Raw genomic sequence first — 144,179 nt, forward strand, 5'->3', positions numbered from 1 at the left:
GAATATTGTGGAGACAAAGAAAGAGGGAGAGGATGGTGTTCAGAGGAAACGTAGGAATAGGAAGCTACGAAAGATTGAGATGAAAGTTCGGGAAGTAGTAGAGATGAAGGAAAACGAGATTGAGAGAGAGGGGAATGATGGAGAACCCAAGAAGGAAGTGGCGAGTGGGGTAGAGGCAAATGAGGTAGAGGTAGCGGTGATTGAGGTAGATGCAGTGGCCACACAGGAATTTGTGAAAGAGGTAGTGGCCAATGTCATAGAAGGGATTGAGAGAGATGCCAAGGAGGACTTAGGGAAAGAGGTAGAGGCAAGTGAGGTAGATGGGAATGAGGGAATAGCCAAACTGGAAGTGGCTAAGAAAGTTGATAATGTTGTGGAGACAAAGAAAGAGGGAGAGGATGGTGTTCAGAGGAAGCGTAGGAATAGGAAGCTACGAAGTACTGAGATGAAAGTTCGGGAAGTAGAAGAGATGAAGGAAAACGAGATTGAGGGAGAGGGGAATGATGTAGAGCCCAAGAAGGAAGTGGCGAGTGAGGTAGAGGTAGCGGTGATTGAGGTAGATGCAGTGGCCAAGCAGGAAGTGGTGAAAGAGGTTGTGGCCAATGTCGTAGAAGGGATTGAGAGAGATACAAAGCAGGAATTGGTGAAACAGGTCAAGGCAATTCAGGTCGACACGATCGAAGAAAAGGCCATGCAGGTCTTGATCAATGAGTTAGACACAAATGAGCTAAAGGCCAAACAGGAAATGGCAAAAAAAGTTGAGAACGTGGTGGAGGAGATAAAGCAGGAAGGGGCAAATGAGGTTGAGGCATATGAAGTAGATGCCATCCAGGAAGTGGCAAAAGAGGTAGAGGAGATTGAGGGAGAGGCCAAGCAGGAGGTGGTTATGGAGGTAGAGCCGAATGAGTTAGAGGTGAATGACGTAGAGGTGATTGAGGTAGAAGTGGAGGTAGGGGCTATTGAGGTGGAGGAGAGTGAGGCGATTTTGGTAGAGGCGAATGATGTAGAGGCAATAGAGGTAGACGCAAAAGAAGTAGGAGCTATTGAGTTAGAGGCAAATGAGGTAGAGCTGAAGGAGGTCGACACGATTGAAGACGATACAAAGCAGGAAGTGCTGAATGAGGAAGGAAGATATGAGCAACCTTGGAGGGCAGAGAGTGTTCAGGAAGAGAAGAAAGAGATTAAGCACATCCCATCTTCTAAGGGAGAGAGAAAGAACAGTTTCTGGCGTTGGGCAATTTGGAGCTTCATGTGCTGCACACGGCAGCTGGAGAAAGATGAGGAAGAGGAGAAGGAACGAGGAGGAGACAGAGGGAAGGAGCACCAAGACCAGGAGCTGGGAAACAAGAAGAAAGAAAAGTGGTGGAGACTCCGCAGAGGGAGAAACTAGCGTGTTCTCCCGAACATAGACATTGAGACGTGGTTGTATGGACATGTATATTTATATATGTATATATATTTCAGTTGAAATAAAAATGTACTTATGTTTCTTGAACTCGACTTCTGGTATAAAATATGTATTACCTAAGCTATCAACAGAAGGTTTGTACAGGATTAACTGCACTTGTGGCAAATGTTATGTTGGGCAAACAGGACGAATGATCAGCACGAGACTAAAAGAACATCAGAGAAATATTAAATACACACGTTTCAACAAGAACACTCAATCCACTGCTGGATGAAGCCCTCTCCATGCTGCGATTCCTCACATCCCTGTGATGTGGCAATCCATTCAACTCCTGTAAGCAACCTATTTTTATTTGACGAGGTAAGGCCCACTGAGATATATAGCTCTTTTCCAGAAGCAGCCTGGCCACATATGATTGCTCAACGAGGTGGCTTATGTGAAAATTCATAGCAGTCATTATGTCAACGTGACCATGGGGAGAACATGCAAACTCCAAATACGGGAGACCCTTGAATATCACGAGTTCATAGTTCGTGGTTTAGACCTATCACCGGCAAGCTCTATGTATATCAATTTACCTATCATGGGGATTAGATTTGGTCTTTATTGGGTATACTGTACAAGGAAGTACTATATCATTGTGTGATATCGTGGTGGGGAGCGGGCGAGGGGATTATTTGTTTACTAGCCTTTTGCCCGTCCAAGCATGGGTGTATTGCAGTAAATCTGAAACTTGCAAGCGCAAAGCAGACCGCGAAGTGATATTCATTGCATCCATTTGTGTGCAATTTGTAAGGCCGCGGTGACAGACCTATTTCATTTAAAGGTTATAATCCCTTGTTCATCATGACGTCCTTTTTACTTAGATGTCTCAATAGCGTTATGGAGATCGCGTTACGTGAGGGTTCTGCCTTTGTAGTGAGTTTATAAGTTGACGCTTAGTAGGGGAGAGGAGGCACCTCGCCCCTCCCATGTGGAGTGATGTCACCCGCTAATTATTATCAATGGAGGGGGGTGTCCATTTGGAGGACGTCACCTGCTCATGATTAATAATGAGGGGGGGGGGGTCCATGTAGAGGACGTAACCTGTTTATTATTCTATTCTATGGGTCCTTTGGTAAAGCCACGTAGATAAAAAATAATACAAATATCACGACGTTTCGATCGCAACACAAGCAATCGTCTTCAGGTCAGGTGAGAGAGAAAGTTGCTGAGACAAGGTCTTATATAGGCCTGAGATAGGTGCATCAAGGTAGGTGGGTGGAGCTAGAGATGGTCCAACCACAGAGGCTGGGACAGTGGCCTTTGTATTGTGAGTTTAGCAAACTCATCCGCCATCTCAGTTGAGTACTCTCTATTAACTTATTAAATATTTAAACGTATATACAATAGAACCCCTCTTAATGACCACCCCATGTTAACGAGTAATTCCTTAACGACAGGCCTCCATAGAGCCCAATGTGTACTGTAGAGTAGTGGTGTATAATAGTGGAGTGCCTCTGTAGAGCCCAATGTGTTCCCTTACCGATCATTCCCATTGTTAACGAAGGTCTGCTGGTTTATTCTCCTTGAAACGAGATCAGCAAGGTATTATGGTTCATGTGTGGCAGTTTCACCGCCTGTACGCGATCACGGCAGTCAACGCGGCCCACCGGGCCCCACGTTTGTGGTGAGGCACCACGGGGGCCAGGGGGCCTCCCCGATGGCCAGGGCCTCCGCACGGTCGAAGTGGGCAGAGGCCAGCCTTCAACTGGTGGTTTGAAGAGAACACGGACAAACATTCGAGCTCGCGCTTTGCTTTGGAAACAATTTGCTTTAATTGCTCCTCTGAGTGGCTCAACAAGCCTGGAAGCCGGCGGATTCAATCACCTCCGAGATCTAAACGTGGCAAATCGAATGTTAATCAGGAGCAAGTTGGCCCAGGGATTGAGAATCGATTTTGCATGTGAAACGGCGGTACATAACTCTCTATTCGAGAGCGAGCGAATACCATGCGGTGGCGCGTTACAAGTGGATATTATTATCATCCAACAATGACCAGCATGGTGAAGTATGGTCAAGCTAAACCTGACGTCCAACAACACAACGTGGCGAGACGTTCATCCAGCAGTGGTACACGTAACGACTTACAGTAACCAAGACAACAGAGCATGCATGGAAAATAAATCGGTTTAATTTTGTATATAAATGCGTAGAACTAATTACGTGTTTATGCTTGTATATATACGATTCAGCTAAAAAAGTTGAAAGACATTTACAAAGTGTCGAAGACGTCAACTCGCTTAATTTTTTACCACTGTTGAGAATTATTGCCCAAGTATATACGTGAGCAAAGTTACGACCATTTACAAAACAATTTGCAAACGTGTCAATGTTTTTGTCATAAATTATCTTTGCACATCTAAAGGAAAATAGTAGCTCTAACGAAATTGAACTGCGCATTTGAAAACAAATCTTTCAATTTTCTGACAACCCGACATTTTTCTTAACAAAAACACTCCTTGTGTGTTCACACAGAGGCCGATGGGGGTCTGCTGCGTAAAACACCTCGTGTCTCCTTTAAACCCACCACGGTTTAAACAGCAACAGCTCGGGGAATTTCATATTCACTTTGCTCTATGCAGCTGATCCCTACCCCTTCATAACGTAAACGGCTCCTCACAAGAATAAGTAAACCTAACATGCCTTGCAGGAAATCCTCTCGCGATGTAAACATTCAATTGGCTATCCATCACGTGACCCGTGCAGGTATCACCATGTACAATTACGCTTTGTGACTGTGAGAGTGGAGACACAGCCTACGAAGCTGTTGCTTGTATTCCCCACAGAGTGTTTCCCTCTGAGTGGCCGCCCTAAAGGCCCATTCCTGCAGGCCAAGTCTGGCAGAATTGCAGGTTTTGAACTTTAGATAAGTGGTGGCCGATATGTTGATCGCGATTCAGAGGTGGATGATCGCAAAAAATGGTGGTTGTGGATCTCAGGACAAATAAGAACAAACACCTCTAATATAAAGTAATAATCCTCATAGTCGATGGCAAATAAGAATCCCTGACTAAGAATTCATGGATTAAAAACATAACTTTTCTACCAATAGATCGCACTAGCACTTGGCATGTCTGTCGTGTTGTATTACTCGGTTAAATCCATCCGGGTAACTGTTGTTCATAGCTTTCTGGTGGATCACGGAACATCTTGAGATATACCAGAATGGATCACAGTGTTTTGTGGTTAGTCAATAAACACCATCGAGTCAGTAACCAATATTTTTGTGAAATCACCTTCGTCACAAGGGGGTCAGTGTTTTGGCTGGTTAAGAAGTGGGCATAAGATGTCCTAAACTATTCATACATAGTGACGCTTATACACCTCACCTGGCTGTTTGTACTGGTTGGAAAGGTAAAAATTGTAAATTTAAGAAAATTGCGATACTGTTTCAAACGCTGCGATGGGAAAACGAACCAGTAACTTCTGGATTGCAAGTTCAGAGTGCAAACCGCCCGTTACTTCAGGGTAGCGTTTCTCATAACCGCCACTGATTTTTTTATTGTTCACCTCTGCTTGCGAGCACAATGTACACTTAACTAACTCTGCAGATGTAAAACCCAGAGTGTGTGCCCACTCATGCACCTCTTACCTCTTGCTGACACCGCATGCATGATGCACGAGTACTGTCTGGGTTTTTTGGGCCGGGGAGAAGGGGAGCCCCATGGGGTGGACTCCGGAGGGTTGTAGCCTGGAATCTGTGACAGCGGACACACAAGATGGCACAAGCGTACAACAAAGATGAAGATCACCCAAATAAGCCTTAACAGACTGTGCTGCTGTTAGGCGGCATGGCCCACGAGGAGGTGGGTGGCCAGCACCACGCGCATGCAGCCACCTCTGTCTCCCCAGTGCTCATGTCTACACACTGCACCAGGTACTCATTTAAGACAGAGTTTACCTAGGATAGGCACAACACCGGTTGAGATAAGGCAGACTGTCTGCCTCAGCAGCTGTCCCCCTCTCTTTTTTTCTTCCTGATGACAAAAGCTTGTGTTGTGATCGAAACGTCGTAGTTTTTTGTTATTTTTGGTTATTTCATTTGAACCTATTTACGTGACGTTACCGAAAGACCCAAAGAATGTCTTCCTGCAGTTACAAAAGCTTTAAGTCAAGATTTATTATTACATTTGTTTACTGTGCAAAAACTCAAGACTTCTTCATGAGGGTCCTGCGAAGTTTTTGCCGTCACTGTGTAGTCCCAATTGAGTAATTTGCAGGTGATTTTTCAGTATTGGGATGTTTTGCCCAATGCCAGACTCGTTGTATTGGGTATTTTTTTTACTATGGGAGGAAACTCGAGAACACGGAGGAGACCCAGAAGAGGGGGAGAACATACAATCTTCACACACTCACACATTCACGCTAACTCACTCGCTCACACACTCACTCAAACACTTCATTGCACTTACACACTCTGACGAACAGGGGGAGAGAAGATGACAACTCCACGCCGAAACGCGCCCGAGTCGAGAATCAAACCCAGCTTTCTTGCTGCAAGGCGCAAGGGTTACATACCAATGTGCCACCATGCCACCCATGGCGATTCGTAAACTACATCAGTACCAGTTTCCATGGACTGGGGGCAGCTGCCCCTGTGCAGCCAGAGCCTTGCAAGCGGGCTTTACCCTGCCAAGTGGGTTTGTGATGTTATTAGGCAGCTTCCCCAATGGAATAATTTGCGAGTAAATTTCTCAAATTTGGGTAATTACACCACACAACACTTGGCCGACTCTCTTTTTCTAATCATGTACGTGTTCGCTCTAACTGTGTCTACTGCGAAGTAGACCGCGGTATTAACCAGAGCGGCCACCGACTTAATTTCAGTGTTAAATATTACAGACGGTACATTATACACTAAATACAACTTTAAAAAATGACAATACTGCACGTATATACATCACTCCATTCAGAGTCTTCAAGATTGGATTGGTAAGTACGGTACAGTAAATAGGTTACATTTTACAGTAGGATATTTATTTCTGTGTATTTGTATGTTTATTCACACCAATTTCATATAGTAAACTAATTTAAAAGACAACAAAACATTCACAATATTTAAAAACAATGCAATGCAAGAATGTGCAAAAAATTAGCTTTTTAAAATTATTATGTAGTGAATATCCGGCGTTGTTAAAAAATTTGGCGTCCCCTTTCCCCCCGTAGCCGCCGAATAATCGATGATCTACTATAGATACTCTATAGTTAGGGCATTTCTGAATCGTCCGGGCTTCCTTGTGCGCCGCAGGCTGGGACGCGTCGTCGTCGGAGAGAGAATCGATCGTGAGCGACTCTACTCCATCCGGGGTGGACAACCTCCCGAGCTTCTCAGAGCAGGTCGCGAGCGGTATGGCCTTCCTCGCTCACAAGAACGTGAGTCGCGAGAGGAGTGAATCAGCAGTGAGCCTCTCTCCTCGGTTAAAAGAGTGGTGGAACATAATGATGAAAATACGTGATGATTTTAACCTGTCTCTGTGTCTCTCTGTATGTATCTCCGTGCCTGTCTGTCTCTATCCCTACAAGGCCATGACCATCTTTAAAAACCTCCGGAAATTCACCTCTGTGTTTCAATTTGACCATGTGTGACTGCGCGTGTTTAACTGTCTTGATTTGAAGCCCTCGTCGAGGAGGCTGCTCTCCGATCTTACATTTACATGCTAATTTCTCACATTAACATCACTAGCCCCGCCCACTTTTTTATGACCCTTGGGCTACACCTATTTCAAACCTTTTAAAACAGTCTGCCTCAGCAGCAGATCATGCTTTCCCACCTGATGAGGGACACTTGTGTTGCGCCCGAAACGTCGTGATTTGTTTTATTTTATACCTATGTTACTTTACCGAAAGAACCAAAGAGTATGTTTAACTGTATCTCTGTGACTGTGCGTGTTTAACTGTGTCTTTGTATGTGACTGTGTCTGTGGTGCACGTCTTTGTTGCCCTTAATATGTCTGTCTGGGTGGCGAGTGGTCGCTCAGTGGTTAGTTCACTGCACTACGAACCCAATGGCCAGAATTCGATTCCCGCTCACGGCCAACACCAGTGACAATTATCTGAACCGGTCTTGGGCCTCCCCAGATGGACTCAGTCTCAAATGAGTACCTGGTGTGGTGTGTAAACATCTACACTGGGGAGACAAAGGCGGCCGGGCGTGGTGCTGGGCACCCACCCCGTCGTGTACCGTGGCCGACCTTCACAGAAGTTGCCCCAAGTTTGTTGAAGGCCACACAGGGATTTTCTTTCTTTTTTTTAGTGCATCCACCGCGACCTGGCTGCGAGGAATTTCCTGGTAACGCATGGACACATCGCCAAGATTTGCGACTTTGGGCTGGCACGGAACGTCCAGACTGACCCCAACTACGTGGTGAAGGGCAAAGTGAGTCCTTCACCTTACTTAGCATCATCAGCATCATTATCAGTATCGCCAATGTCATCACCATCATCGGAATGGAAGTCCCATGACTTTAATTGTACTCAATGTTTTTATTTTATTTTGCACAGCCCCTAAGAAAAAAAGAGTGGGGGGTGCTGCCACACACAGCTCGGGTCCCAGTCCATGTGTTGGAGACTCGGTAGAACGTAGACAAAGGTTTCTTCAAGATGAACAACAACGCCGGTCCCTCTGGGGGACCCGGCTTATATTCTCTGTGGCGTGGCTGGCTCCGCCCTTGGCCACGACCACCTTCTAGAATCATCGAACAGCAGGATCTGGACCCCGACCACGTGACCACCCCTAGCCCCCACTTGGGGCCCCTTTGTAGACTTAACCGGTCACGTGTCCTCTCGGGTCAACCAGAGTGCCATGGCATTTAGTAACCCGTTTCCTACGGCCGGCACTCCCACACCCTATCCTGTTGGGTTGGCACTGCACGCCAAGCGTGATGCCATCCAGCGGGATCAATCAGCGCTGACCAAGCCCCTCTAGGGCCGGTACTACACCCACACCAGAGTGGTATCCGCGATGTCAATACACCGCACGCCGTGCCTCTCTAGGGCCGGCACTACACAGTGACATCCCGTGATGTCATTACACATTTAACCCTTCAGGGTAGTGGAGGGCTAGATGACGCTAATTTGGCCAGATGAATGTGGCCTGACGCAAAAAACGTATGACGAATCGCGATGCATCGGCCTGAACTGAATTTACTGAACGTATTGTTGTTGTGCTTGTGGCCATGCGGTCATGTCCATTAGGTGCCTCTGCCTGTAAAGTGGATGTCTTCAGAAAGCATGTTCCATGGGCTCTACAAGAGCGATGTGTGGTCATACGGTATGCTACTGTGAGAAATCTTATATTTTGCTGAGACAAACTTTCACTTGCCACAAACATTCGGGGCCCTGAGTACAGAAGATCCTCACAGCAGACAACGATTGTAGTCTTATCTTACACTATGATTTTTAATTGCGTAAAGTTCAGATTTAAAGCTTTCGTGACTGCAGGGATTCATCTTCTTGGTTCTTTCGGTAAAGAAACGTTGAATGGAAAAAAATATAAAAAAATAAAACGTAATAAAAAATAAAATTTTCACGACGTTTCGGCCACAACACAAGTAGCCTTCTTCAGGTGAAGGAACAGAACTGTCGGGACGACAGCACTTCAATGACTGCTGCTAAGATTCGCAGTGTCGTTTAAACTAGGTGGGAGAGGTAAAGCGCCTTGACAAAGGAGTTTACATATCAAACAGGATAATTTAGCATTGAAATAGCTGCGTTAAAGTGTTGGATCAGCAGGGTGTTAAAGTCAGAAATTAGCATGTAACTGGGAGATTAGCATGATGTTAATGTGAGTGATTAGCATGTGACTGGTCACGGAAATAGCTATGTTAAAGTCAAAGTTTCCATCTCAACAGAGGCATTTAGTATATGGACGCTAAAGGACTGCAACTACCCAACTATCATACAATAAACCGATGTGAAAAAAACTAAGTAGAAACTTCATCAATATAATAAATGTTCTCAATATATTCTTCAATAAATTAAGCTATAAACATAAAGTAACTGGGTATACACTACACTATCTAATGAATACCATATAGTAAACTAATAAAAAAAACTAAAATACAAACTACATCAATGTTATCAATAAACTCTATATACTCTCCATCAGCTGAGCTACTAACAATAAGTCGTTATACATTACAATGCCATATGTCGAAAAAAATGGGTGGCGGTTTTTTCCTTCTTTCCAACGTTAGCACCACGGAGAGCGACGAGCCTCGTTCAGACGGACGAGTCCATCCATGCTCGGAACGGAGGAGGGGGGAGAAACAGCCACGATGTGCTGCTCTGTCCTGTGTTGCATTACAACCATGCCATAAACTAGACTACTATACATTGTAATGTTATACCTTCCAATCTAAACTACATTGTATAATATCGTATACACAGCCCAATGTAAGCTCTAACATTATGCATTATATTGATATGTCTCCAAATAAACGTTTTCCTACATTACACAACTATACACCGTAATATACACTACCATAGACAAACCCACCCTTGAATTATACAATGCGTTACTTTAGACTACCCTATACTTTAGACTGTAAAATATTAGACTTGTAATATTACACTATGTATTATTCTACCAACCCCACTGTATACCACACAGCTGTATATTCACTATAAAATTACAATACTATATATTGCCTTATGAATTATGTTAAACATTACAATGTTATACTATTTATTATTATATAACATGCTATAAACCAGGGGTGTCCAAACTACGGCCCGCGGGCCAACTGCGGCGCGCCATCCATTTTTAATTGGCCCGTATCAAAGTTTAAAAATATAATGGACTATGGCCCACTGTATTGCATTTCTTAATTTAAACACTAGAAGCCGCGATTGTCTTGAACAAGGCAGCGTCTCCACAAAGCAAGCAATCGAAGAAAACATTTGCTCAGGGTCACCAGAAATGCCGGAACCGAAGAGACGCAAGATTGCAAGCGAGTGCCGAAAATTTCAGACTCGGTGGAAAAATGATTTTTTTCATAGAAACCAAGGGGAAGTGTGTTTGTTTGATTTGTAATGAGAGTGTTGCCGTGATGAAAGAGTACAATGTACGACGGCATTATGAAACGAAACATCAGACCTTCACGTCCTACACTGGCGCCGAGCGGAGAGAGAAGGTAAAGCAAATGGCAAGCTAGCCTGCTAACGCAGCAGCAGGGTTCTTTTTTCCGTGCTAACAAAGCTCAAGGAAATGCAACAATAGCCAGCAATGAAGTAGCTCAACTCATTGCCCTACACGGGAAACCTTTCTCAGACGGTGACTTCATCAAACAGTGCCTCACTAAAGTCGTGGGAATGTGCCTGGAGAAAATGCAGGATTTAAACGATGTTAGTATGTCCAGAAATAAGGTTGTGCGGCGAATTGCAGACTTGTCGGCTAACTTAAAACAGCAAGTGTCAGATAAAGCTTGTGCTTTCGATTTTTACTCGATTGCATGTGATGAGAGCACAAATGCCACGGACACTGCACGGCTGTTAATTTTTTTGCGGGGAGTTGATGAGAATTTTTGCATTACGGAGGAACTGCTTGATCTTCGGAGTCTAAAGGGGACAATAACTGGGAAGGACATGTTTGAAGCTGTGTCAGATTCAATTAACCAGGCTGGACTTAAATGGGACAAGCTGTGTGGAATTACAACGGATGGGGCTCCAGCAATGACAGGCGAGCGCAAATGAATGGCTTCTATGGTGAGTGCAATGGTGCAGGAGAGCGGAGGTGAGACTGTTAAAATGCACTGTATCATCTACCAAGAAGCCCTCTGTGCCAAGATAATCCAGCTTGACGATGTGATGAACACAGTTGTGAAAAATGTCAAAAAATTATGGCCCGAGGGCTTTACCACAGAGAATTGCAAGCGTTCCTCTCTGATGTCGATGCTGAATACGGGGACGTACTCTACCATTCTCAAGTGTGCTGGCTCAGTCGCGGCTCCGTGCTGCAGTGGTTTTATTCCCTGAGATCAAATATCGACAAGTTTTTGAAAGAAAAGGGCAGACCTCTCCATGAGATCAGTGACCCTTTATGGTTGGCAGGCCTGGCTTTTTTAGTTGATCTCACTGATCATCTCAACACCCCGAACAAGAGACTACAAGGCAAAGAGCATCTGGTACCACAGCTGTATGTGCACATGAAAGCATTCCGTGCGAAGCTCCGTCTCTTCGAGTCACAACTGCGCAACTTCAATGTAGCGCACTTCCCCACGCTGACCGAAATCAATGCGCATTTCCAAATGCCAAGCTCTCTGCAAAAATGGGAGAATATGTGTCTGTGATCACATCTCTCATGACAGAATTCAGTCAGCGCTTCCAAGATTTTTCTGTCATTGAGAAGGAAATCACACTGTTTGCGGCTCCGTTTTCAATGGATGCAAAAGAAGTGGAGGAGAGTCTGCAATTAGAACTGATCGAAATTCAGTGTGATGATTCTCTGAAGAATCAGCATCAGCTTCTCTCCCTACCTGACTTCTACCGGAGGTTGGAAAAGGCCAAGTTTCCTCTGACGAGACGCCATGCAAAACGAATGATGAGTCTGTTCGGCTCAACATACATATGTGAGCATGAGTCTGTTCGGCTCAACATACATATGTGAGCAGACATTCTCTCTGTTAACGCTGAACAAAAGCAGGCTGAGAACCAGAACGACCGACAGCCATCTCCGTGACGTCCTTCGCATCTCAACCACCAAACTTACTCCTGACCTGCCAGCTATCCTTCAGACCAAAGCGCAGCATCACTGCTCCCACTGAGCGTAACATTATTCCCATTAGAGGTGAGTTAAAAATATACACACCATTTTCATTTGTTAATAAGCCCAATTACTTCATAAATTCAGTCAATTAAAGTTGATGACAATTTTTTTAACAAACGTTAGTTGATGTGTTAACAAGCCCAATAATTTATTTGTGTAATAAGCTTGAAATATCCACATCCCCTATTTGTCTTCTTGTCTCTCCCTTCATATGGACAATGAAGGGGGATCAGCACCCTAAGAACCATTCTGAGGCTGTCACTGAGAGAATTACCTGCCAACCTTTTTGTAAAAAATAAAATTAAAATCTACTAATGAAGAGCTATGATGGAGGCTTTTTTTCTTCAAACATGTTCAATAATCAAATGTAATTTACCAGCATTTGATTGATTTTGACAATATTAGTGCATGAGAAGTGAGGCAGTATACCTCACGTCTAGTGAGTGGCCCAATCCTTCGTATATTTTTCTGCATGTGGCCCTCGGGAAAAAAAGTTTGGACACCCCTGCTATAAACCATACCATTGACCGTCGTGTGAAAGGTATTAAGAGGCAGTGGCAGCGAATGGACTGCGATCTGAAAGTCACCATAAAATACAATCAATTAAGTACCAAAATGGTTTATAACGTCTTTCCAATGGTTACTAAGCCAGAATCCATCTTCTCGGTTGAAATTGTTTCTGTGTTTGTATATGTGGATGGCCTCATGAACGAATCTCTCATGGTAGCTGGATGGCTTGCAGAGAACGTCCGTCTTGGTGAAGTCAATGTCATGTGAGCCCACTGAATTATAACAGTGATCTGCTACGGCTGAGGTGCTCGTCCTACCGTGTTTCAAGTCTGCTTTATGTTCACGGATGCGGTCCCAGATATGTCGTTTGGTTTCTCCAATGTAACTGCTACCACAGAGGCAACTTAGTTTGTAGACGCCCGGGTACTGTATGTCTGGAACCACATCTTTTACAGACGGAACCAGATCACGGATTTTATGTACTGTGTTGAATCGGACCTGGATCTTGTGTTTATTCAGGATTTTGGAGATCTTTTTTGTGACCCCCGCAATGTAGGGTAAGGTGATGGTTTTGAATGGCTCCTCAAGAGGATCGTTCTTCATGGCTGGAGTGATGGCTTTGCGGATTGTGTAGTCGGAGTAACCATTAGCCTTGAGAGCTTGGTGTACGTGCTTAAGTTCACTGGCAATGTGTTCCTGGTCGAAAATGCATTGGGCTCTATGGTATAGAGTCTTGATGAGGGAGTTCTTCTGGAATGGATGGTGGTGGGAATCCGGTTTTAAGTAAGCATTCGTATGCGTAGCTTTCCTGTCGACAGAGTGGCTCATTGAACCATCAGGTCTCCTTTTAATTAGGACATCCAAAAAGGGTAGCTTGCCATCTTTTTCGACCTCCATGGTGAATCTGATGGCTGGGTGTATGGAATTGATGTGGTCGAGGAATTGGTTTGTGTTATGGTCGAAACGTCGTGAGAATTTTTATTGTATTATATATTTTATTATTTTGTTGTTTCTCTTCAACGTGACTTTACCGAAAGAACTAAGAATATGAATTACTGCAGTCACGAAAGCTTTAAATCAAAATTTCATTGGAAAGACGTTATAAACAATTTCAGTTCTTAATTGATTGTATTTTATGGTGACATTCAGACTGCAGTCCATTCGCTGGCACTGCCTCTTCACACGACGGTCAATGGTATGGTTTATAGCATGTTATATAATAATAAATAGTATAACATTGTAATGTTTAACATAATTCATAAGGCAATATATAGTATCGTAATTGTATTGTGAATATACAGCAGTGTGGTATACAGTAGGGTTGGTAGAATAATACATAGTGTAATATTAAAAGTCTAACATTTTACAGTCTAAAGTATAGGGTAGTGTAAAGTAACGCATTGTGTAATTCAAGGGTGGGTTTATCTATGGTAGTGTATATTACGGTGTATAGTCGTGTAATGTAGGAAAAAGTTTAGTTGAAGACATATAAATATACTGCATAATGTTCGAGCTTACATTGGGCTGTGTATACGATATTATACAATGTAGTTTAGATTGGAAGGTATAACGTTACAATGTATAGTAGTCTAGTTTATGGCATGGTTGTAACGCAACACAGGACAGAGCAGCACATCGTGGCTGTTTCTCCCCCCTCCTCCGTTCCGAGCATGGATGGACTCGTCCGTCTGAACGAGGCTCGTCGCTCTCCGTGGTGCTAACGTTGGAAAGAAGGAAAAAACCGCCACCCATTTTTTCGCCATATGGCATTGTAATGTATAATGACTTATTGTTAGTAGCTCAGCTGATTGGAGAGTATATAGAGTTTATTAATAACATTGATGTAGTTTATATTTTAGTTTTATTAATTCGTTTACTATATGGTATTCATTATATAGTGTAGTGTATACACAGTTACTTTATGTTTATAGTTCAACATATTGAAGAACATATTGAGTCTATTTATTATATTGATGTAGTTTATACTTAGTTTTTTTCACATCGGTTAATTGTATAATAGTTGGGTAGTTGCAGTCCTTTAGCGTCCATATACTAAATGCCTCTGTTGAGATGGAAACTTTGACTTTAACATAGCTATTTCCGTGACCAGTCGCATGCTAATCCCTCACATTAACATCATGCTAATCTCCCAGTTACATGCTAATTTCTGACTTTAACACCCTGCTGATCCAACACTTTAACGCAGCTATTTCAATGCTAAATTATCCTGTTTGATATGTAAACTCCTTTGTCAAGGCGCTTTACCTCTCCCACCTAGCCTAAAAGACGCTGCGAATCTTAGCAGCGTTCATTGAAGCGCTCTGCTGATTGGAGAGCATATAGAGTTTATTGATAACATTTACGTAGTTTATACTTATTTTTTCTTCTCATCGGTTTATTGTATGATAGTTGGGTAGTTGCAGTCCTTTAGCATCCATAAACTAAACGCCTCTGTTGAGATGTAAACTTTGACTTTAACATAGCTATTTCCGTGACCAGTCACATGCTAATCCCTCACATTAACATGATGCTAATCTCCCAGTTACATGCTAATTTCTGACTTTAACACCCTGCTGATCCAACACTTTAACACAGCTATTTCAATGCTAAATTCTCCTGTTTGATATGTAAACTCCTTTGTCAAGGCGCTTTACCTCTCCCACCGAGCTTAAAAGACACTGCGAATCTTAGCAGCAGTTATTGAAGCGCTGTCGTCCTACAGTTGTTCCTTCACCTGAAGAAGGCTACTTGTGTTGTGGCCGAAACGTCGTGAGAATTTTATTTTTTTATTATGTTTTATGTTTATTATTTTATTTCCATTCTACGTGACTTTACCAAAAGAACCAAGAAGTTTCATAGAGTTGTTGCATGCTTGGGCTCCAGATGCCGAAATTACCTTTTAAAAAACGGCTACCAGTCTCATCAGATCTCAGAAGCGAAGCTTGCAGCGCCCAGCCCTGATGGTAACCCGGGGATACAAATTAATGTGGAGAAACAAATGTTCGCTTGTGACGACCAAGGCTATGCCTGTCCTCCCAAGGACAGGCCTCACTGATTCCGAAGACTTTTATTTTCAGGAGGGTCCTGCCGAGTATTATTGCAGTAGGGAGGCGATGTTGTGCTGTGCAGTGCCGGAGAGTAAGCTCATGCAGCCGGTCCACCCTGTCCTCTCTCCTCCCGTCGGGACGGTTCGGTCACAATAGCGTTCAGAAACACCCTCCACGTCACAAAACAGTTCAATTTCTCAATCCGGAGGTCAGCTCAAATCTGTACTGTGGGCGTTCCCTTGTACTCTACTGTCTACGTGGGGCTCTGGATCCAATCCCCTGATCACCATTGCATTCACTTAAATAATAATAAATTCTCCTGGCCACCCATAGAAAATAAGAGTGCACAATTATACGTGTGATTCATCACAGGCGAGCTCACACCGGCTACACTTACAGCTTAGGGCCTCGCATTAAGAGAGGGGGGGTCTCTAAATACGAAACAAGAAATGGACACGAGGTTTAGAGTTTTAACATAATTGTTTAATAAATAAAGATCGGTGAGAAAAAAAGACTCTCCAAAGCAGTTATTTTCATTCTGCTGACAAAAATATACAGGCATTCATAGAAGGGGCCTCTTAAGCTTGACAATGGCATAGGGCCCCAGCAATGCCATCATCCGGCTCTGCTGCCGAGTGTCATCCCAATGAAGTAATTTGCAGGTAACTTTAGCATTGGGATGCTTGGCCAATACCCAGTTGCATTGTGATTGTGTTTTCTAGCTATGTGAGCAAACTGGATAACCCATACAGAACAAAGGTGAGAACGTAGAAAACTCCGCAAAGTGCCAGTCAGAAAATTAACCAAGGCCCTTCTTGTTGCGAGGGTCAAAGATCACCGCTGCACCACCCTGCCACCTGAAACGATAATAGTTCGCTTATAATTTTTTCGTTATTTTAGTGTGTACATTTACACGCGATAATCACATCTCATCTCAAGCATTTGAAAAGGGCACCCTCAGTGGCAACTGTTCTCTGTGTGACACACGGTTATTCAGCACCTAACCTGCAAGCAGGTCAAGTGCTGTTTGCTGCGAGCAATCCCAATTGAGTGAGTCGCAGTTAAGTTTTTTTTTACATGCCAATTTTCGCCTGTGATGCTGACACACGATGGCCATACTTTATTTTAAATAATGTCTTGGGATCGTTTTTTTTACATTAAATTTTAGTGAGTAAATCACGAGCCCGTTACAGTGCGCCACGGGACTGCACGTCATTCGAGTGGTGCATTCACAATGCAACCGGACCATTTATTAGGGGGGGCTGACGCGAAGGGGGGAGTGAGGCCCGCGCCCCCACATAAACTGGGGGGGGGGGAGAGGGGGGCATTGTGACAGGCGTATTGTAGTAGGTGTAATCTGCTCCACGTTTGTCTTGATAAAGGAGACCTGTGCAACCTGCTCGGTGTGTGACGTGCGTGCCGCTGGATGTGTGACGTGCGTGCTCCTCGGTGTGACGTGTGTGCTGCTCAGTGTGATGTGTGTGGGTGTAGGAGAGGCCCATTACCCTGGCGCATGGCAGTCGATGACAAGTTCTACCGCTTGATCTGCGATGGCTACTGCATGCAGCCACCCCCCTGCTGTCCACCGCAAGTGTAAGCCGCCCCCCCATACCTCCCACACCAGGTTTTATCCACTGCTGGACTGATGCGTTTCTATTGTGGATGCAGGTAGCTGACGAGGAGAGTGCGAAGTGTTTGTTATGGGATATTCTTTGATTTTAATTGTAGTGACTCAATTAATTGATTGAACAATTGCTTAAGGGTGAATTACGTGATGTGTTATTGGCAGTGAGTTGTGCTGGCTGGTTCAGTCTCGTTGACATGGCCATTATGAACCCTCTTAGTCTGGAATGTCCTACTTCCAGCCGTACGTGCTGTTGCGACCCACAGACTCCTCACATACAATGAGGGAAAAAAGTATTCGATCCCCTGCTGATTTTGTACGTTTGCCCACTGACAAAGAAATGATCAGTCTATGATTTTAATGGTAGGTTTATTTGAACAGTGAGAGACAGAATAACAACAAAAGAAATCCAGAAAAACGCATGTCAAAAATGTTATAAATTGATTTGCATTTTAATGAGGGAAATAAGTATTTGACCCCCTCTCAATCAGAAAGAATTCTGGCTCCCAGGTGTCTTTTATACAGGTAATGAGCTGAGATTAGGAGCACACTCTTAAAGTGAGTGCTCCTAATCTCAGCTTGCTACCTGTATAAAAGACACCTGTCCACAGAAGCAATCAATCAGATTCCAAACTCTTCACCATGGCCAAGACCAAAGAGCTCTCCAAGGATGTCAGGGACAAGATTGTAGACCTACACAAGGCTGGAATGGGCTACAAGACCATTGCCAAGCAGCTTGGTGAGAAGGTGACAACAGTTAGTGCGATTATTCGCAAATGGAAGAAACACAAAAGAACTGTCAATCCCCCTTGGCCTGGGGCTCCATGCAAGATCTCACCTCGTGGAGTTGCAATGATCATGAGAACGGTGAGGAATCAGCCCAGAACTACACGGGAGGATCTTGTCAATGATCTCAAGGCAGCTGGGACCATAGTCACCAAGAAAACAATTGGTAACACACTACGCCGTGAAGGACTGAAATCCTGCAGCGCACGCAAGGTCCCCCTGCTCAAGAAAGCACATATACAGTGAGGGAAAAAAGTATTTGATCCCCTGCTGATTTTGTTCGTTTGCCCACTGACAAAAAAATGATCAGTCTATATTTTTAATGGTAGGTTTATTTGAACAGTGAGAGACAGAATAACAACAAAAAAATCCAGAAAATGCATGTCAAAAATGTTATGAATTGATTTGCATTATAATGAGGGAAATAAGTATTTGACCCCTCTGCACTTGGTGGCAAAACCCTTGTTGGCAATCACAGAGGTCAGACGTTTCTTGTAGTTGGCCACCAGGTTTGCACACATCTCAGGAGGGATTTTGTCCCACTCCTCTTTGCAGATCTTCTCCAAGTCATTAAGGTTTCGAGGCTGACGTTTGCCAACTCGAACCTTCAGCTCCCTCCACAGATTTTCTATGGGATTAAGGTCTGGAGACTGGCTAGGCTACTCCAGGTCCTTAATGTGCTTCTTCTTGAGCCACTCCTTTGTTGCCTTGGCCGTGTGTTTTGGGTCATTGTCATGCTGGAATACCCATCCACGACCCATTTTCAATGCCCTGGCTGAGGGAAGGAGGTTCTCACCCAAGATTTGATGGTACATGGCCCCGTCCATCGTCCCTTTGATGGGGTGAAGTTGTCCTGTCCCCTTAGCAGGAAAACACCCCAAAAGCATATTTCCACCTCCATGTTTGACGGTGGGGATGGTGTTCTTGGGGTCATAGGCAGCATTCCTCCTCCTCCAAACACGGCGAGTTGAGTTGATGCCAAAGAGCTCCATTTTGGTCTCATCTGACCACAACACTTTCACCCAGTTGTCCTCTGAATCATTCAGATGTTCATTGGCAGGGAAAAAAAGTATTTGATCCCCTGCTGATTTTGTACGTTTGCCCACTGACAAAGAAATGATCAGTCTATATTTTTAATGGTAGGTTTATTTGAACAGTGAGAGACAGAATAACAACAACAAAAATACCGAAAAATGCATGTCAAAAATGTTATAAAATGATTTGCATCTGACCACAACACTTTCACCCAGTTGTCCTCTGAACCATTCATATGTTTATTGGCAAACTTCAGACCGGCATGTATATGTGCTTTCTTGAGCAGGAGAACCTTGCGGGCGCTGCAGGATTTCAGACCTTCATGGCGTAGTGTATTCCAATTGTTTTCTTGGTGACTATGGTCCCAGCTGCCTTGAGATCATTGACAAGATCCTCCCGTGTAGTTCTGGGCTGATTCCTCACCGTTCTCATGATCATTGCAACTCCACGAGGTGAGATCTTGCATGGAGCCCCAGGCCAAGGGGGATTGACAGTTCTTTTGTGTTTCTTCCATTTGCGAATAATCGCACTAACTGTTGTCACCTTCTCACCAAGCTGCTTGGCAATGGTCTTGTAGCCCATTCCAGCCTTGTGTAGGTCTACAATCTTGTCCCTGACATCCTTGGAGAGCTCTTTGGTCTTGGCCATGGTGGAGAGTTTGGAATCTGATTGATTGCTTCTGTGGACAGGTGTCTTTTATACAGGTAACAAGCTGAGATTAGGAGCACTCCTTTTAAGAGTGTGCTCCTAACCTCGGCTCGTTACCTGTATAAAAGACACCTGGGAGCCAGAAATCTTTCTGATTGAGAGGGGGTCAAATACTTATTTCCCTCAATAAAATGCAAATCAATTTATAACATTTTTGACATGCATTTTTCGGTATTTTTTGTTGTTATTCTGTCTCTCACTGTTCAAATAAACCTACCATTAAAAATAAAGACTGATCATTTCTTCGTCAGTGGGCAAACGTACAAAATCAGCAGGGGATCAAATACTTTTTTCCCTGCCAATGAACATCTGAATGATTCAGAGGACAACTGGGTGAAAGTGTTGTGGTCAGATGAGACCAAAATGGAGCTCTTTGGCATCAACTCAACTCGCCGTGTTTGGAGGAGGAGGAATGCTGCCTATGACCCCAAGAACACCATCCCCACCGTCAAGCATGGAGGTGGAAACATTATGCTTTGGGGGTGTTTTTCTGCTAAGGGGACAGGACAACTTCACCGCATCAAAGGGACGATGGACGGGGCCATGTACCGTCAAATCTTGGGTGAGAACCTCCTTCCCTCAGCCAGGGCATTGAAAATGGGTCGTGGATGGGTATTCCAGCATGACAATAACCAAAAACACACGGCCAAGGCAACAAAGGAGTGGCTCAAAAAGAAGCACATTAAGGTCCTGGAGTGGCCTACCCAGTCTCCAGACCTTAATCCCATAGAAAATCTGTGGAGGGAGCTGAAGGTTCGAGTTGCCAAACGTCAGCCTCGAAACCTTAATGACTTGGAGAAGATCTGCAAAGAGGAGTGGGACAAAATCCCTCCTGAGATGTGTGCAAACCTGGTGGCCAACTACAAGAAACGTTTGACCTCTGTGATTGCCAACAAGGGTTTTGCCACCAAGTACTAAGTCATGTTTTGCAGAGGGGTCAAATACTTATTTCCCTCATTAAAATGCAAATAAATTTACAACATTTTTGACATGCGTTTTTCTGGATTTTTTTGTTGTTATTCTTTCTCTCACTGTTCAAATCAACCTACCACTAAAATTATAGACTGATCATTTCTTTGTCAGTGGGCAAACGTACAAAATCAGCAGGGGATCAAATACTTTTTCCCTCACTGTAGAGACCCACAGACTTCTTCTCTCTCTACAAGATAAACATGATCAGTGTTTCTGCACTACGTATGGAGATGCAGTGGCATTTAGACGCCGCTGTGTGAATCCATACTGTAGATATTTTATGCCTTCATGACCCTCTACCTACTCACCCCCCTCGCCACCTGACCCCCTTCATCCCCCTCCGTGACGTCATTAACATCATCGGCACTCATTCAACCATTCTGAGAACGAACGCGCACTGGAAGGGGTGAAAGCGCAGTCCGAGCTTGTGCGCGATTCGCCTTCCTCGCACCCTCACCGCACCCTCCCCTCGCCCCACAGCCGCAAGGTGATGCACCGCTGCTGGAGCCACGCGCCGTTAGAGCGCCCCACGTTTGAGGCGATCCTCGCAGAGCTGAGACCGGCCTCCAACGATGACAAGATCGACAAAGGCGAAGAGGTCGGCTGGGAGCCGTCGTCCGTTCCGTCCGAGCACAGCTCCCTCACTTGCTAGGATCGCCCTCGCTACCTTGTCCACTCTAGGGGTGAAATTTTTTTTATTATTTCAAAGATTACCGTGCTACATTTGTTTATTCAGGGAAGTCTCACTCTTTTGCAGGAGGGTCCTGTCCAGCTTTCACAGAAGGGGGCGATGTTGCCACGGTGTGTAATCCCTGTTTAAGTAATTTGCAAGTAATATCTTACAATTAGAATTGGTTGTTCTTTATTGAAAACTGAGAACCCTGAGAAAACGCGTGCACAACAGGGGAAGAACATGCAAAGTCCACAAACTCTCACTTACACGCCAAGACTAAGATCCCCCCATGTAACAGACTGTTGGGTAAGTGCCGTTATGAGCACTTATGCACGCCAGCACAGCATATGGGGTTTGTCTCTGCCAGTGCTGATGTTTTCACAATGCACCAAGTACTCATTTGAGGCCGAGGGTAGGTCCAGGAATGGTTCAGATAATTGCCACTGGTGTTGGCCATGAGCAGGAATTATACCAGGATTTATGGCTTCACAGTACAGCTCGCTAACCCGCTGCACTAACGCTCCCCGTAAACATCGGTAACATAAACAAACAACAGCTCGTACAAATACAAGAACAAATACAAGAACCCCGCCCCCCCCCCCAATAAGGTACGTCGTGTTGTTTTGATTTCACGACTCGGCGTGACTCATGAATACTCAAAGCGAGATGCTCGTGGTTAGTAAACAGGTGTCCAGTAGTCAATCTGTGTTTACTAAAATCTCGTGGTTGGTAAATTAGCGGTTGGCCATGGATTCCTGTACATGTATGCCTCTACTTACGAAAGGGATGCGTTCTTCGAAAAACGCACGTAAAACAAAATATCGTAAATCGGAATGGCTTTTCCCATTAATTGAATACGAAAAACTAGCGATGTGTTTCAGACAGTCATTTCTACTATAAACCCAAAATAAACACCAACATTTCACAATGCAAAAAATAATAAAGAACAAATATTACAACGGTTGAATAATAATCAATTTAAAACAAAAATAATTAACATCTTCAAGGAACTCACCAAAAGATCTGCATGTTTGAATGACTGGAGAGGTGACGAGGCGTTACTTTTGCACTATGGGGATACCGTGACACTGTCGTGGATGGATGACAGCTTTTTGCTTGATGATCTCATGGTGCGTGCCATGTGATATATTGTTTCCGCTGAAATCCTATTTCGTAAGTCGAAAAGTATCCTTAATTTGTCAATTTCGTTTTCACTCAATTTCGTGAATGGAACATTCATAAATCAAAACACAAAGATTTCCTGTACAACCAATATAGACTGTTGGGCCAAGTGCTGTCGTCAAGCACCTAATACAGAAAATAAAAAACACGTGCATTCATGCACAACCACGTACAAATACACGTGACAATTATAAGAACATGCTTTCAACAGAAATTACAAATGTTATATATTGTGCTTTAATGATTACATTTTATATTAGTGTCTTAATATTACACAGTAAATATCCTCAAGGACCACTCTTACAGTCCCATCATCACCACCATCATCACCAAATGTATCATTATCATCATCCTAACCATCTGTATAATCAATCACCATCTGTATCATCACCACCAAAGCAAAGACTCCCCGTATAGCCCGAATAGACTGTTGGGGCAAGTGCTGTTAGCGAGTACCTGTGAAGGCCAGCATGGCACATGAGGGGTGGGTGGCCAACACCACGCCTGGCCGCCTTTGTCTCCCCAGTAGTGATGTTTACACCACACTAAGTACTCATTTGAGGCTGAGTCGACCTAGGGGAGGCCCATGACCGGTTCAGAGAGTCGTTACCTGCGTTGGGCATGAGCGAGAATTTAACTCGGGTCGCCGGGTTCGTAGTGCAGCGTGCTAAACGCTACACTAACGCTACCCACCACCTGTATCACCATCATATTCCAGAGTTAATACATTTCATGTCAATAGCTGGAAATGCTTGTATTTGTAATAAAAAAAATGCATAAGTAGTTGTCACTCACTCACCCACACTCAAACGGTCAGAAAGGACTGAAAGATGAAATATCTTCAGAACCCTACATCCTGAAACTAAATTAATTATTTCAATTTTACCATGAAAGGCCCACTGAGCTATATCGCACACTCAGGAGTCCTCATTCCACTTCTGGGAGTCTCAAGTCCAACGCCATGGAATTGTATATGTTTAAACATGTGCGTGCATGTGTGTTTGTGTGCACGTATGTGTGCATGCGTGCCTTCATATGCGTATGTGTGCATGCGTGCCTTCATATGCGCATGCGTGTATGCACGTGCGTGTGTATGCACGTGCGTGTGTAAAATAACTTTAGCCATGACATTTGGGATATGTTAGGTTTAGGGTTAAGAGCTTTGCGCACGTAAACAGGTGGGTGTGTTAACTCACCAGTGTGTAGCTCACCTCACCGGTGAGCTGGTGTGTACGCTATCTCATCTGTAAGCTTACGGACTGTGTGTGTGCACACTAGTGTGTAAGCTCACTGATGTGTAAACCTGCTGGTGTGTGGCCTCACTAATGTGCAGCACATTTTGTGGAAGCTCACTAGTGTGCTTGCACACGAGTGTGCCAGTGAGTGTGAGTGTGTGTGAGTGTGCGGTGAGTGTGTGTAAATTTGTGTGAGTGTGTGTGAGTGTGTGTGAGTGAATGAGTGCGGTGTGAATGTGTGTGAGTGTGTGTGAATGCGGTGTGAGTACGGTGTGTGTGAGTGTGCAGTCAGAGTGTTGGTAAGTGAGTGTGCGGTGAGTGTGTGTGCATGTGCAGTCAGTGTGCCGGTGAGTGCGTGGTGAGTGTGCAGTGAGGGTCCAGTGAGTGTGTGAATGTGCAGTCAGTGTGCCGGTAAGTGAGTGCGTGGTGAGTGTGCGGTGTGTGAGTGTGCAGTGAGTGCCAGTGTGCGAGTGTGCCGGTAAGTGAGTGTGCGGTGAATGTGTGGCTTGACGTGTCTCCGTATCAGTCTTACTCAGCCACCCCCTTACTTGCCCATGCGTAGATCCGTCCTGCCCACCAGACAGCTACATGCGACTCAAATGTCCACGTACACATGACATCACATTGCGATGCGCATGTGTGACATACATGTGCCACGTGTTGCACACACTACGCACGTCCCATGCACAAAGGGCATGCCTTACAAGTGATGAACACGCGATGCAGGTGCTTGCCTTGTAGATGTCACGTACCCGTGACGCACGTAGCCCGTGCGCGTGACGCGCGTGCTCCGCGCTGCCGTGTGCTTTGACCAGGGCCGTCCATAGGGGGTGCGTGGGCCCCCCCCCCGATGCCTTCAAACTAAACCGGAAGCATTACATGTGACACTGATGTCTACACGTGGGGCCTCCCCCGAAGCGCGGGGCCCGGGATAGTCGGTCCAATTTGCCGGACACTCGGGGACGACTCTTGACTTGGCATACGCGACGCGCACGTTGTGTGCGCTGTGCGTGGGGTGACTGGCCCGATGTGCGTGCCAGGCAGGGCAAGGGGGACTGCCATTGATTGTGTCGAGACCTTTTGTATGGGTGACGAGATGAACGCCCAAATTCAACGCAGGCCGCCACACAAGGGCTGCACATTTCAATGTTGAGCAGGCCCCTGTGTGTCCGTGCATGTGGGTCCCTGTCTGTGTGTTGTTTCTGTGTGCGTTATGTGAGGGTAGCAGTGGCGCAGTGGATAGTACGCTGCGCTCCGAACCCCGCAAACATGCGAGTTGGAGTCCCGCTCATGGCCAACACCAATAACGATTATTTATCTGAACTGGTCCTGGGTCGATTCAACCTCAAATGAATACCTGGAGCGGTGTGTGTGATACGTCACCACTTGGGAGACAAAGGCGGCCGGGTGTGGTGTTGGCCACCTACCCCCTGGTATACCATGCCGACCTTCATTGGTGCTTGCGAACAGCACTTGCCACAACAGTCTGTTAAGGCTATATGGGGGATCTTCGTCTCTGTAGTGTGAAACTCGTAGGTGTGTGCATGTGTGGAGGGAAACCTGTACTGCTGTCGTACGTTGTGACCGGGCGAGGCCAATTTCCGTCCTCATGGTCGGCCACGGCGTCCTGGTCTTCGTACTGCTGCTTGTTTTTGGCAGTAATGACACCCAACATGGACAACCCCATCACCTGCGTTCAAACAAGTGTTACACAGTACGTACACACGCGCAATAAAGCAACCACAAAGCACATACACTTTTAAATATAAAATCACTGGGGGTCTAGTACTGTAGTCACCAATCCGTGCGTATTATTTATTTATTTGTTGGTCATTCTGATGGCAGCACAAACAGAAGCTGCATCCATAACTTCTCAATCCGCACAGTCCCAGGCCAAGGTCCATTCGTGGAATTAATACAAATAGTTACTTATTAGAGGGTGTTTTTGTTTGTTTGGGTTAGATCGCGTAAATCTTAGTCAAGTTTGTCACGTAAACAAAACATGCCAATTAGTGACTAATTCAGCACATCGGTGTGTTGGAGAGTAAACCCAAAACATTTACAATTCAAGTGCCGTGACGTTTCGCCTGTAACTACAACAACAACCCGCCTCGTCAGGTGACAGCCAGAGTTGTGGTGAAATCCTTCCCCTGTTTCGGACTTTAATAGACTCGTCCCTTCACCTGATGAAGGCCGCTTGTGTTGTGGCCGAAACGTCGTGAGAATATTATTGTGTTATTTTATTTTATCAATTTATTATTTTATTCTCATTCTACGTGACTTTACCGAAAGAACCAAAGAAGAATATAGAGTTTATTGATAACATTGAGGTAATTTATATTTTAGTATTTTTAGTAGTTATTTCAATGCTAAATTCGCCTAGTTATTCCAATGCTAAATTCTCCTGTTTGATTTGTACTAGTTGCCTCGGTGAATGTATATGCTCTGACTTTAACATAGCTATTTCTGTGACCAGTTACAAGCTAATTACTCAGCTATTTCAATGCTAAATTCTATGCTAATTCCTTTGTCAAGGAGTGCCTCTGCGGATGTGTATACTTTAACTTAGCTATTTCAATGCTAAATTCTATGCTAATTCCTTTGTCAAGGGGTGCCTTTGCGGATGTGTATGCTTTAACTTTAACATAGCCTTTTCTGTGACCAGTCACAAGCTAATCACTCAGCCATTTCAATGCTAAATTATATGCTAATTCCTTTGTCAAGGCGCTTTGTTTCTTCTCACACAGCTTAAAGGTCGTGATCTCAGCGTGGCTTTCTCACTCCAGCGCTGTCCTCCAGACAGTCTCGTCCCCTTCACCTGATGAAGGCCGCTTGTGTTGTGGCCGAAACGTCGTGAGAATATTATTGTTATTTTATTTTATCAATTTATTATTTTGTTCTCATTCTACGTGACTTTACCGAAAGAACCAAAGAAGATGGATATAATATATTGCACGGCAAGTGAGCAGTGACGTCACATTAGTGACTTAACAGTGACGTCACATTAGTGACGTCACTGTTCACGTCACCCGCATCCAGTAGCGTCACGCAGTGTGCCTACTGACGTCACGCATCCCCCGCCCCCATCCCTCCTTGTATGCCGTGTATCCCGCACAAATGCGCAGCTGGGGCGGCGGGAAATAATGGATATAATATACTAGGCTACAAACTTTAAATTTGGCATGTGGCTAGCTTCCATACTGTACACAATGTAAAAAGTATAAAAATATACTTTTTTAATTTGGGGGGGGGGGGAATAATGGATATAATATATTGCACAAGTGACGTCACATCTGTGATGTCACCGGCATGCGGCAGCGTTACGCAGTGTGCCTGCTGACGTCACGCATCCCCCCCCCCCCACCCTCCGCGTAGGCCGTGTATTAATCCAAGACAAGAATCCAAGTCCCAGGCGAAGCCGGGTAGTAAAGCTAATCTCTGATCAATTATGTTAATCCTCAGGGAAGCCAATCAGCATTAATGGGAGGGCTAACAGCCAAGGAATTTCACCAGTGTGCTTTTTTGATCCACAAATCGTGTGACAGGAATCACTGCCGATTGAAATAAAATGCCTCTGCTTGATCACTGCTTGGTCACGTAAACACAAGTATTAAGAATCATAGTTCGATCACTGCTCGATCAATGCTCGATCACATAGACACATGTAATGTGGTGCCATGGTGGCGAGATGTTAACGACCTCGTCTGGTATACATAAGGTTGTGGGTTTGAGCCCTGGCTGAGATAAATTTCCACGTGATAAGCCACTTCAATGAGCTATCATTTGTGGCCAGGACACGTCTGAAAAAGAGCTATGTCGTTCAGTGGGCCTAACCTGGTAAATTAAGAATTAATCGTTTTTTATTATCTAATTTGTCAACGCTCGACCAATGCTCGATCACATAGAAACAAATATTCAAAATTTAATTGCTCGATCACTGCTCGATCACATAGACGCATGTATTCAAAATGTCACACCGTTATCACTGCTCAATCAATGCTCGATCACATAGACACGTATTCAAAATGTCTTAGGTCGATCACTGCTCGATCACATAGACATGTATTCAAAATGCCATAGCTCGATCACTGCTTTAACACATACACAGATGTATTAAAAATGTCTTAGCTCGTTCTCGACTGATCCATACATGGTGGACACTAAGTATACGGTAGGTGCCACAAGTTGTGAGTCATGGAGTTAGTTGGCAACATTTGACCCGAGATCACTCAGCTTCATTATCTGTGGCGTCTAGGTGCTGTGGGTACGTGATCTCCACAAGCGGCTCGACAAGTAGTGACTTGAGTTCTCCGTGGGGGTCCGACGTGCTTGCTGTGCACTTCAGCATCGCATACGGGACCCACTTTGTCAACATCGCTAAGAAACATCGTTGACACAGTTAACTGACTTGGTAAACTTCGTTGACTAACATTAACGAGGTTTACCACGTCCGTAACATCATTAACAAAGTCGTTGACAAGGTGAAGATCCACGACATCTCTTGTACCGTCACGGCGATATCTTCAGTGAGTACATTCTCCCCTCGCATTCATGCACACAGGCGCTGTAACAGAATTAAATTAATCTATGACAAAATTAATGATACATTATGTTCATGCTTAGGGAAGCCAATCAGGTACAATGGGAGGGCTGACAGCCAAAAAAATCCACCATTGGGCTTTTTTGATCTACAAATCGTCTTTTTTACGATACGTAAATCGTCTTACAGAAATCACTTTACCGATCAAAAAAATCACCTTTGCTTAATCACTGATTGATCACGTATACACAAGTATTAAATATCATAGCTCGATCACTGCTCGATCAATGCTTCATCACACAGACACAAGAAATGGGGTGCCACAGAGGCGAGATGTTCACGACTTCGGCTGTTATACAGGAGGTTGTGGTTTTGATCCTAACCCTGACCCCTGCATATTCAGACTTTGCATGTTCTCACCCTGGTCGTGTGGGTTTTTCTCAGGTCCTCCATTATTTTTTCAAATTTTGAAACATGCATTTTGATTAATTGTCTGCTCTACAGTTCCACACGATAAAACAATTAGTTGCGCTATCATTTATGCCAGGCTATCATTTTTGGATCAGGTTGCTTCCCAAGAAGCACAATATAGCTCAGTTGGCTTTACCTGGTAAAATAAAAATAAAATATTTATAGTTTTTAGTTCATTGTCAAAATATCAGCTCAATTACTGCTCGAAAACATAAACATACTTATTCAAAATGTCAAAGCTCGATCACTACTCGATCAGATAGACACATGAATAAAATGTCATGGCTTGATCACTGCTCGAACAAATAGACACATGCTCGATCACTGCTCAATCAATGCTCAATCATATAGACACGTGTATTCGAAATGTCATAGCTCGAACACATAGACACCTGTATTAAAAATGTCATATCTGGATCACTGCTGATTCAATGATCAATAATTTCGACATACATATTAAAATGTCATAGCTTGATCACTATATTCTTGGTTCTTTCGGTACTGACCCGTACATGGTGGACACTGTACGTATACGTATAGGTGCCATAAGATGTGAGTCGTGGAGTTAGTTGGCAACATTGGACCCGAGCTCACTCTGCTTCATTATCTGTGGCGTCTAGGTGCTGTGGGTACGCGGTCTTGACAAGTAGTGACTTCAGTTCACCTTGAGGATCCGACGTACTCGCTGTGCACTTCAACATCGCATACGGGACCACACTTTGACAACATTGCCAAAAAACATCGTTGACAGTTAACTGACTTGGTAAATTTCGTTGACTAACATTAACGAGGTTGAACACGTCCGTAACATCGTTAACAAAGTCGTTGACAAGGTGAAGATCCACGACATCTCTTGTACCCTCAAGACCATGTCTCCCGTGAGTACATTTGCCCCTCGCATTTGTCGACACACATGCACATATGTTACACACACCCCCGTGTCGCCTTCATACAAACAAACACACAGATGAATGTCACCCTAGATTCATATGGACCGCTGGGGAAAGCATCGTTAGTGTGCTTCTATTTAGACTGAGGCAGCTAACGAGTGATCCTTTTGGTCCGCACCATGCTGCCTTTTCCTCCCCAGTGTTGATGTTTATACACCGCACTGGGTCATCAGTGAAAGCTTAGTCGACCTTTCTCTATTCCCTCACCCCCGCGTGGCCCCCTACAGCCGCCCCCCCCCTGCCCGGGCAGGATAGGGGTGGGGGCACGGGAGGGGATGTGGGATCCACGTGGGGGGGCAGAGGGCAAGTGGGGGGGCGTCCCGTTGTGCTATTTTCCGTAGACTTGCAATACTTTGCAGTAATTGGTCGAAGCGGTATCCACACACGTGAAGTTAGATATGGGGAATGACACACGTGGGCACGTGAAGTTAGATATGGGGAATGACACACGTGGGGAGGGGCACGGGGAGTGAGAAATAAGATGATGGTTACCATGGTGATCGTTATGGTGGTTATGATGAGGACGGTAATGATGATGGTGGTGGTGGTTGTAAGCTGTGATGTGATTAGAGTCTCACGTGCGCTGCTGTGATTTTGTTGCAGGGTGGAGAGAAGAGCAAGCCGATGGGAAGTGAGTACTGCAATTCCACACACAGACATACACACAGACACATGCACCTGTATACAAAGACAGATCCCCGTATAGCCTTAACAGACTATTGAGTCAAGTGCTGTTAGCGAGTTAGCACCTATGATGGGGTGGGTGGTCAGCACCGCATCCGGATGCCTTTGTCTCCCCAGTGTTGATGTTTATATGTTGCACGAGGTACTATTTTAAGTTTGAGTAGATGTAGGGGAGGCACTCGACCGGTTTTATTTATTTGTCACTGATGGTTGTGAATGGGAATCGAACTCAGGTCGATCCCCACAGACACAACTGCTCCAAACCACTCATACAGACACTGCACATAGACACAAACAAAGACAGAAATCTTGTGTATAGCCTTGAAACACTGTAGGAGCAAGTGCTGTTAGTGAGCACCTATGACGGCCGGCACCGCACACGAGGGGTGGGTTGCCAGCACCACACTTGCCCGTCTTTATCTCCCAAGTTGCGATGTTTACACACCGCATCAGATACTTTTTTGAGGCTGAGTGGACCTAGGGGAGGCCCCTAACCGACTCAGATAACAACAACAGCCCTCATTCGCCACTAAGTGACGGAGACGTCACCATGGCGCTTGTGCCAGGCCTGGTGCACTCCGAGGCCACTTGAAGTGTCGAAGGCTTGCCGACAGGAGATCAGGGGACAGACCCCAGTGCGATGGGTTGACTGACTGAGATGACTGGCAGACGCACCACCTTTGCATCCTACTGTGCCAACTTGCTGCGTTTTAGTCATCCAGTGCACCGTCTGTTGTTGTGAGCGTCGCTCCTCTCACCCTCCTTTTTTGCTTGAGGGCAACTGCCACCAACTTCCCATAAGCATCCTTCACGAGCTTCCTCCATAGAGGCATATCTTGACACCAGTGGTACCAGTCTTTGGCAAGTCCACTTAGTTCCGTATCCTCCTGTACTGCATCAGTCCATCTCTTCTCCAGGCCGTGCCACGCCCATTTAGCCCCCTCTATCTGGAAAAACAGAGGCTGCTTGGGCATGCGGTGGCTGAGCAAGCAGGCTACATGACCCAGGCAATGCAGCCCTGCCCACCAGTGGAGCTCACTGTGAGCTCTTCACACATTCCAGCCTAGTTAAACCCAGGGTGGATCGTAGGCAGGCCAGTCTGAAAGTGTAAAGTTGGTTCAGATTTTTTATTTATTCTATCATTGGCCAAGAAGACCCAGCGTTTTGTGTCGAGTGACAGACCAGGTAGATACCCCAAAGTGTTACGAAGCTGATGAAAATATGCCACTTGACCGATTCAGAGTAAGACCTCTGCTGCCAAACCAGAATTTTTGCATAAGCACAATATCCAGGTACGTAAACATCTCTCTACAATTACCCCATCACTCAAGAGTAGTTGAGGGGGCGGAGTATTAAATTACACAAAATACTCAGGCGGGTGCTTAGTTTTGGTGGGGCTGATGGTAAGGCCCCACCTCTTTGTCACACGCTCCGGGCTTAGCAGCAGAACCTCCAACTATTTTTCAGTGTGAGCATCAACTTCCAAATGATCAGTGTATGTAACATGGTTGACCAGTAGGGAGCCATCCCTTGACCTCACCCAGGCATCAATCAGCCTCCCATTGTATCTGTAGCAAATATAAAAAAAATCCACCGGTACAGCCATAAAAAAAACTTCTCGAACTATGTGGCCGAAGATGATGTTAAATAATATGTCAGCCAGAGTAGATCCCTGTCGCATCCCACTGTAAACAGGAAATTGCTCTGACTCCCGGGCACGCAACTTTATCCGGGCCTGCCCACCATCGTGAAGGTCCTTAATGATTGTGAGCAGAGGGTTAGGGACTCCGGAAATACGAGTAACAATCCAGAGCCCTGGCCTACTGATTGTATCATAGGCCTTGACCAGGTCGGCGCTGCAACACTACACATGTAACGCATGGATTTGTTACACCGTTCAACCACACACACAGACACATTTTAATTAAAACAAGTCCCTGATTTATAAAAAAAAGAATCAGAGTACCAGTCATGAAATAGGCAATTGACATTTGGTCCAAAGAATATGTGATACAAATACATGAATAGCTAAATTCAGAATTTAGGTTAATAAGGCATAACCCAGTGCACAATATGACATTCATGAAAAGACTTAACAGTGCAACAAAGGAAATAAGCTTTTAGTCTGTATCAGACGGTCTAAGACGCTAGTGTTGAGAAGGTGACATGGCAGGCGTTTAGAAACCCGCAGTGCCGGCGGATGTAAAGTCGTTACACACAGTGTCTTTCGAACAATACAACAGTCAGGTGCTTGATGCAGCTGGTGACTTTCCAGATGTGGTCGGTGTATTGACGATGTGTAGAACGATGCAATTGTACTTCTTTCTCGAATGTCAGGTGTTGTCGGGTTTTGACGATGTGTAGCACGGTGGATTTCCTTCAGTATCCAACGTATAGAGGTGTCTTCACCATGATAATTATTCACAGGCTTGTTGGTTTACAGTCACGTTTTTTCTAAACTCATGTGATTCATGGCACGTGACCTTGCAGCAGAGTTTTGAGCAATGCCTTTCCTTCTCCAAGAGACACACATGTATCCTCTCTTTCTGCAAAACTCACTTTAAGTCTTCTTAATTTCACTTGCCATATGTATCGGTTCAAATATAAATTGACAAATGCAAATCTTAAACTTTGCTTTTAAAATCTCCACTGTTTTACCACTATACCTTCTCCACTGCTTAACCACTATACCTCTGAGTGGTTACTCAGCGTTTCAGCCATTCTCGTGCAAGGAATGACTTCTGTTGAGAGCAACCTCACATGCACGGGAGCACATGCTATCCAGCCAACATAAACATTAGGGTTGCCCCTGGCTCTCTGGCCCCTTTGGGCACCCTCCTCTTCTCCTCTCCTCCCTTTATCTTCTTTAACGTAGCCCACTAATATACTAATTGTATGAATGGACCAGTGTATAAGAATTAATAGTGTATTTCTTATCCAATTCATGTTCTCTGTTGTGAAACAATGGACATCTTGTAAATTTAGCCAGACCTCCACAGCTTGGTCATCAATCCATATTACTTTTTCGGAGATAACGGAAGTTTATCTATGTTTGGCCTGGAATTTCCAGACCTCGCCAACTTAATATGGCATCCCCAGCCAGCCCATTAATCTAATAAAGTTCTTTGGAGGAGGAGGTGTCTCCGGCATATGAGTCAACCTCCAGACCTCCCTACAGTGTTATCATTGTTACATCGGTCTCAAGTTAAGTTAGATTCCTGTCAATGGTGCCAAGTTTCTTTACCAAAATAACATACATGAAATACGCCTTTTGGCGTCCTCTGGTCTAACACCGTTTGAGACGAGGCTCAAAAGAAAGCTGTCCCTGGTGTGGAACAATCAGTTTCAAGGACAATGCATATATTATCAGAGTATGGTTTTTGTTTGCATTCTGACCACAAGCATCGTGGTTGATGCAGACATGATTCCTTGTAAAAGGTTTCAGTTTGGTGTTTTAACATTTTAATACCTGTTTTGTTGCCAGAAAAAATGGGAAAAACCTATTATCATACTGGAAATACTCAAACACCCATTAACGAATCAATTGTGGTGCTGCTCTCTCCTCCCCATGTGACTCCCCAGACCGTCGCTCGAAGAGGCAGCAGAAGAGGATGCTCTGTGCTACAAAACTAGAAGCTGAGCACCAGATTCGGGAGCTTGAGATGATCCTGCTGGATCATTATGCACAGCAGCAGGCCAAGTATCAGCGGGAGCTGCTGGAATTCCAGAACAGCACCGAGCTGAAGAACTTCATCATCCACCACCAGCAGCAGCAGCAGCAAAAGGCAGAAGAGCAGCAGGAGGCAGAAGTCAACACTAATAATGAGGATGTGCAGCAGACACATCAGAATAGCAACAAGGTTGAGAACGAGATGGAAGAGATGGAGAAAGTGGGGGAGAGAAATGGTATGAAGAGAAAACGTGGGAGTAGGAAGAAACATAAGAACAAGAAGAAAGTTCTGGAGGAGACAGTGAAAGAAGAGGTGGCTGAGAGAGAGGGGAGTGAGGGAGAGCCCATGCAGGAAGTGGTGGAGGTTGGGACGATTGAGGTAGAGATGATTGAGGCAGTGGCTTTGGAGGATGTGATGAATGAGGTAGAGTTGAATAAGGTAGAGGTGTTAGAAGGAGATGGCAAGCGGGAATTAGCAAATGAGGCAGAGGTAGCGGTGATTAAGGTAGAAGCAGTGGCCAAGCAGGAAGTGGTGAAAGATATAGCGGCCAATGTCATAGAGGGGATTGAGAGAGATGCAAAACAGGTATTAGCAGAAGAGATAGAGCCAAATGAGGTAGATGAGAATGAGGGAATAGCCAAACAGGAAGTGGCTAAGAAAGTTGACAATGTTGTGGAGACAAAGAAAGAGGGAGAGGATGGTGTTCAGAGGAAACGTAGGAATAGGAAGCTACGAAGGACTGAGATGAAAGTTCGGGAAGTAGAAGAGATGAAGGAAAACGAGATTGAGGGAGAGGGGAATGATGGAGAGCCCAATAAGGAAGTGGCGAGTGAGGTAGAGGTAGCGGTGATTGAGGTAGATGCAGTGGCCACACAGGAATTTGTGAAAGAGGTAGTGGCCAATGTCGTAGAAGGGATTGAGAGAGATGCCAAGGAGGACTTAGGGAAAGAGGTAGAGGCAAGTGAGGTAGATGGGAATAAGGGAATAGCCAAACAGGAAGTGGCTAAGAAAGTTGATAATGTTGTGGAGACAAAGAAAGAGGGAGAGGATTGTGTTCAGAGGAAACGTAGGAATAGGAAGCTACGAAGGACTGAGATGAAAGTTCGGGAAGTAGAAGAGATGAAGGAAAACGAGATTGAGGGAGAGAGGAATGATGGAGAGCCCAAGAAGGAAGTGGCGAGTGAGGTAGAGGTAGTGGTGATTGAGGTTGATGCAGTGGCCAAGCAGGAATTTGTGAAAGAGGTAGTGGCCAATGTCGTAGAAGGGATTGAGAGAGATACAAAGCAGGAATTGGTGAAACAGGTCGAGGCAATTCAGATCGACACGATCGAAGAAAAGGCCATGCAGGTCTTGATCAATGAGGTAGATACGAATGAGGTAAAGGCCAAACAGGAAATGGCAAAAAAAGTTGAGAACGTGGTGGAGGAGATAAAGCAGGAAGGGGCAAATGAGGTTGAGGCATATGAAGTAGATGCCATCCAGGAAGTGGCAAAAGAGGTAGAGGAGATTGAGGGAGAGGCCAAGCAGGAAGTGGTTATGGAGGTAGAGCCGAATGAGTTAGAGGCGAATGATGTAGAGGTGATTGAGGTAGAAGTGGAGGTAGGGGCTATTGAGGTGGAGGAGAGTGAGGCGATTTTGGTAGAGGAGAATGATGTAGAGGCAAAAGAAGTAGGAGCTATTGAGTTAAAGGCAAATGAGGTAGAGCTGAAGGAGGTCGACATGATTGAAGACGATACAAAGCAGCAAGTGGTGAATGAGGAAGGAAGATGTGAGCAACCTTGGAGGGCAGAGAGTGTTCAGGAAGAGAAGAACGAGATTAAGCACATCCCATCTTCTAAGGGAGAGAGAAAGAACAGTTTCTGGCGTTGGGCAATTTGGAGCTTCATGTGCTGCACACGGCAGCTGGAGAGAGATGAGGAAGAGGAGAATAAACGAGGAGGAGACAGAGGGAAGGAGCACCAAGACCAGGAGCCAGGAAACAAGAAGAAAGAAAAGTGGTGGAGACTCCGCAGAGGGAGAAACTAGCGTGTTCTCCCAGACATAGACATTGAGACGTGGTTGGATGGACATGGATATTTATATATATATTTCAATTGTAATAAAAACGTACTTATGTTTCTTGAACTCGACTTCTGGTACAAAATATGTATTACTGAAGCTATCAACAGAAGGTTTGTACAGGATTAACTGCACTTGTGGCAAATGTTATGTTGGGCAAACAGGACGAATTATCAGCACGAGAATAAAAGAACATCAGAGAAATATTAAATACACACGTGTCAATAAGAACACTCAATTGATTTTGATAATGTTGAAGTTATGTGCAAAACTAGCTACGACTGCCCAAGACTAATTAGAGAATCTATCGAAATTGAAATAACTAAAAATAATTTTAACCGTTTTGATAGCTACGAACTTAGTGCTGAGTGGAAGCAAATCATCAAATAATACATTGTTTTTAATGCATGCCTATACAGAGTACCATACTACAAGAGGGATTACTGTTGGTACGGCTATTTTAACGCACACAATGGACAGGAAGGACAAGATCAAAGGGCTCGCAGAAGTGTGGTTACCACATCTATGCCTCTATATAAGGAACGAAACACGTGGACTTCTCCACAAATCTGGCCGTCGCCTGATGAAGCTGGTTGTAATTACTGGCAAAACGTCGTACTCAGATTGTAAATCTTGTGGCTTGGCTCTCCAACACACCGGTGTGTACTAGTGACGAATTGGCATGTTCTGTTTACGTGACAACCCTTACTAGTTGGCTGTGTCAAGTGGTGCCGGGTTTTAATGACATATTTACGCGATCTAACCCTATTCAGTTGCATGCAACCAAGTTACACTTATCGCTCAGGTATGGGGTCGCCTCAAGAAATGCTTGTAATCGATGTATTGATGATGATGCACCATGGTCCCCAGTCTCATATTGAACCCGAGACTCATGCAGTCTGTGCACTCCCAGCAGATAGTGACAGCGCAAAAGGGAGCGCGTCACCAGCATTAATTGAGTAACTCACTGGTTCGTTCATTTCGTCTTTCATCTGTTCATTCTTCAATTCATAGGTTCATTAAATGATGTATTTGTCAATTAATTTATTAATTAGGCACTTAATCCATTTACTCATTCAGAAAATCATTGATCGCTTCTCTCAGTCTCCTTCCATGCATCAAGTCGTACGTGAAATCACAGCTCAGTTCCCATTCGTGTTCAGCTATACAGGTGACGTCACGGCAGCTCTACACATGAAACAATGTCGTCCACGGTGGTGGAATATTGATTTGGTGCACTGCACTATTAACCAGTCAGCCATCCATTGGGAGTGTGGGGCCTGATGCAAATCTCACCGTGTGGGATTCCTGAAGCCTTCAAACTAAACTGGAAGTCACGTAGATAGGTTCATACATAGCAATGGTCACCAAAAAGATTTCCAAAATCATGAACAAACAATAGATCCAGGTTCGATTTAACACAGTACGTAAAATTCGTGATCTGATCCAATCTGTGAAGGAACTAATCTGTGTCTGTGGCAGTAGTTACATTGGGGAAACTAAGCGACATGTCTCGAACCATGTTCGTGAACATGAGGCAGATCTGAAACACGGAAGGACCAATACCTCGGTCATGGCTGATCATTGTTCTAATGCGGTGGGCTCACAAAATTGATTTCTCTAAGATGAAGGTACTTGCAAACCCACTGGCTATCAACAAATATTCGTTCATGAAGCCATCCATATATACAGACGGACACAATTTCAACCGAGAAGATGGGTACAAACTTAGAAATCATTGGAAGGACGTTATCAACCATTTTAAGGCATAACTGGCTGTAATGCTTCATGCCACTTTTCGATGTAAATTTAAAAATTTTCCCGTGGCTTCGGCTCTCCGATTTCACATTAACAGGTTGAATTTATCGCGCCAACGTGGCCAACTACGGATGCCGACCTCTACGTCGAGCTGGCTCTGCTATCTTACATTAACACGCTAATCTCTCACATTAACGTCGCCACCCATGCACTCGTCGTGGACGCCGCTCTCCGATCTTACATCAACATGCTAATGTCTCACATTAACATCACTAGCCCCGCCCACTTCGTTTAAGACCCTAGGACGACACCCTATAAAACAGTCTGCATTCAGCAGCTTTCCTCTTTCCTCCTGATGACGATCGCTTGTGTTGTGATCGAAATGTCACAGTTTTTTTGTTTTCTTTGAACCTATCTACGTGACTTTACCGATAGACCCAAATAATATGAATTCCTGCAGTCACAAAAGCTTTAAGTCAAAATTTAAACCGGAAGTTTTACATCTGATACCACAACGTCAAAGCACAGGGTCCACCCACAGCCTGAGGTCCAGGGAAGTTGCCCCGATTCGCCATTACCAGGGGTGGCTGTTCCAAGCAATGGCTAACATCAGTGGAGAGTGATATCGTGTCCTCCCTTCCCTCCACTAATCTGCACTGAGCAGCGTGGTGATACATGGTTATAAAACACCTATGGATGACATGATGTGGAGAGGCCTTCGTCCAGCTGTGGATTGAAAGATGCTCAAGTAGGCTTTTTATAACATTTTAATGCATTTGGGGAGTAAGAGAGGTGCTTCGTGACACACGAGTACACACATTATTTTCTCTCGTATGTAAAAAAAGTGTACTTGACTAAACAGACACTTTAGACACCATTTGAAAGTGAACGCTGAAATGCACCTATTTGCAAAGCAAACCAGGATCAATCCACTGCTGGATGAAGCCCTCTCCATGCTGCGATTCCTCGCATCCCTGTGATGTGGCAATCCATTCAGCTCCTGTAAGCGACCTATTTTTATTTCCAGAAGCAGCCTGGCCACACATGATTGCTCAACGAGGTGGATTATGTGAATATTTATAGCAGTAATTATCTTAACGCATGTTTTTAGATGTCGAAAAAAAAACGGAGGACCTGGAGAAAAGGATACGTGACCATGGGGAGAACATGCAATCTCCAAATACGGGAGACCCTTGAATATCACGAGTTCATAGTTCGTGATTTAGACCTATCGCCGGCAAGCTCTATGTATATCAATTTACCTATCATGGGGATTAGATTTGGTCTTTAGTGGGTATACTGTACAAGGAAGTACTATATCATTGTGTGATATTGTGGTGGGGAGCGGGCGAGGGGATTATTTGTTTACTAGCCTTTTGCCCTTCCAAGCATGGGTGTATTGCAGTAAATCTGAAACTTGCAAGCGCAAAGCAGACCGCGAAGTGATATTCATTGCATCCATTTGTGTGCAATTTTTAAGGCCGCGGTGACAGACCTATTTCATTTAAAGTTTATAATCCCTTGTTCATCATGGCGTCCTTTTTACTTAGATGTCTCAATAGCGTTATGGAGATCGCGTGATGTGAGGGTTCTGCCTTTGTAGTGAGTTTATAAGTTGATGCTGAGGAGGGGAGAGGAGGCACCTCTCCCCCTCCATGTGGAGTGATGTCACCCACTAATTATTATCAATGGAGGGGGGTGTCCATTTGGAGGACGTCACCTGCTCATGATTAATAATGAGGGGGGGGGGGTCCATGTAGAGGACGTAACCTATTCATTATTATATTCTATAGGTCTTTTGGTAAAGCCACGTAGATAAAAAATAATAAAAATATCACGATGTTTCGATTGCAACACAAGCAATCGTCTTCAGGTGAGAGATAAAGTTGCTGAGACAAGGTCTTATATAGGCCTGAGATAGGTGCATCAAGGTAGGTGGGTGGAGCTAGAGATGGTCCAACCACAGAGGCTGGGACAGTGGCCTTTATATTGTGAGTTTAGCAAACTCCTCCGCCATCTCAGTTGAGTACTCTCTATTAACTTATTAAATATTTAAACTTGTTATATACAATAGAACCCCTCTTAACGACCAGCCCATGTTAACGAGTAATTCCTTAACGACAGGCCTCCATAGAGCCCAATGTGTACTGTAGAGTAGTGGTGTATAATAGTGGAATGCCTCTGTAGAGCCCAATGTGTTCCCTTACCGATCAGTCCCATTGTTAACGAAGGGCTGCTGGTTTATTCTCCTTGACACGAGATCAGCAAGGTATCATGGTTCATGTGTCGCAGTTTCACCACCTGTAGGCGATCACAACAGTTGACGTGGCTGACCGGGCCCCACGTTTGTGGTGAGGCACCACGGGGGCCAACGTTTTCATGGAGGAATTTGAAACGGACGCCATCCAGACTGCCACTCTACGCCCGACGTTATGGAAGAGGTACGTGGATGACACTTTTATCATCTGGCCACATGCCCGGCCTGCTCTAGACCAATTCCTCGACCACATCAATTCCATACACCCAGCCATCAGATTTACCATGGGAGTCGAAAAAGATGGCAAGCTACCCTTTTTGTATGTCCTAATTAAAAGGAGACCTGATGGTTCAATGGGCCACTCTGTCTACAGGAAAGCTACGGATGCTTACTTAAAACCGGATTCCCACCACCATCCATCCCAGAAGAACTCCCTCATCAAGACTCTATACCACAGAGCCCAATGCAAAAACCGACCAGGAACACATTGCCAGTGAACTCAAGCACGTACACCAAGCTCTCAAGGCTAATGGTTACTCCGACTACACAATCCGCAAAGCCATCACTCCAGCCATGAAGAAGGATCCTCTTGAGGAGCCATTCAAAACCATCACCTTACCCTACATTGCAGGGGTCACAAAACAGATCTCCAAAATCCTGAATAAACACAAGATCCAGGTCCGATTCAACACAGTACATAAAATCCGTGATCTGGTTCCGTTTGTAAAAGATGTGGTTCCAGACATACAGTACCCGGGCGTCTAGAAACTAAGTTGCCTCTGTGGTAGCAGTTACATTGGAGAAAACAAACGACATATCTCGGACCGCATCCGTGAACATAAAGCAGACTTGAAACACTGTAGGACGAACACCTTAGCCGTGGCAGATCACTGTTATAATTCAGTGGGCTCACATGACATTGACTTCTCCAAGACGGAGGTTCTCTGCAAGCCATCCGGCTACCATGAGAGATTCGTTCATGAGGCCATCCACATATACAAACACAGACAATTTCAACCGAGAAGATGGATTCTGGCTTAGTAACCATTGGAAAGACATTATAAACCATTTCGGTTCTTAATTGATTGTATTTTATGGTGACTTTCAGAACGCAGTCCATTCGCTGGCACTGCCTCTTAATACCTTTCACACTACGGTCAATGGTATGGTTTATAACATGCTATATAATAATAATAATAATAAATAGTTTAACATTGCAATGTTTAATATAATTCATAAGGCAATATATAGTATCGTAATTGTATAGTGAATATACAGCAGTGTGGTATACAGTAGGGTTGGTAGAATAATACATAGTGTAATATTACAAGTCTAACATTTTACAGTCTAAAGTATAGGGTAGTGTAAAGTAACGCATTGTATAATTCAAGGGTGGGTTTGTCTATGGTAGTGTATATTACGGTGTATAGTTGTGTAATGTAGGAAAAAGTTTATTTGGAGACATATCAATATAATGCATAATGTTAGAGCGATATTATACAATGTAGTTTAGATTGGAAGGTATAACATTACAATGTATAGTAGTCTAGTTTATGGCATGGTTGTAACGCAACACAGGACAGAGCAGCGCATCGTGGCTGTTTCTCCCCCCTCCTCCGTTCCGAGCATGGATGGACTCGTCCGTCTGAACGAGGCTCGTCGCTCTCCGTGGTGCTAACGTTGGAAAGAAGGAAAAAACCGCCACCCATTTTTTCGCCATATGGCATTGTAATGTATAATGACTTATTGTTAGTAGCTCAGCTGATTGGAGAGTATATAGAGTTTATTGATAACATTGATGTAGTTTATATTTTAGTTTTATTAATTCGTTTACTATATGGTATTCATTATATAGTGTAGTGTATACCCAGTTACTTTATGTTTATAGCTCAACATATTGAAAAATATATTGAGTACATTTATTATATTGATGTAGTTTATACTTAGTTTTTTTTCACATCAGTTTTATTGTATAATAGTTGGGTAGTTGCAGTCCTTTAGCATCCATATACTAAATGCCTCTGTTGATATGTAAACTTTGACTTTAACATAGCTATTTCCGTGACCAGTCGCATGCTAATCCCTCACATTAACATCATGCTAATCTCCCAGTTACATGCTAATTTCTGACTTTAACACCCTGCTGATCCAACACTTTAACACAGCTATTTCAATGCTAAATTATCCTGTTTGATATGTAAACTCCGTTGTCAAGGCGCTTTACCTCTCACACCTAGCCTAAAAGACTCTGCGAATCTTAGCAGTGTTCAATGAAGCGCTCTGCTGATTGGAGAGTATATAGAGTTTATTGATGACATTGATGTAGTTTATACTTAGTTTTTTAACACATCGGTTTATTGTATGATAGTTTGGTAGTTGCAGTCCTTTAGCGTCCATATACAAAATGCCTCTGTTGAGATGTAAACTTTGACTTTAACATAGCTATTTCCGTGACCAGTCATATGCTAATCCCTCACATTAACATCATGCTAATCTCCCAGTTACATGCTAATTTCTGACTTTAACACCCTGCTGATCCAACACTTTAACACAGCTATTTCAATGCTAAATAAACCTGTTTGATATGTAAACTCCTTTGTCAAGGCGCTTTACCTCTCCCACCGCGCTTAAAAGATGCTGCGAATTTTAGCAGCAGTTATTGAAGCGCTGTCGTCCCGACAGTTCTGTTCCTTCACCTGAAAAAGGCTACTTGTGTTGTGGCCGGAACGTCGTGAGAATTTTTTATGCTTTATTTTTATTATTTTATTTCCATTCTACGTGACTTTACCGAAAGAACCAAGAAGTTGCATAAAGTTGTTGCATGCTTCGGCTCCAGATGCCGAAATTACCTTTTAAAAAACGGCTACCAGTCTCATCAGATCTCAGAAGCTAAGCTTGCAGCGCCCAGCCCTGATGGTAACCCGGGGATACAAATTAATGTGGAGAAACAAATGTTCGCTTGTGACGACCAAGACTACGCCTGTCCTCCCAAGGACAGGCCTCACTGATTCCGAAGACTTTTATTTTCAGGATGGTCCTGCCGAGTTTTTTGCAGTAGGGAGGCGATGTTGTGCTGTGCAGTGCCGGAGAGTAAGCTCATGCAGCTGGTCCACCCTGTCCTCTCTCCTCCCGTCGGGACGGGTCGGTCACAATAGCATTCAGAAACACCCTCCACGTCACAACACAGTTCAATTTCTCAATCCGGAGGTCAGCTCAAATCTGTACTGTGGGTGTTCCCTTGTACTCTACTGTGTACGTGGGGCTCTGGGTCCAATCCCCTGATCACCGTTGCATTCACTTAAATAATAAATTCTCCTGGCCACCCATAGAAAATAAGAGTGCACAATTATACGTGTGATTAATCACAGGCGAGCTCACACCGGCTACACTTACAGCTTAGGGCCTCGCATTTAGAAGAGGGGGGGGGGGCTCTAAATACGAAAGAAGAAATGGACATGAGGTTTCTTAATCCATTTACTCATTCAGAAAATCATTGATCGCTTCTCTCAGTCTCCTTCCATGCATCAAGTCGTACGTGAAATCACAGCTCAGTTCCCATTCGTGTTCAGCTATACAGGTGACGTCACGGCAGCTCTACACATGAAACAATGTCGTCCACGGTGGTGGAATATTGATTTGGTGCACTGCACTATTAACCAGTCAGCCATCCATTGGGAGTGTGGGGCCTGATGCAAATCTCACCGTGTGGGATTCCTGAAGCCTTCAAACTAAACTGGAAGTCACGTAGATAGGTTCATACATAGCAATGGTCACCAAAAAGATTTCCAAAATCATGAACAAACAATAGATCCAGGTTCGATTTAACACAGTACGTAAAATTCGTGATCTGATCCAATCTGTGAAGGAACTAATCCGTGTCTGTGGCAGTAGTTACATTGGGGAAACTAAGCGACATGTCTCGAACCATGTTCGTGAACATGAGGCAGATCTGAAACACGGAAGGACCAATACCTCGGTCATGGCTGATCATTGTTCTAATGCGGTGGGCTCACAAAATTGATTTCTCTAAGATGAAGGTACTTGCAAACCCACTGGCTATCAACAAATATTCGTTCATGAAGCCATCCATATATACAGACGGACACAATTTCAACCGAGAAGATGGGTACAAACTTAGAAATCATTGGAAGGACGTTATCAACCATTTTAAGGCATAACTGGCTGTAATGCTTCATGCCACTTTTCGATGTAAATTTAAAAATTTTCCCGTGGCTTCGGCTCTCCGATTTCACATTAACAGGTTTAATTTATCGCGCCAACGTGGCCAACTACGGATGCCGACCTCTACGTCGAGCTGGCTCTGCTATCTTACATTAACACGCTAATCTCTCACATTAACGTCGCCACCCATGCACTCGTCGTGGACGCCGCTCTCCGATCTTACATCAACATGCTAATGTCTCACATTAACATCACTAGCCCCGCCCACTTCGTTTAAGACCCTAGGACGACACCCTATAAAACAGTCTGCATTCAGCAGCTTTCCTCTTTCCTCCTGATGACGATCGCTTGTGTTGTGATCGAAATGTCACAGTTTTTTTGTTTTCTTTGAACCTATCTACGTGACTTTACCGATAGACCCAAATAATATGAATTCCTGCAGTCACAAAAGCTTTAAGTCAAAATTTAAACCGGAAGTTTTACATCTGATACCACAACGTCAAAGCACAGGGTCCACCCACAGCCTGAGGTCCAGGGAAGTTGCCCCGATTCGCCATTACCAGGGGTGGCTGTTCCAAGCAATGGCTAACATCAGTGGAGAGTGATATCGTGTCCTCCCTTCCCTCCACTAATCTGCACTGAGCAGCGTGGTGATACATGGTTATAAAACACCTATGGATGACATGATGTGGAGAGGCCTTCGTCCAGCTGTGGATTGAAAGATGCTCAAGTAGGCTTTTTATAACATTTTAATGCATTTGGGGAGTAAGAGAGGTGCTTCGTGACACACGAGTACACACATTATTTTCTCTCGTATGTAAAAAAAGTGTACTTGACTAAACAGACACTTTAGACACCATTTGAAAGTGAACGCTGAAATGCACCTATTTGCAAAGCAAACCAGGATCAATCCACTGCTGGATGAAGCCCTCTCCATGCTGCGATTCCTCGCATCCCTGTGATGTGGCAATCCATTCAGCTCCTGTAAGCGACCTATTTTTATTTCCAGAAGCAGCCTGGCCACACATGATTGCTCAACGAGGTGGATTATGTGAATATTTATAGCAGTAATTATCTTAACGCATGTTTTTAGATGTCGAAAAAAAAACGGAGGACCTGGAGAAAAGGATACGTGACCATGGGGAGAACATGCAATCTCCAAATACGGGAGACCCTTGAATATCACGAGTTCATAGTTCGTGATTTAGACCTATCGCCGGCAAGCTCTATGTATATCAATTTACCTATCATGGGGATTAGATTTGGTCTTTAGTGGGTATACTGTACAAGGAAGTACTATATCATTGTGTGATATTGTGGTGGGGAGCGGGCGAGGGGATTATTTGTTTACTAGCCTTTTGCCCTTCCAAGCATGGGTGTATTGCAGTAAATCTGAAACTTGCAAGCGCAAAGCAGACCGCGAAGTGATATTCATTGCATCCATTTGTGTGCAATTTTTAAGGCCGCGGTGACAGACCTATTTCATTTAAAGTTTATAATCCCTTGTTCATCATGGCGTCCTTTTTACTTAGATGTCTCAATAGCGTTATGGAGATCGCGTGATGTGAGGGTTCTGCCTTTGTAGTGAGTTTATAAGTTGATGCTGAGGAGGGGAGAGGAGGCACCTCTCCCCCTCCATGTGGAGTGATGTCACCCACTAATTATTATCAATGGAGGGGGGTGTCCATTTGGAGGACGTCACCTGCTCATGATTAATAATGAGGGGGGGGGGGGGTCCATGTAGAGGACGTAACCTATTCATTATTATATTCTATAGGTCTTTTGGTAAAGCCACGTAGATAAAAAATAATAAAAATATCACGATGTTTCGATTGCAACACAAGCAATCGTCTTCAGGTGAGAGATAAAGTTGCTGAGACAAGGTCTTATATAGGCCTGAGATAGGTGCATCAAGGTAGGTGGGTGGAGCTAGAGATGGTCCAACCACAGAGGCTGGGACAGTGGCCTTTATATTGTGAGTTTAGCAAACTCCTCCGCCATCTCAGTTGAGTACTCTCTATTAACTTATTAAATATTTAAACTTGTTATATACAATAGAACCCCTCTTAACGACCAGCCCATGTTAACGAGTAATTCCTTAACGACAGGCCTCCATAGAGCCCAATGTGTACTGTAGAGTAGTGGTGTATAATAGTGGAATGCCTCTGTAGAGCCCAATGTGTTCCCTTACCGATCAGTCCCATTGTTAACGAAGGGCTGCTGGTTTATTCTCCTTGACACGAGATCAGCAAGGTATCATGGTTCATGTGTCGCAGTTTCACCACCTGTAGGCGATCACAACAGTTGACGTGGCTGACCGGGCCCCACGTTTGTGGTGAGGCACCACGGGGGCCAACGTTTTCATGGAGGAATTTGAAACGGACGCCATCCAGACTGCCACTCTACGCCCGACGTTATGGAAGAGGTACGTGGATGACACTTTTATCATCTGGCCACATGCCCGGCCTGCTCTAGACCAATTCCTCGACCACATCAATTCCATACACCCAGCCATCAGATTTACCATGGGAGTCGAAAAAGATGGCAAGCTACCCTTTTTGTATGTCCTAATTAAAAGGAGACCTGATGGTTCAATGGGCCACTCTGTCTACAGGAAAGCTACGGATGCTTACTTAAAACCGGATTCCCACCACCATCCATCCCAGAAGAACTCCCTCATCAAGACTCTATACCACAGAGCCCAATGCAAAAACCGACCAGGAACACATTGCCAGTGAACTCAAGCACGTACACCAAGCTCTCAAGGCTAATGGTTACTCCGACTACACAATCCGCAAAGCCATCACTCCAGCCATGAAGAAGGATCCTCTTGAGGAGCCATTCAAAACCATCACCTTACCCTACATTGCAGGGGTCACAAAACAGATCTCCAAAATCCTGAATAAACACAAGATCCAGGTCCGATTCAACACAGTACATAAAATCCGTGATCTGGTTCCGTTTGTAAAAGATGTGGTTCCAGACATACAGTACCCGGGCGTCTAGAAACTAAGTTGCCTCTGTGGTAGCAGTTACATTGGAGAAAACAAACGACATATCTCGGACCGCATCCGTGAACATAAAGCAGACTTGAAACACTGTAGGACGAACACCTTAGCCGTGGCAGATCACTGTTATAATTCAGTGGGCTCACATGACATTGACTTCTCCAAGACGGAGGTTCTCTGCAAGCCATCCGGCTACCATGAGAGATTCGTTCATGAGGCCATCCACATATACAAACACAGACAATTTCAACCGAGAAGATGGATTCTGGCTTAGTAACCATTGGAAAGACATTATAAACCATTTCGGTTCTTAATTGATTGTATTTTATGGTGACTTTCAGAACGCAGTCCATTCGCTGGCACTGCCTCTTAATACCTTTCACACTACGGTCAATGGTATGGTTTATAACATGCTATATAATAATAATAATAATAAATAGTTTAACATTGCAATGTTTAATATAATTCATAAGGCAATATATAGTATCGTAATTGTATAGTGAATATACAGCAGTGTGGTATACAGTAGGGTTGGTAGAATAATACATAGTGTAATATTACAAGTCTAACATTTTACAGTCTAAAGTATAGGGTAGTGTAAAGTAACGCATTGTATAATTCAAGGGTGGGTTTGTCTATGGTAGTGTATATTACGGTGTATAGTTGTGTAATGTAGGAAAAAGTTTATTTGGAGACATATCAATATAATGCATAATGTTAGAGCGATATTATACAATGTAGTTTAGATTGGAAGGTATAACATTACAATGTATAGTAGTCTAGTTTATGGCATGGTTGTAACGCAACACAGGACAGAGCAGCGCATCGTGGCTGTTTCTCCCCCCTCCTCCGTTCCGAGCATGGATGGACTCGTCCGTCTGAACGAGGCTCGTCGCTCTCCGTGGTGCTAACGTTGGAAAGAAGGAAAAAACCGCCACCCATTTTTTCGCCATATGGCATTGTAATGTATAATGACTTATTGTTAGTAGCTCAGCTGATTGGAGAGTATATAGAGTTTATTGATAACATTGATGTAGTTTATATTTTAGTTTTATTAATTCGTTTACTATATGGTATTCATTATATAGTGTAGTGTATACCCAGTTACTTTATGTTTATAGCTCAACATATTGAAAAATATATTGAGTACATTTATTATATTGATGTAGTTTATACTTAGTTTTTTTTCACATCAGTTTTATTGTATAATAGTTGGGTAGTTGCAGTCCTTTAGCATCCATATACTAAATGCCTCTGTTGATATGTAAACTTTGACTTTAACATAGCTATTTCCGTGACCAGTCGCATGCTAATCCCTCACATTAACATCATGCTAATCTCCCAGTTACATGCTAATTTCTGACTTTAACACCCTGCTGATCCAACACTTTAACACAGCTATTTCAATGCTAAATTATCCTGTTTGATATGTAAACTCCGTTGTCAAGGCGCTTTACCTCTCACACCTAGCCTAAAAGACTCTGCGAATCTTAGCAGTGTTCAATGAAGCGCTCTGCTGATTGGAGAGTATATAGAGTTTATTGATGACATTGATGTAGTTTATACTTAGTTTTTTAACACATCGGTTTATTGTATGATAGTTTGGTAGTTGCAGTCCTTTAGCGTCCATATACAAAATGCCTCTGTTGAGATGTAAACTTTGACTTTAACATAGCTATTTCCGTGACCAGTCATATGCTAATCCCTCACATTAACATCATGCTAATCTCCCAGTTACATGCTAATTTCTGACTTTAACACCCTGCTGATCCAACACTTTAACACAGCTATTTCAATGCTAAATAAACCTGTTTGATATGTAAACTCCTTTGTCAAGGCGCTTTACCTCTCCCACCGCGCTTAAAAGATGCTGCGAATTTTAGCAGCAGTTATTGAAGCGCTGTCGTCCCGACAGTTCTGTTCCTTCACCTGAAAAAGGCTACTTGTGTTGTGGCCGGAACGTCGTGAGAATTTTTTATGCTTTATTTTTATTATTTTATTTCCATTCTACGTGACTTTACCGAAAGAACCAAGAAGTTGCATAAAGTTGTTGCATGCTTCGGCTCCAGATGCCGAAATTACCTTTTAAAAAACGGCTACCAGTCTCATCAGATCTCAGAAGCTAAGCTTGCAGCGCCCAGCCCTGATGGTAACCCGGGGATACAAATTAATGTGGAGAAACAAATGTTCGCTTGTGACGACCAAGACTACGCCTGTCCTCCCAAGGACAGGCCTCACTGATTCCGAAGACTTTTATTTTCAGGATGGTCCTGCCGAGTTTTTTGCAGTAGGGAGGCGATGTTGTGCTGTGCAGTGCCGGAGAGTAAGCTCATGCAGCTGGTCCACCCTGTCCTCTCTCCTCCCGTCGGGACGGGTCGGTCACAATAGCATTCAGAAACACCCTCCACGTCACAACACAGTTCAATTTCTCAATCCGGAGGTCAGCTCAAATCTGTACTGTGGGTGTTCCCTTGTACTCTACTGTGTACGTGGGGCTCTGGGTCCAATCCCCTGATCACCGTTGCATTCACTTAAATAATAAATTCTCCTGGCCACCCATAGAAAATAAGAGTGCACAATTATACGTGTGATTAATCACAGGCGAGCTCACACCGTCTACACTTACAGCTTAGGGCCTCGCATTAAGAGAGGGGGGGGGGGCTCTAAATACGAAAGAAGAAATGGACATGAGGTTTCGAGTTTTAACATAATTGTTTAATAAATAAAGATGGGTGAGAAAAAAGATTCTCCAAAGCAGTTATTTTCATTCTGCTGACAAAAATATACAGGCATTCATAGAAGGGGCCTCTTAAGCTTGACAATGGCATAGGGCCCCAGCAATGCCATCATCCGGCTCTGCTGCCGAGTGTCATCCCAGTGAAGTAATTTGCAGGTAACTTTAGCATTGGGATGCTTGGCCAATACCCAGTTACATTGTGATTGTGTGTTTTCTAGCTACGTGAGCAAACTGGATAACCCATACAGAACAAAGGGGAGAACGTAGAAAACTCCGCAAAGTGCCAGTCGGATAATTAACCAAGGCCCTTCTTGTTGCGAGGGTCAAAGATCACCGCTGCACCACCCTGCCACCTGAAACGATAATAGTTCGCTTATAAAAATTTTTAAGTGTGCACAGTTACACGCGATAATCACATCTCATCTCAAGCATTTGAAAAGGGCACCCTCAGTGGCAACTGTTCTCTGTGTGACACACGGTTATTCAGCACCTAACCTGTAAGCAGGTCAGGTGCTGTTTGCTGCGAGCAATCCCAATTGAGTGAGTCGCAGTGAAGTTTTTTTTTACATGCCAATTTTCGCCTGTGATGCTGACACACGATGGCCATACTTTATTTTAAATAATGTCTTGGGATCGTTTTTATTTTTTCACGTTGAATTATATTGAGTAAATCACGAGCCCGTTACAGTGCGCCACGGGACAGCACGTCATTCGAGTGGTGCATTCACAATGCAACCGGACCATTTATTAGGGGGGGCTGACGCGAAGGGGGGAGTGAGGCCCGCGGCCCCCCATAAACTGGTGGGGGGGAGAGGGGGGTATTGTGACAGGTGTAGAAGAGTTGTAGTTGTAATCTGCTCCACGTTTGTCTTGATAAAGGAGACCTGTGCAACCTCCTCGGTGTGTGACGTGCGTGCTCCTCGGTGTGTGACGTGTGTACCGCTCGGTGTGATGTGTGTGGGTGTAGGAGAGGCCCATTACCCTGGCGCATGGCAGTCGATGACAAGTTCTACCGCTTGATCTGCGATGGCTACTGCATGCAGCACCACCCTGCTGTCCACCGCAAGTGTAAGCCGCCCCCCCATACCTCCCACACCAGGTTTTATCCACTGCTGGACTGATGCGTTTCTATTGTGGATGCAGGTGGCTGACGGAGGAGAGTGAGAAGTGTTTGTTCTGGGAGATTCTTTGGTTTTAATTGTAGTGATTCAATTAATTGATTGAACAATTGCTTAAGAGTGAATTATGTGGATATGTGTTATTGGCAGTGAGTTGTGCTGGCTGGTTCAGTGTCGTTGACATTGCCATCATGAACCCTCTTAGTCTGGAATGTCCTACTTCCAGCCGTACGTGATGTTGCGACCCACAGACTCCTCACATACAGTGAGGGAAAAAAGTATTTGATCCCCTGCTGATTTTGTACGTTTGCCCACTGACGAAGAAATGATCAGTCTACAATTTTAATGGTAGGTTTATTTGAACAGTGAGAGACAGAATAACAACAAAATCCAGAAAAACGCATGTCAAAAATGTTATAAATTGAGTTGCATTTTAATCAGGGAAATAAGTATTTGATCCCTCTGCAAAACATGACTTAGTACTTGGTGGCAAAAGCCTTGTTGGCAATCACAGAGGTCAGACGTTTCTTGTAGTTGGACCACCAGGTTTGCACACATCTCAGGAGGGATTTTGTCCCACTCCTCTTTGCAGATTTTCTCCAAGTCATTAAGGTTTCGAGGCTGACGTTTGGCAACTCGAACCTTCAGCTCCCTCCACAGATTTTCTATGGGATTAAGGTCTGGAGACTGGCTAGGCCACTCCAGGACCTTAATGTGCTTCTTCTTGAGCCCCTCCCTTGTTGCCTTGGCCGTGTGTTTTGGGTCATTGTCATGCTGGAATACCCATCCACGACCCATTTTCAATGCCCTGGCTGAGGGAAGGAGGTTCTCACCCAAGATTTGATGGTACATGGCCCCGTCCATCGTCCTTTTGATGCGGTGAAGTTGTCCTGTCCCCTTGGCAGAAAAACACCCCCAAAGCATAATGTTTCCACCTCCATGTTTGACGGTGGGGATGGTGTTCTTGGGGTCATAGGCAGCATTCCTCCTCCTCCAAACACGGTGAGTTGAGTTGATGCCAAAGAGCTCCATTTTGGTCTCATCTGACCACAACACTTTCACCCAGTTGTCCTCTGAATCATTCAGATGTTCATTGGCAAACTTCAAGCGGGCATGTATATGAGCTTTCTTGAGCAGGGGGACCTTGCGGGCGCTGCAGGATTTCAGTCCTTCACGGCGTAGTGTGTTACCAATTGTTTTCTTGGTGACTATGGTCCCAGCTGCCTTGAGATCATTGACAAGGTCCTCCCGTGTAGTTCTGGGCTGATTCCTCACCGTTCTCATGATCATTGCAACTCCACAAGGTGAGATCTTGCATGGAGCCCCAGGCCGAGGGAGATTGACAGTTATTTTGTGTTTCTTCCATTTGCCAATAATCACACTAACTGTTGTCACCTTCGCACCAAGCTGCTTGGCAATGGTCTTGTAGCCCATTCCAGCCTTGTGTAGGTCTACAATCTTGTCCCTGACATCCTTGGAGAGCTCTTTGGTCTTGGCCATGGTGGAGAGTTTGGAATCTGATTGATTGATTGCTTCTGTGGACAGGTGTTTTTTATACAGGTAACAAGCTGAGATTAAGAGCACCCCCTATTTAAGAGTGTGCTCAAAATCTCAGCTCATTACCTGTATAAAATACATCTGGGAGCCAGAAATCTTTCTTATTGAGAGGGGGTCGAATACTTACTTCCCTCATTAAGATGCAAATCAATTTATAACATTTTTGACATGCGTTTTTCTGGATTTTGTTGTTGTTATTCTGTCTCTCACTGTTCAAATAAACGTACCATTAAAATTATAGACTGATGATTTATTTGTAAGTGGGCAAACGTACAAATCAGCACGGGGTCAAATACTTTTTTCCCTCACTGTAGATCCCTGTCACACCCCACTGTAAACAGGAAATTGCTCTGACTCCCGGGCACGCAACTTTATCCGGGCCTGCCGACCATCGTGAAGGTCCTTAATCATTGTGAGCAGAGGGTAAGGAACTCTGAAAACACGAATAACAATCCAGAGCCCTGGCCTACTGATTGTATCATAGGCCTTGCCCAGGTCGGCGCTGCAACACTACACATGTAACGCATGGATTTGTTACACTGTTCAACTACACACACAGACACATTTTAAATAAAACAAGTCCCTTATTTGCAAAAAATAATCAGAGTACCAGTCATCAAATAGGCAATTGACACTTGGTCCAAAGAATATGTGATACTGTAATAGAAATACATGAATAGCTAAATTCAGAATTTAGGTTAATAAGGCATAACCCAGTGCACAATATGACATTCATGAAAAGACAAAGTGCAGCATCCAACGTATAGAGGTGTCTTCACCATGAATATTATTCACAAGCTTGTTGGTTTACAGTCACGTTTTTTAAACTCATGTGATTCATGGCACGTGACCTTGCAGCACAGTTTTGAGCAATGCCTTTCCTTCTCCAAGAGGCACACATGTATCCTCTCTTTCCTCCAAGATTTTTTTAGCAAGACACTTCAAGTCTTCTTTCTTTCACTTGCCATATGGATCGGCTCAATATAATTTGACAACTGCAAATCTTAAACTTTGCTTCAGAAATCTCCACTGTTTTTCCACTATACCGTCTCCACTGCTTAACCACTATACCTCTGAGTGGTTACTCAGCGTTTCAGCCAATCTCGTGCAAGGAACGACTTCTGTTGAAAGCAACCTCACATGCACGGGAGCACATGGTATCCAGCCAACATAAACATCAGGGTTGCCCCTGGCTCTCTGGCCCCTCTGGGCACTCTCTGGGCACAGGGCACCCCGGCCCTCCTCTTCTCCTCTCCTCCCTTGATCTTCTCCTTCTCTAACGTAGCCCACTAATATACTAATTGTATGCATGGACCAGTGTATAAGAATTAATAGTGTATTTCTTATCCGATTCATGCTATCTCTTGTGAAACAATGGACATCTTATAAATTTAGGCAGACCTCCACAGCTTGGTCATCAATCCATCTTACTTTTTCGGAGATAACGGAAGTTTATGTTTGGCCTGGAGTTTAAGACCTCGCAAACTTAATATAGCCTCCCCACCCAGCCAATAAATCTAATGAAGTTCCGAAATGGTTTAAAACATCTTTACAATGGTTCTTAATTAATTGTATTTTACGGTTACCGTCAGACAGCAGCTCTTTCGCTGATATTGAATCTTAATACCTCTCACACCACGGTTAATGGTATGGTTTATAACATGGAGTATAACAACGCATTATGGCTGTCTCTCTCCCTCTTCCGTTCCTGAGCATGGATTGAGTCGTCCGTCTAAACGAAGCTCGTTCGTTGTCCGTGGTGCTGGTCGTTGATGGGAAGAAAAACCGCCATTTTTCGCAATATGGCATTGTGATATATAACGACTTATTGTTGGTGGCTCAGCTGATTGGAGAGTATATAGAGTTTATTGATAACATTGAGGTAGTTTATATTTGGGTTTTCATTGGTTTTACTATATGGTATTAATACTGGAAGGAACGAAGTTGTAAACTGAGTGTACCAGCCTGCAATAGACAAAATTCCAATGTTCCTACCAGCCCACCCTGCAGGGACCTGTTTATATAGTGTAGTGTATACCCAGTTGCTTTGTGATTAATAGCTCAGCTTATTGAAGAATATATCAAGTACAATTATTATACTGATGTAATATAGACTTAGTTTTTTCTCACATTGGTTTACTGTATGATAGTTGGGTAGTTGGGGGCCCTTTAGCGTCCATATACTAAATTCCTCTGTTGATATGTAAACTTTGACTTTAACACAGCTATTTTTTGTCACAAGCTAATCCCTAGCTATTTCAATGCTAAATTATCCTGCTTTCTAGGTCATTCACACCTATCACCGAGCTTAAAAGACGCCACAAATCTCAGCAGCACTCATTGAAGCACTGTCGTCCCGACAGTTCTGTTCTTTCACCTGAAGAAGGCCGCTTGTGTTGTGGCCGAAACGTCGTGAGAATTTTATTGTCTTATTTTAATTTTATTATTTTATTCTCATTCTACGTGACTTTACTGAAAGAACCAAAGAAGATAAACAGATACTTTAAACACCTTCATTTGGAAGTGCACGCTGAAGTTTACTATTTGCAAAACATAAACCAGGATCAATCCACTGCTGGATGAAGCCCTCTCCATGCTGCGATTCCTTGCGTCCCTGTGATGTGGCAATCCATTCAGCTCCTGTTAGCGACCTATTTTTATTTGACCAGGTAAGGCCCACTGAGATATATAGCTCTTTTCCAGAAGCAGCCTGGCCACATATGGTTGCTCAACGTAGTGGCTTTTGTGAATATTTATAGCAGTAATTATCTTAACGCATGTTTTTAGATGTGGAGAAAAAAACCGGAGGACCTGGAGAAAAGGATACGTGACCATGGGGAGAACATGCACACTCCAAATACGGGAGACCCTTGAATATCACGAGTTCATAGTTCGTGGTTTAGACCTATCGCCGGCAAGCTCTATGTATATCAATTTACCTATCATGGGGATTAGTTTTGGTCTTTAGCGGGTATACTGTACAAGGAAGTACTATATCATTGTGTGATATTATGGTGGGGAGCGGGCGCGGGGATTATTTGTTTACTAGCCTTTTGCCCGTCCAAGGATGGGTGTATTGCAGAAAATCTATTGCAGTAAATCAGACCGCGAAGTGATATTCATTGCATCCATTTGTGTGCAATTTGTAAGGCCGCGGTAACAGACCTATTTCATTTAAAGGTTATAATCCCTTGTTCATCATGACGTCCTTTTTACTTCGATGTCTCAATAGCGTTAGGGAGATCGCATGACGTGAGGGTTCTGCCTTTGTAGTGAGTTTCTAAGTTGACGCTGAGGAGGGGGGAGGAGGCACCTCGCCCCCCCCCCCCCCCCATGTGGAGTGACGTCCCCCGAAAGTTGCTGAGACAAGGTCTTATATAGGCCTGAGATGAGTGCATCAAAGTAGGTGGGTGGAGCTAGAGATGGTCCAACCACAGAGGCTGGGGCAGTGGCCTTTGTATTGTGAGATTAGCATGTCAATGGCTGTGGCAGTGGCCTTTGTATTGTGAGAGATTAGTCTATTCATGAGTATTAATGAGGGGGCCTGCTCGACGTGGAGTGACGTCACGCACAGGACACGGACATTCTTGGCTCATTATAGTAGTAAATTTGGCATTCAGTACAGCACATTTCTATTGTGATGTGTCTATTTTTGGTTGCGTGTATGTAAGCTCATTATTTAGGTCAAGCTTAAGTATTGAATATCACGCTTTTGGCTTTTGCTGCACTTTCCAAAAATGTAACCACCTCGATATCCAAGGTACTCCTTATAAAGGCATCAGGGTCGGGATCAAACCCTCGGCCTCCTCCATACCAGGTGAGGTAGTTAACATCTCCTAGCCACCGAGCTGATTCTGTCTCTGTGGCAATGATTGTCCATGCTTTGCACAAGCAAATACTGTAGAAGCATAACTCGCTTTTTGTGTCTCCACATAAATCAGAATACGATGTTTAAATACATCAGCCTAATGGCTTTTCCCACCAACATTCCCCAGCAGCATTTGTTTTAAGCAATATAATTATACCGGCTTCCATTTGGGTTTCATCAGTTAGGCTTGTTAAACTAATGGTGGTTGTTATTCAAAAAAGAGCCGGCCATTTGCGTCAGTGCCACAGTCCAAATTTACCCGACTTTAAATAATACTTTCCAATTATCCAATTGGTTAAAACCACAGAGCAGCATTGCCCTTAATGTGAAACCATGGCACACTCTACCCGTCTGTAAAACATATCACCTTCGTGAGAGCCTTGCATTGAAGGAATGGTGCAAATACATCTGGTAATGATTTCATCTAATGAGATCTGAGGAAGAGTCATTACTATAAATCTTGACTTAAAGCTTTCGTGACTGCAGGAATTCATATTATTTGGGTCTTTCGGTAAAGTCACGTAGATAGGTTCAAATTAATAAAAATAAAATAAACAAAAAACTCTGACGTTTTAATCACAACACAAGTGATCGTCATCAGGAAGAAGAAAGAGGGGGAAAGCTGCTGAGGCAGACTGTTTTAAAGGTTGAAAATGGGTGTAGCCCAAGGGTCATAAACGACGTGGCTAGTGATGTTAATGCGAGAAATTAGCACATTAATGTAAGATCAGAGAGCGGCCTCCATGACGAGGGCGCGGAGGTGGCTATGTTAATGTGAGAGATTGGCATGTTAATGTAAGATTGCAGAGCTGCCGCCACGTCGAGGTCAGCACTCGGAAGGGGCTATGTTGGTGTGAAATTTGTTTCACCTGTTAATGTAAGATCGGAGAGCCGAACCTACGGGGAAAATAAAAACTAACATCGGAAGGTGGCAGGATGAGAACAACACCAGTTATGACGTAAACTGGTTGATGACGTTCTTCCAATGATTGCTGAGTTTGCACCCATCCTCTCGGTTGAAATTGTGACTGTGTCTGTATATGTGGATGGCTTCATGAACGATTTTTTTTGTTAGCCAGTGGGCTTACAAAGTACCTTCGTCTTAGAGAAATCAATTGGCGTGTGAGCCAACCGCATTAAAACAATGATCAGCCAAGGCTACCGTGTTGGTCCTACCGTGTTTCAAATCTTCCTTATGCTCATGAACACAGTCCGAGACATGTCGGTTAGTTTCCCCAATGTAACTACTGCCACAGACACGGCTTAGTTTGTAGATGCCAGGGTATTGTATATCAGGGACCCAGCGTGTCCGCAGGTGGTGGATAGTGGAACGACCTTCTGTGAACTTTAGCTGCAAAATAAGCAGCGGCAACCCTGGCGGATAAGCAGTTGTGGACCAAGCAGTGACAGCACCACCAGGGTGTGGTTAGGACTGAAAATGCCAATGGTTTTCCTCTTGAAAAGCGACATATAACCTTTAACGATGCTGCCACATGGCGAGTATAGGCCGCCATTATAATAGGCATGTCTGCCACCAGCCATGGGTTAACAAGTCCTCAACGGCAGAGCAGGAGGAAGAAGATGTTAGCATCTCAACAGCTGTGAAGGCGGACCAAGACTGCAGCAGAACGATATCTCCAATCGTACTGGTTTCCTTGCCATTGGATTCATGGTCCCATTCTCTCAAGAACTGTGTGGAAGCTACTGTACAACAGCTTTTTGGCGTCATCTGGTCCAACACCATGTGAGACTAGGCTCTAAGGAACGCTGTCTCGGGTGTGGACCAATCAATTTCAAGGACAGTGCATACATTATCAGAGTTATGTTTTTTGTTTGCATTCCGACCGCAGGTATTGTGGTCAATGCAAACATGACTCCTTGTAAAAAAAGGTGTTAGTTTTGTTGCCAGATAACAGGGTAAAAAAACAATTATCAGCTTCTCCACAATAAAATAAATCATGCATAGGCGTGTTTAATTAAAGGAACAATATCTTCTGGCCCATTCAAAACAATGTGTTTGGTGACCAGCTAGTGACGACGGGAGCATGATTGTGAAGTCTGGAAGCTTCTAGTGGCAGCTACAAGAAGGTCGTCTAACACTCAGCAGAAACAAGAGTGTGTTTCTGCAGCTGTACCTGCGACTAAGAAGTCCTTTCAAATGATCCACTCTGCTCACCCCACGTGGGGAAGGAACTAGGAAAGTGGCCCTAAACATAGTCTGTCTCACTCCTTCCCGACTGGATAACCACGTTCAGAAGGATCCCCATTACTGTGGTGGAAACAAAACTAAAAGTCAGATAATTACCTTTGGGAACTGGAATGTCAGGACCCTTATGGACAACACTAAAAGTGAACGCCCAGAATGCTGCACCTTAATCGTGGTCCAGAAACTCAGACGACACAACACTGACGTAGCTACCCTCAATGATGCTCGACGAGAAGAGGAGGGGCAGCTCAAGGAACAAGGAGCTGGCTGTACCCTCTTCTGGAAAGGCAGACAGGAAGAACAGCGGCGGCTGCACAGAGTTGGTTTCTCCATCAAGAATGAACTTGATGAGTGAGCGCCTCATGACTCTATGTCTCACACTAGTGGGGAGCCAATATTCTACTGTCATCAGCGTATATGCCCTGATTCTTCACTCCGATTATGAATGTTACATCAACCTTGATCAGGTCCTTTCTACTGTTCCTGTGGGAGACAAACTTATTCTGCTCGGTGATATGCATGCCAGAGTTGGAAGAAACATAAACCTCTGTAATGGAACCATCGGGAAAGATGGAGTGGGTAAAGTCAATTCCAACGGCATCCTTCCCTTGACTAAATGCACGGAAAATGGAGTCATCATCATCATCAACACCCTGTTACGCCAGAAAAACAAATACAAAACATCATAGCATCATCCGTGATATAAGCACCGCCACTTGATCGATTACGTCATTGTCCATGCCCAGGATCCCAAAGATGTCTGCATCATCCAGGCTGTTCTAGTAGCTGCTGGTGGCTGGACTGATCATCGACTCATCTGCTCAACCATGCTCATAAAACTGGCTCCCAAGTGACGGCTTCATCGGAAGAGATGTCTACAGAAGATTAACATTGAAGCTTTATAGGACTCCATTAAGCAAGACCTCTTCCGCCAATGCCTCAATGAAAAACTGTCAAACTTGATTAACCAAAAGTGGGAGAATGTAGTTCGTCAGAGAAAGTGCTTCAAGGATGTCCTCAAGTCCAACATTAAGAAGTGCTCCATCGACACTAACTCAAGGGAGTATCTTTCCCAGGATCACCTCAGATGGAGGCAGAGTCTATTTCAAGAAGCCAAACATTTTAAAACTTAACAGCAGAAACAGAAAAAGTGGGAATGGCAGAAACAACAGCCTGCAGCCCGACTTACTAATGCAGTTCCACCCACCACTATTTCTGGACACATGTGCCAGAGTTGCAGCAGAATCTGTCGATCCCAGATTGGTCTCTTCAGCCATCTTTGGACCCACAGAAAATCCAAATTTTCTCTGGAAGGCAATCCTCGATTGCGAGGGAAAGCCTATGATGACACTTGGGTCCCTGGTTCCATTGAAAAGGACGCAGTTGGGTTCATATTTTCACTACCACCACACCGTTCCGGGCCCTATCCACTGCTATTTGTGACTCAGTCTATGGGCCTCTGAGTCTATGAGTTTGTATGTACAACGTTAATTCATGGGCTTCTCTGGACAGGCAAGATATTGGTAATATGAAGCCGTAATATTCACAGCCCCGATGTGTTATATGTAATTTTTGTTGTGACTGAAATGATGTACATTATTTAAGCGATATAGTTTGAAGAGTTGCGATGATTAGAAGGCTCGTGTAGGGGCTAATGTTGATCAAACTGTCGAATGTTTCCCTGCACTCAAGTATACAAACGGGAGAATGTGGAGCGCCATCTGCAGTTGGAAATGATGCGTCGATAGCTCAAGGAGCTGGAGAAAGCCACGGCCACGGTCTCCACCAACACCACTACTGCCTCCAACGCCATCCTGGCAGCCACATGCAGTTCAGCCGCCACCACCAGGGATGCTGTTGGGAGATGCATCGACACCCCCACCCCGACTGCTTCTAGCATATTATTCACCCCCACCGCTATGGCGCTTGATGTTGGCAGATTCAGCGCTGCCACCCCGGCTGCTGCTGGCATCTCCAACACCGCCACCACCACCCCGGCTGCTGCCGGGAGATCCAACGCTGTCATCCCAACTCAGCTCATGCTGGCAGATGCACCACTGCCTCCCCAACTTTTGCTGGGAGATCCACCACCACCACCGCCTGTGCCAAAGCCACCAGGTTCGGCAAATTGCGTAAATGTATTCGAGAACTTCACTGGTCGGCTACTGCTGGAAGATCCACTGCCGCTACCCCTACATCTGCAGGCCGATCCACCACTGACACCCCTGCGTCTGCAGGCCGATCTACCGCCACCACCCCAGCGTCTGCATGCCAATCCACCACCACCCCAACGTCTGCAGGCCAATCCACCGCTGCCACCTGTGCGTCTGCAGGCTGATGCACCTTCACCACTCCTGGGACTTCATATTCAATACCCATTGAGAAATACAACTGAGATTCTTGCATTACGTGTAGTCATTACACTTTCGGTGTTTTGCTTTCACTGGTGTTTGTCACGCCAAAACAAAGGTCACATGTTGTTTTCGGGAGGTTATAGCTGGGAGGGAGAGGACAAGTTTGGCAGAAAAGAACCAGAGCTTTGTATGAAGTGATAGGCCATGTAACTTTTATACAGCGCTAAGCAGCTGAAAAAAAGGATATGCCACTGAACTAATTCAGAGTAAGACCTCCGCTCTGAAATCGGAGCTGGTCATAAACAACTGCCCAGATATGGGAATACCTCCACTCTTTCCACAACTACCTATCATGCGGAGTTGAGGGGGTGGAGTACTTGAAGACATACAAAATATCAAGGTAGGTACTGCTTTGGTTTATTTGGTAGGGCAAATGGTAAGGCCCTACCTCTTATTGGCACGATCCAGGTTCACCATCAGACTCTCCCACTCCTCGAAGTGAACAGCCATTACGAGATCATCACCAACATCATCAGCACACAGATCATCCGTTGTTCTCTCCTTCCAGATTAAGAAAAACCGTGGGGCATGTTACACGTTAACATTATTGATACATTACGATTCGTAGATCAAAGTAGATTTTAATACAATCAGTCCTCGCTTAGAATGCCCCCGTAGAACACTGATTCGTTGCAGTGATAGGTGTGGGGCCAAATGTTCTGGACTGACTTCTACCACCAAGCCAGCTTCACAACATCTGCGCGTTTCTCCGGTTTCCTCCTACGTGCCGAACCCTGATGCTTGAAATTGTCCAAACATCTTAATGCAGCACGGAGCTAATAATGAGTCTCGAGACTCAATGTGGCTCTCCTGGGTACATAAAGGATATTTCTAGATTTGATTATATTTATTCATATGATTCAGCCGAGCAGCTGCACTGCGATGTGCCAGCCTTGCCACTGTGTCATGGTAGTAGTGGTGGTAAAACCGATTCGGAATAATATGTTCAGTACGCGTCGTCATTTTTTATTTTAAAAGTGTTAATCAAACGAGTTGCAGTGACGTCATGGCCGAGTAAGCAGCAATGACCGCTCCAACCCCTACATTAGAACATTACCTTTTTCGACCCAACATAACCACTCGCTTTCCTCTTTGATAGTTTTCTTATTTTTCTACCTGACCTCAGGCACTTTATAGGGGGCCTTGGAAAGCTGGTTTTCTACTTTGGAGCTTCCTAGGGCAACTCTCCTCAAGATGCTCTCTCCTACATTCGGCTACATCTGCTCGAAGCTCCGGCATTCCTCTCTACAACTGGGCCATCACCACCTACACGAGTCGGCGCTGCGCTGTGACCACGGCGTGCCTCCACGCGTGCCTGTCGACGGTCGTCCTCAAGACTGCCCGCATCGAACGCGAGCTCATCTCATTCGTATGGCAATGCTTGCTTCCCGCAGAGCAGACTCTTGTCCACAACCTCTCTCGCATAGTTGCGGGCACAAGCCCATAGGGGGTGCCACCCTGAGCTGGGGAAGGACAGAGAGAGCCAGGCCCCAGGTGAGGGGTTGGGGGGTTCTTCCAGAGCCCCCTGGAAGGTTCTAGAGAGGGGGCGGTACCGGGGGCGGAGAGCCCCCGAGAGGTGTATTAAAGGGGCACCTCTGGGACAGCTCGGGGCAGTGCTCCGAAGACGAAGAACAGAAGACCAGCCTAGCTAGGACCCTGGGACCCGACATCCTTGTAAGGGCCGGGCCGAGCTCGGACCAGTGGTCAGGACCCGCACCTTGGCTGGGTCGGATCAGTTAGCCTCCCCTAGGGCACAGATAGCCAGAGGGCTGAGAGCCAGGTTTGATCAGTGCGAGGGCACGCTAGCCCAGAGGCTGTACCTCCCTAGATAGTGGGAGTTAAGGGGAGTTCTGTTCATAGTTACAAATAAACCGTGTTGCCTCTAAAGACGTCTCCAGTCTCCGTGGAACCCACTACATATATATGTATTTTTATATTTTGACCACTGTGATAAACACGTTGCCTGCGTGCGGCGACGCTGGATGCTTTTCCCTCTTCCGTTTCCTCATCCCTTCACCACAGAATGAACACCTCGGCGGGGGGGGGGGGGTGTCAGGCATTTGTGACGATGTGTGACGAGGGGGAGGTTTGAGAAATGTGACGTCACATCAAAATGCGCAACTTTTAAAAGTATAGAATTGTTGTAACACTAATTGTTATAACACTCCTACAACATCAGTGCAGCGCCACGCACTACAATGACAATAGTTGAAGCATGTTTTATTTTCAAAATGAAAATATGGTTTTGGGGGGGGGGGGCAGAGCTTTGTGACGTCATATTTGAGGGGGGGGGGGTCTGACTTTTTGTGACGCCGAGTGACGAGAGGTCAAAAATTGCGTGACGTCATTTATGGACGGCCCCTCAAGTGAATGGCAAAATTGGTTTCGATTTACGTTGTTTCACTTACCGTCGTGTTTTTCAATGTACTACATCGAGAACTTCAGTGCTTGGGGGATTTTGGAGCTGGCTCACCGCCTGGGCTGCTGCTGCCTTCCCACTCGGCTGTGGTTGCTCGAACCTCCGAGTCGTTCATAGCTCGTAGCTTCTAATATCGGAAGAAAGCGGTGATCGTCTTTGTTCGATGGCCAAGAGCTGCTGCTGCTGCGAGGATGACCGGAGTTTGCGTGATGATCGTTTATGCTCCTGGACACGAGATCAGCAAGGTGTGATGTTTCATTTGTGGGAGTTGCACCGCCTGTACGCGATCAACCGTCGACGCGCCCACCCGGGCCCCACGTTTGCCGTGAGGCACCATGAGGGCCTCCCCGACGGCCAGGGCCTCCGCACGGTCGGAGTGGGCAGAGGCCGGCGTTCGACTGGTGGTTTGAAAAGAACACGGACAAACATTCGAGCTCACGCTTTTGCTTTGGCAACAACTTTCGTTAATTGGGCTCCGAGCGGCTCAACAAGCCTGGAAGCCGTCGCATTTAATCACCTCCGAGATCGAAATGTGGCAAATCGCATGCTAATCAGGAGCAAGTTGGCCCAGGGATTGAGAATCACATTTGCATGTGAAACGGCGGTGCAGGACTCGATTCGAAGGCGAGTGAATACTGCGCGGTGGTGCATTGCAAGTGGACATTATTATCATCCAAGTGACCAGCATGGTGAAGTATGGTCAAACTAAACCTGACATCCAACATCACGTGGCGAGATGTTCATCCAGCAGTGGAAAACGTAACTTAAAGTAACCAAAATAACAGAAGATGCATGGAAAATAAATCGGTCTAATTTTGTATATGAACGCATATAACTCGTGTACATGCTTGTAAATATACGATTCAGCTAGAAAATGTTAAACACATTTACACAAAGTCGCAAAGACATCAACTCGCTTAAATCTTTACCACTACTCCAGGAGCTTAGAATTATTGCCCAAGTACTGTATATACGTGAGCAAAGTTATAACCATTTACGAAACAATTTGAAAACGTGTCAATATTTTGTCAGAAATTATCTTTGCACGTCTAAAGGACAAGAGAAGCTGTAACGAAATGCACATTTGTAAACGATTAAACCTTAAAATTTTCTGACACCGACATTTTTTCCAAAAACATTCCTTGTGTGATTGCACAGAGTCCGATGATGGGTGGGGCAGCTGTGTAAAAAAAACCTGAGGTGAAATTCTCCGTTAAACCGACGATTTAAACAGCAACAGCTCGGGGAATTTTATACTCTGTTCTATGCAGCTGACCGCTGCCCCTTCATACAGTAAATGGCATCCTCACAAGAATAAGTAACCTAACATCCCTTGCAGGGAATCCTCTCGCGATAAAAAATCTTCCATTTGCCATCCATCACGAGACCCCTGCGGGTGTCACCGTGCACAATCATACTTCGAAGCTCTTGCTCGGATTCCCCAGAGCTTTGCCCTCCGAGTGGCCACCCTAATGGCCCACTCCGACAGGCCAAACCTGGCACAATTGTAGGTTTTCAACTATAATACACGTTTTATGGGTTAGATCGTTTAAATATATAAATGTGTTGTTAAACCCACCACCACCCGACAGCCAATTAGTAAGGTTTGTCACGTAAACAGAACATGTCAATTCGTTACTAGTACAGTCCACCAGTGTGTTGGAGAGCAAAGCCACACCATTTACAATCTAAGTACAACATTTCGCCAGCACTAACTAGCTTCATCAGGCGACAGCCATCACTTGTGAGCACTTCTTTCGCGAATTGGGAGGGGAATCAATGAATGCATATGACTATGGGTATCCATTTCCGATTGGGTTATTTATATGTTAATCAACACACATTATGCATGCGCATTAAGGAACGAGGATTCTCCACGAATCTGGCTGTCGCCTGATGAAGCTGGTTGTAATTACTGGTGAAACATTGTACTCAGATTGTAAATGTTGTGGCTTTGCTCTCCAAGACACCGGTGTGATGTTACTAGTAACGAATTGGCACGTTCTGTTAATGTGACAAACCTTTCGAATTGGCTGTGTCGGGTGGTGGCGGGTTTACCGACACATTTAAATATTTATTACGCGATCTAACCCAAAAAACCCGTGTTATGGATATTGGTCGCAAAAGCCTACGTGTTAAACTGGTTTTCAACTGTTAGATCAGTGGTAGCCGATATGTGAATCGCGATCCATGGGTGGATGATCGCAAAAGATTTTGATTGTGGATCTCGGGACAAATAGGAATAAACACCTCTAATATAAAGCAATTCTTGTTATAGCAGATGGCAAAATAAAATCCCCGACTAAGAATTAATGGATTAATAATATATATTTTAAACCAATAGATCGCACTAGCACTTGGCATGTCTACAGTGTTCTATTAGTCGGTTAATTCCATCCGGGTAACTGTTGGTCATATATTGCTGGTAGATCACGGAACATGTTGAGATATACCAGAATGGATCACAGTGCTTTGTGGGTTGGACACTGCTGCGTTAGTCAATAAACACCACCGATTCAGTAACCAATATTTTTGTGAAATCACCTTCATCACAAGGGGGTCAGTGTCTTGGCTGGCAAAGAAGTGGGGCATAAGATATCCTAAACCTTTCATACATCTTGACGCGTATACACCTTCATTGGCTGATTGTACTGGTTGGCAAGGTAAAAATTCTAAATTTAAAAAAAAATTGCGCTTCCATTCGAACCGCTGCGACAGGAGAACGAAGAACCGGTGACCTCTGGATTGCAAGTTCAGAGTGCAAACAGTCTGTTACTTCAGGGTAGCATTTCTCATAACCGCCACTGCTTTTTTTTTCAATTGTTCACCTCTGCTTGCGAGCACAATGTACACTTAATTAACTCTGCAGATGTAAAACCCAGAGTGTGTGCCCACTCATGCACCTCCTCCGACATCTTGTTGACACCGCATCCACGATACACTAGCGCTGTCTGGGTTTCTTAGGCCGGGGAGAAGGCGAGCCCCATGGGGTGGACTCCGCAGGGTTGTAGCCTGGAATCTGTGACAGCGGATACACAAATGGCACAAACGTACAACAAAGATAGTCACCCAAATAAGCCTTTAACAGACTGTGCTGCTGTTAGGCGGCATGGCCCACGAGGGGGTAAGTGGCCAACACCTCTCCCCAGTGCTGATATTTACACACTGCACCAGGTACTCATTTAAGAAAGAGTTGACCTTGGGTAGGCAAAACAGCAGTTCAGATAATCCTCATTGGTGTTGGCGGTGAGTGGGAATTGGGTTGCCGGGTTCATAGCGCAGCGTGCTAACCACTACACCAATGCTCTCACACACACACATGCGAGTATTTCCAACACAAGTGATACGTTATTATTACACTTATTTACACTGAAAAACTTCGCCAAGTCTGAAGACTTTTGAGGAACAGGGGGAGAGAAGATGACAACTCCACGCAGTAACGCACTCTAGTTGGGAATCAAACCCAGTTTTCTTGCTGCAAGATGCAAGGGTTTACCAATGTGCCACCCTGCCGCCCATGGCGATACGTAAACTACCTTAATACCAGTTTCAACGCATGCTTATTTTTAGATATGGGAGGAAACCAGAGAACCCGGAGGAAACCCATGCAGAACAGACTCATGGAGTTTTGTTAAGAAATCTGATATCTACCAAGGCTCCCACACCCTGACTTAGCTTGGTATCTTGAGAACTCGCATTCATCAACAACTGCCCCTAACGATCATTTAAATAGGTCACGTTTCAGATAATGGCCCTTCTTGTGCAATGAACTAGGGCCATAATAAAAATCTATTTTATATAGCACCTTGCATATCGAAATATCTCAAAAAAGCACTGGACATTAAAAAACTACTCAAGTATAGACACAAGCCAATAGAAATAAAGTAAAAGCCGATAATAACAATAATGACAGTGATACTGACACTTTACACAGCATGCAAAATGCAATCAAAGCTAATCATAATGATTCCCCTCACAGTAATAACCAATCAGAATCCAGGAAAAGCCAATTAATAACGACGTTTTCAAGCTGGATTTAAACACACGGACAGTCACAACTGATATAGGTAGGGATAGTGTCCCATAGTCTTTGGATATACAGTCTGTTCTATAATACGGTAGTTGCGTACCTCAAGAACACCGCATTTTGGAAAAATCGTGATATAATAAATAATATATTATATGGGGTAAAGCGCAGTCCGCAATAACGCGTGAGATGCGTAACACAGGCTGAACAAAGACTAAGGAACGTGGGTTGCATCTAGAAGCATCCAGCAGCATCCCGCCTTGTGTGATGCTACGCCGAGGCAGCCGTTACAACCACTTATTCCTACTCGTGCGACGTAGTTCCATTCATTCAACCGAGTTAAATCCAGTTCGGATCCGCGTAATACAAAAAATGCGTTCCTTCATACATTCATCATCGCGTTATATCCAATTTGCCAGTTACAGGAGGTATAGGACAACAGACAGTGGTGTAAAATGTGGTCCATAGTTTGGGTTGCATGGCCACAATCGTACAGTAGCTTCTTTTTAATGCACTGCTATGTATCTGTATGAGTCTCTATGAATCTCTAGGAATAATAATGGGTCTCTCTGCATCTCCTATGTATCTCTGTGTCTCTATGGGTTTACTATACGGTCCCACAGTTTGGGTTGCATGGCAACAAGCGCTATGCTGTGGCTTGTGTCATTAATTTTCGGCCCGCTGACGTTCCGATGCGGCGAGCGTTTGTTTTTTGTGCACTACTGCTGGCGCAGCAAGCAGCAACAGCAGCATGGTCACAATACAAATCGGTGGTATTCCGAGGTTGTGCATCGCGCCGCACGGTGAGTACCTCCGGGCAGACGAGGTGCATGCGGATCCGCTGGTGCTGCAGGTTGGACGAATCCAGCGAGCGACACGCGCACGCACACGCGGTCGAACATGTTCAGCGCGATGCCCTCCACGCACAGCGTGGGGCCCTACACAAAACACAAAGACATATCTCCAATGTAGCCTTAACAGACTGTTGGGGCAAGTGCTGTTGGCGAGGAGCACAGATGAAGGCCGGCACGGCACACAAGGAGGTGGGTCGCCGGCGCCATGCCCGGCCGCCTTTGTCTCCCCAGTGGCGATGTTTACACACCGCACCAGGCATTCAATTGAGTTCCGAGTCAACCTAGGGGAGGCCCAGGACCGGTTCAGATAATCATCACTGGTGTTGACCGTGCGAAGGAATCGAACCCAAGTCGTCGGGATCGTGCGCAGAGCGCTAACGCTACACTACCGCTGACTGCTCTCTGCCAAGTGCCCTGCACACAAGCACGGATTGACGTAAACCCAACGTTATTATTCATACTATTAAATGGGTTACTCAGAAAAGCCTCACTGATTCTCAAAACGTTTGCATTCAAGGTCACTGCTACGTCTTTGTAAAAGGAGGCGAACAATTGATATGTGCTCCCCAAATAAGTAATTTGCATGTAATTTGCCAACCTTGGACCATGATGCTGGCACACGAATAACGTTACAGGATCTTTTAACGTCCACTGTTAAAGCGGATAGCCTGTAAATATTTTACGCTTAATACACACCACAGTATTAACCGGAGTGGCCACCGAGTTTGAAACGCAAACCTCCACAACACACAGCGAATGCAATACCGCTTGGGTATTGCATTCGCATGAGAAGCCGATGGCTGCAATGACCAAACCAACCGAGGGATCGTGATGTGCGGGCCAGCCAAGGAATTTTAAAGCCTTATTTGGCCATCATTAAGGAGTAGATGCAACCCCCCTTAGGTTATATGGAGTGTACAATTGCAGTTAAGAACATACCTAAAATATGGCTGGAAATGTTGATCCTTTTGAGCTTCTGGTCCAAATTAGGCTGTGTGCATTATCCACGCAGAGTGACAATGTAATGCGGCATGCAAGGCATGCTGGAAAGGACCAGATCCACTGGTCACAAACGTGCTTTTTGCCATCTAGAGATCACTTTTTGCATCAACTACTATTTCCCTCATTTGTTTTTATTCTACAAGTACTTTTCTGCCCTTCGAGTTTCTCATTGTTAAGAGAAAGCATTAGATTTTCTCTATAATTCTTCCGGATCTGAGGGATTTTACTGTATTTTTAATGTGATGTCCTCTCCGTGACAATACGGGCTCCGTCATGGCAGTTATTTCCAAAGCATATTTAATTGTGACCGTTTTATATTTGAAACGCATTTACATCATTTAATTCAGTTTCAGTTTATTTTGGTATAGCCCTGTGAGCCATCCGGCTCTAATGTATCCACCGGTGTAACTTCCTCTGTAATAGTCCACACTGTCAAATGGCAAAAAAACGGAGCTTCGTATCTCACTGCGTTCTTCCACCTTAAACCAAGTGTCTGTGTGTCTGATAGAAACCTAATCGTAGAGAGATGGTCAGGGGGCTTGGGTCCCAGTGCATTAAGCCAGTCCTGGGTTTAAATGCAGAATTCAGCCGTTCGGGAAATGCCAATGCCTCCCGGTTAAGTGAACACATGCCCTACCTCCTCGTCGAAGGTAACGTTGAGCTTGAGATCTTTGGAGTCAAAGAAAACCGTCCCCTCCAAGCCGTACTTGGGAATGAGCACCACCACGGCGTTCTTGCGCACAAACAGCACGAAGCCCTCTTCGCTCACCACTCCCTTGCTCTTGAAGAACAACTAAGACCACAACAACAACAGCCGTTAATCACCGCTACGTGGCCAAGAGCAGACACATGCGCATCACTTACCAAGCCCATAATTATTTAACAAAATTTAAGGTATTTTTCTGCATCCCCCCGCTAATTTATTCCAGTTGTGCTATTGGCATCATGTCATGGGGATTATTTTGAGTTCAATCGTGAAGGTACAATGTCAATTGTATTGACTATAATCCTCCATCACCTGACAGAGCCAATCAAATAAAGTTGTCACATCATGGGCAAATGTGCCAAGTGACCAGGTTTTTTAGCAAACACAGAAGAATGCTGAAAAGCAATGTCAAGTGTAGCCAACCAGTACAGCCACGGCACCACCACACGTAAGCGTGCGAATAGAAAACAATTGATTCTTACTACACGCACAATACGATGCCTGCTTTCGTGACCTTAAAAATGGTTTTCAAGAGACGAATGGACGCATTATCAGGTGCCTAAGCACACGCCGTGCAAGCTCCACGTGGCCCACACTTCCGCCTCCCACCTGCGTGTGGAAAGCTACAGACGAGCGTTGGGCGTACTGCGCCATCTTGTGGCGGTAGTTGAGGTTGTTGCAGAGCTGTTGCTGCTTCTGCTTGTCGGTGAGCGCCGGGTACGTGGGGTCGGCGCCCACGCACACGGCCAGCAGCCGGTGCACAATCACATCCGAGTATCTGTAACAGTACAGGGAGACAACAACAACAATATTCACATTTGTTGTAGCCTCTATTTAATATGAAGATTAAATTTACAGTAGATACAGGCTGCGGTATGGCCACGAGATGCCAACGGAGCAGCGGTATTAATCCACCAAGCAACGCGATTCATTCTGGTGGATCTCAGCGGGTTTCACGATCCACCAGAAAGCTACGCAAACAATGACTCAGATGGATTTAACGCTGTGATAGAATACTGTACTCTGGACATACCACGTTCTAGCACCATCTGCTTGTGGAAATTATCTTTGTTAATGTATGAATTTAATTCTTTGTTGAGGATTTTTTATTTGTCATCAGATGTAACGCAAATTGCTGCCTGCTCAAATCTGTGTTCTTATTTAAGATCCACGACAAAATCGTTAGCGATCCATGGCAGAACTGCAATTCACTTTTGGCCGCCGCTGCAACACGGCAATGGATTCTTGATTCTGCACGTGGAACACTGTCACCCTCCTTGTAGGCGTTGGTGTTCTCCGGATCCTCTAGTTTTTCTCCAACACAAGCCAAACAACCATTTAAGGAATTGGCCAAACTTCCCGTTTATAGGACCTTTTAGAAAAATAAGTCAAAATCTGAATCTTTATCCTGGAGAAATCCGATTCGCGATAAAAGCTCTTTTTGACAGATGTCCAGTAGGTAGATGATAGGAGTGCTAAGAATAGGAAAGGTAAACAAATCACTAAAAGTAAATAATAGAAAAAAGATATACAAGTTGTATGTTGAACTTCATTCACACCGTACGTAGCCAATCGTGCTAATCGGAGGTGTGCCATAATGACAAGTTAACATTGCATAAGTACATCAATTAATAAATAAATTCCAAAACTTGGGAAAGGCAGCACAGTCCCAGACCACATCAAGACAACAACATAGTCTCCTCAATAATCGCGAAGGTCGATTTCACGCGTGTGCCTGACGCCAGAGCACGTCACCGTCGAATGGGCGACGTGAAGTGGGTGTAGATGGCGGTGGCGAGCCCGTAGAGGTGGGTGTCGGGCTCCATGCCGGAGCAGAAGTAGATGGCCTGCATCATGCAGCGTGTGGCCGGGATACGCAGCAGAGTGTTGAGGTATGGTGGCGCTCCCGGCACCGCCGCCTGGTCCAGGGACTCGGCCAACGCCTTAGCCGAGTCCACCTGGATCTCAATGTTCTGCGCAAAAAAATCAGGCACACCGGCGTTTGTGAGGTGACTATCCCGCACGTGGCTTGTAGTTCAGTGCTGGGGAAGCAGCAAGGGTTGTGGTGTATTGGAAAGAAAACGTTATTCAGCGCACTTCCTGTAGGCATTCAGGTTTCCATAACCTGGCTAGCCAGGAGAAGGCAGTACAGCAAGTGGATTAATCTACATCTGGCACAGTGCCTGGCTGCCTTCCAGCGTTGTCTGTGGTTCGTCACACCTTTTGAGTTGTTCTGCCTCTAAGGGCGAGTGGAAACTATACGGCTACATCTCAAGATAAAGGTAAAAGGTGCAGCCCTGCAATTGCTCGCTCAGGCCAATACTGACATCGTTTCAAGACACCTCTGCTTCACAGTAGGGGGTAGCACATTCCCACCCATTTTGAGCAGTGGAGTAGCTGGGAAACGAGCCGAGTCCTTCAACTCCCTACACTTGATAACACAGTATGTTCAATGCGGTTGCTGGATTTTGAAGCCAGGGTCCCAGCTGTAATCTCTGGGTCATAGGGTGACCCAGGTGACCCTTGCAAATGAGACTATTATGGTCTCTTGAGTTCTCACCCGGTTAAACCAAAAGACCTCAAACAAAAATGTGAGCCACCCGGCGACCTCTGAATTCCTTGCGAGGAGGATGATATTGAAGGAAGGTTAACAGAAATCTAGAGACAGTAGAACCCCTCTTAAAGACGGTAATTGGTTCCACGAACCCGAGCATTAAAGGATTTGGTCATTAAGCGAGTATAGGAAATATGTGTTAAAAGCTTAATTCGTTCCGATAGCATCGAAAGTTTCCCTTGTTCACCCAAAAAACGTACTTTATAATATTTAAACAATGGATATTAATACATAAAGATACTAACATTATAACCACATCATATTAAAATAAACACTGTTAATAAATGCATTAATTCATTTTGGTTTAAAGCTTTCGTGACTGCAGGGATTCATATTCTTGGTTCTTTCAGTAAATTCACGTAGAAGGGAAACAATAAAATAATAAAAATATAAAACAATAAAATTCTCACGACGTTTCGACTGCAACACAAGCAATCATCATCAGGTGTGAAAACCACAACAAGAAAATGTGAAAAAGTGGCAGTTATTTTAACGTTAGCACCACGGAGATAGATTTGATAAACCATTTCGGGTCTTAATTGATTGATCACGCTTAAGGTGGCTTTCAGAACGCATCTATTATTTTTCATCTCCCCCCTCCTCTTTTCCGAACATAGATGGACTCGTCCATCTGAACAAACTGTCAAATCTCTCTCCGTGGTGCTAACGTTAAAAATAACTGGCACTTTTTTTCAAATTTTCTTGTTGTGGTTTTCACACCTGATGATGATTGCTTGTGTTGCAGTCGAAACGTCGTGAGAATTTGATCGTTTTATTATTTTATTATTTTATTGTTTCCCTTCTACGTGGCATTAATTCATATTTACTGTACCTACAACAGCCCGTCGTTAACAGAGAAATGGTCGGTTAAGCCTACACATTGAGCTCTATGGAGGCCCGTTGTTAAGCGATTAGTTAACAAGGGTGGTCGTTAAAAGGGGTTCTAACTCTACCTTTGATTTCGCCGCCTTCACCAAGATGTCGTAGTTGGAAGGCGGAGGCGCTGGATGGCGTCGGAGCAGCGCACACTCGGGGAATTCGCCTACGATGCGCTCCGCCACGGAGATGTTGGCGAGCAACATGAACTCCTCCACCATCGAGTTGGTCTCCCTGTGTACACGCACCAGTTTCCGCCACCACAACACATCAACCACAAGGGTCAAGAATCTTTATCTTAGATTATTTTGCTGATAATAAATTTCCCACGTGATAAGCCACTTTGTTCAGCTATCATTTGTGGTCAGGGTTTTACTTGGTAAGATAAAAATAGTTTAGTTTTATTTGTATATTTGTTTAAGTTATTTGTTTACCTTTCCAATACTTTGCAATCCTAACGTGTGCTTGTATTGTTTGTTGTTGTAACGTTGTGACCTGCCCCAACTGGACATCTGTGAAAAAAGAGCTTTACAGCTCATCGGATTCTTCCAGTAGAAATATATATTTTGATTCTGATAGAGAGATCTTCACAACAGTCGGATTGCAGTCATGGGAGGTGTCTTGTTGACGAGACTCACTTGAGTTCCTTGGTCTGCAGGTCGATCGGGTCGTGGGTTTCGCTGTCCATGTGGAATCGGACCTCAGGGGATACCAGAGTCAATGCCCTACGGGTGGAGAAGGGACATGAGCGATTATCATGTCCAGCCAAAACAACACAGAATCTTAATATAAGACACTTCACAAACTCAGATATTTGAGTTGAACATGCACAGCTCGTTAAGTCAATCCACTGCTGGATGAGGGCCACCCCATGTCATGCGGGTCGTGGGGTGGTTTTACCGTACTTAACCGTGGTGGTCAGTATGCGTTGGCAAAGGTGGGGGAGCACAGACATGGGAGCATTAAGTAGAGTAAAATAATTTATGTCACTGCATTGTCCTCTATTGCCACAATGTAGCCCCGCAGCAGCCTGTAACACTCCAATCTAGAAGGATGTTATTAACCAGGTAAAACCTTAACTTCTTTATTGTTGCCTTCATTTCCGCATCTCCAGCTTCTTCAGCCTCCCACTCCCAGCCCCGCTCACTTCCCCCCCCCCCCTGGCATGTTGCCGTGCTCGCCCCTTTAATCCCTCTAGCAGCACCCCACTTCCCCTATCCCACACCCCCCTCTCTATCTCTCCCCCTTTGCTCTCCCCCACTTTCTTACCTATATAGCCTCTTGTTACAACAGCCATTTTTTGCCCACTTCAGCAATTGTTTCTGGCTGTGGTTGTCCCACCTGAAGGATGCTTGTGTTGCGCCCGAAACGTCGTGATTTAATTTAGTTGTTATTTTATTTTATAGTTTTACATACGTGACTTTACTGAAAAAAACAAAGAGTATGAATCCTGTAACACTTGTTTGTGCATGGTATTCACCCAAGCGTCATGCATCACGGGGTCAAAAAAAGCTACAGGTGCAGCCTTGCAATTGCTTGCTCAAGCCACTGCTGGAAGAAGGGGGCTCCCATAAGAGGGGGCCCCTCTAGAGATACACCCTTCTACAGTCCCTCTCAATGTATTTTAGCCTACTCTTCCACGCTGGCCGGATGTCTTAGAAAACACGGGAGTAACCACACTTTACCGCGCCACAGGCAACCTGCCGATCGACTAAATGTGGTGCACCCATTAATACTGCTCAGCGCGCCAGAGGCGGTGGAGGGGATGAGGATCTTGACAATGAGTTACCCGTTTTGAATGCGCCTCTGCTTGAGGATCTTGGCCAGGGAGTTGAGGCCACGCAAGCTGCTGGTGACCGGGTCCTTCCGCCCGGCGTCGTCCATCATTAGCTGAGCCTCTGCGTACGTCAGAGACGCCTGCGGGGATACGATGAACACACCACGGGTGAACCATGGGGTCCTCGCAATTACACAATGCCCACGCCTGATCCAAGCCCAAGCCAGAACTCAACAGATGTCTACGTGGCTCCCGATGACCACTGAGGGTTACGCTCACCCAAAGACAGTAAAATTGATATTTTTTTAATTCTCAAAGCTGGAATTTAACAAAATTTAGTGCAATGTAATTTGGTGGTCTTTCATGCAGTGAGTTTAACACGTAGGCTTTCGTGACCAATATCATCCATAATACAGGTTGTTTGGGTTAGATGGTGTAAATACATAAATGTGTCGTTAAACCCGCCACCACCCGCCACAGCCGACTAGTAAGGGTTGTCACATAAACAGAACGTGGCCAATTCGTCACTGGTACAACACACCGGTGTGCTGTACTCGTGACGAATTGGCATGTTCTGTTTACGTGACAACCCTTATTAGTTGGCTGTGTCGGGTGGGGTGGGTTTAATGACACATTTACATATTTACACGATCTAACCTAAAAAAAAAACCTGTGTTTTGTGCAGTGATTGTTGACTGGACAGAGACCATCAACTCACTACTTTCATGTCCTACCTCGCACCTCAGATTAGCACAGTTGGCTACAAACGGTGCAAAAGAAGTTCAACATACATATTACCACTTGTAAACCCGGTTCATCTCGCTACACTTGTGAACCCAGAGGTGCAAGCTCAACGCTCTGACCTCTCAGCCATCCGGAAACCTCAACTGCACTAACATAGCAAGGCACCGATACAATACACGTGAAAGCAAACGAGAGTTTTACAAAAACTGAACGTCTGTGGGGGGGGGGGGGAAATCACCTTGGAATTGATGATGCTCTTGGTAAAACGTGTGCTCACGATCTCAGCCTTTGGAGTCATCTCCCATATGCACGAGAACGCCAGCCTGCACGCGCACAGCACATGCACCGTCGCCATTCACCGTCGAGTGGCGGATTTGTCGACATTGGAGTGGTGCAGGGTGTTCACTCAGGAAAGCCTCGCAAAGTCTCGAGACTCTTTTTCAGGAGGGTCTTGCCAAGTTTTTGGTAGTAGAGTCATTCTTTCAGCAGCGGGATGTTTGGCCAAATACCGGTTTGGGTTGTTACAAATTACTCAACTGGAATATATACGTAGCAACCATTGTTCGACTGCAAAAGCTTTGCAGTACCCTCCCGAAGTTATGAGATTCAGTGAGGCTTTCCTTGGTTAAGGATCATAGTAGTAATAACACGTTTATGTTAGCGATGAGAGGAAACCTGATAACCTGGAGTCAACCCATGCTAAATAGGGGGAGAACATACAAAATCTACATGGAAAGGCAACCAAGTCGGGCATCAATCCTAGGCCATTCTTGCTGTGAGACACGTGTTACCATTGTGCCATCCTGGTTTGGCTGTTTATGTATGTACACATGCTTGTGTGGATCTGTACAAAGACACTTTAACAGTGCCACGCATCATGGGATTACATGTGCACCTGGCAACAACGCACGTTAGCTGCTGAGTATGGGTTGCAATGTGCGCACTCGCGAGTTAACAGTTGTTGGTGCATCTCACCAGTCGACGTTGGATCTCAAGGAACACAGGTTTGAGCTCAATAACTCTGGCACCATATCATTCCTCTGCAGGCGCACAAACACATAAACGCAACCACTTCTCTGTCAATAAACACAATCTGGCAAATACATATGCACCAACTCAACGAGTGTTTTGCAAGCAAACCCACACATGATTAAGTCACCTGCAGGTAACTGTTCAGCAAGGGGATGTTTTCGTGAATGCCAGTTAAGATTGTATGGGTTTTATTTAGAGGAAATCTGATGAATCCAGAGGAAACCCATTCACTAACAGGGGAGAGAACAAACAAAACTGCAAGCAAAAAGGCACAAGAGTTGAGTAATCAAACCCAGCGTCTCCTTGCTGCAAGGCACGAGTGTTACCACTGCGTCGATAGCCTGCCGCTCATGATGTCATGGTACATCATATGATAAGAAATCCGCAAAAATCACCTCGTTTAAAACATCATGAGAGATATTTAGCATTGTTGTTGCACATTTTTTAATTCTAATTCATTTTTAAGTTATCGTTATTCATACGGGAAGTACTGGAAAGCACGCAAAAAAATGTGGTGAAAATGTCAAATACAATTACAGTTGTGGGGAAACTGCTACCGCGATGATCGTTACATCATAATATTTTACATCATGTCGTGAAGTTAAGAATGAAAAGATGAAATCGGCGGGTCGTAAAACACTTGATATTGTGGCAAGAAGAAATCCACATCTCACCTTCTCACACAGGTAAACTGTGGTACCACGCAGAGATGCCTCCTCATCCAAGGCATTCCCCGGCCGGATAAAGTAGCTCACATCAGCGATGTGTACCCCAACCTAGAACACACATTAATACACCGTCACCACCCTCACATGCATGGATGTGTAATGACAGGGTGATACCTGCCGGCCTGTAAGGGTAATTAAGGTTATAGCTGCATTACATAATGCCTTATTATGAAGGGGCGTATCTGGGGTAAAGGTCAACGGCGGAGTCAGTCGAGAAGCTCCGGGAACCATCCCGAAGGGCCTAGAAGGTTCTAGAAAGGGGGCGTGGCCAGAGGTGGAGCTTGGCCACTCCAGGCAGATATAAAGAGCACCGAATCAGAACTTCGGGGCTGTTAGCGTGGGGTCTGGGTCCTGGTTGCGTCGCTACCGTCGTCATCTCTTCGTCTTCGACCGCGTGGCTGGTTCTTCTGCAAGAGCAGCTCTGTCTCCACCGCTACGCTCGTCAACCAGCCAGCGTAGCTACGCAGGACGGAGATGGGCTGCGTGTTTGTACAGCCTAGGTGTAGCCGCGTTACGAAGTGTATCGCCCTGTGTGCTTTTAATAAATAAGACGCCTTCTACTAGACGTCTGTCGGAAGTCGCTCACTCCACATGCATGCATAACCTCCACCATAGCCACTCCAACAAAAGCACAATAATGTGAAATGAAATGCACACCCATTACTACCTGGTGCATTCATTGTGAACCAGGCATTCGGCCAGTGACGTGAACACTTAGGCCAGTGGGGTCTTATCCATGGCTTGGCTCAGGCTTGGCTCTCGCGCAACATGCATTGAGATTATTTCTATTATTTTGGCTGCTATAAATGTCCAAATGATGGGCCACTTTGTTGAGCTATTCATTTGTGGCCAGGTCACTAATCAAAATTAAATCAATACCTCAGTGGGCTTTGCATGGTAGGATGGGGATGGTTTCGTTGTATTTGTTTGTGTTTGGGTTATTTGTTTATCTTTCTTGTATTTGCACTACTATTATGTTTTTGTACTGTTTGTTGTTGTAACGTTCTTACCCGCCTCTACTGGACATAAGAAAAATAGCTTTATAGCTCATCGGATTCTTCCAGTATAAATATTCTGATTCTAATTCTCAATAAGCCACATCAAAGCAACGCTTAAAACCCGAGCTGCCTCTAAGCATGGTTCCAGTCCTGAGCCTCTGTGTCCCTTGTGCCTCCTCGTATATCTCTGAATGCTCCCATCCACGCTCAGAATTTCCTTGAGCTGAGCCTGAGCCAAGGCACAGCTAAGCCACTCATACGTCTTTGGAGGCAACGGAGCAGATCAAGCCAGAACCGAGCCATGTTGAAGTCAGTCCTGAGCCGAGCAGAGACCAAGAATACGGGCACTAAGGCAACAATGTTTGGAAACTTAATAACAGGAATATTGTCCACCTCTTTGTCAATCCACTGCAGGATGAGGGCTTCTCCATGCCGTAATGGGTCGCGATTGTCATTTGATCTTGCTTTATTACGATGGTCAATGCAGGTGGTGAAGGGGAGAACTTGGGCAGTTTTTTTAGATATCACTCTGTACCGGTGTTAGCCATGACTGGAACTAAACCAGCTTGACAAGATGAATGTGCAGTGCACTTATCATTGTGCCACTAAACTCCCCTTGTCACCTCCGCTAGCATTGACAAAACCATGAAAGGAATAGGCACGAATTACCGCGACCGTGACCACGATTACCACCACCAAATGAATACCTCGGTGTTCCCATTGTCGAGCGGTTTGCAGTGTAGGGCAACGTCGATGTCTGTGCAGCCTGGTCGATCCACACTGCAGATGGACAACGCACGGAGGTCCTCCCTGCCAGCCTGGTCCTTGTACGAGACACACACAGCACCAGGTTCAACAAAACGCTGACTTACAACAAACAAAACACAGGGTGAGCCATACATGGGTAAACCAACTTCATTCTAATGGCGTTCTATCTTCTCAATAGGCGACTGAATATTTTGAAAGTACAGTCCGTTCTCCTATAACTCTGCGTGTTTTCATATCGTGAATTAGATATAATGCGATGAATGCATTAGGGAACACATTTTTTTCATAACATGGATGCGAATTGGATAAAAGGCGATCGAGTGAACAGAACTGCGTTGTGCGAGGCAGAATAAGCGGTTGTACGGTTGCCTCGGTGTAGCATCACACAAGGCGGGATGCTTCTGGATGCTTCTAGATGCTACTCACGTACCCGAAGTCTTTGTTAAGCCTGCGTACGCATCTCACGTGTTATCGCGGACTGTGCTTTACCCTATATTATTTATTATGCGATTTTCCCACAATTCGGTGTTCTTCAGGAACGCAAGTACAGCGTTATAGGAGAAAAGTCTGTAATCCTCTTGCTCCATTCATTTCTGTACTGGACCATCTCCACGGCTACTGCAGAGTCCTCCACATCCTGGCTCACCACTTTGATCCGCATCTCCGGAGGCCTGCCTCTCGGGTCTCCGCCCTGGTGCTTCCATAAGTCCGTCGCCTTCCTTCCTCCGATGTGAATTTCCTCTCTTCTTACGATGATGTGTCCGAGCCATTGACTTTCTTTCAGGTCGACGGCTTTTCTATATACGGTCTGCGGTAAAGGTGTAGAGCCCCGTGGCTTCTCGTTCATGCCAGTGCAGCGGAAGGACCTCGACTGGAGGGAGAGCTCCAGAGAGGCCCTCCAGAAGGTATTCTACGCAGGCCAAACATCTTGAAACTGTTGAGGTTTGACAGCACGATGATGATGATGGGGGGTGTTTTCACATTTGTCTATTGTCGGGGGCCTATACGTCGGGGGCCACACGTCATGGGCCACATCAAAGGCCACCAGGGGCCACCAGTGGCCCGTGGGCCTTGTAATAAAGAACATTGAAGCAAAGGATTCTCACATGCACGATCAAACACACCAACACACCGCAGGCGTAAGAATTGAACTCAATCGATGAATTGACATATCGTCACACGTCTCATGCCTACCTCTGCTGTGATGCTGAACGTGGGAGGGGGCAGGCATGCAAGTACGGCCTGGCTGAAGGGCTGGTGTGGCACGTCGTGCTCCAGCAGCAGCACCTCTGTCTCCGTCTCCTTATCCCCACATTCGCCCAGAGAGCGCACAAAATGGCCCTGCACAAGCACACCGACGATTAGCACGGTTATCTACGTATGGTACGGAAGAAGTTCAACATGCATATGCACATACGTGGCCAATCGTCACCGGTATCCCTTTTCCACTGGTACATTGGAACCCAGACAGTGCAGAGCTCTCGAGGTGTCTGTGGTCACCCACTGGCTTTTTGCCGTGTCGAACCAGAACCAAACCGTGATATGCTGGCCCCACAAGGCATCCAAATCTATCCAGGGGCCGAGCAGGGCCAGGGGCGGGGCTAGCGACACGTTGTGTGACGGCAGTCGGTACACCACGGGGACGTGGCACCACAGCATCATCTGCACGTGCCTAGACTTGTTCAAAGCATTGACCGTCCATGGCATGGATCCGCTTTGCAGTGGATAAACAACCTGCAGCCTACTAAACCGTGCCAGCCATGGTGCCGCTCGGTTGTGCAGTGGAAAATAGGTATGAAAGCACAACCACAATGCCAACCTTGTACCTAACGTTCATGATGTAGAATATTAACCGGCATCTGTTTAAACAAAGATACAACCCAAATAATACATCTTAACAATATATTTAGCTTTTCACCAATTTTTTTTCTCATTGTGTTAATGGTATCACACAAGACAAGCAATCTATACCACCCTTCGTGGTCAAGGACAACCCACAGGAGCAGACATAACAGAGCTACTTCTAAGATCCATTGAAGTGAAATGCAGTCCAAATTGTAGGGGGGCAGTGCTTTTCCAACCACTCTGCCAATCAAAGTAATGTTCATCACATGGCAGTCAAACGCAGTCGTTTTCTCAGAGATGGAAATTAAACAATCGAAGTGCACGACCAAATTTAATATCGTTTTTGGTGCAGTTATTGGTGACTGGGCTGAGACTATCAAGTTACAACACCTTAATAACCTAGGTTGAATCACAGGTGAGTTTGCCATGCTTTCAAACAAAAAAAATCAAAGTGGTGCCACTTCATCCACCCTGACTTCCAATTCACCGTGTCACCGTTCGTGTTTTGGGTTCGACGGCTGTATTGCATAGAGAGCCGCGTGGCCGCGCGTCAAGTGACAGAAGGATGAGCCCGACGATGCCGACCACGGGACAGACGGGTGAGGTGTCACGGCGTCCGGGGCGTCACGGTGCAGTCGTACGTTCGGGTAGCGGGAGTGTCGCAGCCAGCCATCGATGGCCACCACGATGCGGTGGGCCTGCAGGGACGCAGCTTGTCTTGTCTCCACCCGCACTCGTGGCATGCGGTGGTCCGCGGGCGTGAACAGGTGGCGGGTGGCCTGCAACACGCACAAAGAGCCCCCAGTAAGGCATTCAACAAACTGTTTGGGCGAGTGCCGTCAGCACACACCTATTCAAGCTGGTACGGCAAACGACGGGGTGGGTACGGCCAGCACCATGCCCGACCGCCTTTGTCTCCACAGCATTGATGTTTACATGCCACATCAGATACTCATTTATGGCCGAGTCGACCTAGGGAAGGGCCCAAGACTGGTTCAGACATTTGCCGCTGTTTATTGGTTATGAGCGATAAATATAATCCAACTCCGGTCCCAGAATTCGTAGCGCAGCGCGCTAACTGCTACATCACCGCTCCCCACACGTACACACACACACACGCAGATCAGCCCACCTCCTTGATTGGGCTGGGCATGAGCATGCCGCACAGCGGCCTCGAGTTCCGCTTGATGATGCCGACCACTTTGCCAGTGGGCCGACGCATCTTCCCACTTTCGGCTTTCAGCTGGAGACCAAAACAAAGGACAAACATCGTGTTGCGTATTCTAAGCAAGAGCGACGACAGCAGCAGCAGCAGTTGGGATAGCACCGGGAGATGACAACGCAAACTCAAATGAGCACTCACCACAGTAGCTTCTCTCTAACACACTGAAATAATGAAATAACTATTTTTTTTTGCCAGCTCACTGCGTAACACAATACAATTTAGCTTGAAGGGGAAGGAGCAATCCAAAACAATAGCGCTTAACCTGCGGATGTGGTTTCATGCTGTGTCTCATCAATGTCAATAATGAGACTGACGCTTTGTTAAAATGACAAAAGATCACAGTGAGGAGTCCTCCGTAAATATTGATAAGTTAAAACAGTTGTGGCGATTGATAGAATCAACCGGAACACGCCCATGAGATACCACACGTTTAAAAAAAAACACGTAGGCTTTTGCGACCAATATTATCTACAACAAAGGTTACCCTCCAATCTAATTCACAATTTGATGCTTAATCTCTCGATTCTTTATGATTTCACTGATTGACATTTTCTCTTACCTGCTTAGCACATCAGTCACCCTATATGTGTTTAATGTTTACGTAACGTTTTTATAAGTATAACTGTGCAATGATCAGTATATAAATAATCTGTCCAAGCCAACTTGCACTACATGCCATTTAATATCTAACACTTGTTTATGTTTGTGCAATATTGTCGACTTTTCATAAACCACGGTTGTTTTCGTGCCAATTTCAATTAACTTAATTGCTGTATTTTATTATGTTTTGCATTTTGTCACTGTGGTATGTATGCATGTAGAACTTATTTCGCACCGTACACAGCCAACCATGCTAATCGGAGGTGCGCGGAAAGGACAACAATCTAAATACAAAAAGCAGTTCTAAAGAAATTCGTTTTCAATATAGAGGCCACGCTGTGACCCAGCTCAGACCGTGGAAACGACGCCGTGTTGAGCCTGGATATGCATAACAGGTGGTATAGGCTCTGCGCCAAAATGGCTGGCAGCAGAGCGCAGTACAGCAAAATGAACTGTTGTCCTGTCCTTCTATGCTCCTGATCTATGTCCCCCCCCCCCTTCACCAACCCGCACCGAAGTATGGTCAAATAACCCCTACGTACATACAAAAATAGTACGAAATGATTAGCACTCCTGACTTGATTTTGAAGTAATGTAATGTAAAGTCATTTAATAAACGCAAAATCAAGCTAACAGCATCTCTAATGTGGATTGTTGTCTGGTCACACGGTGTTCATTATGTTTAAGGTTTCTCTTGAAGTGGTTGAGTCTTTGTTGTTATTCTTTGTTTAAACTATATTAAAACTATTTAAAAACTATAAACTAAATAACTTTACCAGGTAAGGACCCTGAGAGCTATATAGCTCTTTTTAAGTGACCTGGCCACAAATGATCGTTCAATGAAGTATCTTATCACATTTGAAATTGATAGCAGCCAAATACTCTAAGTGCATGTCAGATTGTAACTGTGGAGGGAAAAGCCGGAGGACCTGGAGAAAAATCCATGCGACCACGGGGAGAGAGACACGCACACTGCAGGTGTCTGGGTTTGATTTTGGTTCGGCAGTGTTGACGCTCCACTCACCACATCCTCCTCATTCTCTTCTACAACGTCCCCTGCGACGCCCTCATCGTGCAGGACCAGCGAGGAGGGGGCAACCCAGCGCTCCTCGGGGAACATCTCCACGCACACGATGTTGTCGTGCATCGCGCGGTTTAAATGCTGCAGCCCTTGGATCAACACCTGCAAGGAGACAAAAAAGATCCCCCCTATAGCCTTAACAGACCGCTGGGCCAAGTGCTGTTAGAGAGCAGCATATACTGTAAAACCTTGGATTGCGAGTAGCTTGGTCTGCGAGTGTTTTACAAGACGAGCAAAATTTTTAATAAATATTAATTTGATAAACGAGCGAGGGTCTTGCAATACGAGCAGCTTTGTACTGCCGAGTGTCACGTGATCACAACTGATATACGAGTGCTTTGATATACGAGTGCTTTGGATTACAAGCACGTTTCCGGAACGAATTATGCTCGCAATCCAAGGTTTTACTGTACAAGAGTTTTAATACCACGAATAAACAATTTAAAATGTAGGATTATTAGCCCATGAATCTTCTGAAACCAATGTTTTTCAGTAACATATGTTCAAGCAGGGCAATTTCTGGACTGGGTTTTTTTTCCAACAAAGGGCCAATGTACCTAATTGTTATTTAACGTTACATTTTGGAGGTGGAAATAGACCATTCATTTTGTTAACAAAGTAGTCACAACCATCATTAGACCTCCTTTGCCAGTACCAAAATATAATAGGGTTTTTCCCCTTTTTTCTGGCAACAAAACTGAAACCTTTTACAAGGAATCATGTGTGCATTAACCACAATACTTGTGGTCAAAATGCAAACAAAAACACACTGATAATATTTGCAATATATGCGTACGCCTTTTGGCGTCCTCTGGTCTCGCACCAATTGGGTCGAGGCTCAAAAGAAAGCCGTCCCTGGTGTGGTTAATGCACACATGATTCCTTGTAAAAGGTTTCAGTTTTGTTGCCAGAAAAAAAGGGAAAAACCCTATTATTAAAGTAGTCACAATTAACGTATATACTGTGGTTGTGGTGGCGTAGCTATCGAGTGTGCAGGCAGTGCAACTGCACCAAGACCCACAGGCCGGGGGGGGGGGGGGGGCAGGAGCCAGGCTACGACACCTACGTAGGGTGCAAAAGACGTTCAAAATACAAATATTTTAGCCCAGTAGCTCTTAACCTTTACTGCAGCCTTGCAGTGAAGGTTAAGAGCTACTGCTCATGCCAAGAACGCTATGCCACTGCTTCATTATAAATTTGTTTTTAAAACTCACACAGATACGATCGAACAGCATTGTTCCTTCCAGACGCAGGCTTGTGAAACGTGTACCTCTTTATCACTGTCACCGTCCCCTCGCACCCTCAGAGTCCCCTCCAGGTAATTCTCACGACTCGCAAGGAAGGTTCCCTGGACAAACCGGCCGGAGCGCACACCTTGCTGCAGCTGGGACAGCGGGAGATGTTCGGGGAAGATTACCCGGGACTCCACCACATCCTGCACACGTACATAACTCTAGGATTTATTTGATTCATAATAAAGGTTTTTGGGTTAGATCGCGTTATTTATAAATGTGTCGTAACCCTCCACCACCCGACACAGCCAATCAGCAAAAAAAGTGTCACGTTGACAAAAGACAGATAATTCACTACTTTAGCCCACCGGTGTGTTGAAGAGTGAATACAATTGAGTACTCAAACTGTAAATGTTGCGGATTCACTCTTCAACACACCGGTGGGCTAAAATAGTGAATTATTTGTCTTTTGTCAACGTGACACTTTTTTTGCTGATTGGCCGTGTCAGGTGGTGGAGGGTTCCGAGACATTTAAAAATAACGCGATCTAACCCAAAAACCTTTTTAATGAATATTGGTCGCGAAAGCCTACGTGTTAAACCGATTTATTTGATTGATTGACCATTGCTGGTGAGGATGAGACGTTCTAAAAGGGAGCTGTTCAACACGTATTATTTTGCGACCAATATTATCCATAATAAAGGTGTTTTGGGTAAGAGCGCGTAAATGTGTGTAGTTAACCCGGCACAGCCAATTAGTAAGGTTTGTTACGTAAAACAAAACGTGTCAATTAGTTACTACAGCAGCACGCCAGTGTATTGGAGAGTAAACCCACAGCACTTGCAAATCGAGAATATCGTTTCCCTGGCGATTACAACCAGTGAAACGTCGTACTCAGCGCAAGGCAAGTGTCCCTTTCTTCAGTGAGGCAGCTGGATACAACGCGGAAGTGAGAGGTCGGACAAGGGTACAGGCCCGCACCATAAATATGAGGGGTGGGGGCAGAGCTGATGCACGCATACGGAGTCTCACCTGCTCCGAGGCCAGTGCCAGACGGTCAATCAACTCAGGGTTGTCCAGCAAGCTGCGCACGTATTCCTCCACTGGGGGTACACAGACACGCGCAGATAAACGCAGAAATTATAATTGGCGACACGATTTACCGGACGATTTAGAGTGCCAGCCAAAATGTAAATTTGTTACTTTTCAAGTCATGGCTGCTGGATGTATTAATTTTCCTGTTTAACTGAAGCACTGTTTAACAAGAGGCACTACAGGCTTGATTCAAAGCTTTCGTGACTGCAGGAATTACTCTTTGTATTTTTCCGGTAAAGTCACGTATAAATAATAAATAATAAAATAACATAATAGTGTACGACGTTTCGGTTGCAACACAAGCAGCCATCATCAGGTACAGAAGAGCTAAATTTACGAGAGAGAGGAAACACATAACCCCAGATGTACATACAGACACACAAGTAGGGGGGAACTAACACAGATACAGCAGGGGACACAGAGAGAGAGGCATACCAAACAAACAGGGTTTAGCACCCGAAACGTCGTGATTTGTTTAATTTTATACCTATATTACTTTACCGAAAGAACCAAAGAGTATGTTTAACTGTGTCTCTGTGACTGTGCGTGTTTAACTGTGTCTTTGTATGTGACTGTGTCTGTGGTGCACGTCTTTGTTGCCCTTAATATGGCTGTCTGGGTGGCGAGTGGTCGCTCAGTGGTTAGTTCACTGCGCTACGAACCCAACGGCCAGAGTTCGATTCCCGCTCACGGCCAACACCAGTGACAATTATCTGAACCGGTCTTGGGCCTCCCCAGGTGGACTCAGTCTCAAATGAGTACCTGCTGCGGTGTGTAAATATCTACACTGGGAAGACAAAGGCGGCCGAGCGTGGTGCTGGGCACCCACCCCGTCGTGTACCGTGGCCGACCTTCACAGAAGTTGCCCCAAGTTTGTTGAAGGCCACACAGGGAATTTTTTTCTTTTTTTTAGTGCATCCACCGCGACCTGGCTGCGAGAAAATTGCTGGTAACGCATGGACACATCGCCAAGATTTGCGACTTTGGGCTGGCACGGGACGTTCAGACTGGCCCCAACTACGTGGTGAAGGGCAATGTGAGTCCTTCACCTTACTTAGCATCATCAGCATCATTATCAGTATCGCCAATGTCATCACCATCATCGGAATGGAAGGCCCATCACTTTAATTGTACTCAATGTTTTTATTTTATTTTGCACAGCCCCTAAGAAAAAAAAGAGTGGGGGGTGCTGCCACACACGGTGGTGCAATGGCTCTCCCACCCTGGACTTGCAATCCAGAGGTCGGCAATTGGATTCAATCTCCCTGCTCTGCCGAAAGTTCAAAATATGGGGCAATTTCAGAAATCCCCTTCCTCCTCCCCCGCCCCCATGTGGTACACGGGGTAACTCTGGCCCAGAATAACCTGTGGTGGTGACGACCAGGCTAACTACACTAATTACAACATGACTAGCTACGACAGAACGGGACCACAGCTCGGGTCCCAGTCCATGTGTTGGAGACTCGGTAGAACGTAGACGTAGACAAAGGTTCTTCAGGATGAACAACAACGCCGGTCCCTCTGGGGGACCCAGCTTATATTCTCTGTGGCGTGGCTGACTCCGCCCTTGGCCACGACCACCTTCTAGAATCAGCGAGCAGAAGGATCTGGACCCCGACCACGTGACCACCCCTAGTCCCCACTTGGGGCCCCTTTGTAGACTTAACCGGTCACGTGTCCTCTCGGGTCAACAAGAGTGCCATGGCATTTAGTAACCCGTTTCCTACGGCCGGCACTCCCACACCCTATCCTGTTGGGTTGGCACTGCACGCCAAGCGTGATGCCATCCAGCTGATCAATCAGCGCTGACCGAGCCCCTCTAGGGCCGGTACTACACCCACACCAGAGTGGTATCCGCGATGTCAATACACCGCACGCCGTGCCTCTCTAGGGCCGGCACTACACAGTGACATCCCGTGATGTCACTACACATTTAACCCTTCAGGGTAGTGGAGGGCTAGATGACGCTAATTTGGCCAGATGAATGTGGCCTGACGCAAAAAACGTATGACGAATCGCGATGCATCGGCCTGAACTGAATTTACTGAACGTATTGTTGTTGTGCTTGTGGCCATGCGGTCATGTCCATTAGGTGCCTCTGCCTGTAAAGTGGATGTCTTCAGAAAGCATGTTCCATGGGCTCTACAAGGTGCAGAGCGACGTGTGGTCATACGGTATGCTACTGTGAGAAATCTTATATTTTGCTGAGACAAACTTTCACTTGCCACAAACATTCGGGGCCCTGAGTACAGAAGATCCTCACAGCAGACAACGATTGTAGTCTTATCTTACACTATGATTTTTAATTGCGTAAAGTTCAGATTTAAAGCTTCCGTGACTGCAGGGATTCATATTCTTGGTTCTTTCGGTAAAGTAACGTAGAATGGAAAAAAAAATAAAAAAAACGTAATAAAAAATACAATTTTCACGACGTTTCGGCCACAACACAAGTAGCCTTCTTCAGGTGAAGGAACAGAACTGTCGGGACGACAGCACTTCAATGACTGCTGCTAAGATTCGCAGTGTCGTTTAAACTAGGTGGGAGAGGTAAAGTGCCTTGATAAAGGAGTTTACATATCAAACAGGATAATTTAGCATTGAAATAGCTGCGTTAAAGTGTTGGATCAGCAGGGTGTTAAAGTCAGAAGTTAGCATGTAACTGGGAGATTAGCATGATGTTAATGTGAGGGATTAGCATGTGACTGGTCACGGAAATAGCTATGTTAAAGTCAAAGTTTCCATCTCAACAGAGGCATTTAGTATATGGACGCTAAAGGACTGCAACTACCCAACTATCATACAATAAACCGATGTGAAAAAAAACTAAGTAGAAACTTCATCAATATAATAAATGTACTCAATATATTCTTCAATAAATTGAGCTATAAACATAAAGTAACTGGGTATACACTACACTATCTAATGAATACCATATAGTAAACTAATAAAAAAAACTAAAATACAAACTACATCAATGTTATCAATAAACTCTATATACTCTCCATCAGCTGAGCTACTAACAATAAGTCGTTATACATTACAATGCCATATGGCGAAAAAAATGGGTGGCGGTTTTTTCCTTCTTTCCAACATTAGCACCACGGAGAGCGACGAGCCTCGTTCAGACGGACGAGTCCATCCATGCTCGGAACGGAGGAGGGGGGAGAAACAGCCACGATGTGCTGCTCTGTCCTGTGTTGCATTACAACCATGCCATAAACTAGACTACTATACATTGTAATGTTATACCTTCCAATCTAAACTACATTGTATAATATCGTATACCCAGCCCAATGTAAGCTCTAACATTATGCATTATATTGATATGTCTCCAAATAAACTTTTTCCTACATTACACAACTATACACCGTAATATACACTACCATAGACAAATCCACCCTTGAATTATACTTTAGACTACCCTATACTTTAGACTGTAAAATATTAGACTTGTAATATTACACTATGTATTATTCTACCAACCCTACTGTATACCACACAGCTGTATATTCACTATCAAATTACAATACTATATATTGCCTTATGAATTATGTTAAACATAACAATGTTATACTATTTATTATTATTATATAACATGCTATAAACCAGGGGTGTCCAAACTACGGCCCGCGGGCCAACTGCGGCCCGCCATCCATTTTTAATTGGCCCGTATCAAAGTTTAAAAATATAATGGACTATGGCCCACTGTATTGCATTTCTTAATTTAAATACTAGATGGCGCTATTGTCTTGAACAAGGCAGCGTCTCCACAAAGCAAGCAATCGAAGAAAACATTTGCTCAGGGTCACCAGAATTGCCGGAACCGAAGAGACGCAAGATTGCAAGCGAGTGCAGAAAATTTCAGACCCGGTGGAAAAATGAATTTTTTTTCATAGAAACCAAGGGGAAGTGTGTTTGTTTGATTTGTAATGAGAGTGTTGCCGTGATGAAAGAGTACAATGTACGACGGCATTATGAAACGAAACATCAGACCTTCACGTCCTACACTGGCGCCGAGCGGAGAGAGAAGGTAAAGCAAATGGCAAGCTAGCCTGCTAACGCAGCAGCAGGGTTTTTTTTTCCGTGCTAACAAAGCTCAAGAAAATGCAACAATAGCCAGCAATGAAGTAGCTCAACTCATTGCCCTACACGGGAAACCTTTCTCAGACGGTGACTTCATCAAACAGTGCCTCACTAAAGTCGTGGGAATGTGCCTGGAGAAAATGCAGGATTTTAACGATGTTAGTATGTCCAGAAATAAGGTTGTGTGGCGAATTGAAGACTTGTCGGCTAACTTAAAACAGCAAGTGTCAGATAAAGCTTGTGCTTTCGATTTTTACTCGATCGCATGTGATGAGAGCACAGATGCCACGGACACTGCACGGCTGTTAAGTTTTTTTGCGGGGAGTTGATGAGAATTTTTGCATTACGGAGGAACTGCTTGATCTTCGGAGTCTAAAGGGGACAACAACTGGGAAGGATATGTTTTGAAGCTGTGTCAGATTCAATTAACCAGGCTGGACTTACATGGGACAAGCTGTGTGGAATTACAACGGATGGGGCTCCAGCAATGACAGGCGAGCGCAAAGGAATGGCTTCTATGGTGAGTGCCAAGGTGCAGGAGAGCGGAGGTGAGACTGTTAAAATGCACTGTATCATCTACCAAGAAGCCCTCTGTGCCAAGATAATCCAGCTTGGCGATGTGATGAACACAGTTGTGAAAAATGTCAAAAAAAATTATGGCCCGAGGGCTTTACCACAGAGAATTGCAAGCGTTCCTCTCTGATGTCGATGCTGAATACGGGGACCTACTCTACCATTCTCAAGTGCGCTGGCTCAGTCGCGGCTCCGTGCTGCAGCGGTTTTATTCCCTGAGATCAAATATCGACAAGTTTTTGAAAGAAAAGGGCAGACCTCTCCATGAGATCAGTGACCCTTTATGGTTGGCAGGCCTGGCTTTTTTAGTTGATCTCACTGATCATCTCAACACCCCGAACAAGAGACTACAAGGCAAAGAGCAGCTGGTACCACAGCTGTATGTGCACATGAAAGCATTCCGTGCGAAGCTCCGTCTCTTCGAGTCACAACTGCGCAACTTCAATGTAGCGCACTTCCCCACGCTGACCGAAATCAATGCGCATTTCCAAATGCCAAGCTCTCTGCAAAAATGGGAGAATGTGTCTGTGATCACATCTCTCATGACAGAATTCAGTCAGCGCTTCCAAGATTTTTCTGTCATTGAGAAGGAAATCACACTGTTTGCGGCTCCGTTTTCAATGGATGCAAAAGAAGTGGAGGAGAGTCTGCAATTAGAACTGATCGAAATTCAGTGTGATGATTCTCTGAAGAACCAGCATCAGCTTCTCTCCCTACCTGACTTCTACCGGAGTTTGGAAAAGGCCAAGTTTCCTCTGACGAGACGCCATGCAAAACGAATGATGAGTCTGTTCGGCTCAACATACATATGTGAGCAGACATTCTCTCTGTTAACGCTGAACAAAAGCAGGCTGAGAACCAGAACGACCGACAGCCATCTCCGTGACGTCCTTCGCATCTCAACCACCAAACTTACTCCTGACCTGCCAGCTATCCTTCAGACCAAAGCGCAGCATCACTGCTCCCACTGAGCGTAACATTATTCCCATTAGAGGTGAGTTAAAAATATACACACCATTTTCATTTGTTAATAAGCCCAATTACTTCATAAATTCAGTCAATTAAAGTTGATGACAATTTTTTTAACAAACGTTAGTTGATGTGTTAACAAGCCCAATAATTTATTTGTGTAATAAGCTTGAAATATCCACATCCCCTATTTGTCTTCTTGTCTCTCCCTTCATATGGACAATGAAGGGGGATCAGCACCCTAAGAACCATTCTGAGGCTGTCACTGAGAGAATTACCTGCCAACCTTTTTGTAAAAAATAAAATTAAAATCTACTAATGAAGAGCTATGATGGAGGCTTTTTTTCTTCAAACATGTTCAATAATCAAACGTAATTTACCAGCATTTGATTGATTTTGACAATATTAGTGCATGAGAAGTGAGGCAGTATACCTCACGTCTAGTGAGTGGCCCAATCCTTCGTATATTTTTCTGCATGTGGCCCTCGGGAAAAAAAGTTTGGACACCCCTGCTATAAACCATACCATTGACCGTCGTGTGAAAGGTATTAAGAGGCAGTGGCAGCGAATGGACTGCGATCTGAAAGTCACCATAAAATACAATCAATTAAGTACCAAAATGGTTTATAACGTCTTTCCAATGGTTACTAAGCCAGAATCCATCTTCTCGGTTGAAATTGTTTCTGTGTTTGTATATGTGGATGGCCTCATGAACGAATCTCTCATGGTAGCTGGATGGCTTGCAGAGAACGTCCGTCTTGGTGAAGTCAATGTCATGTGAGCCCACTGAATTATAACAGTGATCTGCTACGGCTGAGGTGCTCGTCCTACCGTGTTTCAAGTCTGCTTTATGTTCACGGATGCGGTCCCAGATATGTCGTTTGGTTTCTCCAATGTAACTGCTACCACAGAGGCAACTTAGTTTGTAGACGCCCGGGTACTGTATGTCTGGAACCACATCTTTTACAGACGGAACCAGATCACGGATTTTATGTACTGTGTTGAATCGGACCTGGATCTTGTGTTTATTCAGGATTTTGGAGATCTTTTTTGTGACCCCCGCAATGTAGGGTAAGGTGATGGTTTTGAATGGCTCCTCAAGAGGATCGTTCTTCATGGCTGGAGTTATGGCTTTGCGGATTGTGTAGTCGGAGTAACCATTAGCCTTGAGAGCTTGGTGTACGTGCTTAAGTTCACTGGCAATGTGTTCCTGGTCGAAAATGCATTGGGCTCTATGGTATAGAGTCTTGATGAGGGAGTTCTTCTGGAATGGATGGTGGTGGGAATCCGGTTTTAAGTAAGCATTCGTATGCGTAGCTTTCCTGTCGACAGAGTGGCTCATTGAACCATCAGGTGTCCTTTTAATTAGGACATCCAAAAAGGGTAGCTTGCCATCTTTTTCGACCTCCATGGTGAATCTGATGGCTGGGTGTATGGAATTGATGTGGTCGAGGAATTGGTTTGTGTTATGGTCGAAACGTCGTGAGAATTTTTATTGTATTATATATTTTATTATTTTGTTGTTTCTCTTCAACGTGACTTTACCGAAAGAACTAAGAATATGAATTACTGCAGTCACGAAAGCTTTAAATCAAAATTTCATTGGAAAGACGTTATAAACAATTTCAGTTCTTAATTGATTGTATTTTATGGTGACATTCAGACTGCAGTCCATTCGCTGGCACTGCCTCTTCACACGACGGTCAATGGTATGGTTTATAGCATGTTATATAATAATAAATAGTATAACATTGTAATGTTTAACATAATTCATAAGGCAATATATAGTATCGTAATTGTATTGTGAATATACAGCAGTGTGGTATACAGTAAGGTTGGTAGAATAATACATAGTGTAATATTAAAAGTCTAACATTTTACAGTCTAAAGTATAGGGTAGTGTAAAGTAACGCATTGTGTAATTCAAGGGTGGGTTTATCTATGGTAGTGTATATTACGGTGTATAGTCGTGTAATGTAGGAAAAAGTTTAGTTGAAGACATATAAATATACTGCATAATGTTCGAGCTTACATTGGGCTGTGTATACGATATTATACAATGTAGTTTAGATTGGAAGGTATAACGTTACAATGTATAGTAGTCTAGTTTATGGCATGGTTGTAACGCAACACAGGACAGAGCAGCACATCGTGGCTGTTTCTCCCCCCTCCTCCGTTCCGAGCATGGATGGACTCGTCCGTCTGAACGAGGCTCGTCGCTCTCCGTGGTGCTAACGTTGGAAAGAAGGAAAAAACCGCCACCCATTTTTTCGCCATATGGCATTGTAATGTATAATGACTTATTGTTAGTAGCTCAGCTGATTGGAGAGTATATAGAGTTTATTAATAACATTGATGTAGTTTATATTTTAGTTTTATTAATTAGTTTACTATATGGTATTCATTTTATAGTGTAGTGTACACCTAGTTACTTTGTTTATAGCTCAACTTATTGAAGAATATATTGAGTACATTTATTATATTGATGTAGTTTATACTTAGTTTTTTTCACATCGGTTAATTGTATAATAGTTGGGTAGTTGCAGTCCTTTAGCATCCATATACTAAATGCCTCTGTTGAGATGGAAACTTTGACTTTAACATAGCTATTTCCGTGACCAGTCGCATGCTAATCGCTCACATTAACATCATGCTAATCTCCCAGTTACATGCTAATTTCTGACTTTAACACCCTGCTGATCCAACACTTTAACACAGCTATTTCAATGCTAAATTATCCTGTTTGATATGTAAACTCCTTTGTCAAGGCGCTTTACCTCTCACACCTAGCCTAAAAGACGCTGCGAATCTTAGCAGCGTTCATTGAAGCGCTCTGCTGATTGGAGAGCATATAGAGTTTATTGATAACATTTACGTAGTTTATATTTATTTTTTCTTCTCATCGGTTTATTGTATGATAGTTGGGTAGTTGCAGTCCTTTAGCATCCATAAACTAAACGCCTCTGTTGAGATGTAAACTTTGACTTTAACATAGCTATTTCCGTGACCAGTCACATGCTAATCCCTCACATTAACATGATGCTAATCTCCCAGTTACATGCTAATTTCTGACTTTAACACCCTGCTGATCCAACACTTTAACACAGCTATTTCAATGCTAAATTCTCCTGTTTGATATGTAAACTCCTTTGTCAAGGCGCTTTACCTCTCCCACCGAGCTTAAAAGACACTGCGAATCTTAGCAGCAGTTATTGAAGCGCTGTCGTCCTACAGTTGTTCCTTCACCTGAAGAAGGCTACTTGTGTTGTGGCCGAAACGTCGTGAGAATTTTATTTTTTTATTATGTTTTATGTTTATTATTTTATTTCCATTCTACGTGACTTTACCAAAAGAACCAAGAAGTTTCATAGAGTTGTTGCATGCTTGGGCTCCAGATGCCGAAATTACCTTTTAAAAAACGGCTACCAGTCTCATCAGATCTCAGAAGCGAAGCTTGCAGCGCCCAGCCCTGATGGTAACCCGGGGATACAAATTAATGTGGAGAAACAAATGTTCGCTTGTGACGACCAAGGCTATGCCTGTCCTCCCAAGGACAGGCCTCACTGATTCCGAAGACTTTTATTTTCAGGAGGGTCCTGCCGAGTATTATTGCAGTAGGGAGGCGATGTTGTGCTGTGCAGTGCCGGAGAGTAAGCTCATGCAGCCCGTCCATCCTGTCCTCTCTCCTCCCGTCGGGACGGGTCGGTCACAATAGCGTTCAGAAACACCCTCCACGTCACAAAACAGTTCAATTTCTCAATCCGCAGGTCAGCTCAAATCTGTACTGTGGGCGTTCCCTTGTACTCTACTGTCTACGTGGGGCTCTGGATCCAATCCCCTGATCACCATTGCATTCACTTAAATAATAATAAATTCTCCTGGCCACCCATAGAAAATAAGAGTGCACAATTATATGTGTGATTCATCACAGGCGAGCTCACACCGGCTACACTTACAGCTTAGGGCCTCGCATTAAGAGAGGGGGGGTCTCTAAATACGAAACAAGAAATGGACACGAGGTTTAGAGTTTTAACATAATTGTTTAATAAATAAAGATCGGTGAGAAAAAAAGACTCTCCAAAGCAGTTATTTTCATTCTGCTGACAAAAATATACAGGCATTCATAGAAGGGGCCTCTTAAGCTTGACAATGGCATAGGGCCCCAGCAATGCCATCATCCGGCTCTGCTGCCAAGTGTCATCCCAATGAAGTAATTTGCAGGTAACTTTAGCATTGGGATGCTTGGCCAATACCCAGTTGCATTGTGATTGTGTTTTCTAGCTATGTGAGCAAACTGGATAACCCATACAGAACAAAGGTGAGAACGTAGAAAACTCTGCAAAGTGCCAGTCAGAAAATTTACCAAGGCCCTTCTTGTTGCGAGGGTCAAAGATCACCGCTGCACCACCCTGCCACCTGAAACGATAATAGTTCGCTTATAATTTTTTCGTTATTTTAGTGTGTACATTTACACGCGATAATCACATCTCATCTCAAGCATTTGAAAAGGGCACCCTCAGTGGCAACTGTTCTCTGTGTGACACACGGTTATTCAGCACCTAACCTGCAAGCAGGTCAAGTGCTGTTTGCTGCGAGCAATCCCAATTGAGTGAGTCGCAGTTAAGTTTTTTTACATGCCAATTTTCGCCTGTGATGCTGACACACGATGGCCATACTTTATTTTAAATAATGTCTTGGGATCGTTTTTTTTACATTAAATTTTAGTGAGTAAATCACGAGCCCGTTACAGTGCGCCACGGGACTGCACGTCATTCGAGTGGTGCATTCACAATGCAACCGGACCATTTATTAGGGGGGGCTGACGCGAAGGGGGGAGTGAGGCCCGCGCCCCCACATAAACTGGGGGGGGGGGGAGAGGGGGGCATTGTGACAGGCGTATTGTAGTAGGTGTAATCTGCTCCACGTTTGTCTTGATAAAGGGGCCCTGTGCAACCTGCTCGGTGTGTGACGTGCGTGCCGCTGGATGTGTGACGTGCGTGCTCCTCGGTGTGATGTGTGTGGGTGTAGGAGAGGCCCATTACCCTGGCGCATGGCAGTCGATGACAAGTTCTACCGCTTGATCTGCGATGGCTACTGCATGCAGCCACCCCCCTGCTGTCCACCGCAAGTGTAAGCCGCCCCCCCATACCTCCCACACCAGGTTTTATCCACTGCTGGACTGATGCGTTTCTATTGTGGATGCAGGTAGCTGACGAGGAGAGTGCGAAGTGTTTGTTATGGGATATTCTTTGATTTTAATTGTAGTGATTCAATTAATTGATTGAACAATTGCTTAAGGGTGAATTACGTGATGTGTTATTGGCAGTGAGTTGTGCTGGCTGGTTCAGTCTCGTTGACATGGCCATTATGAACCCTCTTAGTCTGGAATGTCCTACTTCCAGCCGTACGTGCTGTTGCGACCCACAGACTCCTCACATACAATGAGGGAAAAAAGTATTCGATCCCCTGCTGATTTTGTACGTTTGCCCACTGACAAAGAAATGATCAGTCTATGATTATAATGGTAGGTTTATTTGAACAGTGAGAGACAGAATAACAACAAAAGAAATCCAGAAAAACGCATGTCAAAAATGTTATAAATTGATTTGCATTTTAATGAGGGAAATAAGTATTTGACCCCCTCTCAATCAGAAAGAATTCTGGCTCCCAGGTGTCTTTTATACAGGTAACGAGCTGAGATTAGGAGCACACTCTTAAAGTGAGTGCTCCTAATCTCAGCTTGCTACCTGTATAAAAGACACCTGTCCACAGAAGCAATCAATCAGATTCCAAACTCTTCACCATGGCCAAGACCAAAGAGCTCTCCAAGGATGTCAGGGACAAGATTGTAGACCTACACAAGGCTGGAATGGGCTACAAGACCATTGCCAAGCAGCTTGGTGAGAAGGTGACAACAGTTAGTGCGATTATTCGCAAATGGAAGAAACACAAAAGAACTGTCAATCCCCCTTGGCCTGGGGCTCCATGCAAGATCTCACCTCGTGGAGTTGCAATGATCATGAGAACGGTGAGGAATCAGCCCAGAACTACACGGGAGGATCTTGTCAATGATCTCAAGGCAGCTGGGACCATAGTCACCAAGAAAACAATTGGTAACACACTACGCCGTGAAGGACTGAAATCCTGCAGCGCACGCAAGGTCCCCCTGCTCAAGAAAGCACATATACAGTGAGGGAAAAAAGTATTTGATCCCCTGCTGATTTTGTTCGTTTGCCCACTGACAAAAAAATGATCAGTCTATATTTTTAATGGTAGGTTTATTTGAACAGTGAGAGACAGAATAACAACAAAAAAATCCAGAAAATGCATGTCAAAAATGTTATGAATTGATTTGCATTATAATGAGGGAAATAAGTATTTGACCCCTCTGCACTTGGTGGCAAAACCCTTGTTGGCAATCACAGAGGTCAGACGTTTCTTGTAGTTGGCCACCAGGTTTGCACACATCTCAGGAGGGATTTTGTCCCACTCCTCTTTGCAGATCTTCTCCAAGTCATTAAGGTTTCGAGGCTGACGTTTGGCAACTCGAACCTTCAGCTCCCTCCACAGATTTTCTATGGAATTAAGGTCTGGAGACTGGCTAGGCTACTCCAGGTCCTTAATGTGCTTCTTCTTGAGCCACTCCTTTGTTGCCTTGGCCGTGTGTTTTGGGTCATTGTCATGCTGGAATACCCATCCACGACCCATTTTCAATGCCCTGGCTGAGGGAAGGAGGTTCTCACCCAAGATTTGATGGTACATGGCCCCGTCCATCGTCCCTTTGATGGGGTGAAGTTGTCCTGTCCCCTTAGCAGGAAAACACCCCAAAAGCATATTTCCACCTCCATGTTTGACGGTGGGGATGGTGTTCTTGGGGTCATAGGCAGCATTCCTCCTCCTCCAAACACGGCGAGTTGAGTTGATGCCAAAGAGCTCCATTTTGGTCTCATCTGACCACAACACTTTCACCCAGTTGTCCTCTGAATCATTCAGATGTTCATTGGCAGGGAAAAAAAGTATTTGATCCCCTGCTGATTTTGTACGTTTGCCCACTGACAAAGAAATGATCAGTCTATATTTTTAATGGTAGGTTTATTTGAACAGTGAGAGACAGAATAACAACAACAAAAATACCGAAAAATGCATGTCAAAAATGTTATAAAATGATTTGCATCTGACCACAACACTTTCACCCAGTTGTCCTCTGAACCATTCAGATGTTTATTGGCAAACTTCAGACCGGCATGTATATGTGCTTTCTTGAGCAGGAGAACCTTGCGGGCGCTGCAGGATTTCAGACCTTCACGGCGTAGTGTATTCCAATTGTTTTCTTGGTGACTATGGTCCCAGCTGCCTTGAGATCATTGACAAGATCCTCCCGTGTAGTTCTGGGCTGATTCCTCACCGTTCTCATGATCATTGCAACTCCACGAGGTGAGATCTTGCATGGAGCCCCAGGCCAAGGGGGATTGACAGTTCTTTTGTGTTTCTTCCATTTGCGAATAATCGCACTAACTGTTGTCACCTTCTCACCAAGCTGCTTGGCAATGGTCTTGTAGCCCATTCCAGCCTTGTGTAGGTCTACAATCTTGTCCCTGACATCCTTGGAGAGCTCTTTGGTCTTGGCCATGGTGGAGAGTTTGGAATCTGATTGATTGCTTCTGTGGACAGGTGTCTTTTATACAGGTAACAAGCTGAGATTAGGAGCACTCCTTTTAAGAGTGTGCTCCTAACCTCGGCTCGTTACCTGTATAAAAGACACCTGGGAGCCAGAAATCTTTCTGATTGAGAGGGGGTCAAATAAAATGCAAATCAATTTATAACATTTTTGACATGCATTTTTCGGTATTTTTTGTTGTTATTCTGTCTCTCACTGTTCAAATAAACCTGAAAGTGTTGTGGTCAGATGAGACCAAAATGGAGCTCTTTGGCATCAACTCAACTCGCCGTGTTTGGAGGAGGAGGAATGCTGCCTATGACCCCAAGAACACCATCCCCACCGTCAAGCATGGAGGTGGAAACATTATGCTTTGGGGGTGTTTTTCTGCTAAGGGGACAGGACAACTTCACCGCATCAAAGGGACGATGGACGGGGCCATGTACCGTCAAATCTTGGGTGAGAACCTCCTTCCCTCAGCCAGGGCATTGAAAATGGGTCGTGGATGGGTATTCCAGCATGACAATAACCAAAAACACACGGCCAAGGCAACAAAGGAGTGGCTCAAAAAGAAGCACATTAAGGTCCTGGAGTGGCCTACCCAGTCTCCAGACCTTAATCCCATAGAAAATCTGTGGAGGGAGCTGAAGGTTCGAGTTGCCAAACGTCAGCCTCGAAACCTTAATGACTTGGAGAAGATCTGCAAAGAGGAGTGGGACAAAATCCCTCCTGAGATGTGTGCAAACCTGGTGGCCAACTACAAGAAACGTTTGACCTCTGTGATTGCCAACAAGGGTTTTGCCACCAAGTACTAAGTCATGTTTTGCAGAGGGGTCAAATACTTATTTCCCTCATTAAAATGCAAATAAATTTACAACATTTTTGACATGCGTTTTTCTGGATTTTTTTGTTGTTATTCTTTCTCTCACTGTTCAAATCAACCTACCACTAAAATTATAGACTGATCATTTCTTTGTCAGTGGGCAAACGTACAAAATCAGCAGGGGATCAAATACTTTTTCCCTCACTGTAGAGACCCACAGACTTCTTCTCTCTCTACAAGATAAACATGACCAGTGTTTCTGCACTACGTATGGAGATGCAGTGGCATTTAGACGCCGCTGTGTGAATCCATACTGTAGATATTGTATGCCTTCATGACCCTCTACCTACTCACCCCCCTCGCCACCTGACCCCCTTCATCCCCCTCCGTGACGTCATTAACATCATCGGCACTCATTCAACCATTCTGAGAACGAACGCGCACTGGAAGAGGTGAAAGCGCAGTCCGAGCTTGTGCGCGATTCGCCTTCCTCGCACCCTCACCGCACCCTCCCCTCGCCCCACAGCCGCAAGGTGATGCACCGCTGCTGGAGCCACGCGCCATTAGAGCGCCCCACGTTTGAGGCGATCCTCGCAGAGCTGAGACCGGCCTCCAACGATGACAAGATCGACAAAGGCGAAGAGGTCGGCTGGGAGCCGTCGTCCGTTCCGTCCGAGCACAGCTCCCTCACTTGCTAGGATCGCCCTCGCTACCTTGTCCACTCTAGGGGTGAAGTTTTTTTTTATTATTTCAAAGATTACCGTGCTACATTTGTTTATTCAGGGAAGTCTCACTCTTTTGCAGGAGGGTCCTGTCCAGCTTTCACAGAAGGGGGCGATGTTGCCACGGTGTGTAATCCCTGTTTAAGTAATTTGCAAGTAATATCTTACAATTAGAATTGGTTGTTCTTTATTGAAAACTGAGAACCCTGAGAAAACGCGTGCACAACAGGGGAAGAACATGCAAAGTCCACAAACTCTCACTTACACGCCAAGACTAAGATCCCCCCATGTAACAGACTGTTGGGTAAGTGCCGTTATGAGCACTTATGCACGCCAGCACAGCATATGGGGTTTGTCTCTGCCAGTGCTGATGTTTTCACAATGCACCAAGTACTCATTTGAGGCCGAGGGTAGGTCCAGGAATGGTTCAGATAATTGCCACTGGTGTTGGCCATGAGCAGGAATTATACCAGGATTTACGGCTTCATAGTACAGCTCGCTAACCCGCTGCACTAACGCTCCCCGTAAACATCGGTAACATAAACAAACAACAGCTCGTACAAATACAAGAACAAATACAAGAACCCCGCCCCCCCCCCCCAATAAGGTACATCGTGTTGTTTTGATTTCACGACTCGGCGTGACTCATGAATACTCAAAGCGAGATGCTCGTGGTTAGTAAACAGGTGTCCAGTAGTCAATCTGTGTTTACTAAAATCTCGTGGTTGGTAAATTAGCGGTTGGCCATGGATTCCTTTACATGTATGCCTCTACTTACGAAAGGGATGCGTTCTTCGAAAAACGCACGTAAAACAAGATATCGTAAATCGGAATGGCTTTTCCCATTAATTGAATACGAAAAACTAGCGATGTGTTTCAGACAGTCATTTCTACTATAAACCCAAAATAAACACCAACATTTCACAATGCAAAAAATAATAAAGAACAAATATTACAACGGTTGAATAATAATCAATTTAAAACAAAAATAATTAACATCTTCAAGGAACTCACCAAAAGATCTGCATGTTTGAATGACTGGAGAGGTGACGAGGCGTTACTTTTGCACTATGGGGATACCGTGACACTGTCGTGGATGGATGACAGCTTTTTGCTTGATGATCTCATGGTGCGTGCCATGTGATATATTGTTTCCGCTGAAATCCTATTTCGTAAGTCGAAAAGTATCCTTAATTTGTCAATTTCGTTTTCACTCAATTTCGTGAATGGAACATTCATAAATCAAAACACAAAGATTTCCTGTACAACCAATATAGACTGTTGGGCCAAGTGCTGTCGTCAAGCACCTAATACAGAAAATAAAAAACACGTGCATTCATGCACAACCACGTACAAATACACGTGACAATTATAAGCACATGCTTTCAACAGAAATTACAAATGTTATATATTGTGCTTTAATGATTACATTTTATATTAGTGTCTTAATATTACACAGTAAATATCCTCAAGGACCACTCTTACAGTCCCATCATCACCACCATCATCACCAAATGTATCATTATCATCATCCTAACCATCTGTATAATCAATCACCATCTGTATCATCACCACCAAAGCAAAGACTCCCCGTATAGCCCGAATAGACTGTTGGGGCAAGTGCTGTTAGCGAGTACCTGTGAAGGCCAGCATGGCACACGAGGGGTGGGTGGCCAACACCACGCCTGGCCGCCTTTGTCTCCCCAGTAGTGATGTTTACACCACACTAAGTACTCATTTGAGGCTGAGTCGACCTAGGGGAGGCCCATGACCGGTTCAGAGAGTCGTTACCTGCGTTGGGCATGAGCGACAATTTAACTCGGGTCGCCGGGTTCGTAGTGCAGCGTGCTAAACGCTACACTAACGCTACCCACCACCTGTATCACCATCATCTTCCAGAGTTAATACATTTCATGTCAATAGCTGGAAATGCTTGTATTTGTAATAAAAAAAATGCATAAGTAGTTGTCACTCACTCACCCACACTCAAACGGTCAGAAAGGACTGAAAGATGAAATATCTTCAGAACCCTACATCCTGAAACTAAATTAATTATTTCAATTTTACCATGAAAGGCCCACTGAGCTATATCGCACACTCAGGAGTCCTGATTCCACTTCTGGGAGTCTCAAGTCCAACGCCATGGAATTGTATATGTTTAAACATGTGCGTGCATGTGTGTTTGTGTGCACGTATGTGTGCATGCGTGCCTTCATATGCGCATGCGTGTATGCACGTGCGTGTGTATGCACGTGCGTGTGTAAAATAACTTTAGCCATGACATTTGGGATATGTTAGGTTTAGGGTTAAGAGCTTTGCGCACGTAAACAGGTGGGTGTGTTAACTCACCAGTGTGTAGCTCACCTCACCGGTGAGCTGGTGTGTACGCTATCTAATCTGTAAGCTTACGACTGTGTGTGTGCACACTAGTGTGTAAGCTCACTGATGTGTAAACCTGCTGGTGTGTGGCCTCACTAATGTGCAGCACATTTTGTGGAAGCTCACTAGTGTGCTTGCACACGAGTGTGCCAGTGAGTGTGAGTGTGTGTGAGTGTGCGGTGAGTGTGTGTAAATTTGTGTGAGTGTGTGTGAGTGTGTGTGAGTGAATGAGTGCGGTGTGATTGTGTGTGAGTGTGTGTGAATGCGGTGTGAGTACGGTGTGTGTGAGTGTGCAGTCAGAGTGTTGGTAAGTGAGTGTGCGGTGAGTGTGTGTGCATGTGCAGTCAGTGTGCCGGTGAGTGCGTGGTGAGTGTGCAGTGAGGGTCCAGTGAGTGTGTGCATGTGCAGTCAGTGTGCCGGTAAGTGAGTGCGTGGTGAGTGTGCGGTGTGTGAGTGTGCAGTGAGTGCCAGTGTGCGAGTGTGCCGGTAAGTGAGTGTGCGGTGAATGTGGTGTGTGTGAGTGTGCCGGTGAGTGTGTGGTGAGTGTGTGGCTTGACGTGTCTCCGTATCAGTCTTACTCAGCCACCCCCTTACTTGCCCATGCGTAGATCCGTCCTGCCCACCAGACAGCTACATGCGACTCAAATGTCCACGTACACATGACATCACATTGCGATGCGCATGTGTGACATACATGTGCCACGTGTTGCACACACTACGCACGTCCCATGCACAAAGGGCATGCCTTACAAGTGATGACCACGCGATGCAGGTGCTTGCCTTGTAGATGTCACGTACCCGTGACGCACGTGGCCCGTGCGCGTGACGCGCGTGCTCCGCGCTGCCGTGTGCTTTGACCAGGGCCGTCCATAGGGGGTGCGTGGGCCCCCCCCCGATGCCTTCAAACTAAACCGGAAGCATTACATGTGATACTGATGTCTACACGTGGGGCCTCCCCCGAAGCGCGGGGCCCGGGGTAGTCGGTCCAATTTGCCGGACACTCGGGGACGACTCTTGATTTGGCATACGCGACGCGCACGTTGTGTGCGCTGTGCGTGGGGTGACTGGCCCGATGTGCGTGCCAGGCAGGGCAAGGGGGACTGCCATTGATTGTGTCGAGACCTTTTGTATGGGTGACGAGATGAACGCCCAAATTTAACGCAGGCCGCCACACAAGGGCTGCACATTTCAATGTTGAGCAGGTCCCTGTGTGTCCGTGCGTGTGGGTCCCTGTGTGTTGTTTCTGTGTGCGTTATGTGAGGGTAGCAGTGGCGCAGTGGATAGTACGCTACGCTCCGAACCCCGCAAACATCCGAGTTGGAGTCCCGCTCATGGCCAACACCAATAGCGATTATTTATCTGAACTGGTCCTGGGTCGACTCAACCTCAAATGAATACCTGGAGCGGTGTGTGTATACGTCACCACTTGGGAGACAAAGGCGGCCGGGTGTGGTGTTGGCCACCTACCCCCTGGTATACTATGCCGACCTTCATTGGTGCTTGCGAATAGCACTTGCCACAACAGTCTGTTAAGGCTATATGGGGGATCTTCGTCTCTGTAGTGGGAAACTCGTAGGTGTGTGCATGTGTGGAGGGAAACCTGTACTGCTGTCGTACGTTGTGACCGGGCGAGGCCAATTTCCGTCCTCATGGTCGGCCACGGCGTCCTGGTCTTCGTACTGCTGCTTGTTTTTGGCTGTAATGACACCCAACATGGACAACCCCATCACCTGCGTTCAAACAAGTGTTACACAGTACGTACACACGCGCAATAAAGCAACCACAAAGCACATACACTTTTAAATATAAAAGCACTGGGGGTCTAGTACTGTAGTCACCAATCCGTGTGTATTATTTCTTTATTTGTTGGTCATTCTGATGGCAGCACAAACAGAAGCTGCATCCATAACTTCTCAATCCCCACAGTCCCAGGCCAAGGTCCATTCGTGGAATTAATACAAATATTTACTTATTAGAGGGTGTTTTTGTTTGTTTGGGTTAGATCGCGTAAATCTTAAGTCAAGTTTGTCACGTAAACAAAACATGCCAATTAGTGACTATTTCAGCACATCGGTGTGTTGGAGAGTAAACCCAAAACATTTACAATTCAAGTACCGTGACGTTTCGCCTGTAACTACAACAACAACCCGCCTCGTCAGGTGACAGCCAGAGTTGTGGTGAAATCCTTCCCCTATTTCGGTCTTTAATAGACGTAGACGGGGGATAAATGTGACGTCGTCGCTTGTAAGCAGATCCGATACGAAGACGGGGGGGGGGTAATGTATCGATGTAAATTACAATGGATATCTGTTATTGATTGGGTTATTCGCAGTTAATCAACATACATAATTGTTACTCCTGCTATTATGGATTGACTCAAGCAGCTAGCGAAGGATGCTAGGTTTAGTAATATATGTTATATATGTCGCTATTGTTAACTTTCAATCACATTTCTTATGATCACTGTTGCATTGTTTTTATAGCATTATTTTAGTAACTTCTAGAAGGGTTTAGTTTAGCCTGAGTTTTACATAGTGGACACTGTGTGTGTGTGTGCTGCGAGCTGAGTGGTGGAGGTACCTGGCAACAGTTGAACCGAGCCGGCTCGGCCTCTTCATCCGTGGCGACCAGGGTACAATCGTTACTATATTCTTGGTTCTTTCAGGTAAAGTCACGTAGATAGAAAATAATAACAATAAAATAAAAATAAATTAAAATAAAAGCAAAAAACCCACGACGTTTCTATCGCAACACGTGATGAAGACCGCTTGTGTTGCCACCGAAACCTCGTGGGGTTTTTGCCTTCACTTAAAATGTAATTTTCTATCTACGTGGCTTTACCGAAAGAACCAAAAATTATGAATTCCTGCAAGTTACGAAAGTTTAAAGTAAAAATTTGACAGTCGTGTAACTAATCAGGCCTGGAGGATACAGTGGACCACGTGGTTTCCGGGGTTCGTTACCTTAATAAGTGACGTCACTTCCCTAGCAACGGTCGATCGTTACAGACGGAGGTGGACGCGCGCTCTGTGTGCTTAAAGATCGCATTCGGGAGCACACTTCGACAACGTCGTCAGTGAACATCGATAACGCGGTTAAATTACTTGGTAAACCTCATTGACAAACATCCGTGAGGTTGAACACTTCATTAACACAGTTAACGAAATCTATTGACAAAACGTGACCATCCGTGACTTCTCGTTCTGCCTTCAAGGCGATGTCTTCCGTGAGTACATCCACACGCGCGCTGTATCAGGATAACATTAATCTGAGAGAACATCTATATGTGAATGTGTGTCTGTTCGAAATGTTTAATGATGAGGACGGTAATGATGATGGTGGTGGTGGTTGTAAGCTGTGATATGATTAGAGTCTCACGTGCGCTGCTGTGATTTTGTTGCAGGGTGGAGAGATGAGCAAGCCGACGGGAAGTGAGTACTGTAATTCCACACACAGACATACACACAGACACATGCACCTGTATACAAAGACATATCCCCGTATAGCCTTAACAGACCATTGAGTCAAGTGCTGTTAGCGAGTTAGCACCTATGATGGGGTGGGTGGTCAGCACCGCATCTGGATGCCTTTGTCTCCCCAGTGTTGATGTTTATACGTTGCACGAGGTACTATTTTAAGTTTGAGTAGATGTAGGGGACGCACACGACCTGTTTGATTTATTAGTCACTGATGGTTGTGAATGGGAATCGAACTCAGGTCGATCCCCACAGACACAACTGCTCCCAACCACTCATACAGACACTGCACATAGACACAAACAAAAACAGAAATCTTGTGTATAGCCTTGAAACACTGTAGGAGCAAGTGCTGTTAGTGAGCACCTATGACGGCCGGCACCGCACACGAGGGGTGGGTTGCCAGCACCACACTTGTCCGTCTTTGTCTCCCAAGTGGCGATGTTTACACACCGTATCAGATACTTATTTGAAGCTGAGTGGACCTAGGGGAGGCCCCTAACCGACTCAGATAACAACAACAGCCCTCATTCGCCACTAAGTGACGGAGACGTCACCATGGCGCTTGTGCCAGGCCTGGTGCACTCCGAGGCCACTTAAAGTGTCGAAGGCTTGCCGACAGGAGATCAGGGGACAGACCCCAGTGCGATGGGTTGACTGACTGAGATGACTGGCAGACGCACCACCTTTGCATCCTACTGTGCCAACTTGCTGCATTTTAGTCATCCAGTGCACTGTCTGTTGTTGTGAGCATCGCTCCTCTCACCCTCCTTTTTTGCTTGAGGGCAACTGCCACCAACTTCCCATAAGCATCCTTCACGAGCTTCCTCCATACAGGCAGATCTTGACACCAGTGGTACCAGTCTTTGGCAAGTCCACTTAGTTCCGTATCCTCCTGTACTGCATCAGTCCATCTTTTCTCCAGGCCGTGCCACGCCCATTTAGCCCCCTCTATCTGGAAAAACAGAGGCTGCTTGGGCATGCGGTGGCTGAGCAAGCAGGCTACATGACCCAGGCAATACAGCCCTGCCCACCAGTGGAGCTCACTGTGAGCTCTTCACACATTCCAGCCTAGTTAAACCCAGGGTGGATCGTAGGCAGGCCAGTCTGAAAGTGTATAGCTGGTTCAGATTTTTTATTTATTCTATCATTGGCCAAGAAGACCCAGCGTTTTGTGTCGAGTGACAGACCAGGTAGATACCCCAAAGTGTTACGAAGCTGATGAAAATATGCCACTTGACCGATTCGGAGTGAGACCTCTGCTGCCAAACCAGAATTTTTGCATAAGCACACTATCCAGGTACGTAAACTTCTCTCTACAATTACCCCATCACTCAAGAGTAGTTGAGGGGGCGGAGTATTAAATTACACAAAATACTCAGGCGGGTGCTTAGTTTTGGTGGGGCTGATGGTAAGGCACCACCTCTTTGTCACACGCTCCAGGCTTAGCAGCAGAACCTCCAACTATTTTTCAGTGTGAGCATCAACTTCCAAATGATCAGTGTACATAACATGGTTGACCAGTAGGGAGCCATCCCTTGACCTCACCCAGGCATCAATCAGCCTCCCATTTTATCTGTAGCAAATATTAAAAAATCCACCGGTACAGCCATAAAAAAAACTTCTCGAACTATGTGGTCGAAGATGATGCTAAATAATATGTCAGCCAGAGTAGATCCCTGTCGCATCCCACTGTAAACAGGAAATTGCTCTGACTCCCGGGCACGCAACTTTATCCGGGCCTGCCCACCATCGTGAAGGTCCTTAATGATTGTGAGCAGAGGGTTAGGGACTCCGGAAATACGAGTAACAATCCAGAGCCCTGGCCTACTGATTGTATCATAGGCCTTGACCAGGTCGGCGCTGCAACACTACACATGTAACGCATGGATTTGTTACACCGTTCAACCACACACACAGACACATTTTAATTAAAACAAGTCCCTGATTTGTAAAAAAAAGAATCAGAGTACCAGTCATCGAATAGGCAATTGACACTTGGTCCAAAGAATATGTGATACTGTAATAGAAATACATGAATAGCTAAATTCAGAATTTAGGTTAATAAGGCATAACCCAGTGCACAATATGACATTAATGAAAAGACAAACAGTGCAACAAAGGAAATAAGCTTTCAGTCTGTATCAGACGGTCTCAGACGCTAGTGTTGAGAAGGTGACATGGCAGGCGTTTAGAAACCCGCAGTGCCGGTGGATGTAAAGTCGTTACACACAGTGTCTTTCGAACAATACAACAGTCAGGTGCTTGATGCAGCTGGTGACTTTCCAGATGTGGTGGGGTATTGACGATGTGTAGAACGATGCAATTGTACTTCTTTCTCGAATGTCAGGTACTGTTGGGCTTTGACGATGTGTAGCACGATGGATTTCCATCAGTATCCAACGTATAGAGGTGTCTTCACCATGATAATTATTCACAGGCTTGTTGGTTTACAGTCACGTTTTTTCTAAACTCATGTGATTCATGGCACGTGACCTTGCAGCCAGGGTTGCCCCTGGCGCTCTGGCCCCTTTGGGCACCCTCCTCTTCTCCTCTCCTCCCTTTATCTTCTCTAATGTAGCCCACTAATATACTAATTGTATGAATGGACCAGTGTATAAGAATGAATAGTGTATTTCTTATCCAATTCATGTTCTCTCTTGTGAAACAATGGACATCTTATAAATTTAGCCAGACCTCCACAGCTTGCCCATCAATCCATCTTACTTTTTCTGAGATAACGGAAGTTTATCTATGTTTGGCCTGGAGTTTCCAGACCTCGCAAACTTAATATGGCCTCCCCAACCAGCCGATAATCCTAATGAAGTTATTTGGAGGAGGAGGTGTCTCCGGCACATGAGTCAACCTCCAGACCTCCCTACAGTGTTATCATTGTTACATCGGTCTCAAGTTAAGTTAGATTCCTGTCAATGGTGCCAAGTTTCTTTACCAAAATAACATACAGGAAATACGCCTTTTGGCGTCCTCTGGTCTAACACCGTTTGAGACGAGGCTCAAAAGAAAGCTGTCCCTGGTGTGGACCAATCAGTTTCACGGACAATGCATATATTATCAGATTATGTTTTTTGTTTGCATTCTGACCACAAGCATCATGGTTAATGCAGACATGATTCCTTGTAAAAGGTTTCAGTTTGGTGTTTTAACATCTTAACACCTGTTTTGTTGCCAGTAAAAACGGGAAAAACCTATTATCATACAGGAAATACTCAAATACCCATTAACGAATCAATTGTGGTGCTGCTCTCTCCTCCCCATGTGACTCCCCAGACCGTCGCTCGAAGGGGCAGCGAAAGAGGTTCCTCGTTGACACAAGACTAGAAGCTAAGCGCCAGATTCTGGAGCTTGAGATGATCCTGCTGGATCATTGTGCACAGCAGCAGGCCAAATATCAGCAGGAGCTGCTGAAATTCCAGAACAGCACCGAGCTGAACAGCTTCATCATCCACCACCAGCAGCAGCAGCAAAAGGCAAAAGAGCAGCAGCAGGCGGAAGTAAACACCAATAGTGAGGATGTGAAGCAGACAATGCAGAATAGCAACAAGGTTGAGAACGAGATTGAAGAGATGGAGAAAGTGGGGGAGAGAAATGGTATGAAGAGAAAACGTAGGAGTAGGAAGAAACATAAGAACAAGAAGAAGGTTCTGGAGGAGACAGTGAAAGAAGAGGTGGCTGAGAGAGAGGGGAGTGAGGGAGAGCCCATGCAGGAAGTGGTGGGGGTTGGGACGATTGAGGTAGAGATGATTGAGGCAGTGGCTTTGGAGGATATGATGAATGAGGTAGAGTTGAATAAGGTAGAGGTGTTAGAAGGAGATGGCAAGCGGGAATTAGCGAATGAGGCAGAGGTAGCGGTGATTGAGGTAGAAGCAGTGGCCAAGCAGGAAGTGGTGAAAGATATAGTGGCCAATGTCATAGAGGGGATTGAGAGAGATGCAAAACAGGTATTAGCAGAAGAGGTAGAGCCAAATGAGGTCGGTGGGAATGAGGGAATGGCCAAACAGGAAGTGGCGGAGAAAGTTGAGAATGTTGTGGAGACAAAGAAAGAGGGAGAGGATTGTGTTCAGAGGAAACGTAGTAATAGGAAGAAACATAAGAACAAGAAGAAAGTTCTGGAGGAGACAGTGAAAGAAGAGGTGGCTGAGAGAGAGGGGAGTGAGGGAGAGCCCATGCAGGAAGTGGTGGAGGTTGGGACGATTGAGGTAGAGATGATTGAGGCAGTGGCTTTGGAGGATGTGATAAATGAGGTAGAGGTGTTAGAAGGAGATGGCAAGCGGAAATTAGCGAATGAGGCAGAGGTAGCAGTGATTGAGGTAGAAGCAGTGGCCAAGCAGGAAGTGGTGAAAGATATAGCGGCCAGTGTCATAGAGGGGATTGAGAGAGATGCAAAACAGGTATTATCAGAAGAGGTAGAGCCAAATGAGGTTGATGGGAATGAGGGAATGGCCAAACAGGAAGTGGCGGAGAAAGTTGAGAATGTTTTGGAGACAAAGAGAGAGGGAGAGGATTGTGTTCAGAGGAAACGAAGGAATAGGAAGCTACGAAGGATTGAGATGAAAGTTCGGGAAGTAGAAGAGATGAAGTTTAACGAGATTGAGAGAGAGAGGAATGATGGAGAGCCCAAGAAGGAAGTGCCGAGTGAGCTAGAGGCGAATGAGGTAGAGGTAGCGGTGATTGAGGTAGATGCAGTAGTCACACAGGAATATGTGAAAGAGGTAGTGGCCAATGGCGTAGAAGTGATTGAGAGAGATGCCAAGGAGGACTTAGGGAAAGAGGTAGAGGCAATTGAGGTAAATGGGAATAAGGGAATAGCCAAACAGGAAGTGGCTAAGAAAGTTGATAATCTTGTGGAGACAAAGAAAGAGGGAGAGGATGGTGTTCAGAGGAAACGTAGGAATAGGAATAAACACAAGAACAAGAAGAAAGTTCTGGAGACAGTGAAAGAAGAGGTGGCTGAGAGAGAGGGGAGTGAGGGAGAGCCCATGCAGGAAGTGGTGGAGGTTGGGACGATTGACGTAGAGATGATTGAGGCAGTGGCTTTGGAGGATGTGATGAATGAGGTAGACTTGAATAAGGTAGAGGTGTTAGAAGGAGATGGCAAGCGGGAATTAGCGAATGAGGCAGAGGTAGCGGTGATTGAGGTAGAAGCAGTGGCCAAGCAGGAAGTGGCGAAAGATAAAGCGGCCAATTTCATAGAGGGGATTGAGAGAGATGCAAAACAGGTATTAGCAGAAGAGGTAGAGCCAAATGAGGTCGATTGGAATGAGGGAATGGCCAAACAGAAAGTGGCTGAGAAAGTTGAGAATATTGTGGAGACAAAGAAAGAGGGAGAGGATTGTGTTCAGAGGAAACGTAGGAATAGGAAGCTACGAAGGATTGAGATGAAAGTTCGGGAAGTAGAAGAGATGAAGGAAAACGAGATTGAGAGAGAGGGGAATGATGGAGAACCCAAGAAGGAAGTGGCGAGTGAGGTAGAGGCAAATGAGGTAGAGGTGGCGGTGATTGAGGTAGATGCAGTGGCCACACAGGAATTTGTGAAAGATGTAGTGGCCAATGTCGTAGAAGGGATTGAGAGAGATGCCAAGGAGGACTTAGGGAAAGAGGTAGAGGCAAGTGAGGTAGATGGGAATGAGGGAATAGCCAAACAGGAAGTGGCTAAGAAAGTTGATAATGTTGTGGAGACAAAGAAAGAAGGAGAGGATGGTGTTCAGAGGAAACGTAGGAATAGGAAGCTACGAAGGACTGAGATGAAAGTGCGGGAAGTAGAAGAGATGAAGGAAAACGAGATTGAGGGAGAGGGGAATGATGGAGAGCCCAAGAAGGAAGTGGCGGGTGAGGTAGAGGTAGCGGTGATTGAGGTAAATGCAGTGGCCACACAGGAATTTGTGAAAGATGTAGTGGCCAATGTCGTAGAAGGGATTGAGAGAGATGCCAAGGAGGACTTAGGGAAAGAGGTAGAGGCAAGTGAGGTAGATGGGAATGAGGGAATAGCCAAACAGGAAGTGGCTAAGAAAGTTGATAATGTTGTGGAGACAAAGAAAGAAGGAGAGGATGGTGTTCAGAGGAAACGTAGGAATAGGAAGCTACGAAGGACTGAGATGAAAGTGCGGGAAGTAGAAGAGATGAAGGAAAACGAGATTGAGGGAGAGGGGAATGATGGAGAGCCCAAGAAGGAAGTGGCGAGTGAGGTAGAGGCGAATGAGGTAGAGGTAGCGGTGATTGAGGTAGATGCAGTAGTCACACAGGAATATGTGAAAGAGGTAGTGGCCAATGTTGTAGAAGTGATTGAGAGAGATGCCAAGGAGGACTTAGGGAAAGAGGTAGAGGCAATTGAGGTAAATGGGAATAAGGGAATAGCCAAACAGGAAGTGGCTAAGAAAGTTGATAATGTTGTGGAGACAAAGAAAGAGGGAGAGGATGGTGTTCAGAGGAAACGTAGGAATAGGAATAAACACAAGAACAAGAAGAAAGTTCTGGAGACAGTGAAAGAAGAGGTGGCTGAGAGAGAGGGGAGTGAGGGAGAGCCCATGCAGGAAGTGGTGGAGGTTGGGACGATTGAGGTAGAGATGATTGAGGCAGTGGCTTTGGAGGATGTGATGAATGAGGTAGAGTTAAATAAGGTAGAGGTGTTAGAAGGAGATGGCAAGCGGGAATTAGCGAATGAGGCAGAGGTAGCGGTGATTGAGGTAGAAGCAGTGGCCAAGCAGGAAGTGGTGAAAGATAAAGCGGCCAATTTCATAGAGGGGATTGAGAGAGATGCAAAACAGGTATTAGCAGAAGAGGTAGAGACAAATGAGGTCGATCGGAATGAGGGAATGGCCAAACAGAAAGTGGCGGAGAAAGTTGGGATTATTGTGGAGACAAAGAAAGAGGGAGAGGATTGTGTTCAGAGGAAACGTAGGAATAGGAAGCTACGAAGGATTGAGATGAAAGTTCGGGAAGTAGAAGAGATGAAGGAAAACGAGATTGAGAGAGAGGGGAATGATGGAGAACCCAAGAAGGAAGTGGCGAGTGAGGTAGAGGCAAATGAGGTAGAGGTAGCGGTGATTGAGGTAGATGCAGTGGCCACACAGGATTTTGTGAAAGAGGTAGTGGCCAATGTCGTAGAAGGGATTGAGAGAGATGCCAAGGAGGACTTAGGGAAAGAGGTAGAGGCAAGTGAGGTAGATGGGAATGAGGGAATAGCCAAACAGGAAGTGGCTAAGAAAGTTGATAATGTTGTGGAGACAAAGAAAGAAGGAGAGGATGGTGTTCAGAGGAAACGTAGGAATAGGAAGCTACGAAGGACTGAGATAAAATTTCGGGAAGTAGAAGAGATGAAGGAAAACGAGATTGAGGGAGAGGGGAATGATGTAGAGCCCAAGAAGGAAGTGGCGAGTGAGGTAGAGGTAGCGGTGATTGAGGTAGATGCAGTGGCCAAGCAGGAAGTGGCGAAAGAGGTTGTGGCCAATGTCGTAGAAGGGATTGAGAGAGATACAAAGCAGGAATTGGTGAAACAGGTCGAGGCAATTCAGGTCGACACGATCGAAGAAAAGGCCATGCAGGTCTTGATCAATGAGGTAGACACGAATGAGCTAAAGGCCAAACAGGAAATGGCAAAAAAAGTTGAGAACGTGGTGGAGGAAATAAAGCAGGAAGGGGCAAATGAGGTTGAGGCATATGAAGTAGATGCCATCCAGGAAGTGGCAAAAGAGGTAGAGGAGATTGAGGGAGAGGCCAAGCAGGAGGTGGTTATGGAGGTAGAGCCGAATGAGTTAGAGGCGAATGACGTAGAGGTGATTGAGGTAGAAGTGGAGGTAGGGGATATTGAGGTGGAGGAGAGTGAGGCGATTTTGGTAGAGGCGAATGATGTAGAGGCAATAGAGGTAGACGCAAAAGAAGTAGGAGCTATTGAGTTAGAGGCAAATGAGGTAGAGCTGAAGGAGGTCGACACGATTGAAGACGATACAAAGCAGGAAATGGTGAATGAGGAAGGAAGATGTGAGCAACCTTGGAGGGCAGAGAGTGTTCAGGAAGAGAAGAAAGAGATTAAGCACATCCCATCTTCTAAGGGAGAGAGAAAGAACAGTTTCTGGCGTTGGGCAATTTGGAGCTTCATGTGCTGCACACGGCAGCTGGAGAAAGATGAAGAGGAGAATGAACGAGGAGGAGACAGAGGGAAGGAGCACCAAGACGAGGAGCTGGGAAACAAGAAGAAAGAAAAGTGGTGGAGACTCCACAGAGGGAGAAACTAGCGTGTTCTCCCAGACATAGACATTGAGACGTGGTTGTATGGACATGTATATTTATATATGTATATATATACATTTCAGTTGAAATAAAAACGTACTTATGTTTCTTGAACTCGACTTCTGGTATAAAATATGTATTTCTTAAGCTATCAACAGAAGGTTTGTACAGGATTAACTGCACTTGTGGCAAATGTTATGTTGGGCAAACAGGACGAATGATCAGCACGAGACTAAAAGAACATCAGAGAAATATTAAATACACACGTTTCAACAAGAACACTCAATCCACTGCTGGATGAAGCCCTCTCCATGCTGCGATTTCTCACATCCCTGTGATGTGGCAATCCATTCAACTCCTGTAAGCAACCTATTTTTATTTGACCAGGTAAGGTCCACTGAGATATATAGCTCTTTTCCAGAAGCAGCCTGGCCACATATGATTGCTCAACGAGGTGGCTTATGTGAAAATTCATAGCAGTCATTATCTCAACGTGACCATGGGGAGAACATGCAAACTCCAAATACGGGAGACCCTTGAATATCACGAGTTCATAGTTCGTGGTTTAGACCTATCGCCGGCAAGCTCTGTATATCAATTTACCTATCATGGGGATTAGATTTGGTCTTTATTGGGTATACTGTAAAAGGAAGTACTATATCATTGTGTGTTATCGTGGTGGGGAGCGGGCGAGGGGATTATTTGTTTACTAGCCTTTTGCCCGTCCAAGCATGGGTGTATTGCAGTAAATCTGAAACTTGCAAGCGCAAAGCAGACCGCGAAGTGATATTCATTGCATCCATTTGTGTGCAATTTGTAAGGCCGCGGTGACAGACCTATTTCATTTAAAGGTTATAATCCCTTGTTCATCATGATGTTCTTTTTACTTAGATGTCTCAATAGCGTTACGGAGATCGCGTTACGTGAGGGTTCTGCCTTTGTAGTGAGTTTATAAGTTGACGCTTAGGAGGGGAGAGGAGACACCTCGCCCCCCCCCCCCCCCCCCCCAATGTGGAGTGATGTCACCCGCTAATTATTATCAATGGAGGGGGGTGTCCATTTGGAGGACGTCACCTGCTCATGATTAATAATGAGGGGGGGGGGTCCATGTAGAGGACGTAACTTGTTTATGATTATATTCTATGGGTCCTTTGGTAAAGCCACGTTGATAAAAAATAATAAAAATATCACGACGTTTCGATCGCAACACAAGCAATCGTCTTCAGGTCAGGTGAGAGAGAAAGTTGCTGAGACAAGGTCTTATATAGGCCTGAGATAGGTGCATCAAGGTAGGTTGGTGGAGCTAGAGATGGTCCAACCACAGAGGCTGGGACAGTGGTCTTTGTATTGTGAGCTTAGCAAACTCCTCCGCCATCTCAGTTGAGTACTCTCTATTAACTTATTAAATATTTAAACTTGTTATATACAATAGAACCCCTCTTAACGACCACCCCATGTTAACGAGTAATCCCTTAACGACAGGCCTCCATAGAGCCCAATGTTTACTATATAGTAGTGGTTTATAATAGTGGAGTGCCTCTGTAGAGCCCAATGTGTTCCCTTACCGATCATTCCCATTGCTAACGACGGGCTGCTGGTTTATTCTCCTTGACATGAGATCAGCAAGGTATCATGGTTCATGTGTGGCAGTTTCACCACCTGTACGCGATCACGACAGTCGACGCGGCTGACCGGGCCCCACGTTTGTGGTGAGGCACCACGGGGGCCAACTTTTCATGGAGAAATTTGAAACTGATGCCATCCAGACTGCCACTCTACGCCCGACGTTATGGAAGAGGTAGGTGGATGACACTTTTATCATCTGGCCACATGGCCAGCCTGCTCTAGACCAATTCCTCGACCACATCAATTCCATACACCCAGCCATCAGATTTACCATGGAAGTCGAAAAAGATGGCAAGCTACCCGTTGAGCCACTCTGTCTACAGGAAAGCTACCCATACGGATGCTTGCTTAAAACCGGATTCCCACCACCATCTATCCCAGAAGAACTCCCTCATCAAGACTCTATACCATAGTGCCCAATGTATTTCCGACCAGGAACACATTGCCAGTGAACTCAAGCACGTACACCAAGCTCTCAAGGCTAATGGTTACTCCGACTACACAATCTGCAAAGCCATCACTCCAGCCATGAAGAAGAATCCTCTTGAGGAGCCATTCAAAACCATCACCTTACCCTACATTGCGGGGGTCACAAAAGATATCTCCAAAATCCTGAATAAACACTAGATCCAGGTCCGATTCAACACAGTACATAAAATCCGTGATCTGGTTCCGTCTGTAAAAGATGTGGTTCCAGACATACAGTACCCGGGCGTCTACAAACTAAGTTGCCTCTGTGGTAGCAGTTACATTGGAGAAAACAAACGACATATCTCGGACGGCATCCGTGAACATAAAGCAGACTTGAAACATGGTTGGACGAACACCTCAGCCGTGGCAGATCACTGTTATAATTCAGTGGGCTCACATGACATTGACTTCTCCAAGACGGATGTTCTCTGCAAGCCATCCGGCTACCATGAGAGATTCGTTCATGAGGCCATCCACATATACAAACACAGAGACAATTTCAACCGAGAAGATGGATTCTGGCTTAGTAACCATTGGAAAGATGTTATAAACCATTTCGGTTCTTAATTGATTGTATTTTATGGTGACTTTCAGACCGCAGTCCATTCACTGGCACTGCCTCTTAATACCTTTCACACGACGGTCAATCGTATGGTTTATAGCATGCTATTTAATAATAAATAGTATAACATTGTAATGTTTAACATTGTATAGTGAATATACAGCAGTGTGGTATACAGTAGGGTTTGTAGAATAATACATAGTGTAATATTACAAGTCTAACATTTTACAGTCTAAAGTATAGGGTAGTGTAAAGTAACGCATTGTATAATTCAAGGGTGGGTTTGTCTATGGTAGTGTATATTATGGTGAATAGTCGTGTAATGTTGGAAAATTTTAGTTGGAGACATATCAATATCATGCAAAATGTTAGAGCTTACATTGGGCTGTGTATACGATATTATACAATGTAGTTTAGATTGGAAGGTATAACATTACAATGTATAGTAGTCTAGTTTATGGCATGGTTGTAACGCAACACAGGACAGAGCAGCACATCGTGGCTGTTTCTCCCCCCTCCTCCGTTCCGAGCATGGATGGACTCGTCCGTCTGAATGAGGCTCGTCGCTCTCCGTGGTGCTAACGTTGGAAAGAAGGAAAAAACCGCCACCCATTTTTCGCCATGTGGCATTGTAATGTATAATGACTTATTGTTAGTAGCTCAGCTGATTGGAGAGTATATAGAGTTTATTGGATAACATTGATGTAGTTTATATTTTAGTTGTATTAATTCGTTTACTATATGGTATTCATTATATAGTGTAGTGTATACTCAGTTACTTTATGTTTATAGCTCAACGTATTGAAGAACATATTGAGTACATTTATTATATTGATATAGTTTATACTTAGTTTTTTTTTCACATCGGTTAATTGTATAATAGTTGGGTAGTTGCAGTCCTTTAGCGTCCATATACTAAATGCCTCTGTTGAGATGGACACTTTGACTTTAACATAGCTATTTCCGTGACCAGTCGCATGCTAATCCCTCACATTAACATCATGCTAATCTCCCAGTTACATGCTAATTTCTGACTTTACCACCCTGCTGATCCAACACTTTAACACAGCTATTTCAATGCTAAATTATCCTGTTTGATATGTAAACTCCTTTGTCAAGGCGCTTTACCTCTCCCACCTAGCTTAAAAGACCCTGCGAATTTTAGCAGCAGTTATTGAAGCGCTGTCGTCCCGACAGTTCTGTTCCTTCACCTGAAGAAGGCTACTTGTGTTGTGGCCGAAACGTCGTGAGAATTTTATTTTTTATTAAGTTTTATTTTTATTATTTTATTTCCATTCTACGTGACTTTACCGAAAGAACCAAGAAGTTGCGTAAAGTTGTTGCATGCTTGGGCTCCAGATGCCGAAATTACCTTTTAAAAAACGGCTACCAGTCTCATCAGATCTCAGAAGCTAAGCTTGCAGCGCACAGCCCTGATGGTAACCCGGGGATACAAATTAATGTGGAGAAACAAATGTTTGCTTGTGACGACCAAGACTACGCCTGTCCTCCCAAGGACAGGCCTCACTGATTCCGAAGACTTTTATTTTCAGGAGGGTCCTGCCGAGTTTTTTTGCAGTAGGGAGGCGATGTTGTGCTGTGCAGTGCCAAAGAGTAAGCTCATGCAGCCGGTCCACCCTGTCCCCTCTCCTCCCTTCGGGACGGGTCGGTCACAATCGCGTTCAGAAACACCCTCCAAGTCATAACACAGTTCAATTTCTCAATCTGGAGGTCAGCTCAAATCTGTACTGTGGGCGTTCCCTTGTACTCTACTGTGTACGTGGGGCTCTGGGTCCAATCCCCTGATCACCATTGCATTCACTTGATTAATAATAAATTCTCCTGGCCACCCATAGAAAATATGAGTGCACAATTATACGTGTGATTCATCACAGGCGAGCTCACACCGGCTACACTTACAGCTTAGGGCCTCGCATTAAGAGAGGGGGGGGGGGGGGGGGCTCTAAATACGAAACAAGAAATGGACACGAGGTTTCGAGTTTTAACATAATTGTTTAAAAAAATTAAGATCGGTGAGAAAAAAAGACTCTCCAAAGCAGTTATTTTCATTCTGGTGACAAAAATATACAGGCATTCATAGAAAGGGCCTCTTAAGCTTGACAATGGCATAGGGCCCCAGCAATGCCATCATCCGGCTCTGCTGCCGAGTGTCATCCCAGTGAAGTAATTTGCAGGTAACTTTAGCATTGGGATGCTTGGCCAATACCCAGTTACATTGTGATAGTGTGTTTTCTAGCTACGTGAGCAAACTGGATAACCCATACAGAACAAAGGGGAGAACGTAGAAAACTCCGCAAAGTGCCAGTCGGATAATTAACCAAGGCCCTTCTTGTTGCGAGGGTCAAAAATCACCGCTCCACCACCCTGCCACCTGAAACGATAATAGTTCGCTTATAAAAAAAAATTGAAGTGTGCACAGTTACACGCGATAATCACATCTCATCTCAAGCATTTGAAAAGGGCACCCTCAGTGGCAACTGTTCTCTGTGTGACACACGGTTATTCAGCACCTAACCTGCAAGCAGGTCAGGTGCTGTTTGCTGCGAGCAATCCCAATTGAGTGATTCGGAGTGAAGTTTTTTTTTACATGCCAATTTTCGCTTGTGATGCTGACACACGATGGCCATACTTTATTTTAAATAATGTCTTGGGATCGTTTTTATTTTTTCACATTGAATTTTAGTGAGTAAATCACGAGCCCGTTAGAGTGCGCCACGGGACTGCACGTCATTCGAGTGGTGCATTCACAATGCAACCGGACCATTTATTAGGGGGGGCTGACGCGAAGGGGGGAGTGAGGCCCGCGGCCCCCCATAAACTGGGGGGGGGGGGGAGAGGGGGGCATTGTGACAGGCGTAGAAGAGTTGTAGTTGTAATCTGCTCCACGCTTGTCTTGATAAAGGAGACCTGTACAACCTGCTCGGTGTGTCACGTGCGTGCTCCTCGGTGTGTGACGTGTGTGCCGCTCAGTGTGATGTGTGTGGGTATAGGAGAGGCCCATTACCCTGGCGTATGGCAGTCGATGACAAGTTCTACCACTTGATCTGCGATGGCTACTGCTTCCAGCCACCCCCCTGCTGTCCACCGCAAGTGTAAGCCGCCCCCCCCCCATACCTCCCATGCCAGGTTTTATCCACTGCTGGACTGATGCGTTTCTATTGTCGATGCAGGTGGCTGACGGAGGAGAGTGCGAAGTGTTTGTTCTGGGAGATTCTTTGGTTTTAATTGTAGTGATTCAATTAATTGATTGAACAATTGCTTAAGAGTGAATTATGTGGATATGTGTTATTGGCAGTGAGTTGTGCTGGCTGGTTCAGTGTCGTTGACATTGCCATCATGAACCCTCTTAGTCTGGAATGTCCTACTTCCACCCGTACATGATCTTGTGACCCACAGACTCCTCACATACAGTGAGGGAAAAACGTATTTGATCCCCTGCTGATTTTGTACGTTTGCCCACTGACGAAGAAATTATCAGTCTATAATTTTAATGGTAGGTTTATTTGAACAGTGAGAGACAGAACAACAAAATCCAGAAAAACGCATGTCAAAAATGTTATAAACTGAGTTGCATTTTAATCAGGGAAATAAGTATTTGATCCCTCTGCAAAACATGACTTAGTACTTGGTGGCAAAAGCCTTGTTGGCAATCACAGAGGTCAGACGTTTCTTGTAGTTGGACCACCAGGTTTGCACACATCTCAGGAGGGATTTTGTCCCACTCCTCTTTGCAGATCTTCTCCAAGTCATTAAGGTTTCGAAGCTGACGTTTGGCAACTCGAACCTTCAGCTCCCTCCACAGATTTTCTATGGGATTAAGGTCTGGAGACTGGCTAGGCCACTCCAGGACCTTAATGTGCTTCTTCTTGAGCCACTCCCTTGTTGCCTTGGCCGTGTGTTTTGGGTCATTGTCATGCTGGAATACCCATCCACGACCCATTTTCAATGCCCTGGCTGAGGGAAGGAGGTTCTCACCCAAGATTTGATGGTACATGGCCCCGTCCATCGTCCTTTTGATGCGGTGAAGTTGTCCTGTCCCCTTGGCAGAAAAACACCCCCAAAGCATAATGTTTCCACCTCCATGTTTGACGGTGGGGATGGTGTTCTTGGGGTCATAGGCAGCATTCCTTCTCCTCCAAACACGGTGAGTTGAGTTGATGCCAAATAGCTCCATTTTGGTCTCATCTGACCACAACACTTTCACCCAGTTGTCCTCTGAATCATTCAGATGTTCATTGGCAAACTTCAGGCGGGCATGTATATGAGCTTTCTTGAGCAGGGGGACCTTGCGGGCGCTGCAGGATTTCAGTCCTTCACGGCATAGTGTGTTACCAATTGTTTTCTTGGTGACTATGGTCCCAGCTGCCTTGAGATCATTGACAAGGTCCTCCCGTGTAGTTCTGGGCTGATTCCTCACCGTTCTCATGATCATTGCAACTCCACGAGGTGAGATCTTGCATGGAGCCCCAGGCCGAGGGAGATTGACAGTTCTTTTGTGTTTCTTCCATTTGCGAATAATCACACTAACTGTTGTCACCTTCGCACCAAGCTGCTTGGCAATGGTCTTGTAGCCCATTCCAGCCTTGTGTAGGTCTACAATCTTGTCCCTGACATCCTTGGAGAGCTCTTTGGTCTTGGCCATGGTGGAGAGTTTGGAATCTGATTGATTGATTGCTTCTGTGGACAGGTGTTTTTTTATACAGGTAACAAGCTGAGATTAAGAGCACTCCCTTTAAGCGTGTGCTCAAAATCTCAGCTCATTACCTGTATAAAATACATCTGGGAGCCAGAAATCTTTCTTATTGAGAGGGGGTCGAATACTTACTTCCCTCATTAAAATGCAAATCAATTTATAACATTTTTGACATGCGTTTTTCTGGATTTTGTTGTTGTTATTCTGTCTCTCACTGTTCAAATAAACGTACCATTAAAATTATAGACTGATGATTTATTTGTCAGTGGGCAAACGTACAAATCAGCAGGGGGTCAAATACTTTTTTTCCTCACTGTAGATCCCTGTCACACCCCACTGTAAACAGGAAATTGCTCTGACTCCCGGGCACGCAACTTTATCCGGGCCTGCCCACCATCGTGAAGGTCCTTAATCATTGTGAGCAGAGGGTAAGGGACTCTGAAAACACGAATAACAATCCAGAGCCCTGGCCTACTGATTGTATCATAGTCCTTGCCCAGGTCGGCGCTGCAACACTACACATGTAACGCATGGATTTGTTACACTGTTCAACTACACACACAGACACATTTTAAATAAAACAAGTCCCTTATTTGCAAAAAATAATCAGAGTACCAGTCATCAAATAGGCAATTGACACTTGGTCCAAAGAATATGTGATACTGTAATAGAAATACATGAATAGCTAAATTCAGAATTTAGGTTAATAAGGCATAACCCAGTGCACAATATGACATTCATGAAAAGACAAAGTGCAGCATCCAACGTATAGAGGTGTCTTCACCATGAATATTATTCACAAGCTTGTTGGTTTACAGTCACGTTTTTTAAACTCATGTGATTCATGGCACGTGACCTTGCAGCACAGTTTTGAGCAATGCCTTTCCTTCTCCAAGAGGCACACATGTATCCTCTCTTTCCTCCAAGATTTTTTTAGCAACACACTTCAAGTCTTCTTTCTTTCACTTGCCATATGGATCGGCTCAATATAATTTGACAACTGCAAATCTTAAACTTTGCTTCAGAAATCTCCACTGTTTTTCCACTATACCGTCTCCACTGCTTAACCACTATACCTCTGAGTGGTTACTCAGCGTTTCAGCCAATCTCGTGCAAGGAACGACTTCTGTTGAGAGCAACCTCACATGCACGGGAGCACATGCTATCCAGCCAACATAAACATCAGGGTTGCCCCTGGCTCTCTGGCTCCTCTGGGCACTCTCTTGGCTCCGGGCACCCCGGCCCTCCTCTTCTCCTCTCCTCCCTTTATCTTCTCTAATGTAGCCCACTAATATACTAATTGTATGAATGGATCAGTGTATAAGAATTAATAGTGTATTTCTTATCCGATTCATGCTATCTCTTGTGAAACAATGGACATCTTATAAATTTAGGCAGACCTCCACAGCTTGGTCATCAATCCATCTTACTTTTTCGGAGATAACGGAAGTTTATTTATGTTTCGCCTGGAGTTTCAGACCTCGCAAACTTAATATGGCCTCCCCAACCAGCCAGTAAATTTAATGAAGTTCCGAAATGGTTTAAAACATCTTTCCAATGGTTCTTAATTAATTGTATTTTACGTCAGACCGCAGCTCTTTCGCTGATATTGCCTCTTAATACCTCTCACACCACGGCTAATGGTATGGTTTATAACATGGAGTATAACAACGCATTATGGCTGTCTCTCTCCCTCTTCCGTTCCCGAGCATGGATTGAGTCGTCCGTCTGAACGAAGCTCGTTCGTTGTCCGTGGTGCTGGTCGTTGATGGGAAGAAAAACCGCCATTTTTCGCAATATGGCATTGTTATATATAACGACTTATTGTTGGTGGCTCAGCTGATTGGAGAGTATATAGAGTTTATTGATAACATTGAGGTAGTTTATATTTGGGTTTTCATTGGTTTTACTATATGGTATTAATACTGGAAGGAACGAAGTTGTAAACTGAGTGTACCAGCCTGCAATAGACAAAATTCCAATGTTCCTACCAGCCCACCCTACAGGGACCTGTTTATATAGTGTAGTGTATACCCAGTTGCTTTGTGATTAATAGCTCAGCTTATTGAAGAACATATCAAGTACAATTATTATACTGAGGTAATATAGACTTAGTTTTTTCTCACATTGGTTTACTGTATGATAGTTGGGTAGTTGGAGGCCCTTTAGCGTCCATATACTAAATGCCTCTGTTGATATGTAAACTTTGACTTTAACACAGCTATTTGTTGTCACAAGCTAATCCCTAGCTATTTCAATGCTAAATTCTCCTGCTTTCTAGGTCATTCACACCTATCACCGAGCTTAAAAGACGCCACGAATCTCAGCAGCACTCATTGAAGCACTGTCGTCCCGACAGTTCTGTTCTTTCACCTGAAGAAGGCCGCTTGTGTTGTGGCCGAAACGTCGTGAGAATTTTATTGTCTTATTTTTATTTTATTATTTTATTCTCATTCTACGTGACTTTACCGAAAGAACCAAATAAGATAAACAGACACTTTAAACACCTTCATTTGGAAGTGCACGCTGAAGTTTACTATTTGCAAAACATAAACCAGGATCAATCCACTGCTGGATGAAGCCCTCTCCATGCTGCGATTCCTTGCGTCCCTGTGATGTGGCAATCCATTCAGCTCCTGTAAGCGACCTATTTTTATTTGACCAGGTAAGGCCCACTGAGATATATAGCTCTTTTCCAGAAGCAGCCTGGCCACATATGGTTGCTCAATGTAGTGGCTTTTGTGAATATTTATAGCAGTAATTATCTTAACGCATGTTTTTAGATGTGGAGAAATAAACCGGAGGACCTGGAGAAAAGGATACGTGACCATGGGGAGAACATGCACACTCCAAATACGGGAGACCCTTGAATATCACGAGTTCATAGTTCGTGGTTTAGACCTATCGCCGGCAAGCTCTATGTATATCAATTTACCTATCATGGGGATTAGTTTTGGTCTTTAGCGGGTATACTGTACAAGGAAGTACTATATCATTGTGTGATATTGTGGTGGGGAGCGGGCGAGGGGATTATTTGTTTACTAGCCTTTTGCCCGTCCAAGGATGGGTGTATTGCAGTAAATCTATTGCAGTAAATCAGACCGCGAAATGATATTCATTGCATCCATTTGTCTGCAATTTGTAAGGCCGCGGTGACAGACCTATTTCATTTAAAAGTTATAATCCCTTGTTCATCATGACGTCCTTTTTACTTCGATGTCTCAATAGCGTTAGGGAGATCGCGTGACGTGAGGGTTCTGCCTTTGTAGTGAGTTTCTAAGTTGATGCTGAGGAGGGGGGAGGAGGCACCTCGCCCCCCCCATGTGGAGTGACGTCACCCGAAAGTTGCTGAGACAAGGTCTTATATAGCCCTGAGATGAGTGCATCAAGGTAGGTGGGTGGAGCTAGAGATGGTCCAACCACAGAGGCTGGGGCAGTGGCCTTTGTATTGTGAGATTAGCATGTCAATGGCTGTGGCAGTGGCCTTTGTAGTGTGAGAGATTAGCCTATTCATGATTATTAATGAGGGGGCCTGCTCGACCTGGAGTGACGTCACGCACGGGACACAGACATTCTTGGCTCATTATAGTAGTAAATTTGGCAATCTGTACAGCACATTTCTATTGTGATGTGTCTATTTTTGGTTGCCTTGTATGTAAGCTCATTATTTAGGTCAAGCTTAAGTATTGAATATCACGCTTTTGGCTTTTGCTGCAATTTCCAAAAATGTAACCACCTCGATATCCAAGGTACTCCTTATAAAGGCATCAGGGTCGGGATCAAACCCTCGGCCTCCTCCATTCCAGGTGAGGTAGTTAACATCTCCTAGCCACCGAGCTGATTCTTTCACTGTGGCAATGATTGTCCATGCTTTGCACAAGCAAATACTGTAGAAGCATAACTCGCTTTTTGTGTCTCCACATAAATCAGAATACGATGTTTAACTACATCAGCCTAATGGCTTTTCCCACCAAAATTCCCCAGCAGCATTTGTTTTAAGCCATGTAATTATACCGGCTTCCATTTGGGTTTCATCAGTTAGGCTTGTTAAACTAATGGTGGTTGTTATTCAAAAAAGAGCCGGCCATTTGCGTCAGTGCCACAGTCCAAATTTACCAGACTTTAAATAATACTTTCCAATTATCCAATTGGTTAAAACCACAGAGCAGCATTGCCCTTAATGTGAAACCATGGCACACTCTACCCGTCTGTTAAACATATCACCTTCGTGACAGCCTTGCATTGTAGGAATGGTGCAAATACATCTGGTAATGATTTCATCTAATTAGATCTGAGGAAGAGTCATTACTATAAATCTTAACTTAAAGCTTTCGTGACTGCAGGAATTCATATTATTTGGGTCTTTCGGTAAAGTCACGTAGATAGGTTCAAATTAATAAAAATAAAATCAACAAAAAACTGACGTTTTAATCACAACACAAGTGATCGTCATCAGGAAGAAGAAAGAGGGGGAAAGCTGCTGAGGCAGACTGTTTTAAAAGTTGAAAATGGGTGTAGCCCAAGGGTCATAAACGACGTGGCTAGTGATGTTAATGCGAGAAATTAGCACATTAATGTAAGATCAGAGCGGCCTCCATGATGAGGGCGCGGAGGTGGCTATGTTAATGTGCGAGATTGGCATGTTAATGTAAGATCGCAGAGCTGCCGCCACGTCGAGGTCAGCACGCGGAAAGGGTTATGTTGGTGTGAAATTTGTTTCACCTGTTAATGTAAGATCGGAGAGCCGAACCTACGGGGAAAATAAAAACTAACATCGGAAGGTGGCAGGATGAGAACAACACCAGTTATGACTTAAACTGGTTGATGACGTTCTTCCAATGATTGCTGAGTTTGTACCCATCCTCTCGGTTGAAATTGTGACTGTGTCTGTATATGTGGATGGCTTCATGAACGAATTTTTTTGATAGCCAGTGGGCTTACAAAGTACCTTCGTCTTAGAGAAATCAATTGGCGTGTGAGCCAACCGCATTAAAACAATGATCAGCCAAGGCTACCGTGTTGGTCCTACCGTGTTTCAAATCTTCCTTATGCTCATGAACACAGTCCGAGACATGTCGGTTAGTTCCCCCAATGTAACTACTGCCACAGACACGGCTTAGTTTGTAGACGCCAGGATATTGTATATCAGGGACCCAGCGCGTCAGCAGGTGGTGGATAGTGGAACGACCTTCTGTGAACGTTAGCTGCAAAATAAGCAGCGGCAACCCTGGCGGATAAGCAGTAGTGGACCAAGCAGTGACAGCACCACCAGGGTGTGGTTAGGACTGAAAATGCCAATGGTTTTCCTCTTGAAAAGCGACATATACCCTTTAACGATGCTGCCACATGGCGAGTATAGGCCGCCATTATAATAAGCATGTCTGCCACCAGCCATGGGTTAACACGTCCTCAACGGCAGAGCAGGAGGAAGAACATCTCAACAGCTGTGAAGGCGGACCAAGACTGCAGCAGAACGATATCGCCAATCGTACTGGTCTCCTTGCCATTGGATTCATGGTCCCATTCTCTCAAGAACTGTGTGGAAGCTACTGTACAACAGCTTTTGGCGTCATCTGGTCCAACACCATGTGAGACTAGGCTCTAAGGAACGCTGTTTTGGGTGTGGACCAATCCATTTCAAGGACAGTGCATACATTATCAAAGTTATGTTTTTTGTTTGCTTTCCGACCGCAGGTATTGTGGTCAATGCAAACATGACTCCTTGTAAAAAAAGGTGTCAGTTTTGTTGCCAGATAACAGGGTAAAAAAACAATTATCAGCTTCTCCACAATAAAACAAATCATGCACAGGCGTGTTTCATTAAAGGAACAACATCTTCTGGCCCATTCAATACAATGTTTTTGGTGACCAGCTAGTGACAACGGGAGTATGATTGTGAAGTCTGGAAGCTTCTAGTGGCAGCTACAAGAAGGTCGTCTAACACTTAGCAGAAACAAGAGTGTATTTCTGCAGCTGTACCTGCGACTAAGAAGTCCTTTCAAATGATCCACTCTGCTCACCCCACGTGGGGAAGGAGCTAGGAAAGTGGCCTTAAACATAGTCTGTCTCACTCCTTCCCGACTGGATAACCACGTTCAGAAGGATCCCCATTACTGTGGTGGAAACAAAACTAAAAGTCAGATAATTACCTTTGGGAACTGGAATGTCAGGACCCTTATGGACGACACTAAAAGTGAACGCCCAGAATGCTGCACCTTAATCGTGGCCCGGAAACTCAGACGACACAACACTGACGTAGCTGCCCTCAATGATACTCAACGAGAAGAGGAGGGGCAGCTCAAGGAACAAGGAGCTGGCTGTACCCTCTTCTGGAAAGGCAGACAGGAAAAACAGCGGCGGCTGCACAGAGTTGGTATCTCCATCAAGAATTAACTTGATGAGTGAGCACCTCATGACTCTATGTCTCAAACTGGTGGGGAGCCAATATTCTACTGTCATCAGCGTATATGCCCTGATTTTTCACTCCGATTATGAATGTTACGTCAACCTTGATCAGGTCCTTTCTACTCTTCCTGTGGGAGACAAACTTATTCTGCTCGGTGATATGCATGCCAGAGTTGGAAGAAATATAAACCTCTGTAATGGAACCATCGGGAAAGAAGGAGTGGGTAAAGTCAATTCCAACGGCATCCTTCCCTTGACTAAATGCACGGAAAATGGAGTCATCATCAACACCCTGTTACGCCAGAAAAACAAATACAAAACATCATAGCATCATCCGTGATCTAAGCACTGCCACTTGATCGATTACGTCATTGTCCATGCCCAGGATCCCAAAGATGTCTGCATCATCCAGGCTGTTCTAGTAGCTGCTGGTGGCTGAACTGATCATCGACTCATCTGCTCAACCATGCTCATAAAACTAGCTCCCAAGTGACGGCTTCATCGGAAGAGATGTCTACAGAAGATTAACATTGAAGCTTTATAGGACTCCATTAAGCAATACCTCTTCCGCCAATGCCTCAATGAAAAACTGTCAAACTTGATTAACCAAAAGTGGGAGAATGTAGTTCGTCAGAGAAAGTGCTTCAAGGATGTCCTCAAGTCCAACATGAAGAAGTGCTCCATCGACACTAACTCAAGGGAGTAACTTTCCCAGGATCATCTCAGATGGAGACAGAGTCTATTTCAAGAAGCCAAACATTTTAAAACTTAACAGCAGAAACAGAAAAAGTGGGAATGGCGGAAACAACAGCCTGCAGCCCGACTAATGCAGTTCCACCCACCACTATTTCTGGACACATGTGCCAGAGTTGCGGCAGAATCTGTCGATCCCAGATTGGTCTCTTCAGTCATCTTTGGACCCACAGAAAATCCAAACTTTCTCTGGAAGGCAATCCTCGATTGCAAGGGAAAGCCTATGATGACACTTGGGTCCCTGGTTCCATTGAAAAGGACGCAGTTGGGTTCATATTTTCACTACCACCACACCGTTCCGGGCCCTATCCACTGCTATTTGTGACTCAGTCTATGGGCCTCTGAGTCTATGAGTTTGTATGTACAACGTTAGTTCATGGGCTTCTCTGGACAGGCAAGATATTGGTAATACGAAGCCGTAATTTTCACAGCCCCGATGTGTTATATGTAATTTTTGTTGTGACTGAAATTATGTACATTATATAAGCGATATAGTTTGAAGAGTTGTGATGATTAGAAGGCTCGTGTAGGGGCTAATGTTGACCAAACTGTCGATGATTTCCCTGCACTCAAGTATACAAACGGGAAAATGTGGAGCGCCATCTGCAGTTGAAAATGATGCGTCGATAGCTCTAGGAGCTGGAGAAAGCCACGGCCACGGTCTCCACCAACACCACCACTGCCTCCAACGCCATCCTGGCAGCCACATGTAGTTCCGCCGCCACCACCAGGGATGCTGTTGGGAGATGCATCGACACCCCCACCCCGACTGCTTCTGGCATATTATTCACCCCCACCACCATGGCGCTTGATGTTGGCAGATTCAGCGCTGCCACCCCGGCTGCTGCTGGCATCTCCAACACCGCCACCACCACCCCGGCTGCTGCCGGGAGATCCAACGCTGTCATCCCAACCCAGCTTATGCTGGCAGATGCACCACTGCCTCCCCAGCTTTTGCTGGGAGATCCACCACCGCCTGTGCCAAAGCCACCAGGTTCGGCAAATTGCGTAAATTTATTCGAGAACTTCACTGGTCGGCTACTGCTGGAAGATCCACCACCGCTACCCCTACATCTGCAGGCTGATCCACCACCGACACCCCTCGGTCTGTAGGCTGATCCACCACCGACACCCCTGCGTCTGCAGGCCGATCTACCGCCGCCACCCCAGCGTCTGCAGGCCAATCCACCACCACCCCAACGTCTGCAGGCCAATCCACCACCAGCCCAACGTCTCCAGGCCAATCCACCGCTGCCACCTGTGGGTCTGCAGGCTGATGCACCTTCACCACTCCTGGGACTTCATATTCAATACCCGTTGAGAAATACAACTGAGATTCTTGCATTACGTGTAGTCATTACACTTTCGGTGTTTTGCTTTCAATGGTGTTTGTCACGCCAAAACAAAGGTCACATGTTGCTTTTGGGAGGTTATAGCTGGGAGGGAGAGGACAAGTTTGGCAGAAAAGAACCAGAGCTTTGTATGAAGTGATAGGCCATGTAACTTTTATACAGCGCTATGCAGCTGAAAAAAAGGATATGCCACTGAACTAATTCAGAGTAAGACCTCCGCTCTGAAATCGGAGCTGGTCATAAACTGCCCAGATATGGGAATACCTCCACTCTTTCCACAACTACCTATCATGCGGAGTTGAGGGGGTGGAGTCCTTGAAGACATACAAAATATCAAGGCAGGTACTGCTTTGATTTATTTGGTAGGGCGAATGGTAAGGCCCTACCTCTTATTGGCACGATCCAGGTTCACCATCAGACTCTCCCACTCCTCGAAGTGAACAGCCATTACGAGATCATCACCAACATCATCAGCACACAGATCATCCGTTGTTCTCTCCTTCCACATTAAGAAAAACCGTGGGGCATGTTACACGTTAACATTATTGATGCATTACGATTCGTAGATCAAAGTAGATTTTAATACAATCAGTCCTCGCTTAGAATGCCCCCGTAGAACACTGATTCGTTACAGTGATAGGTGTGGGGCCAAATGTTCTGGACTGACTTCTACCACCAAGCCAGCTTCACAACATTTGCGCGTTTCTCCGGTTTCCTCCTACGTGCCGAACCCTGATGCTTGAAATTGTCCAAACATCTTAATGCAGCACGGAGCTAATAATGAGTCTCGAGACTCAATGTGGCTCTCCTGGGTACATAAAGGATTTTCTAGATTTGATTATATTTATTCATTTGATTCAGCCTAGCAGCTGCACTGCGATGTGCCAGCCTTGCCACTGTGTCATGGTGGTAGTGGTGCTAAAACCGATTTGGAATAATATGTTCAGTACGCGTCATGATTTTTTTATTTTAAAAGTGTTAATCAAACGAGTTGCAGTGACGTCATGGCCGAGTAAGCAGCAATGACCGCTCCAACCCCTACATTAGAACATTACCTTTTTCGACCCAACATAACCACTCGCTTTCTTGTTTGATAGTTTTCTTATTTTTCAACCTGGCCTCAGGTACTTTATAGGGGGCCTTGGAAAGCTGGTTTTCTACTTTGGAGTTTCCTAGGGCGATCCACAGCCTCCTTAGGTGTAGGGTCCTCAGTAAGCAACTCGAGCCTGACCTCATGGCTAGGCCAAGGGGACCTTCCGCCTGTATCTTTGTGCTCCATGGAAGACAGATCCCCTGGGAAAAAAGCCATAGCTTTGTCTCCCCCCCCCCCCCCCCCGTTCAAGTTGACACCAGAGATCCCGGTGGAAGGAACGAGAGCTCTTACAAGCCCTTTTGTCAAAAAAAAAGAGAATACTGCCCTTCTTCGGGTCCTCAACGAGATGTCGAGTAAGGTTTGCAGGAGGGTGAAGATTCAGGAGGCAGCCACATATGACCCTTCAGACTATGCTAGACGAGCAGAGCGGTGCAATGAAGACCTACGAAGCCAGGCTGCTGGAACCTGAGGAGGCTTACATCAGACTGGACTCTAAGGGACGGGAGTGCCAAGTAAACCATACGGCCTCCCGGAGGGGGTCGAGGGCAACGCTCCTCAAGATGCTCTATCCTACATTCGGCTACATCTGCTCGAAGCTCCAGCATTCCTCTCTACAACTGGGCCATCACCACCTACACGAGTCGGCGCTGCGCTGTGACCACGGCGTGCCTCCACGCGTGCCTGTCGACGGTCGTTCTCAAGACTGCCCGCATCGAACGCGAGCTCATCTCATTCGTATGGCAATGCTTGCTTCCCGCAGAGCAGACTCTTGTCCACAACCTCTCTCACATAGATGTAGCGTAAACAGGTCCCTGCAGGGTGAGCTGGTAGAAGTTCGCAAATGAGATAATGTGACTTCCAAATGTTGTGTGCAATAAGACATATCAAGCCTCTGCGCTGTCTATTGCTGATTTTACACCCAAGATCACGAGATTTCACTTCGTTAAAGTATTGAAAGGGGACGGACGGACGGACACATTAATCTATTGCAGGCTAGTACACTCAGTTTACAACTTCGTTCCTACCAGTAAAAATGCACATCCTATACCGTCGGTATACTTACCTGCAGTTGCGGGCACAAGCCCATAGGGGGTGCCACCCTGAGCTGGGGAGGGACAGAGAGAGCCAGGCCCCAGGTGAGGGGTTGGGGGGTTCTTCCAGAGCCCCCTGGAAGGTTCTAGAGAGGGGGCGGTACCGGGGGCGGAGAGCCCCCGAGAGGTGTATTAAAGGGGCACCTCTGGGACAGCTCGGGGCAGTGCTCCGAAGACGAAGAACAGAAGACCAGCCTAGCTAGGACCCTGGGACCCAACATCCTTATAAGGGTCGGGGCCGAGCGCAGACCAGTGGTCAGGACCCGCACCTTGGCTGGGTCGGGTCAGAGTAGCCTCCCTAGCTAGGACCCTGGGACCTCGAGCCCGACGTCCTTGTAAGGGCCGGGCCGAGCTCGGACCAGTGGTCAGGACCCGTACCTTGGCTGGGTCGGGTCAGTTAGCCTCCCCTAGGGCACAGATAGCCAGAGGGCTGAGAGCCAGGTTTGATCAGTGCGAGGGCATGCTAGCCCGGAGGCTGTACCTCCCTACATAGTGGGAGTTAAGGGGAGTTCTGTTCATAGTTACAAATAAACCGTGTTGCCTCTAAAGACGTCTCCAGTCTCCGTGGAACCCACTACATATATATGTATTTTTATATTTTACCACTGTGTGATATACACGTTGCCTGCGTGCGGCGACGCTGGATGCTTTTCCCTCTTCCTTTTCCTCATCCCTTCACTACAGAATGAACACGGTAACGTGGTCATGTACCTTGGGGGGGTCAGACATTTGTGACGATGTGTGACGAGGGGAGGTTTGAGAAATGTGACGTCACATCAAAATGCGCAACTTTAAGTATAGAATTGTTATAACACTAATTGTTATAACACTCCTACAACATCAGTGCAGCGCCACGCACTACAATGGCAATAGTTGAAGCATGTTTATTTTCAAAATGGAAATATGGTTTTGGGGGGGGGGGCAGAGCTCTGTGACGTCATTTTTGAGGGGGGGGGTCTGACTTTTTGTGACGCCGAGTGACGAGAGTTCAAAAATTGCGTGACGTCATTTATGGACGGCCCCTCAAGTGAATGGCAAAGTTGGTTTCGATTTACGTTGTTTCACTTACCGTCGTGTTTTTCAATGTACTAAATCGAGAACTTCAGTGCTTGGGGGATTTTGGAGCTGGCTCACCGCCTGGGCTGCTGCTGCCTTCCCACTCGGCTGTGGTTGCTCGAACCTCCGAGTCGTTCATAGCTCGTGGCTTCTAATATCAGAAGGAAGCGGTGATCGTCTTTGTTCGATGGCCAAGAGCTGCTGCTGGGAGGATGACCGGAGTTTGCGTGATGATCGTTTATGCTCCTGGACACGAGATCAGCAAGGTGTGATGTTTCATTTGTGGGAGTTGCACCGCCTGTACGCGATCAACCGTCGACGCGCCCACCCGGGCCCCACGTTTGCCGTGAGGCTTCATGAGGGCCTCCCCGACGGCCAGGGCCTCCGCACGGTCGGAGTGGGCAGAGGCCGGCGTTCGACTGGTGGTTTGAAACACGGACAAACATTCGAGCTCACGCTTTTGCTTTGGCAACAATTTTCGTTAATTGGGCTCCGAGCGGCTCAACAAGCCTGGAAGCCGGCGCATTTAATCACCTCCGAGATCGAAATGTGGCAAATCGCATGCTAATCAGGAGCAAGTTGGCCCAGGGATTGAGAATCAAATTTGCATGTGAAACGGCGGTGCAGGACTCGATTCGAAGGCGAGTGAATACTGCGCGGTGGTACATTGCAAGTGGACATTATTATCATCCAACAGTGACCAGCATGGTGAAGTATGGTCAAACTAAACCTGACATCCAACATCACGTGGCGAGATGTTCATCCAGCAGTGGAAAACGTAACTTAAAGTAACCAAAATAACAAAAGATGCATGGAAAATAAATCGGTTTAATTTTGTATATAAACGCGTATAACTCATGTGTACATGCTTGTAAATATACGATTCAGCTAAAAATATGTTAAACACAATTACACAAAGTCGCAAAGACATCAACTCGCTTAAATCTTTACCACTACTCCAGGAGCTCAGAATTATTGCCCAAGTACTGTATATACGTGAGCAAAGTTATAACCATTTACGAAACAATTTGAAAACGTGTCAATATTTTGTCAGAAATTATCTTTGCACGTCTAAAGGACAAGAGAAGCTGTAACGAAATGCGCATTTGTAAACGATTAAACCTTAAAATTTTCTGACACCGACATTTTTTCCAAAAACATTCCTTGTGTGATTGCACAGAGTCCGATGAGGGGTGGGGCAGCTGTGTAAAAAATCCTGAGGTGAAATTCTCCATTAAACCGACGATTTAAACAGCAACAGCTCGGGGAATTTTATACTCTGTTCTATGCAGCTGACCGCTGCCCCTTCATACAGTAAATAGCATCCTCACAATAATAAGTAACCTAACATCCCTTGCAGGGAATCATCTCGCAATAAAAAAAAAATCTTCCATTTGCCATCCATCACGAGACCCCTGCGGGTGTCACCGTGCACAATCATACTTCGAAGCTCTTGCTCGGATTCCCCAGAGCTTTGCCCTCCGAGTGGCCACCCTAATGGCCCACTCCGACAGGCCAAACCTGGCACAATTGTAGGTTTTCAACTATAATACACGTTTTATGGGTTAGATCGTTTAAATATATAAATGTGTTGTTAAACCCACCACCACCCGACAGCCAATTAGTAAGGTTTGTCACGTAAACAGAACATGTCAATTCGTTACTAGTACAGTCCACCAGTGTGTTGGAGAGCAAAGCCACACCATTTACAATCTAAGTACAACATTTCGCCAGCACTAACTAGCTTCATCAGGCGACAGCCATCACTTGTGAGCACTTCTTTCGCGAATTGGGAGGGGAATCAATGAATGCATATTACTATGGGTATCCATTTCCGATTGGGTTATTTATATGTTAATCAACACACATTATGCATGCGCATTAAGGAACGAGGATTCTCCACGAATCTGGCTGTCGCCTGATGAAGCTGGTTGTAATTACTGGTGAAACATTGTACTCAGATTGTAAATGTTGTGGCTTTGCTCTCCAAGACACCGGTGTGATGTTACTAGTAACGAATTGGCACGTTCTGTTAATGTGACAAACCTTTCGAATTGGCTGTGTCGGGTGGTGGCGGGTTTACCGACACATTTAAATATTCATCACGTGATCTAACCCAAAAAACCTGTGTTATGGATATTGGTCGCGAAAGCCTACATGTTAAACTGGTTTTCAACTGTTAGATCAGTGGTAGCCGATATGTGAATCGCGATCCATGGGTGGATGATCGCAAAAGATTTTGATTGTGGATCTCGGGACAAATAGGAATAAACACCTCTAATATAAAGCAATTCTTAAATTTCGATTTAAAGCTTTCGTGACTGCAATAATTCATCTTCTTTGGTTCTTTCGGTAAAGTCACGTAGAATGAGAATAAAATAATAAATTGATAAAATAAAATAACACAATAATATTCTCACGACGTTTCGGCCACAACACAAGCGGCCTTCATCAGGTGAAGGGGCGAGACTGTCTGGTAGGACAGCGCTGGAGTGAAAGAGCCACGTTCAGATCACGGCCTTTAAGCTGTGTGAGAGGAGCAAAGCGCCTTGACAAAGGAATTAGCATATAATTTAGCATTGAAATGGCTGAATGATTAGCTTGTGACTGGTCACAGAAATAGCTATGTTAAAAGTTAAAGCATACACATCCGCAGAGGCACCCATTGTTAAAGGAATTAGCATAGAATTTGGCATTGAAATAGCTAAGTTAAGGCATACACATCCGCAGAGGCACCCCTTGACAATGGAATTAGCATAGAATTTAGCATTGAAATAGCTGAGTGATTAGCTTGTAACTGCTACAGAAATAGCTACGTTAAAGTCAGAGCATACACATTCACCGAGGCACTTAGTACAAATCAAACAGGAGAATTTAGCATTGAAATAACTAGGCGAATTTAGCATTGAAATAACTGAGTGATTAGCTAGTGACTGGTCACAGAAATTACTACACATCTGAGCTATTCACAGTACTATATAGTGAACCAATACAAACTAAAATATAAATTACCTTCATGTTATCAATACACTCTATATTCTCCAATCAGCTAAGCTACCAACAATAAGTCGTTATATATCACAATGCTATATGGCGAAAAAATGGGTGGATTCTTACCCTCAAATTTCAGCACCACAGATAGCTACGGGCCCCGTTCAGACGGACGAGTTCGTCCATGGTCGGAACAGAGGAGGGGGAGAGAGACAGCTGCGAGGCCCTAGTATACTCCATGTTGTAAAACTATACCATTAACCGTGTTGTGAGAGGTATTAAGAGGCAATGCTGGCAAAAGAGCTGCGGTCTGAAGGTCATCGTAAAAATACAATTAATTAAGAACAGAAATAATTTAAAACATATTTACAGTGGTTACTAAGCCTGAATCCATCTTCTCGGTTGAAATTGTCTCTGTGCTTGTATATGTGAATGGCCTCATGAACGAATCTCTCATGGTAGCCGGTTGGTTTGCAAAGAACCTCCGTCTCATCGTCTCTACTATCAGCTCCCCCACCTACAAACTGGCACGTTTTCTTGCTGATATACTGCGACCTTTCACTGGAAAAACCACCTCTGCGGTACTAAATTCTACTCACCTGGTATCGACAATCAAAGGCATTTCCCTGTCCCCAAACGACCTGCTTGTCAGTTTTGATGTGGTGTCCTTGTTCACCAAAGTCCCGGTACCTGACACCATCGCTATCATTGAAGACCTGGTTCATCAAGGACTGCATACTGATGTACCCCCCCTGGTGAGACATTGCTTAACCAACACATACTTCACCTGGAATGGATCTTTCTACAAACAAACTGAGGGCACCCCAATAGGCTCCCCCCTATCTCCGGTTGTAGCCAACGTATTCATGGAACAATTTGAAACTGACGCCATCCAGACTGCCACTCTACGCCCGACCTTACACACCACGGTTAATGGTATAGTTTTACAACATGGAGTATACTAGGGCCTCGCAGCTGTCTCTCTCCCCCTCCTCTGTTCCGACCATGGACGAACTCGTCCGTCTGAACGGGGCCCGTAGCTATCCGTGGTGCTGAAATTTGAGGGTAAGAATCCACCCATTTTTTCGCCATATAGCATTGTGATATATAACGACTTATTGTTGGTAGCTTAGCTGATTGGAGAATATAGAGTTTATTGATAACATGAAGGTAATTTATATTTTAGTTTTTATTGGTTCACTATATAGTACTGTGAATAGCTCAGATGTGTAGTAATTTCTGTGACCAGTCACTAGCTAATCACTCAGTTATTTCAATGCTAAATTCGCCTAGTTATTTCAATGCTAAATTCTCCTGTTTGATTTGTACTAAGTGCCTCGGTGAATGTGTATGCTCTGACTTTAACGTAGCTATTTCTGTAGCAGTTACAAGCTAATCACTCAGCTACTTCAATGCTAAATTCTATGCTAATTCCATTGTCAAGGGGTGCCTCTGCAGATGTGTATGCCTTAACTTAGCTATTTCAATGCTAAATTCTATGCTAATTCCTTTAACAATGGGTGCCTCTGCGGATGTGTATGCTTAACTTTTAACATAGCTATTTCTGTGACCAGTCACAAGCTAATCATTCAGCCATTTCAATGCTAAATTATATGCTAATTCCTTTGTCAAGGCGCTTTGCTCCTCTCACACAGCTTAAAGGCCGTGATCTGAACGTGGCTCTTTCACTCCAGCGCTGTCCTACCAGACAGTCTCGCCCCTTCACCTGATGAAGGCCGCTTGTGTTGTGGCCGAAACGTCGTGAGAATATTATTGTGTTATTTTATTTTATCAATTTATTATTTTATTCTCATTCTACGTGACTTTACCGAAAGAACCAAAGAAGATAAAGCAATTCTTGTTATAGCAGATGGCAAAACAAAATCCCCGACTAAGAATTAATGGATTAATAATATATATTTTAAACCAATAGATTGCACTAGCACTTGGCATGTCTACAGTGTTCTATTAGTCGGTTAAATCCATCCGGGTAACTGTTGGTCATATATTGCTGGTAGATCACGGAACATGTTGAGATATACCAGAATGGATCACAGTGCTTTGTGGGTGGACACTGCTGCGTTAGTCAATAAACACCACCGATTCAGTAACCAATATTTTTGTGAAATCACCTTCATCACAAGGGGGTCAGTGTCTTGGCTGGCAAAGAAGTGGGGCATAAGATATCCTAAACCTTTCATACATCTTGACGCGTATACACCTTCATTGGCTGATTGTACTGGTTGGCAAGGTAAAAATTCTAAATTAAAAAAAAATTGCGCTACCATTTGAACCGCTGCGACAGGAGAACGAAGAACCGGTGACCTCTGTGACAGCGGACACACAAATGGCACAAACGTACAACAAAGATAGTCACCCAAATAAGCCTTTACCAGACTGTGCTGCTGTTAGGTGGCATGGCCCACGAGGGGGTAAGTGGCCAACACCTCTCCCCAGTGCTGATGCTTACACACTGCACCAGGTACTCATTTAAGAAAGAGTTGACCTTGGGTAGGCAAAACAGCAGTTCAGATAATCCTCACTGGTGTTGGCGGTAAGTGGGAATTGGGTTGCCGGGTTCATAGCGCAGTGTGCTAACCACTACACCAATGCTCTCACACACACACATGCGAGTATTTCCAACACAAGTGATACGTTATTATTACACTTATTAACACTGAAAAACTTCGCCAAGTCTGAAGACTTTTGAGGAACAGGGGGAGAGAAGATGACAACTCCACACAGTAACACACTCTAGTTGGGAATCAAACCCAGTTTTCTTGCTGCAAGACGCAAGGGTTTACCAATGTGCCACCCTGCCGCCCATGGCGATACGTAAACTACCTTAATACCAGTTTCAACGCATGCTTATTTTTAGATATGGGAGGAAACCAGAGAACCCGGAGGAAACCCAGAACAGACTCATGGAGTTTTGTTAAGAAATCTGATATCTACCAAGGCTCCCACACCCTGACTTAGCTTGGAATCTTGAGAACTCGCATTCATCAACAACTGCCCCGAACGATCATTTAAATAGGTCACGTTTCAGATAATGGCCCTTCTTGTGCAATGAACTAGGGCCATAATAAAAATCTATTTTATACAACACCTTGCATATTGAAATATCTCAAAAAAGCACTGGACATTAAAAAACTACTCAAGTATAGATACAAGCCAATAGAAATAAAGTAAAAGCCGATAATAACAATAATGACAGTGATACTGACACTTTACACAGCATGCAAAATGCAATAAAAGCTAATCATAATGATTCCCCTCACAGCAATAACCAATCAGAATCCAGGAAAAGCCAATTAATAACGACGTTTTCAAGCTGGATTTAAACACACGGACAGTCACAACTGATATAGGTAGGGATAGTGTCCCATAGTCTTTGGATATACAGTCTGTTTTATAATACGGTAGTTGCGTACCTCAAGAACACCGCGTTTTGGAAAAATCGTGTTATAATAAATAATATATATTATATGGGGTAAAGCGCAGTCCGCAATAACGCGTGAGATGCGTAACACAGGCTGAACAAAGACTAAGGAACGTGGGTAGCATCTAGAAGCATCCAGCAGCATCCTGCCTTGTGTGATGCTACGCCGAGGCAGCCGTTACGACCGCTTATTCCTACTCGCGCGACGTAGTTCCATTCATTCAACCGAGTTATATCCAGTTTGGATCCGCGTTATACAAAAAATGCGTTCCTTCATACATTCATCATCGCGTTATATCCAATTTGCCAGTTACAGGAGGTATAGGACAACAGACTGCAGCTCAAAATGCTAGCTATACATATATTTTTTCCATACAAGACCGGAGTTTATATTTTATTCCTGTGTTATAAGGGTATTACGTTCAGGGGCTAAATGCCAATGTATGGGTCTGATAGCCACGGGAGAGCCTCAGGAGAGAGTTTGTGTCATCTTGCCACCCCCTCCATTGAAGGAGCGCAGACTACAGTGGTGTAAAATGTGGTCCATAGTTTGGGTTGCATGGCCACAATCGTACAGGAGCTTGTTTTTTAATGCACTGCTATGTATCTGTATGAGTCTCTATGAATCTCTAGGAATAATAATGGGTCTCTCTGTATCTCCTCTGTATCTCTGTGTCTCTATGGGTTTACTATACGGTCCCACAGTTTGGGTTGCATGGCAACAAGCGCTATGCTGTGGCTTGTGTCATTAATTTTCGGCCCGCTGACGTTCCGATGCGGCGAGCGTTTGTTTTTTGTGCACTACTGCTGGCGCAGCAAGCAGCAACAGCAGCATGGTCACAATACAAATCGGTGGTATTCCGAGGTTGCGCGTCGCGCCGCACGGTGAGTACCTCCGGGCAGACGAGGTGCATGCGGATCCGCTGGTGCTGCAGGTTGAACGAATCCAGCGACACGCGCACGCACACGCGGTCGAACATGTTCAGCGCGATGCCCTCCACGCACAGCGTGGGGCCCTACACAAAACACAAAGACATATCTCCAATGTAGCCTTAACAGACTGTTGGGGCAAGTGCTGTTGGCGAGTAGCACAGATGAAGGCCGGCACGGCACACAAGGGGGTGGGTCGCCGGCGCCATGCCCGGCCGCTTTTGTCTCCCCAGTGGCGATGTTTACACACCACACCAGGCATTCAATTGAGTTCCGAGTCAACCTAGGGGAGGCCCAGGACCGGTTCAGATAATCATCACTGGTGTTGACCGTGCGAAGGAATCGAACCCAAGTCACCGGGATCGTAGCACAGAGCGCTAACCGCTACACTACCGCTGACTGCTCTCTGCCAAGTGCTCTGCACACAAGCACGGATTGACGTAAACCCAACGTTATTATTCATACTATTACATGGGTCACTCAGAAAAGCCTCACTGATTCTCAAAACGTTTGCATTCAAGGTCACTGTTACGTCTTTGTAAAAGGAGGCGAACGATTGATATGTGCTCCCCAAATAAGTAATTTGCATGTAATTTGCCAACCTTGGACCATGATGCTGGCACACGAATAACGTTACAGGATCTTTTAACGTACACTGTTAAAGCGGATAGCCTGTAAATATTTTACGCTTAATACACACCACAGTATTAACCGGAGTGGCCACCGAGTTTGAAACTCAAACCTCCACAACACACAGCGAATGCAATACCGCTTGGGCCACCTCACCGCGAGCTGAAAACCAGGCATGAGAAGCCGATGGCTGCAATGACCAAACCAACCGAGGGATCGTGATGTGCGGGCCAGCCAAGGAATTTTAAAGCCTTATTTGGCCATCATTAAGGAGTAGATGCAACCCCCCTTAGGTTATATGGAGTGTACAATTGCAGTTAAGAACATACCTAAAATATGGCTGCAAATGTTGACCCTTTTGAGCTTCTGGTCCAAATTAGGCTGTGTGCATTATCCACGCAGAGTGACAATGTAATGCGGCATGCAAGGCATGCTGGAAAGGACCGGATCCACTGGTCACACATGTGCTTTTTGCCATCTAGAGATCACTTTTTGCATCAAGTACTATTTCCCTCATTTGTTTTTATTCTACAAGTACTTTTCTGCCCTTTGAGTTTCTCATTGTTTACAGAAAGCATTAGATTTTCTCTATAATTCTTTCGGATCTGAGGGATTTTACTGTATTTTTAATGTGATGTCCTCTCCGTGACAATACGGGCTCCGTCATGGCAGTTATTTCCAAAGCATATTTAATTGTGACCGTTTTATAATTGAAACGCATTTACATCATTAAATTCAGTTTCAGTTTATTTTGGTATAGCCCTGTGAGCCATCCGGCTCTAATGTATCCACCGGTGTAACTTCCTCTGTAATAGTCCACACTGCCAAATGGCAAAAAAACGGAGCTTCGTATCTCACTGCGTTCTTCCACTTTAAACCAAGTGTCTGTGTGTCTGATAGAAACCTAATCGTAGAGAGATGGTCAGTGGGCTTGGGTCCCAGTGCATTAAGCCAGTCCTGGGTTAAAAGCAGAATTCAGCCGTTCGGGAAATGCCAATGCCTCCCGGTTAAGTGAACACATGCCCTACCTCCTCGTCGAAGGTAACGT

General features: G+C 45.0%; 1 pseudogene; it reads right to left on the reverse strand.

Annotated features, from left to right (window-relative positions):
* Positions 1 to 3,020: 3,020 nt before the first annotated feature.
* On the reverse strand, positions 3,021 to 87,125 carry LOC142906022 (exosome complex exonuclease RRP44-like; annotated as a pseudogene).
* Between the last annotated feature and the right edge of the window lie 57,054 nt (positions 87,126 to 144,179).

This window comes from Petromyzon marinus, chromosome 61, assembly GCF_048934315.1.
Source record: "Petromyzon marinus isolate PM22_M1 ecotype Great Lakes invasive population chromosome 61, UKy_Petmar_22M1.pri1.0, whole genome shotgun sequence".
In the NCBI taxonomy this organism is placed as follows: Eukaryota; Metazoa; Chordata; class Hyperoartia; order Petromyzontiformes; family Petromyzontidae; genus Petromyzon; species Petromyzon marinus.